This window comes from Anas platyrhynchos, chromosome 18, assembly GCF_047663525.1.
Source record: "Anas platyrhynchos isolate ZD024472 breed Pekin duck chromosome 18, IASCAAS_PekinDuck_T2T, whole genome shotgun sequence".
Classification (NCBI taxonomy): Eukaryota; Metazoa; Chordata; class Aves; order Anseriformes; family Anatidae; genus Anas; species Anas platyrhynchos.
Window position 1 is genome coordinate 5,614,385 of NC_092604.1, and position 144,179 is coordinate 5,758,563.

At 41.5% G+C, this 144,179-nt stretch overlaps 1 protein-coding gene across 11 annotated transcripts; it reads right to left on the reverse strand.

The window, feature by feature from the left end:
• Positions 1-1,057: 1,057 nt before the first annotated feature.
• On the reverse strand, positions 1,058-106,709 carry TNC (tenascin C). Of its 11 annotated transcripts, XM_072025319.1 has the most exons (28): positions 106,060-106,709; positions 97,829-97,912; positions 48,928-49,520; positions 46,671-47,984; positions 44,669-44,932; positions 43,609-43,724; positions 43,350-43,506; positions 42,463-42,732; positions 41,129-41,314; positions 40,320-40,409; positions 39,358-39,621; positions 29,186-29,458; positions 26,876-27,148; positions 25,486-25,758; positions 22,875-23,150; positions 20,552-20,824; positions 18,774-19,046; positions 13,201-13,323; positions 11,936-12,079; positions 10,645-10,764; positions 10,028-10,171; positions 9,055-9,185; positions 7,976-8,108; positions 6,064-6,215; positions 5,012-5,108; positions 4,215-4,376; positions 2,827-2,990; positions 1,058-2,347 (listed from the first exon to the last, which is right to left on the reverse strand). In XM_072025319.1, the coding sequence occupies exons 3-28, from the start codon at positions 49,388-49,390 to the stop codon at positions 2,237-2,239; spliced, it is 6,246 nt and encodes a 2,081-aa protein (XP_071881420.1). In that variant the 5' UTR covers positions 49,391-49,520; positions 97,829-97,912; positions 106,060-106,709; the 3' UTR covers positions 1,058-2,236. The 11 variants fall into 11 exon arrangements, with proteins under 11 accessions (XP_071881420.1, XP_071881419.1, XP_071881418.1 ...); XM_072025318.1 differs by lacking the exons at positions 97,829-97,912; positions 106,060-106,709 and adding an exon at positions 93,772-93,792; XM_072025317.1 differs by lacking the exons at positions 97,829-97,912; positions 106,060-106,709 and adding an exon at positions 88,698-88,874.
• Positions 106,710-144,179: the final 37,470 nt, after the last annotated feature.

Here is a 144,179-nt window from a genome sequence, read left to right on the forward strand (position 1 = left end):
ATGCCACCGTACAAGAAGGCAACAGCCAAAGATGGCAATGTCTGGACCTGGATACCTGCAGGATTTATTTCTAAGAGCTGCCAAACAGACCGGGCACAGACCAAGACAGGCTCCGTGTGCCACCTGCCGGTGGCCAGGCCACAGCAGTGCGCTTCAGGTGGATGAGGAGAGGAAGCCAGACTGACAATAAAGACACGGAATGGAAACCATGTCAACAGAAGACCCTCAAAGTTTCACTAATTAGGTCCTTCTCCTGCATCCCTAGCTAGGCATTATCCTTTCGCAGACAAAAAATCCTCTGTCCCATGCAGCATCTTAGTCTGTGGCCCTAAGGTGTGCTCAGCAATGAATAGCTGTGCGCTACCGTTCCTAGGAGGTGCACTGTAAATACCTACAAACATTACACCTACACTAAACATTGCTGAAATACAGTTGCTGAGACTGATTATTAATAACACACAGCACACGTGCTTTGATGCTTCTGTCTGCAGCACCATGTGTCTCCGCACAGCAGTTCCTGCTGTCCTTTGGTTCCCTCACAGTGACGCTGGTCTCTGCATACCCGAGCATGGGAGGTCCCCACCAGGCTCTCGCCTCTGGGGTGATGCCAAAGTTTGAGTCAAGACTGTGAAGAAGATGTCCCAGGCACATAATCATTCCCAAGGGCTAACAAACACTCAGCTAAAGCTCTGAAATGTGAGAATTGAAGGACTGCAATAATATATACATATAGTAAGAAGAGACATCAGAAATTAGGAAGGAGAGACCCAATGGTGAAGGGAAGTGATTCCCTCCTTCCTTCCCTCCCTCCCTCCTGATTTTGGAGCTTTGTTGTGCTGTTTTTCATGTGCGCACACTTTTTATACCCTGTGTCAAATCAGCAATATGTGACCTTACTTTGTAGCACGTACCACTAAGCCTTATTCTCAGAGCTGATCAGATCAGGAGACTGAGAGCATCTTCCTTCCCGGCCGCCTCCCAGTGTCAGCTGAGGAAGGGGCTGAAACACTTGTTGTGTTTGAAAAGTGCAACCTTGAAGCAGGGCAGAGAGACTGGGTTAAAACAAAAGATCTTTTATTGTCTCCAACTGAAGAGCATGATACAGAGGAACTACACAGAGGTTTCATTCATACAAAAAGAGAGCCCTTTATTTACACAAGTGTTCAAAGTCACCGGTGGTACCTAACAACTCTGTACTTTCCTTGCTTTCTTTTGTTAGTTCTTCCCACCTAGATGGAGCGAGCGTTGGTCAGTAACACTGAGAAAAAACATGTAAAAGCTTTTGGGCAGGAAAAAAAAGAAGCATGTTCTAAAAGAAATCAAATCCTTAGAGGCCTTTCACTGTAACAAACCCAGCAGAATACTTACAGCCAACCACTAACAAAAGGAACAGTTTTCAGTATGGACTCAGCAGCCTGATCATTTTCAGCCTTCCTTTTACTTCCCCATGTAAGCAAATATACCCTGGACATGCACAAACTCAACATGTATGAAAAAAGGTAGAAATTTATTTAAAAGTAATTGTGCTTTTATTTTTTTTAAAAAAATTTACAATCAGACACTGTCCTGCTGTGTTTCTGAAAGCATGGTTCTCATAAAAATGACAAAAACTTAGCTTATTATTATCATTATTATTATTACTTTGTCATTATATTAATAATATTAATTTTATGCTTAAGTTTAAAAATGCACTGCTTTCCCTTCCCCACCCCTTCCTTATCTGTGGTACTTGATATATATATAAAAAAGGCTTTCCAACAACCAAAGGATTTCAATTATATCTAATAATAATAATAATGATAATTAATCGTACACATTTCTGTGTGTAAAAATATGGCTGGTTCTAAAACAAACTACCAATATACAAAGCTGTTCTCCCTCCCCTACCCTGGGCCACCCAAGAGATAGTCAGACCGTGGAAGAACTTCATCCCAGAGGCTGAGAAAAGAAAAATTAACAAAACAACATACAACCCTTGAGATCGCTGTCTTTGGCGTGAAGGACATTACTGGTGGGCAGCAGGAGCTGCTCTGCTGGAAACGCTGGGGCATGTAAGGCTTGTTGGTTGGACTGCTGCAGAAGCCTCTGTTGCGCCAAGGGTCACCAATGCTTTGGTACAACTACCAGCTCCTCACACCCCTCCACCCCAGTGATGCCAGAGGATTCCCCCACACCCCCTGTTCTCTGTCCCTCCCCCCCATTGCCCTGCCTGTAGCCCTTTCACCACCCCAAGGCTTTACGCTCGCTTTCGTCTTCCTTCCAGATTTCGGAAGCTTGAGGGTCTCAGCTTCATCTCTGCGAACTGGATGGAGTACTCGTGGCCCTTCCAGTGGAACCAGTTAACACCCTGCAAAGACAAAGATGACGCGTGAGAAGTCACACATCCGTTTCTTACCCTGCTGTCAGCCTTTGCTGCTTGCACTTCAGATCTCGCTTTCTAACTTGGGAACAGGGACACAACAAAGTAAAGGGACTTTGGGAAGTACAGGGGCCACTAGCACACATGGCCTGTACAAGCCAAGTCACAAGCTGTCCCCCAGAGCTGTCACTCTTTGCCTGGCCTTCATGGTGCGAAGAACATTTTGTTTCACATATTGTAAACTATGATTATTAGACTGCAGACTTTAGAGATGCCCGTGGAAAATGATACAAAACCATCAGTATTTCCCCAGCTGACAAGAAATTTGTGTTTTGTGAGCAACTGTCTGTTGTCTGGGGTGTGGGCTTGGTTGGTGGGCTTCTGGCTAGCTGAACCACTGGACAGATCCATAATTGTAATTCCCCTTCTTCTCATGCAGTAGGGAAGCCTTCAGACACCAAACTCACCTGACTGTGGTTGTTGTCACCGTATCTGCCCATCAGATTGACTCGGTGACAGTTCTTGTACCAGAATGCACCCTTGTATGACAAAGCACAGTTGGTGATAGCAGAATCATTGTCCTTGTCAAAGGTGGAGAAGGACCTGCCGTTATGGTAGGTCATGGAGTCACCTAGGTAGGGATGACAAAAGAAAGAGCCAGGTCAGTGGCTTGTGTGGTTTAGATTACATGGGAGTGACCATTCTGCACAAAAATTTGGACTGTGTGTTTAAGTCATTTCAAAATTGACTTGTTTTGCTTCAGAAGGAAGTACACAGTTTTTGTTGTTGAAGGCAACTCAAACATTTTTCCAGGTGGTCTGTAACCCCCAAGTCATTCAGTGGTTATTCACACAGCTGTTCCTGCACATCTGGTTGGAAGCTGGACTGCAGCCCTGAGCAGAAGGCAGTGTGAACAGACTGATCCCAAATGGACTCCCATAAAGCATGGGCAAAAACCAAAGGAGTCACCACACTTAGCTGGTCCCTGCAATTAAGACACCCATCTTCATTAGCCTGAAACACAGAAGGAGAAATGTCTGCCTGCAGCTGACTTCCCATTCCCAAGGCCTGGGTACTGGTTTATAGATGGGTGCAGTGGGAGCAGCCTTCAGTGCATATGTGCCATAGGATCTGTGTTACTGTAACATTAACCTTAGCCCTGAACACTGAAAAATGGGAAGCAGTAGGACTGAATCCTAATTGCTGTAGCAGCTACTACTGCTCTGCATCAGTGTGTTTGCCCTAAGCAGACATTAATTCTACTGCTGCTTATCAACATTTGTCTGCTTCCTTATTAGCTGTGCAGAAAGTTCATGTCAAGGTCACAGAGCAGAGTCCGCACGCATCTTTGTGGTCTGGTTTTTGCACCTTACGGTAGTATTTCCCTTTAAGACACTCTCTGGAGCTGGATTTCTCTCAGTCCTCTGAAGCACTGAAGAGGATACAGTAAGGGCTGCAAGCGTTGCCCCAGTATGACAAAAGGCAGATAACTTGTTCAGCAAATTAGAAACCATGGTATAGCAGTACTTGGCTGCATATTCCACTGGCAAGATGAGACTTTGCCAAGTTATTATTAGCTGTACAAATGACAGTCAAGCACTGACCAAACGAGATATGTGGCTGTTTAATATACTTGTTTATATTCTGTCATAAGTATGCCATAAAAAGTGGCACCTAAATGACTGGAGGATTTAGAATGGAAATATAAAAGATATTGTTATTTTCATATTTTCAAATGCCTGACATACAAGAAAGAGGTACCTGCTGTGCTGCTCATCTGCAACACTGACACAATGGTAGCTTGAGCCAACTGGGAGGAAATTGAAGAACAGAAGCAAAAAATATTTCAGCTTACCTGCTGTGCCGCTGTACCCATCCACTCTTAGCCGGTACCGGGTCTTCGAGTCCCCGACACTGAACTTGTCGTACACAGCATAAGCTGTCTCGCCTCTGTCTCGCAGATCCACACGCAGCTCATACTGGCCCTGAGAAGTGATTTTGTGGAGGTTCTCAAGACCTGTGGGAATACATGAACAATATGTTTGTCTTATAAAGGGCGTTTAACTGGCCTGTGTAGATACACCAGGACATCAATACTGGTTGGGAGGGTGAGCTATTTCAGTTTTATGGTTATGTTGGTGCAAAACCAAAGAGAAACAGGCAGATTTAGAGACTTTCTGTGCCCTTCAAATCACAGCAGCATGAAGCCCTTAGGGAGATGTAATCAAAGCTGGTGCTGTGTGATTATCTTTCATTTGTGAGCAAATAAAATGTAGTGCAATCTTTGAACATTTGCTTTTTACTCTATTTACCCCACTTTACTTTGTCAGGTCATGTGCTCTTGTTGGGAACACCCTGGGAGTAAAGCAAGTTTGCAGTTGCTTCTCAGGTTACTTTCTGACTTCTTGCAGAGTACCACTGGGCATTGGTTTGGTACATTCAGTGACCCAAGTGTGACGTTCATGAACTGCAACTGAAGGGCTGGACCTGGCAATCTGTCTGCCCTGCAGCATGCTGTGCCGAGTCTCCTTTGCCTGGACTATGTTCTCCTTTACAAATACTCTTGCCAACTGAATGGAGGCTTCCAAGTGTCTCTTAGACTTTTGGGCTCTGTGTTTTATTTTTAGAATAAGATAAATTCTTGCCACTTACCTATCCAGAATTCATCGTTAGGATCGCCAAAGCCAGTCGCATAACTCTTCCAGTTCTTGTAGAAATCTTCCTTTCCATTTTGGCGCCTCAGGAATACCTACCACCACAGCATACAAACGTTATTGCCAAACTGCCTTTGATGGAAGGGACACCAGCAACGTAGCTTCTACAAATGCAGAGCTTGGCATCGCTGCTCCCCTGCCCCTAGCACTCAAAGCAGCAGTCTCACTGCAATTGTTCCAAGTCAGGTTAACATTCTTTGTACTTTTTAGGTAAGTCTTCTCTACCGCGTTCCCAGGATCCCCCATGTGATGTGGTCTTTTAGTTTCTGTTCTCTGCTTTTTTAATGGCCCCACACAGCTCTGTATTATTCAGCCAAGACTTTCTACATCCCCGTCTTCTACCCATGCATTTCTCCAGCTCTTCTTCCTTTCCCTGTCCTGGGTCCCTATGTCACGTTCATATTTGAGGATGCCAGCACAGACAGCTGGCATTTTTGTTGCCATTCATTTGTTGTCTGGGTGGGACGCAGCCTCTGTAACAGCCTGGGTATCCTGGCCAGTCACCATGTTGTGTGGCTGCTGAACAAATGCTTTCTCTGACCTGGTTCCCCCTGTTGTAAAGAGAGCGCCTCTGCTTTAATGTCATTTACTCTCCCATCTAAATTGAGTGAGTCCACCCTTGTCTCACCTATTATCTATTTAAAAGGTATTAAAGATGGTCATTTCAGCTCCCTGTCCATCCAGTGAAGAGAGATCAGGGTTTTGGGGCAGCAATTCATGTCTTTCTAAGTGCTGAGAACACTGAGATGACCCATCCCCTGGAGACATCTGTCCCTCTTCCAGCTACAGAGAGCTAACAACCTCATTTCTAGGCACCTAGGTGTCCTATCTGTGATAAAATTTGCCAAATTTATAGACAAGTCAGCTCTATTCTGATAACAGAGCTCTGTGAGTGACACTGTAGGAACACAGGGATGGGATCTGCTACCCCTGCTCTTGGCACAGGCAGACGAATGCAAAGGTGGCATGTGCTCCCTCCCCCTTACTCACAATCCATCCGCCCCCATCTTCGGCCATGTCACAGAAGACTTGCAGAGGCTGGGTCCTGTCCCCATTCAGATAAATTGTGTAGAGCCCAGAGGCGACTTCTCCATTCAGGAGAGCCTGGGAGCAGTCTTTAGGGTAAGGATAGAGAAGACCAGCTGCATGAAAAAGAAAAGACAAAACAGTCCTTAAGAAATCAGCAATTACAACAAACCTGCTGAACTTAAATGACTCATGAAAATCTGTGGTGGGTCAATGGCATGGCCAGGTATAGAGCTCAGGAACTGGCTTGTAATTACTAGCCCACACACAAAAAACTTTCAGTTAAACACCAGATGATGTATATTTTTCTTTTGAGTAAGCTTTTACACATCTGTCTATGCTTTTGGAAGAATTGTGAAAGCCAAATAAGTACTCCCTGCTATGATGGGAGTATATCTGCCAGCTAAATATTTGAATGGCATGCCCTATGTTTACAGCACCTTTTGGGTAAAATCAAATCTACCAATCTTTGCTTATGTGACAGAGAAGGAAGGTGGAAATGGAAAAGCAGAACTACAACTAAAAATAAATAAATTGGGCTTTGTTTTGCTAGCAAATACAATATTAAATACTATAAGACCAACCTTTTAAAAAACAAAAGCAACAATAAAGCTTGAAACTACAAGGAAATGTCATCAAGCACTTTTTCCTGATAATTAATAGCATTGTCACAGCCAGGGCAATTTCTAACTCCAAAAAACTTTTTTTCTTTTTAAATCCACTTTGTCCATTAACTTTTGTAGCAAATGGTCTTATTAATTAAGTGATGTTCTTGGTATGTCCATCAGAGAGGTTTTAGCAGTTGCTGCTCACAGAGTAGCTGCTCCCCTTCCAGTGTGCAGCACTTCACTGTCTGTGCCTTGGCTACCAAGAATTAGCAACAGATTTGGGATGTGGGGAGAAGCAGCTCTCTGCAGGGAGTGTTTCCATCCCTCCTTCAGTGTTTCCCTCTCACTTAAACTAACCATACATTTAATGTAAAGCCCAGACTCGAGCATCTGTCTGGACAAGGCTGATGCTGCATTTGCTTGGGGCAAGGAACCTCACTCAGTCCCTGTTTATGGTCAATTTGCCAAATGGCACTTAAATACATGCAGATTTAATTCCATTTTTGGTTGCAGATCCCAGCCCGTTGGTGGTATTCACCCTGTTTTACACAAGGGCTGACTGTGAGCAGACTCGGGGCAATGTGACTTTTATGAGCACTTTTGTGAGTCCTTGGGCTAAAGTTTGTGTAAGGATGGAAGGAGCAATGGAAGCAGCCTAAGGGCCTGCTAGGTCTGAAAGGCTAAAAGCCGTGAAAAGAGAGACAAATGACAGGCAAGGCTTTCACAGTTAATACTGAGCAACATTTTATTTTCCTTGCCATCAAAAGATGTGTCGATGAGACCAGTGACAGACAGATATGTCAACTATGAAGTGACCTTCAGAGAACCCAATCTATTCTGGCACTCAGCTTGCTGGAGAGCTGTCCCTTTATAGTTGGAACAGGCATGCCAGCATCGCCATGTGAAAACTGATCTCAGAGCGAGGAGAAAAAAACCTGTCCAGAAGTCCTGCTCTGAGGACTGCTGGACTGATTTTTATGTCTGTGCATGTGTTTTGCCTCATTTCAACCTAAAATGTGGATTTGTTTTAACAGATTGCTGCACATCAATACAGAGATAAATCAGGGTGTCTGTCTGGATTTTAAAAAGTAATGTCCCTTTTAGCATTTTACATGGGAAAAGCAGGATGTTTCATCAGAAAGAGGACTGTAGAGATGATATGGATGTAAATTTCAACCTGCCAGTTTGGGGGAAGCAGATGGCACTAAGACTTAGGGAGAACAGGGACTTTTGCACTTTCGGCTGCTTACACACTCTAACGTACTTACTTGTGGTGAAAATAGTCTGGATTGTTCTGCTCTTCAGGGATCTGTTCAGTGCCTGGAGTTTTACCGTGTACTGGGTAGATGGACTCAGCTCTGCCAGGGTGTAGGAAGTTGTCTCAGGGTCTAGGATGACTTCCTATGGGATAAATAATACAGGGAAACCTCAGTAAGAAAATTATAAGTGGACTTGCAACATATTTTAGTTTGTCAGATTATTTGTGGTAATTATGATATTTTAACCATTTAAATTATTTAATACAAAATGTGTATTTCTCAAAGATTTTCGTCATGATAACATTATTTAAGAAAACTGTCTGGAAATGAATGTTAAATGTCATAGTGTGTAAGTTGTGTGGTTTAAAAACAGGTCAACATAAATGTTTACATGCCTTGAATGTTCATATTGTATACAGGTCTCTGTGAAACTCATTAAAAATTAGGTAGGAACACCCTTTAGGACAAGCCTGGAAATATCAGCCTCTAATCCTCAAAAGTTTTTTCTTTGCAACCATAAAGGACTGATTTTCAGTGTGCTCAAGTAATCTGCTTTCCTGAAAATCCCTTTCTAACATCACAGGGTGGCCATTCAAAGTCATCTGTCATTTTTGCTAGGAATTACTTCATACAAGTTTAAGCATCTAGTTTAAACTAGTCATATAGGAACTAAATAAAATTATTAGAGAGCAAGAGGCATTTCCAAAGGCTTTAGGCACCTCACGCACACAAGGCTGGGTTCTCTTGTGTTAGGAAAAGGCAATCCCATTCTATGGGGTTGTGAGTTTGCTCCATGACACAGGTTTGGAATAAGAGAAAGCAGCTGCATGTGCCTTTATCCTTATTGCTGAGAGATGACCATCAAAATTCAGGCTGCAAATAAGCTTCTGTTTCAGGATATAATTTAAGAAAGTACTTTAACACGTTTTAAATCCATTCATGTTCAAGCTAGCACTGTAAAATGTACATAGTATTTTACCACGTTTCTCTTAAGGCATGTGCTTAGGTGCCAGTGCTGGGCACTTTTGAGCATCTCTACTGCCTAGTACTGAGGCACAGACCTTCTGGTGTGGATGTAAATGCTATACCTTGACCTTGCCATCAATGGACTCGTAGATCAGGAGATAACCAGTGACAGGAGCACGTGGAGGCCTCCAAGTTATCACAGCTGTTTCTGACTGAACCTCGGTAGCACTTAAATCTCTTGGAGCATCCATTCCTGAAGGAGACAGTAGACCAATTACAATCACATTGATTCAGAGCTTAGTAGAGAGTAGTAGAGAGGCTGTCTTATGAGCAGGGTATTAAAACAGGCCAGGAAAACAAAGTTTCCCTCTGCAGAAATTTGACATAAAAAAAAAAAAAACTTTAAATTTTGTGATTTAAAAATACTTTCCCCTCTGGAAGTTTTAAAATACAGATATTTACTTTATTTAAGTTAAAAAATTGGCTTGTCTCAGGTATGTTGGTTTATAAGCAGCTGCATTGAAATGTCTTTTGAAACAAAACCACGCCTTTCAGTATTTCACACAAGAAGACAGATCAATATTTCCATATTCCCAGGAAAAAAACTTTGGTTCCTATGACACCTCTTTTGAACAGGCAAACCTTTCACAGTTGGTCTTGCTACAGACTCCCTTCTCCACCATAATTATAACTGAATTTGCTCTCGGCTTTCTAGTAAACTCCCTGGGACAAGTCAAATAACTTTCTGTGCTCAGGAAAATGACAAAGTGCACGATTTCCTTGATGTTCATGAGTCACAAGGACGAAACCAACTGGATACATTCAGCACTGGTACCACAATATTACTCCTCAAAGATGCAGCTACTGCTATTGTGAGAATCTGTAGAACTGGTGACAGAAAACCACCTCCTTGGCCAGCCACACCAGCCTTGTAGTAGGAAAAATCTCCTGAAAATGCTATCAAAATTCAGGTTTCTAGTAAAAAAAATTATCGACGTGCTGGCTGACTTTATGGTAGTAGAGAAAAGTAGGCCTGGTAGGACTGGGGGAGATACAGCCCTTCCCCTCTCCCTGCAGTGAGGTGGGAGACAGCACCTGTAGTGAACTGGGTGGAGAGGGTCTCGCTTTTTTGTGTGTCCTTCACTGCATGGATGCTCAGTGTATACTCAGTTGCAGGTCGAAGGCCATTCAGGTCATACTCCACAGTGTTTCCTGACACCATCTGAGTAACTTCTGGCTCTAGGAAAAAAAAAAAAAAAAAGCACAGAAGAAAACCCGGTATTATTCAGACACGTCATTATGTGCTCAACTCCACGCTCCACTCAGTGATCATTTTGTTACCAGCTGGGAACCAAGTGCAAAACAGTGAAAACTCAGAGCTTGTCTCCCTGCTCGCAGCTCTGCTGAATCTGAATTAACAGAAGAAACTTTTCTCTAAAAGTCTTAGCACTCTCTAGTGTTCATATGAATTATAACACCATGTTTTCTTTTCAAGAATATTGGTTACCTTTGTTCATGGCTGAATTAGGAATGCATAACTAAAATTATGTTATTTGAAATGCTTCAAGCAAGGCTTCTCCATCAAGTAACAGCCCTGCTCCCCTTCCCCCTTGAGCCTATCTTCCTGGAACCACATTGCTGCACCCATTTCTGAGCATCTCTTGAGAGCTGTAACACTGTCAGCTCCCTGACCCATCATTAACTCTTCTTACCATCCTCAGAAGCATAGGAGATAACGTAGTTATCCACAGCAGCAATTGCTGGCTGCCAGGTTGCCAGAGCCTCCGAGTCTGTAATGTTCACCACCACTAGTCCTGATGGGCTGTCCAGCGCTGAAAGAAAGAGGATAGCAGGCTGAAAGGATTTGACAAATACTCTCAGCTCTGTGCAATTCTGTGTTAGAACTATATGATGTAAAACGTGCAAACATTTCTGCTTGATGCAGAAACTTTTATGATTCCCTTTGGAACAGTGCAGCTCTGCAGCAGAGTCATCAGTGCCTATTAACAGACACCAAATGTGTCTACTGGAAAGGGAGGTCAATGCATGAAAAGATTAAATGCTGGGAACAGATATAGCTAACTACATTCTCAGATCAGTCTTGATATCAATCTTATTAGCTTTGACAGAGCTGACATATTTCTCTAGGCACCCTCAGGTCTGGACTGCTTTTTGGAGCAAAATCATGAGACAGAGCTTGGGAAAAACAGCCATCGTGACGGCAATTGATAGCCACCGTGACCTTCCACCAGTTTGCCCTCCATGTTTAAAAATAAACCAAACAGCCAGCTAAGCATCCAAATTCCCCAAACATCCTGCCTTGCTTCATCACGGGACTTTGTTTTGTACCTAGTTTTATGCTCCTGCACTGGGAGAGATGCCTGCCCTCGGTACAGCTGGAATAGGCTATAAATTGGCTATAAATTGGCTATAAATTTCACTTTATTATCCAATATGCATCATCTTGTCCTTGCCACAGTTCTCTGAACACTTGTCAGACTCCAAAAAAGAATGAATGAACAAGACTTCAAGGTGGCAACAACAGGACCGTAGTGGAACCTTATTTTCCATAGGGATATTTAAAGATAGATTGAAGAAGTGAGAGTTTTTGCATTTAGGACACAGCCTGGAACTTGAGAGATATGGAGAACACACAACAGAAGCTGGGCTGAACTGCTCAGCTGTTCTGTTTTCCCACATCTGCAAAATAGGATTAATTAAACTTCTGTTGTTTTCTGATGTATTAGGACTGTGAACACATTAAGTGTCCCTGTCACAAGGAAAGTTAGTTCAGCTTTAGCAGAATGGAAGCCTGATGAAACTTACAAGGTCTCCACTCATTTTTAATACAGACACAAAGGGAGAGTGGATAAGAAAAAAGTCCTACAGTTTGTGTAGATGGCAAAAGTGGGATCTCAGTGGGTCTTCAGCTCCATTTCTTGAGTCTATCCTATGGCACAGAGAATGTATTTGAAAACCTGCTATTTCTTCTTCATATATTACCTGTTTTCAGAATTCCAGAGATGGGTTCACTTTCTTCAAAGCCTTTCACAGAGATGATAATAACATTATAGTCTACACCTGGGACTAACTTCACCAACTTGGTCCTTGTCTTACTTCCATCGACTGTAACAACATTGGGAGTACCTAGGATGAACACAAGTGCAAGGGATTAATTGCAGTTCTCCAGTAAATGTTTGAAGCACGTGTTTCAAGTTTAACACATTGTGACCAACATGGATGTACTTGTATGTACAGAATGAGATGAATTTTTCGCCAGCAAACTGCAACCACTGATGTCAAGGAGCAGCCTTGGGAAAACATATTGTGGCCATGACATCTGAATCTAAGACACTAGTTTCTGTTTTTAACTAGTAGAATGTCAACAGTAAGAAAAAAAAAACAGTAATTCTGTTCAGAAAAGTAACATAATTTATTTTGAAAACACAGTACTGTCTACATACCAGTTCATAAACCTGTGAGGACAGGACTTGCTAGTTTAGATCTGCTTTGTTTCTTGTAGGAGATGAACAGAGACAAACTTTTTCTTTCACCCATCTCCTTTCTAATAAAGATGTATCTTATATCATTTCAAGTTGTGAAGACTTAGGACAGATGCCTATTTCAAAATCTGGATTTATTCCAGCAAAACACTTAGGCAAGTGCCTAATTTTATGACTGTAGATTTCTCTGAAGATTTTTTTTGTGGTATCATTATGTATTTAATGTTGCACATGCGCTTACATACTACATTATCAAGAGGCCTATATCTTTACCTGTCTTATTCAACAGCATTTCTTTATGGTCCTGATGTCTGTAGTGTTTGCTTTTTAGTTGCTTCCTTTCAGAGATGTCCCTAAGTTATGCTAAAAATTTGCTTAAGTATAGGAAGTTTTTTAAACTGAACACTAAAACAGGGATATAATAGATGGAGTGAAATAACACTGGGGAGCACTAAGAAAAATCACTACCTTTGAAAAGTATTACAACCATGGATTATGATTATCATTTCTGAGGGCCAGCTTTTGCTCATAAAGTGCCTACAAAATAACAAGGCAGTTTTGGAATATATCCTTATTTAGGAGGCAGAGTGTTTTGTGAATGTTGCCTGATGAGGGGCACAACAATTCCAGCATCTAGCTGTGAGCTCCCTTACAAGTCCTGTCCATGGGACAAGATTCCTATGCACTGAGAGCTGGATATCAGTGCAACAAAACCTTTCTTCTCTCCCCTTTGCCATGTTTCTCCCTGTCCTTTCCCACACTTACCTCCTGTGACAGGGACGTAGGAGATCCTGTAGCTGTCCACGCGGGTGCGCGGGGCTATCCAGCTGACTGTAGCAGAGTTTTCTGTGATGTCAGAGAATGAGATTCCCTTGGGAGATCCAACAACTGTCAGTGGAGAAGAGAGGACAGACACACCACATAGAAAGAAAAGGTAAATAATTTGTTTATCAGTCCTTAGTGCTGCAACAGTGATTTGTTCCTGTATCCCAAGAGCTGATGCTACCAACACTCTGCACAAAACAACATGAATCCAGGGAGTAGCAAACAGTTAATGGTTTTATCATGTAGCCTACTTGGTCTAAATTTTCCTTTTTCGGTAACAATACAGCAGTGCATAGCTTCAAAATACCCTAGACATCTATCGACAAATCACGTTCATAAAAGTAACAGAGATTTTTCAGTGTTACAGAAAATTATGGAGCAATACTTACAGGAATATTATGCTATTACCCAGAGTCATTGTATTTATCATTTTTTCTACCCCAGTTTCCACAGAGTCTCAGAGCCCTAGCTGTGACACATGGCAACAGCAACGCTTAGCAATGGGGAGATGGCTCTTCTTCAGCATCAGGTTTCTACCACAGGATGCCTAAAAGAGACCTGGACTCAGTTGTCTGAGTGCATCAAGGGTTCATCCTCTCAAGCACTGACTGCCTGTAACTTCTGTTTGCTTAACACCAGAACATTGGATTTGCTTCTTGGAATCTCTGTTTGAGACCATGATTTTTCCTAGGTACACCCATCACCAGAAAGGCACTTGTAGTTCACTGAAGCTCTTTTTCATACAGCCCAGCCTCACCCAGTATAAACCTGAGCACTAGGTTTGCCTACATAAATAAGATCAGCAAGCTGGGACAGATTCATTAGGATAACCTAGTTGTTTTGCTTTGCAAACAAAGCCTAACAATTTTTGCCAAAACAGCCCAATTTTAAGATGCAAGCCAACATATCACAATCTGAAACATTCTACTTTAAGGCTTAATTAAGCTACTGAAAACACGAATTGAAAGGGCTTCTGGAAGGACATGGTCGAGACCTGCCCCTTCAAAGTTTACATTGAGCATCTCACTTCCAGTTTGCTTTTTTGACTGTAACCAAAACAACCCTGACATTTGTTAAAAGGAACAAACAGCCACACATAGTATGGCATTAGCAGAAAGGGGACAGATACCAAACATGAACCACATTAAGAGTGGTGGAAACAGGCTGTGGGCAGGGGAAGGGGGACAAATGGAGTCCACAAGTGACTGCGCTTGAAATAGCTTGGAAAGAACGTGTCTGCAGGAAAGAAGTCAGAGAGGGCTGTTTGTTCCATGTGTCCCCAAAGATCTAGCAGCAATGCAGTAAATCAAGTGAAAGTCAAGGAAAGAAAAACAACAGAGCTCTCAAAGCTCTCAAGAGAAATGTAAATTATTTCTCTGGAGCTCACAAGACATTTTGGGCTTAGAGGGCTTTGCTCATGTGGAAAAGCCAAAGAAATAAAGATAAAGAACTAAAGATAATGAAGAAAGCAAGGCGGGGTTAGTAAAGCTGCATGACACCCAAAGTTGCTACTGGTTTAGCTACAATGTGAAGGAAACAACCATGAATAAATAAAACCTGTGAAAAAGAAAGAAGCTAAAATCACACTGATCATACTCTATGGTGGAGGTGCCCTTAGTTACTGATGAAAAGAGCTAGTGATGACTCTGGAGAGCACAGCTCTCTTTGGACCTGCATTTGGGGTTTTAACACACTCACAGACTTCAGCCTTGCCCAGAAAATCAAGTACCTAATCCATCCCACCTGAACTCTGCTGTGCACACTTCTGTGGGCACAAGCTTCATGCATGTTTTCTGCACCAGGTAAACTGCCATGTAACAAAGAACAGTATACAAAGAGCCTTGGCTATGTGAGAGTCCAACATCCCCACTACTCCAACTACTTTTCTGGGAGCAAATGTGACAGACAAAGCATATGGGACCACCAGAGTAAGCATTGGTCCTGTAACGAGTCCCGGGGAGGTAACGGAGCAGTTCCTTTGAGCACAGGGAAATGAAGAAGGAGCAAATGAATCAATCTTCTTGGGCTACCTGAAAGCCAAAATTAAGCAGGCATAATAAAGCTTCTGTTTTGTCACTCACGAAAAGCTCAGCACAGCTGTTGGACAGATACAAATGATTAGTATTATCCTCCAGCACCATCCCTCATCCCTCTATGAGAGACTGAGGACCTTCTGTGAGGTTGTTGGAAAATCCATCAAACCTGAGTTCTTGCCCTATTTTTTTTCTTCTAAAAAAGTTCTTTCCTCATTAACAGACCACTGTCTTTCTTCAAGCAACAGGAAGCATCAGACTACATTTATCATGTAAATAGATCATGTGAAGTGTTTGGGGAGCCTCTCAGATGAAAAATGCCATCACAGCATGGCAAAACATCATTAGAAGAAGGGGAAAGTAGCAGCATGAGACCCACACTTCCTACCAAGGATATTAAGTGGCACATGGCCATATCGTGGTCCCCTGCTGATGGCTGAATTGCATTTCAACAGACATTATATAGATGAATTTCCAAGAGACACAGACCTCCTCTGAGAGCAGCAGTGGGCAAACTTTCTGGTGCCAACTCGATTAGGCACTGCTGGTCTGTACAATGCTGCCTCACACTGCTCTGATTTTGTGATGAATGTTTTCTATCACACTAGAATTGATGAAAGTAAAATGACAGACAAATGCAGAGAGTGGGTACCATCATCACCCCAAACAGGATAACTTTTAACAATGTTATCAGCAGCAGTTGGGGAGGGGGGAATTACTGCTCTTCACTTGTACATACAAGTAAATGTCACCTGTTATGGAGGAAGAACTGTTGGTGTTGGCTGGAGGAAGACAGGACTTCATCGTCAGCTCCCATGCACAGCAGTTTCACACCATGCCCCTGGTGTGATGGGAGCCAGGGAGATCAGCCAGGCGCTGAGCCACCAGCTGCAGAACCAACACAGCTAAACGGAGAGCCTGACAAATCCCAGTCCTGCCCGGCTCTCTCCTCACTGAAAGCCCGTGGCTGTCACTGCATCGCCCCCCTGGCTGAATTCTTAAAAGAGAAAAGGAACGAAACCCTAGAGGAGGACAAGGCATCTAACGGTGAACACTGTGAGGTTTTTCCTCCTTCTCCTGCTTGCAGCAGCTGGATGGTTTAACACACGAGGATAAGAGGTCGGACCCTCAGAAAGGATAGCTCAGTGATGCTCAAACCAGACAGCTTCAACTGCACTCATTTATACCAACTGCAGATCTGGTCTCTGGCGGCTGTGTTTGTGTATAGAAGGCTGTGTGCCCATGTAGGGAAGGAGGGAGAACTGTGAGCAATAAATACAGAGAAGGAGTTTCAATACAGATTATTTTCCTGACTTCATTTCTACGGTAATATTTGGTTTAGGTTTGCTGGTCTGTTTGCTAGCCGTCTTTGTTCCTACTGTGATTTTACTGTTTCCTCTACTAAAGCTCAAGACTTTCTAATTTATTCCTTGCTCGCTCATATATTGTACGCAGGCTCGAATAAAGCAAGGCTGCATACGAGTCTGTCTGAGCTACCCACTCAGAGGCAGCAAATGTTTCTTTGCCAGCAAACTGGAAATGCTATAAATATACACGTGTTTGTCTAAATAACCAACTCCTAAATAAGAAACTAGTTAGATGCCTTGGTGGCCCTGGCTGCCCGATGTGGTAACATGCAGTCTGAGTTATTTAGCTGGATTTTTGTGGCTCCAACTTTACTATCAATTATCCATGGACTATTTATAGCTGAAAAACATCTTTGGGGCTATTGGTGCCACTAGGTGACATGTGCTAAATCTCCCTTAAGAACTGAATAAGAATGTAGTCGCAAGGAAAATGATAGCTGTTAGTGGTTTACCATAAATATCCTGGAAGTCAGTGAAAATGGGAACATGCTGCTAACAAGTGCAATTGAATTTAAACATCCTTCTCCATTAGGAGACAACCCACACGAGCCTGGAGAAAGGCAGCTTGTGATGGATGCATGTTCTCCCTCATGTAAAGGCGTGGGTAAGTGTGTATATGCTCATGCTGCTTTTTCAGAGGATGTGATGGCAGTCAGTGGAGCTGGTCAGAAATGTGCATTTCTAACAACTGGCACCACAGACATTGAGGTGAGTCGTGAGGCCATGCTATTTGAGGACAAGTTGTTTCATATTGAGTTATTGTTGGTCCTTTCTGTGGGCTGTCTGCAGTACACTACTACAGCTGGGCACATGCCTCTTTTACACTTTTCTGGTGGCTTCCTCACACGCTGAACTTAGTTGTCCTCTTCTTGGCCCCCTCCTCCCTGAATTAGGTCAATCTGAAGTAATTATTTTTTCAGATCAGCAAGCCCAAAAGTTTTCAAAGAGAGGATTTGTGTCAAAGAGCATTGCCTCATTTTTTATATATATTTTTTAAAGATTTAAGTATGTTTCAAAATGGAATCATGATATTGATGGAAAAGAATTTGAAAAGTTTCCTTCAAAAGTGCCAAAATGAAATACTTCAAATTAAGAACCCATTTTTTGTTTAAGTTAATCTGAGGAATTCAACCTAAGCCTCAAGAATTTTTTATATGACTAGTATCTGCAAATTTTCATACAAAAACAATATAAGAAAAATATTCCAGTTAAAAATAGCAAAAAAAATTTCTTCCTCTCCCTGACACTGAGAAAACAAGGCTGTGTTCTGGTAGAGATTTTTCATAAACAGAAGTTTAGGCTAGCTTCAGGATACTAGACATTTACAGTTATATTTACAATGCTTCTTCATCATTGTGAGACTATGAAAGGCAAGAACTCTGACTTTGTGGAATTGGCATACTGCAATTGAAAATCAGGGCCTTGGAATTTTTAAACAAAATAGCATGAATTGGCAGTCATCCCTGCATCTTTTCCTCATGATGATTTTATCTAGGCTAATTTACACCAGGATTTTTGACACACAAGAATGACAACATATAGCAGCTTCTGCTGGGGGAGTTCAAAGTTTTGATTTTGCAAGAATGTCTAGTTTATTTTGAATTATTGAACACATGTTGCTCCTGTTAAAACCAGTCTAAGTTAATGGTGCTTAGTCTTTTGCTGATAAAGCCATAAATAAACTTCTCAATACCTCTGTTAAATTCATTTTGTCATCTCTCTTTTATAGGGAGGTAAATCATCGAGGAGATACACGATTAATCTGATGAAATCACTGAAAAAGGCTGATAGTCATTATTTCCCAGCTCTTAAAGCCAGCACTTTGAATGCTAGACTCTGCTGTTTAATTCCAGATCATGGAAGTAATTAAGTGAACCATATTAAATAGACACTGATGAAGCTAAGGAATCTGAGACGATTCACTATAAATAACTACATCAATACACTACATGATTCACTATAAATAACTACATCATGAAAAAAGAAACTCATAAATGACATGCAGGAGACAGTTCGAAGACCTCGGTAACAGCTCAAATTGGCTAGGAAAAGGAGAAATGTTAAAACAAACAGGCACAAACAGATTATACTTTTCCTACTGCAAAGACAATACCTGTGGTTGCTACTGAATTTATGGGTTGGGAACGCCGTCCACTGCTAACTCCATAGAGCTCAATTTCATACTCAGTACCCTCTTTCAGCCCTGTTATATCGTGGGTGCGCTCATGGCCTGGTACTATTAGTTCCAGTGGATCAGATTTCCTTTTGGTATCCCTGATTCTTAGAACAAAACTGTCGAAAACCCCATCATCCGCAGTCCAGGACAGACGGAAGCCGTCTGGAGTAGCATCTGAAACCAGAAGGTTGTCGACCTCGGGTTCTGCTTCTAAAAAAGGAGAAGATAGCAGTAGGGGAAAAGAAAGTGATTGTTTTAATCAGTTCATTAGTGACCTGCATGAGGTCTGGATATAGCATACTGCAAGAATCCAACCACAGTTCAAAGAAAGGGAAACAATCTGCTGGCTAGTGAAAAAAAAAAAAAAAAAAAGAAAAGAACGTTAGCATTTTACAAATACTGAAGATGTATGTGAGTGTGTTTGGGCGCATTCAAACAGTTCAGTCTTCAACAGCAAATCTACTACATGGAAATACACCGTTTGCCTCTGCCATGCAAAATTACACATGCTAATAGTAAGTTCAAAGTGCATTTGTCCCTTGCTTTTCATTGCATTACCCATCATATGTGAAAACTTCATGTAGGATAAAATCAGGCTTTTGTTATAGATCTACAGGCATGCCTGTAATACTGTCAGGTCTCTGTCTGTTAGGAGGACAACACAAAAGCTGCTTGAAAGAGTCTTTTCCTTCATGCAAAACCCTTATTCCATGCATTTCTGGCCTCTGTGATACCTCTGAACAGATGAATCCTTCACTTTGATAATAAAAACAGGCTGAAGCAGCAATGGGGAATCATGAAAATTCATGTTCCTTAGCACACTTAAATCCCAAGTGCAAGACCTACTGTCTTTAGCAAACAAACCCACTCAAGAGGATCCCACGAGCTGTAAGACATTAAATAACTACAGCACATCTTCAGCTCAGTATGGTCAAGCATCACCACCTACAGAAATGCTGCTGGAGTGGTTACTGTCTTACAGCATCTCTAATGCAATTCTATCTTCCACAAGAAGATGTTCCTATTTATTTTTTTGTGAAGCTCCAATCAGGTAATCCCCAGCTTTACTGCTGCATAATCAGTAACATGCAGATGAGACTTGATGGTTATAGGGCTAGAGAATCGGCCTGCAATGCCTTTTCAAGAAAATTCAAATGCTGCTGGAAAACAGCAGCTATGATGAGGCTGAGAACATGAGCTAAGGTTTTGTGGAGAGAAAAATGCCATCTTTACAGTTGGCAGTGATCACACTCGATGGTCTGTGTGTGAAACCCACAGACAGAGTGAAAGAAATGAGGCCATAGGCAGGAAAACCAGTATGACTTTCCTCCTGAAGATCCTGACAGTTGGCAAGTTGGGGAATGCTGACGTGCCCAGCAGCTGTTAACAAGATGAGCTCCCACATGCAGCTAGCTGTCTCAAAAGACTCCGGTTAGAAGTACCTGCATGAACATAGCAGAAATTTTCACCCCTCAACCCACGTCATGCGTCTCTACAGGATCCCTCACAAAGACAAAAAGGAAACGTCAAGTTAAAAGGAATGGAATTTCATTGGTGACCCTATCAATCACAAGGAGTTATGTGTAACCACGATGCAAAAAAGGATGCAAAAGCCAAGGTTTGTTTTGCAAATGGACCGCATAAAACATCTTCCATGTGAGAAGAAAAGCAAGAAAGATAGGGTGGGAGAGAACAATTCATTCGCTTTAAAATACCTGTAATGGCCACAGTGCTTAGGGGCTTTGTTTGGTGCCCCTTGGCAAAACCATAAAGCATAACCTCATAGCCAATGCCAGTAATAAGGCCTTTAAGCTTCAGTTGCCGCTGGGCTCCCGTAAGGAGGAACTCCTGTGGGTCCAGCAGCTTGCCAGAATCCACCACGACTACAAGAAAGCTGTCAAAGGCATTCTCCGATGCCATCCACGACACTGTGAACCCGTAAGGGTTAATATCAGAGACAGTTAGGTTTCCCAGTGGGGGCATGGCCTCTAAAAGAAGGGAAGGTGCAAAAAACACACACACACAAAAAAAAAAGAAGCAAAAAAACATTGCAAATTAGAACGTATCACAGATTCCAACACACATAAATCACATTTTTTTTCCCCCAAATATGGATTTAATTGAAGTGTATAGTCCGGACCACAGGACTAGGATTTTCAATGGAGCCTCTAAAAGTTAGATGCTCAATTGTTCATTTTCCTCAAGGGTGTCTTAACACCTCATCTCACAAGCTCCTTTGAAATTCCTTCAAAGCTCAATGTGCAAGCACATTTCTTTTGTTACACATGCACTAGAAAGCAGTTATAACAAAAACTGTTTGAGAAATTTTACACATAAAGCTTTCATTTCCTTTCGCTTGTCTCCACCAGGGGTGCTTTAGGGACAATTTTCAACCTTGACATTCACAGTTCCTATATTTTGCATTCTTTCCTCTCTAATTCACACGAATATCTCCAGCTTTTTTTTTTTTTTTTTTTTTTTTTTTAAACAGTGGAGGGGTCAGCAGTGCCAGAAGGACTGCCAGAAGCAGGGCATGAATCAGCCAGGGTCATAGCTCTTGCAAGTACTAAATACTTGCAAGATGGCTTTTTGGGGGGGATAGGAGAGAAGCAAGAGTTTGCACTGGCAGAGGGCAGGGGCTAAATGACTGCAAAACAGAGCAATAGCCTGACCAAAAAGCTTCACAGGCAGCTGCTAGGGTGGCATGTTGACAACTTAAAGAAATTCCAGTGAGGGGGCTTTCTTTTTCTCATCAACGTGACACTTGCCAATGTTTAGAGCACGCAGACCAACTTCTCAAAACGTTCCCACCATGTCTCTGAAAAAAAGGCCGAATTTTCACAAGATTGTTTCTCAAGAGTTTTTTGCTTGCTCAAAATCTGACAAGTCAAATAGAAAGATCAACTGGCTCTGTTAAGCCCTGGCCTTCATCCAGGTTCCCGGGCATTGCTAAAATTCTTCTAAACTATTTGACAAACCTTGTTTTGTTGGCCCAGGAGCTAACTCATCAGATCTTCCATCGCTCAAATTCCACTAATTTAAGAAAGTACCAGTTCCCAAAGATCCCCATTTCAGTTTGGTAAGCAAATAATGAGCCCCAAATGCTGAAATTATTTTCTTGGGATAGGTGTTGAGTGACACTAACGTGCTAAACCCAGAAGGTTTATGAGAACTGTTGGCACATCCTAGTGCTCTGTAGAGTGCCACATATTTCTCTAGCTGTGGGAAATTTCCTCTGAAAATACCAGTGTCTACGGTTTGTTTTCAAGAAGGAAGCATTTGTGCTCTGGTGTAGCAAAAGATCAGGAATTTTGAAAGCAAACACTTGCTCACTTCTAACTACATGTCATCAGGTGGCAGGTCAATGTTGGTGCAAAATGCAACCATTTTCCCTCAGGGAATTGATCATGGTCATTGCCTTTCACAGAAAGTGCTGGCCCAGATGCTGAGGGATGCTGCTACTGTGACTAGTTCTCCCACCGTCCATTAATGAAGTGAGGGGGGAAAAAGAAAAGGATTCAATTTCTGCTTAATCCTATTTAGGCTGTCATATGTCTATGTGACAATCCCTAGCAGTGCATACTGGCCACATAGTACATAGAATGTGAACTCCGTGGTATTTATTTGATGAGTTAGGCATGTGATGTTCAATTAATCCAAGTTAAAATCTAGTCAAATTATTCAGATGTAAGGGATATGTAGAGGGAACATCACAGAACAAGAGGTGTTTTAATATCCAGTCCTCTCCCTCAGATGGAGCTACTGACAAATTTCTCCCTTAAACTTCAGGATTCAAAGATTATTACACATGGGAGAAAGACTCTAGAGGGCTCTTGACTCACTTTAAACTATTACTCCTCCTGGACAATTTTTTAAGGCCAACATGCCTGCTGTGACCCATTCCTGCACGAAGCTTGCAAATGAAAGCATTGTTGCTGGACCAGATATTCAGTGCTGCAGAGAGTCTGCTCTTTTATCCATGCTGGAATATATATTTTTATAAACTGATAAATATACCCCAAACCTCTAAGCAGGTACCTGTCATGACAAAAGCAGTGAGGGGCTCTGTGTGAACACCTGCATCGGTAGTGCCCTTAATGTTAATGTCATAGCCAGTGTAATCTAGCAGGCCTGAGATGTGAGCGCTGCGAGCACCTCCTGACACCGTAAGCTCCTGGGGTTCGTGTGCTGCATAGGAATCTCTAATGTGTATAACAAACTTGGCAAAAGGCCCATCTCTTGTGGTCCAGGAGAGGTTGAAGCTGTCGGGGGTAACATTTGTGAGTGTGAGCGTGCCCAGCTGTGGCTCAGCCTCTGAGGGAGAAAGGAACACAGGTGAAGAGAGAGCATTACTTAATAGGGTGGGGGAATTAGCCACGGGGGGTTATCGATTCTTGAAGCCAAAGCTGAAGCTTTTAGCCTTGTTTTGCAGTGGTTAAAGTAAAGAGGAGCACCATAACAGCTATTTTGTAAGGTTTTGGAAAGAAGCCAATGAAATTAGTGCTGACTTTTGTTGTTGTTGTTGTTTTCATTCAGTATTCTTAAATACACTCAATTTTCCTGTTGAAATGTGGCCTGATTTACAGAAATGCCAACAGCATACAGCCCCATGGTAAAACCATGGGAACTGCAGTAACTCAGCACTAAAGATGTAATTGAGATATCCAGACCCAAAGCAATTCCAAAATAGATGAAATAGGATTTGGGCAGGAGTTAGGTGGGTCCAAACCAGACGTCCTTGAAATCCCATTTCAGCTTCTTAGTGTTCCTGTTGCCTGGCAATGTAGATACAGAACCCTGAAGTTCACCAGGGTTTTCATCCTGGTAGTGATCATCTCAGCACTAATCTCAGGCCAAAACCTCCCTGGATTCCACAGCTAAGGTGTTCCTCATCCCCTGATTAGGCATAATCAGGGAATATCTAATGGACTGGACAAAACAAACAAGCAAATGAACAAAAAACACAAAGCCAAGAAAACACTGCTGTAGCTCTGCCTCTTTCCAACCATTCAATGGTAAGGGCTTTTCTTGAGAAAGCAAAGACTTTCCTTTTCTGCAAAAGGAAATTTAAAATCACCTTGCTCCCCTGCTAAGGGAGAATCTTGGCTTTTAGGCTATAGAAGGGGGAGAGCTTCCCACCATTCCTGTTTTAAGCTGTTCCATTTAGCATAAAATCATCAAGGATTCACAAGAGCACAGAAAGACCACAAACGTGACCCTGCAGTCAGGTGGTCAAAGAATCCTGTGTCTGCTCTCAGGGCTGAATTTCTATTTTTTTCTCTTGCCAATTGAGTATAAACCAAGAACACCTTGGGAAATGCAGCCTGTGAGATACAGGAGAATAACTGTGTAAGTGATAAATGTTGAGAGAAAAGCAAGAAGGACTTGTCACACTGACCAAGAGAACAGTGCAAGAATGAATTCCTTTTTTAAACTAAAGCATGAACTGCTGCAAGATGTTCCAACTTTTAGCTGCCGTCCCCAGTGGCAAGACTTTTAGATAACAGTCCACCTCCTTCTCTGGAAAAATCTTGGAAGAGGTGAATCCAAGTGGCCCCGATTAAGGACACATGCTGCTGTCATGCTGCCAGCCTGTGGCCATCAACGCCCTCATGGCTAACAGTGATGAATTCACCACGTAAGCACAATACTTCTGAAGACAGGGGAGGAGATGAGAAAATATCCACAGTGCAAACAGGCTTGGGAGGAGAACCCAGTGAAACCGAGCATGGAGCCATCAGCCCTGCATGCAGCTCAGAGCTGACAAACCAATCCTTTCCAGTCTGATTCTGAAATGGCCACATTCCTTTGCATGCCATTTGCATCAGGCAGGCAGGCTCACATCACCACAACCAAACTCCAAAGAACACTACATGCAAAACGAGTGGAAATTTTCTTTTTCAGTGAGTCCTGCCATCACCAAAGGAAAAGCTCTGATATCCAGTGAAACCAGACAAGTTTTAAAGACTCAGAGATAGCAAGGCAAGTGAGAGTGGTGGGCTGACCATCAAGAAAGGGTGTGCTTCTTGTTTGAGCCCAGCTCTCTGCTGGGAACACGTAAAAATGCCCAGCAGAGGAGGAACACCAGAACCAGCACAAGGTGACCAGACCACTCCATGCAATCTTGGCTGGTCATTTAGCATGCTGTATGAAACTCACATAAGAGATGCAAATGTCTTGGAAGACATTTGGTTTTAAGATGAAAAAATCAAAACAACATGCAGGTGCCTCTCTGGTCTGACAAAGATATGAAGGCCTCCCACCCACAACAAAGCAAGTGAGGATGGGACAAATGGAAACGTTCAGATCAAGTGCAAAGATATTCTGTGAAAAACATCAGCCATCTGGAGCATGTCAGTTATATATACACAGTACTTGCAGATAAGTGTATATATAATGAAACCAATCATGGTTTACTACTGGCTCCCTTAATGCTGGGGGCACTTTTTCAGCCTTTTCCATTGTCTGAGATATCTCTTTTTCCAAGTGCTCACAAGCTCGTTTTACTTCAGCCTCCCCTCATGGTGATCTTCCTATAATTTACCAAAGGAACGATGATGAGTTGGAGCCACGTTTTAGAGCAGTTCGGTGGACACAAAAAAGAAAGAAGAGAAAAAAAGCAAACCTAGAAGGTGAAACAAAGAAATACCTGTGGTTGCCAGTGCTGTCAAGGTCTGACCACCTTGCCCATCAATTACACCATGGAGCTGGATAGTGTAATTAGTGGCAGCTTTGAGGCTGGTGACTACATAGTGCCGTGAAGCCCCTGGCACTGTTTGCACCAGGGAGTCCAAAGGGAAGTCAGAATTTCTGACTTCTAGAATAAAATGGTCAAAGGCATTGTCCTGTGCCTCCCACGTGAGCAACATGGTGTCTGAGGTAGCATTTGATACAGTGAGTTTGCTAAGGAGAGGTTCCTCTACTATAGGAAGAAAAACAAATGGAAATACGTTGCAATTATTAAAACCCAAAGCAACAAAATAAAATTAAATAAAAGTTTGAATTCACCCACAAGTCACAAAGACCAAGTAGCCCTATATTTCTTGATGTTTTCCACACCACAGACCCTGTGGTCACCCTGCCCACACTACCTATGACTCAGTGAGGATATTTACAATCTGCTGATGCTAGAAAATGCAGTTCTATATCATCCTGATCACTCATGTTTGATATTAAGCTCAACATCACCGACTACCTTAATCTATTGCTATGACAAATTGCTGCGACTTTTCCTAAGATCATGTCAGCAGAAAAAAAAAAAAAGTAATATTAAATGTTCAAAACTTGAGCTATTATCTGCCTGCTATCAGAATACACCTTCTGCTTTTGTAACCTAGTCCTCTCCTTCCACTTTCACACTGTAACTGTCTACAGCACATTTGACACTTAACTTCCCTTTCTTTGAGTGTTTTCTGGAAAAACTGTCAACCGTAAAACCTCAGGATGTGCAATATGCCAACAGCTAAATGCCTACCTATTTAATTTACCAACATCAAGTAAATGCTCTCTTTCACTCTCTCATCTAACGTAAACTGAATTAATAAATGTATCAGCCTTGTAGGAGTCTGCTGACACAGACTGAAATGTGCCTGAAACCCATTTAGAGAATCAGGATAAAAACTGTATCTAGAAATTGGTTTATCTGAGAGAAGGAGTGTGTCCTCTATGCTGTCTGATAAACGCATACTGCAAAAATAACATAATGAATCATCTCCTACTTGCTTCCTGGGAAATTTATTTTGATTCTCATCAACAGCAGAAGTTGTCCCTACCCTAACGTTTGAACAAGAGCAAACATATTATTATGTGAATGAAATCACACCATACTGTGATTGACTGCCTTTGCTGGATGGGATAGTGGAATAACATTCACAGTTCAAAATGTCTGCAGCAGGTCGTCCTTAGAAGGTGTCAGACAGTGAGGTAGAGAATTTGGCAGTGGGTAGATTGGTAGGGTAGCTGAGGGCAAGGAAATGGGCACAACCTGCAACAAAGAGTTAGAAGAAAGCAAAATTAGCATTGAGGTAGGTTTTATGTACCTGTTGTAGCTGCAGAGCTTATTGCCTGTGTGCGGAAACCATTAGAGATCCCATAGAGGTAGACAATAAAATCAGTGCTGGGGGAAAGCCCTGAGATATGAGCTGTTCTTGAATTGCCTGAGATGTTGAACTCCATGGGCTCCAGCAACCTGTTAGAATCAATAATTTCAATAGTAAAGACGTCGAAGTCCCCATTGGTGGTTGTCCAAGAAAGGTTGAAGCTTTCAGGAGTAATGTCGGAAACGGTTAGCTCACCAACTTCTGGGTGCACTCCTGAGGAGGGAAACAACATTGGTCAGAAGGGAACAGCCCAGTGTCTTCTCCTACTAGAAATGCTGTGCTTCGCTCTGCACATGCTGACAGCACTCCATGCTGCCCTTGGAGAAAAGGGTTTAAATAGAAGCTTGCTACAGGCAAACAGGTTTTAAGGGGAAGAAATCAAATGAAAGCATCTCAAAATGCTAAAAAAGAAAAAAAAAAAAAGGAAAAAAAAAAAAAGGAAAGGAAGGTTTAAAGCTATGGCTACTTCCCTTTGCAGCCATGTGTCTTTGAGGTCTGAGCATGAAAGCAGTTGCAAAAGAACATTTCCAAAAGCCCCAGGGCATTTGGACAAGTCAGCTTCCAGTTTTAGGAGAAGCTAAAACTAGAGCCATTACTGTATCCAGAGGAAAAGATTGTGTTTTGTTTTAGTTCTTCTACTTTCCCTTTCAGCTTATGCCTATGAAAGCTGGCATGTAATTTGGGAGCTGGAGCCAAAATGCAAAGCAGTGATAGCTGCCTTGGGGTTTCTTCCTCTCCGTAGGCATCCCTGACATGCTACAGGAAGGCTCAGAAAATTCTGACAATTGCAAGTCCCCAGAAAGGAAAATTTTGAAAAGCCGGATGCTGAGTATGACCCAGAAAGGGAAGGGAAAACCTCAGCAGGGCATCTTCTGGTGTTTTCATTAAATTAATAAAAGGAGAGAACATTGCATATTTAGGCAGGACACCCATGATGTCTGTTTTCTTGTTTGTGCTTCTACTGCTTCCCTTGTCTAGCCACATTTGTCTATTTTCAATGGGCAATCTGCTACCAGCTCATACTCAAGACTCTCAAAGCAAAGGACTTCCAGACTGCAGCAGGACACAGCCCAAGGCAAGAGCCTTGTGCCACACACATTTCTACTTAAGCCAAGCTGCTTAAAGCACTATTGAAACAAGCAAGCTTTACTGTGTATAATGTTTTTGTTTTGTTTAGTTCTTACATGTACTTTTATCTCCTTCCGTGCTGAGTAATATGTGCTTGGGAAAAGTAAATAGAGCAGCAAACTTTTGGCTGTCCCACAATTTCGGGAGGTTGGGAGGTTGCAAAGGTCTGTAAGGAAGCCCAGAGGCAACAGATATTGTCTACAAGAAATAGTTCCATCACTGGTGCCCCTCTATTGTCAATTCATACCCTGTTTGTTATAATGATCGTAACACTTGGAAGAGTCGGTGAGCCATACAGAACAGACATATGTTTAAATTTGCTTCTCACAGTAGAAACTTGTGATGAGCAATCCTTTATCCAAAATGCAGTGTTTCACAAGATCAGTCAGAAAATTATTTCTGTAGCTCTTGCTTAGTTTCAAGCAAGCTTATGATAATGTGGGGCTTACCCTCCTTCTTTCAGGTCAGTTTTATCCAGAGTACTTTGGCTGAATTTGGTCTTGCGTTGTAATTTTTTCAGAACAGTCCAACTGTTTAACAACCTTATGTGGCTCAATATATGATACCATGCTTGGAGGAAACTCACTTGTGTTCTTTTCTATATGAGAACATACAGAAGGTGTCTGTCCTTGGGTCAGACACACGCACTATACACTTGAGACTGGATTTATTAGGGAGCTGGCGCAGAATTTCGGAAATAGCTTCTGAAGGGTAAAACACAAACATGCTCCTGGGCTTTGATTATCTGGGTTACAAAGAGCAGATTTTATAATTTTTACAAGGCAACCTGGGCTTTCCTGAGCATGTACAACAGCCAGTTGGGTTTTGCAGTTAGTGTCAACCAGCAGAGAAGCAAATAAAAGGAACAAAACAAGCCATTCTGAGGGGGGTAAAAAGAGCATTCCTGAAAGCGAATGGCTCCATGGGGGCGCTGAGACTCATATTGGAAAGTCTGATCATGAGACATTTCCATGCCAGAGATGTTCAGCCAAGCTTTAATGAGTTCAGCGCGCCCCATGCAAAGCAGACCGAGTGAGCAAGCTTTGTCGAGCAGTTGCAATTGCTCTGGCTCATGTCCCTGTCTGCAAAGGAAGGGAGCCATGAGACTGGACGAAAAGATACCTGTTGCAGTTTCAACAGAAAGGGGTTTGGTTCTGTAGCCGTTAATCACACCGTAAAGTGTGATGTTATAAGGTGTGTTGGCCTTGAGGCCTGTAACATTCATAAAGCGCAGTCTGCCTGGGACCGTGATATTCCGGGTTTCTTCTGGGTTGTCAGCCTCCTGCACCTGAATGACAAAGTTCTCATAGGCCCCGTCAGCTGCTGTCCAGGTGAGCTGGAAACCATCCCAGCCAGTCTCTGATACTGATAGTTTTCCAAGCTCAGGTTCTTCCTCTGAATAAGGACAGAGAGTCAGTCAGTTACTCAGATTACAGACTGGTGGTGGTGAGGTATTACTTAATGACTTTCAGAGCTAATGAACTTCATTTGTAAGCAAGTGACACGGAAATGCACCCCCACACACATTGACATTCTCAGCTGCCCCAGATAACTCATAAAGTCTCTTCAGAGACTTGGCAAGACAGAACAGAAAGAAAAGAACCATAATAATAAATAATATTCACAGTAATGCTAAAAGACTGCTTACAGAAAGTGGTTTAAAGACTGTCTTACAGCTGCGAGTGTTTTGCCAATATTAATTACAACTCCCTATGAGACAAGTAAGTATTACTATAACCACTTTACTCCAGCTATTAATGACTTGGTGTTTGTCATTTTAAAGTGACTGTGAATACTGCAGTAAGCCTATTGTAAGGCTAGAAGGATGCTGAGCATCTACTACTCGGGATTCTGATGTTTATGCTTTTAATTGAAGGATGATATTTATTCTTCCAAACTATTTCTAATCAAAAACAGTTAAGAATTGTTTAATGGAGTTATCTTCATTACATTACATTATTCTGCCCCGAAAACCTTTCTGGAGGCAGAGAAGCTTGGATTTTCAGTTATTGATATTAATCTAAAATTGAAATCTACATTCACAGAAATCAACATTTTTGTATGCCATCACAAGGGTGGCCTAGGAAGTCAGGAACCATCAGAACTAACTCTCTGATGCTGTTTTATCTGAAAGTTTAGGTTGTTTTCTCAGTAGGAATAGAAAATCCTCCAGTACCAAGGATTTTCTTAAAAGTTAGCAGTCACATGAGAAAATGACACAGTAATACCTTATTTTCTCTACATGGAAAATCCTGCTACATGATCTATCATTGGCCAGTGGGCTGGGATAAGTTTCTAGCACTTTTCTCACTTCCTTGCATTGTTAACACATCGGCATTACAGTAAGAACTGAGCCTAGCTAAATCATCCCAATCTGCCTGCCTGAGCATTTGTAAGAGATATGACACATAAAGGGAAAAGGATCTGATTTTTTCAGTTCTAAACTTCAACTTCAGACTCTATGTAAATTTGAGTCAGTAAGGCTCTGAAATAAATGAGAACTAGGCTTAGCAACATCATTCATATGAATTTTCTTCCTGTAAAAAACAGAAAATCTCTTGTGTGACTGCTGCATAGCCTTGTATAGGTAGGTAGGGCTGCATTTTGAGAGGTAACACTCATGGGTAACAGTCAATTACCATCAGTGAGATTCACTAATGTATAGCAAATATTACTATCCAGGAACATCAAAGTCTTGACAAGCTTTTCCTATCCTGCTAGAAAGGAAGAGATTGTTTATGAAATAACACCATGTTCAACAAAAAAAATGCATGAATCCTAGAGCTGTTTAGCTTCCTCAGTAACAGGAATGAAATACTCAGAGGCAAAATATAAATCATGTCAAGATAGCACCATTTAGCTGAAAAAGAAAGCAGAACAAAAAAGGAATGGGTTGAATCAGAAATAATGATCTTTTGGTGGCAACAGAAATAAATAAAACAAACACATTGCTTAAAATGAAAATGAAACTAAACCAAAAGTTAAAGCAAGGCAAAATATTTCACATAAAAGCACGATTATAATAAGTAATGCAGTAACCATCACAGCTTAGAAGCAACTCAAATTTCTCCAAAGAGTACTCAGTTTCATTCACCTCTGGGATGCAGAGTCCCTTTTTCTCCCACTTATTTCTCATGCATGCCTGAAACGGAAGCGCACTCAACCCCATCATGCTCTCTAGGGACCGAGAGATTCTCATATAAAATCATGCACCAGGTTGGACAGCTGGAGATCTCTGAAAGCCTCATCCACAAAGCATTCAACATATGTGACAAAACAATGATAATGTCATGGCAAATGCTATCAAGGGATGATGTTTCTTAGCTTAAAAAAAAAAAAGAGAGAACAAACCATTGAGAGATAAGACTGCTTTAGCCATGTACTAGGTTCACAATGATCTTTGTGTTTCTATGTGAATATCTTATTGCACATCATGAATTTAATTCTTGGCTGATGATCTGCTATAGTCATTAGTCTCTGGCTATGTTCTTCAGGAATTAACTTTGACATTGTTACTTGCAACATTATTGAACTGAACTCTGTGGCTACAAGCCTGTTTCCTCATGAAATGCATTTAAGAGGGACAAGAGGTAGAAGTTTTCAGACAGGTATACTCCCAATGTGTTACAATCTTTTTTTTCCTCTAACATCACCACTTCCATGCCAATGCTGCAAACTGCAACCTCCTTGTGATTTTTCTTGGGTGCTTTGGACCATAATCCCTGTAATATCTTGCTATTTTCATGTCCCTTGTAAATAGCAGATGCATCAATGCTCCTCTTTGCATGCAATTTGAAAAGAGAGAATTGATGCTACATCACTTTAAAAGCTGTATGGGGCATTGTCCATGCTACATAACCCAAAGTTCTCATTCCATAGCAATAAGAGTTTTATTCCGTGCAAAAAGAAGTAAAAAAAATAAGAAAAAAGGAATCACTCACAAAGCCTAGCATTTCTGCAGTGGAACAGCAGTACGAAAATGGAGTTCTGTATTTCAAAGCAGAAAAGGAACACGTGGCTAATGAATCCATAGAAAATACCTGTAGCAGCTAGAGCTTCCAGGGACCAAGAGAGCTGACCTTGACTGCTTCCTTGGAGGTTAATCTGGTATTGTGTGCCAGCTGTGAGATTGGTAATTTCTGTTTCTCGTTGGTTTCCCAGCAAAAAGATTTCCTGCGTTCTGTTTGAGCTGGACAGGTCTTTCAGAGTGATAAGGAACTGATCAAATACCTCATCCTGTGCTGCCCAAGACAGGGTGAAACTACTGGAAGTCCTGTGTGTTATATTTAGGTCACGAAGAGCATCAGTGACTTCTGAGATGGGAAGGTCAGTGGGCACCACAGGCAGAGCATGAGAACCAGGACTCGGGTTTGTTAAATAACTTAGCTCTGTAGGTGCAGGACTGGTAGGATTAAATGATGTTTCACTGTTTGATTCTCCAGGTGATGTGACTAGATGTGCTAAACAAAGGTAAATTACAAGTTAAAATTTCCTGAAAATAACCTCCCAAATATACCCAGTGACAGCTAACACCTACTACAGAACAGTTCCTGTGTTTTCATTAACAAGCTCTAAGAACAGAGAAAAAAAAGGTAGGTACTTCTATTTTGGAGACTGAATCCAAGCCACAAGCAAAAGTAGCATCACCAAGCACAACCTGGTTCTCGCACAGAGCCACACTAACCAGGAGACAGACCCAGAGCAACAACCTTTAAACACAGATCAGCTGACATGCTTTCAGTGGAGAAATGGATAGGTACATTCTCACTTGATGTGAATCAGGACAATTCAGCTCCAAAGAACTTCACTGATTTACATCAGTGAGGATTTGAACCCTCAGTCTCTCAAACATGCCTTTTATCTTTACTACAGCACGTTGTTGCTACTGATACAAACCAGAAGTGGAATGCATGCCAAACATCACAACTATATCCAAATCCAAACCAAGAAACAAGACACAGAGAAACATGCTAAATCTCTTCCTACCAAATAAAAACATGCTTGGAGGAGTTATCCACTCTGATACATGCAGAAATTTAAGAAAGGGGAAGGGACCCTTAACTAAAAACCAAGACAGAATGAACTTGTGGGATTTTTCTTTAAAGAGATCCAGAGGGATGGAAGGGGAAAAGGCTTGGCCTTCAACATGCTGAAGATCTGTGACAGTATCTTGTAGCACAGTCAGGTTCTGAAAATCTGAGAGCTGTGGAAATCACAACAAATGGTTTCTGATCACTGCTGCAAGGCAACAGGCAAGTGATTTTTCTGACACTTCAATTAGCCATGCAGAATTATCTCCTCATTAGTGGAAAACCACATCATTTCACACCTCGATGACTGCCTTGCTTTCATGCTCCATGGCATTCAATTAAGAGAGAGTGAGTCATCTACCACCATCAGTCAGTTCAGCACAAATACGTACTCAGGATTCAGTATCTGTCTCCAAATTCACACATGTATCAGGAAAAAAAAAGAAGGTTTTAGATGAGAAAGATCAACTTAAACTGTTTTCAAATAAATGCAGAAATTTTATCTTGAAAATATACTCTCAGGAGAAGTATAGATGTAGAAACGTTGCTTTCTGCTCACCTCCAGAAAAGAGCAAAGCCTGTGAGGCAGTGACTTATATTTACATATATTATATATTACATATATCATATCAGTGACAGTTGACTTAGGTAAGGGTCCTCCTAAATTACACCAACATGTGATCTGAACCAGGCCCTACATATCGTGCAACCCGAAGACAGCAAAGTTGTCATCACACCAGCATATGTGCAATGGTAACTGCTAGCGTAGTTCATTCTTTCTTGGAAAATGTGCTGTCAGAACTACTCCCTGACCACACAAGGGTGACTGAACTTCTGTAACATCCCTAGGGAACAAAGCAGGAGGACATGCAGCACTGAACCAGTAGCCTTCCCTGACTCTCAGCTGCTTTTGCACAATCATAGCGCTGGGAACAGGCAAAAACCTATGGCATCAAGCAAGTGCACTGGTACTTGTTCAGACTTAAAGAGGCTTAAAAATACTTAACATGCATAGTGGCAGCTGGGCTTTACTGTGGATTATTTCTGCAGGAGACATGCATAAATAGAGGGAGTGAACAGACCAGCACAGAGGAAGAGAGTAGTACATTACACAGGTAAGCTCCGTGCCATGGAAGGTCCCACTGGGGAACTGCCACGCACCTTGAATTCAAAAACCAGGACTAAGTGTACAAAAATAGAAGGGAAAATGAAAACATGAGGCTGTCCTTAGGCTGGCATACTAAGAATCCTTCAGAAACCCCAAGAAATATTAGTCAAAATTGGCTTCTCGTTTCCCCTCATTTTCCTTGAGCATCCCTATTGATACTTATCCCAAATTCCCACCAATTATAGTATAAACACACAAATGGGAAACACAGCAACAGTTCAACTGCATTATCTAAAAAAGGAGGGACCAATTCCTGTAACTGGCATTTTAATTCATCATTTTGCTGTCACAAGTGGGTTAATTTTTTGGTGACATCTTTGACAACTACATGGGTGGTTACCATGTACAGGCTGTCCTACAAAGCACGTACAATTTATGTAGTTATATTATCTCTGAAACTTTTTTCAAACCTAATTCTGAGTATTATCTTGTGTTTAATGACTGACTCCACAAATGAATTTGTGGTCGAGAAAGGGTGGTCTACTGTCTACATGCACATATAAATGCACAGGCACACACCTATTAGTACATTGTGTAATAGAGGAATATGTGGCTTTGTGTACAAACATGCAATGGATAGAAAAATGCAAGTGATATGAACATGCAGAAAACACTTGGATACCATAGATAATATCAGCATTCAACGTTTAGCATACAGAATATTAGCTACAGAGTGGATAACAGAAAATTTGGAAAACAAACTGTAGGATATCAAGACCAATGGAGATCAAACACTTGACAAAGCAAGCAGGGGAATATATGGGAAGAAAACAGAGCTATAGGAGCTCTAGGTGGGTGGATGACAGCCAGACAGGCTGATGCATGATGGTGAGATGAATAAATAGTAAATGCCAAAGAGCTGAAAGTAAAGAGGAAGGGAACTGGATGGACAATAAACACGCTCTTTCTCAGACTGGAATATTTCTTAATATCATTCTCTTAGTAGAATCTCCAGGCTGAATATGGCCTAAATATGTCCACACTGCTGCTGCTGGCCTTTTGAGGAATTCCACTGTAATGCTTCACTGGAGTTTTTACTAAGAAGAATGTTAATGTCCTGCCAGGACATTTCCCCGGTTACTCAGGATGGAGCAAAGAGTATTCTGTATTATTTCTTGCTTCCGTCTCTTGGATTTTACATTGTTTTCCAAGAAGGGCTATCAGCCAGTTTCACTGCAGAAGTTCTCATCAGATCGACCTCACTGTAGGATATGGCTGCAGTTCTCTGAAAGAGGGTTGCAGAACCACAGCCTACCAAGATATTTGTGTTCTTTTAAAAACCCTTTGGCTAAATGGCTTTCCCCTCTCTCAACCAGCTGATTAAGTGGTCTTACAGTGCCTTTGCACCCTTGAGTTCCAATAATAAAGCATTGCAATAATATCACAGGCCAGAAATAATACAGAAACTAGAGCTAAAAATCCTCATATTAAAGTCTGAGATCCCAGGTACTCTCAGCAGAGGAATCAGCTGAAGAAATGGACAACCTTTACTGGTAAATCCATTTTCCCAGCAGTCGGCACTGCAGTTTCCCATTGAACTAGGTCACCTAATCACTCCTCCTAATGTTCCTTTGAGTTTGTATAAAGAAGGGTGGTGCAATCTGAGACTGGTAGAAGCCAGGAGAGGAAGAGCAACTGACGCATGACACAGACAAGGGTCTTTAGTAAAAAACATAAATTTTCTTAAAAACATTCAACAGAATGGACAACTTGCTTCTACAAGCCATGCTCCTATGTGCAACTCATTTCCAGAGGCAAGACAGTATCTTATCCATGATTCATCAGCAGTTGCTGCACAATCTGGGTCCTTCAGCAGAGGAATGTGAGGTTGGCACTTGGTTTCTCTTATGTTCACTCATTTATTTCCACAGCCTTCTCATGCCTGATGTATTGCCATCCCTCCTCCTCCAGGACCCACATTGTGCTACGCAGGCAGGGCTCCAGAACCAGAACAAGAAGGAACAAAGCTGCAGTCTGAGTGCTCAGCTTTCTCAGAGCTGGGTTACGTGCTCGCTCTGCAGATTAGTTGTCAATCTCGCACAACATTCTCCAGACATGCTGCCAGGAAGGTCCCTCCAACTAGTAAAATGGCTCATTTTCTGTGACTTCTGAAGTAGTTCTAAACCAAAACCTGAGCACAATGCTGGGAAGGACCTTTAACAAGAGAGACCCTGCTTTGTGGTACCTTAGTTAGTAACAGAAAGGAGGTACCTGTTGTAGCCACAGCTTCCAGAGGAGGGGAGCGCTGTTCTCCAGCCAATCCATACACCTTGATTTTATAGGAAGTGTTAGCTTGGAGGCCTTCAATCACAGCACCTAGGGAATCTCTAGGAAGGAAGGTTTCTGCAGGGGACCCAGCTGCCAATGACACTTCCTTGTACTCCACCACAAAACTAGTGTAGGCTCCTGTGTTCGCGTACCACGAGACACTAAGGCTGTGGTCTGTAACCCCTGAGACCACAAGGTCTCTCAGTGCATTGTTCTCCATCCCTGAGATCTCTGGGGCAACAAAGCTCCCAGAGCCAGAAAGCTCCTCTGGGTCAGGAGTCATTGCCTGCATTAGGGTTAGACTACGTGAAGCTACAAAGAAACAAACAAGCAAATGACAGTGTGAAATATTCAGTCTTTCCATTTCAGTAGAATAAAATAACATTTAGCTAACTGGTCACTTTATAATTTTTAGCATCCCCTGAATGCAGAATCATGGACATCAGTATAAAAAAGCTTTGTATTGAGCAGCACTTCATCCATATAAAGAAACAGAAGCAACATAAAGCTGCCATCCTGCAGTGTGAAAGATTTCATGATGTGCTTTGCTAAAGGTCTGTGAGCTCTCAAGGTTTTGGCCACCTGCGTGCGCTAAACTGTGGAAAGATAACCAGGAGAATGTGAGAGAGGAGAGAAAGCACCAACAGAACATCTTCAGTTCTGGGGCTGAAATAAACCTTACTCTCAGTGACAGATGATTCACTGTGCAAAGAAACAAAAATAATCTGTGGGAAACAAAAGCACTGAAGCTTCTGGATACCTGCAGGCAGAGAAACCTAACCAAACCATCAAGAGGCTGGGGAGACTATAAGATGAAAAACTGGAAATCTGAAGAAGCAAAGGGAACTGAAAGAAAATGTTCTCAAGCCTCCCACAGTCCCTGACTCCCATGCTCAGTGAGGACAGCACATGCCCCTCTGAACAGCAGGACTGTCTCCTCCACCCACCAAGAAGAGCTAGTCCAGGCTTAGCTGTGCTACTGGCACTTTCCACATCAATCATTGCTCTCTCCACATGGTTTCTCCAAAGCACTCTCCTCAGCAGTGCAATGGACCTGAGGTCCCCCAGAGCTCTGCAAGAGAGGGCAAAATAACAAGTTTGTTTTGCTTAGCCTGAGGACTAGAGGACCCCCCAAGTACTGGGAACATGGAAGAGGAGGCCTGGCTAGAGGCTGGAGGAAAAAGTAAACCGAAGAAGTGATCTCTTGTCTTATAACCCCCAGCCTTACAGAGCACTTCTGCCTCCCCATGTTCATGTGTTTGGATTTACCCATTCCTATACAGGAGGAAGGTCACTGAGACAGGTTATGTCAACTATTGCTGTTGCTTCTACGCAGCACACTGCAGAGAACTCTTTGTTTACTGGCTGCTCTGAGTAAAGACTTAAAACAAATGCGCTGGTCAGACAAACTTGTTACAAGAAAAATAATAATCCAAAGAAAAAAGAAGGCATCTTTTGGGACTTTGGAAGCTGGTGCTGGAAAGACCAAACTGTGAAATTCCACAGCATGTTGTTTCTGCCTTTTCACCCTCTACACGTACTTCTTTTGAGACTGTTCAGTCTTCAGACTGATGAGGAAACAGATAACTTTGGAAAAATTGAAGCCTGCTCACTCAAGACACATAAACCTTCAGCTTCTTTTTGCATGGATGTGCTTCAAGACTTCCTAATTTTTCCCTACAGGGGACACAAACCAGACTTATGCATCAAATGAGTAATTCAGGACTGAATGTTTTCTGTAGTTTACACCATATCTTATAACTCTCTCCTGTACTGGATTACTGACTCTGTAAATTCATAGGTGCTGCTGGCATGAACACTGCTAGGGAATATGGCACTGTTGGTTTTTGTTGTTGTTGTTGTTTTTTTGTTTTGTTTTCCTCAGGTCAGTTGTATGCAGTTATTTGTTTGTAAAATCCACAACTTCTGGCACATGGTTACCTCATAGGTGGTCTTTTGTGGGGAAAAGTATAAAAGCCTATCTGCTAAGGAGACTAATTCTAGCCCAACTGATTCTGATTTTACTGCCTCTGCTGCCTTATAGCAATTGAGGCTATGCCTCACAAGATTTAGGCTGAAGGCACTTAAAGATTCAGGACTCATTTATATTCTATACTGAGATATGATCTGTATGCAACCAACTTTGGGTCAAAAAGTTTCAAAAACAATAAAACCTTATTCAAGAAGTGGTGCGTTGATTCTAGTTAAATAGAGATGTTTGTACAAATGGAGATGGCAGAAATGGACCCTTTCTTTGTAGACAAGTAAAACAGTCATGGTATCCAATGAAAACAGTGACTGTGACCAGATTTGTAACAATAGCATGTTTCTGCTTTTGGATGAGAAAAGTGAAAAAGGGCAACAACAGAGCCCTGCTGACCCTGCTGAAGCATGATGGGTGGAGGCATGCTGTGAAGAGAATTCATTAGGCAAGAACAAGCAATGTTAAACACATTCTGGTTGCTCTTCCTCTTGGTTTTTGGCTGTAGAAAATAAAACAAGTTATAAGACATAATGTACAAAAGCACAGCCTCATTTAAAACAAAGGACAAGGTCTGTATTTTCTCCAGGACAAATAGCTTTGTTCTTTGTGAGTCTTCTCAAAAGGAAAGCAAGAAATCCTTGAGAATATGGAGCTAAACACAGTAGTGAGGCAAATACACAGCTATCCCTCAGTGAACCTGTCATGCTAGAGAGAGCTTAGTCTGCTCTGCAGGCAGTGGATGTTTTCATGCAGTTCCCCAGACATGGCTTACAAAATCAGGTGAAGTTTTGCTTGGGCTAGTCAATGACCTGGCACACGGCACTCATCAAAAGCTTTTACTCACCAGTTGATCCCTTGACAGTTGTGGGTTTGCTTTTGTGTCTGCCCTTCTCTGCCACCAGACTGATGGTGTATTCTGTTCCTGCCTCTAACCCTCGAAGGATAAAAGAGGTGCTATCCACAGGGATCTCCACTTCATTCTTCTTTCCAGAAGGACTGACGTAAGTGAGGCGGTAACGATCAAACTTGGCCACAGGTCTTCTCCAGCGAAGTGACAGGGTGGTTTCCGTGCGGTCACCAACTTCCAAGTCCTTGGGGTTATCAAGATCTATGGGTCAAAAAAGCAAAGTTAAGCTGTCTTGGTACTGCCCTGGGACAGTTTTTCAGGCATCTGTAGACACAGCAGCAACTGTACTGGGTGCCTAGTGACAGCTCAGTCAGATCTGCCATCTGAGCTTTTGAAGCCCTTCTGCTTGAGGTGGAGGAAGATGAAGTTCTGTTTTACAGACACACCACACTAAATTTAAATTTCCACCACTTAAATTCACTTCAGCAATCACTACATGAAGGAGAGAAAGAATTTAATCCCTTACAGCATTCACCCAGGGAGAAAAAAAAAGGGAGTGTTGTAAGAAAAGTGCTGGATTTGAAGGATAGTCAGGACTGTTGAAACCCCTGAGGCTATACTCTTTGTCCAGATGACGCTTTGGCCATAACCACCATTCCTGCCAGAAACCCTCACAGCTAGAGAGCAATTATTATAGAGCAATCGATTATTATTACGGTGAATAACCCAGACTGTTAAGAGATCCTGGTACAGGAAAAGAAAGCCAGAGTCAAAGATCAAAATCTCTGGGAAAATACTTTTTCTTTTATTTGTGGGGAAATGTCCCATTTGTGCCAAAAAAAAATCAAGAGTTTTCTAAAATATTTCTTACAGCATTACTTAAAAAGGGAAGAAGCACCAGAGTGGCTCCAGCTATCTGCTGCTTCCTGCAGAGTACGAGAGAGGATCAAGCTACTCACCAGTGCCAGCATTAATGGTAGCAGGAGCACTTTCCCTGTCCTGTTTCACTGCTGTCACTCCAATGCCATATTCAGTTCCAGGCCTCAAACCTAAGAGATAAGGGATAGAAGCATGAGTCCCTGTCCATGGAATTTGCTTATTGGCATCTGTTTAAATAAACGAGTCTGAATGTATGCAAGATTAGATATATGCTTTTGTGCATATGCAAAGAATTGAGGTTTCAGTTGCCCTCCAGCTGACCTGAAGTGAATAAATCATTTTCCACAGACTTGTCAGAGGATATGGACTATGGCTGGCTGAGATTACATGCTGAACATTGTGCAAATGCATAGTCAGAGATAACTTCTACTTTCAAGAGATTGCAGTGTAGGTACTCCCGCCCCGAGAAAAAGATCCAGATTAAATGAAGAAATCTACCATTGTAGGCAGGTGTGGCAACTTGCACACACCTGGAAAACCTGCAGGCTGGCATCAGTAAATACCATTCCTAGCACATACAAAAGCCTCTTGAACTTAAAGATGTCAAGCCATCTCTGCAAAGACATGTAGCAACCTAGAACCCAGGCAAGTGACTAGTGGGGTTCAGAGACGCACATGGAAGCAAAATGGCTACATGTCTGCTGTTGGCTAGTTATCCATCTGAAGTACATAAACACATATCACATGGACTTTAATTTAATCATTTCTACTCAAAATGTGTAACCTCTGCTTGTAGCTCTTATGTATAGTGACCAAAAGGTTTTTTGGTGCTGTGCTCAAGGGTGATGGCAGCAGCATGACATTAATAACAATCTCCCAATTCCCTTACCTGTGAGTGTAGCTCTGGTTGTTGCTTGGCTGCCCTTTGGCACTGTGATCTCAGCATGGTCTCCACCAGAAATGGGAGCAAACTTAATTCGGTAGTTATCAATGTTTGCATGGCTATTCTTCCACTCCAAAGTAATGCTATTGTCTGTCTGTGAAACTCGCTTCAGGTTTCGTGGAGCATCCAAGTCTGTAATAAATACATAAATAAATAAACACATAAATAAATGGAGTAATGCTCTTATGACAACACACTCTTATGACAGCCATTTTTAGAAACTCAATATGATTCATGAAGCTGACAGATTTCCTCTTATATGATGCCACTATATTCTCAACTACATTAATTAGATGTCTTTTAGCATGAAGTGTAGAGTTCACTAGCTTTGGGAAAAAAGTCAGAGGAAGAAATTCACCATTTATCTCCTGAAACAAACAAAAGAAAGCCATTTCAACTTCAGTAATTAATTTTAATTATAAAATACATAGCTGTGGGAAAACATATTTGGATGAAAATAATATTTTCCTTTACAAATACCTTAGCTTTCCAAATGAAAAAAAAGTTGCTAAGAAAAAGTAAAAGACCAACTCTAGAATGTCTGTTCAGTTAATATCTTGGGCACATGGCTGAAGGGAACTTTAAATCTCAAAATGCAAGGTGAATATTTTGTAGAAATGCAATAGGCTTTCCCTGTTTATACCTATGGTAGGCTCAAATAGTGCTCTGAATAAACTGCCGCATTTTGGGATGAAATGGGAGGTAATTCTCCATGTACCATCTACTCAGGTCCCTTAATATATCCAAACGTTGACAATATGCTGAAGGACCCACATTTTCATAAAGCATTCACAGGATAACAAAGGAGCAAAGAAAACTTGAAAAAATACATGAGAGAAAACATTTGCAGACCTTAAGAAGGAAAAAGAGCAATGTTCTCTGCTAATCTACTATGGGTTTAGACAAACAGAAATAAGGTCTTTGATGGAATAAGAACCATGGAAGATATTTAGCTCAGCAATCAGAGAAGTAATCCAGAGGAATTTGTTTTATGGAGTAAAGATTTATGGTATGATAAGCAAAAGCTTCTAAGTGACTTAATAATATAATTCCCATTTTCAAAACACATTTAGAGACTGGAGGGGCCTAAATATTTTGATGAGCCAGTAAAGTATACAAGACACAGAAAAGCCTCCATCTTCATGTACTTCTATAATACCATTGGTTCTGTGTTGATCTAGTAACTATTAACTCAAGCAAGACAATGCAAACAGCACAGGAAGATTGATGGTGATTACATTAAACTCCCAGAAATCTGGATTGGTACCCAAGCTTCCTACCTGTGACAAAGACTTCTTTCACGGGGTCACTTTCCATGTCCCCTCGCCGAGAAATAAGCGTCACTTCATATTCTGTGTGTGGTCTCAGGTTTCCAATAGAATATTGGTTTTCATCCTCAGAAAGGTCAATGGTAGTTCTGTCCCCTGGAACATCCTTGGGGCCATAGGTGAGCTCTATGCCTTCAATTTCAGCCAAGGGTTTGGACCATGTGATCAGAGCTGTGGTGTCTGTGACATCTTTTGCCTCAATTTGGCTAGGGGCATCAAGCTCTGTAACAAAAGAAGAAAATGTCTTTTTTTTTTTTTTTTCTTTTCAATAAAGCTTACTAGAAAACTATAGCACTTAGGCTTTTAATTGCTTCAGAACAAAATTAAAATGAATGGCTCCTACAAACTGAAGCTTATCTTCATATTTTTCATCCTTTACTTTTTACAGCTGTAGAAGAAAGTGCCAGATGGAGCCAATTCATAAGAAACAAATTCATAAAAATTCATTAACATCTGAAGTTGCCAAAACAAAGACAAACAGAAACCCTAAGAGTCCTGCATAATGGAAGCTCTCCCCTAAGTAATTTCTTTACACCAATACCACCAGGAAGAAAGAAGTTCTAGTTACTATTGATGCACCTTTTTAAAAAGGATAAAAATAGATACTGCTAGCTACCTTCTAAATAAAATTAAATTTACTTTCCTCTTCAAAAAGGTAATTTGGGAAGGAATTAATTTATCTTCATGTCTTCCTTAACAGCTCCGATGCTTCCCTCCCCCTTTTTTTTTCTTTTCCCTATATAAAGCTTAGCTTTCCAAAAAAATTTTAACACTACCAAGACTACATCAAAAAGCAACTGTTTCATTGGTTGCACTATACCAATACAGGTTATGCTTACTTGTGGTTATCACTTTGGATAGTCCTGGTCCCCTGGTATTGTTTTTCACTATATGAAGGGATACATTATACTGCTGCCCTGGTGCCAAGCCTGGCTGCATATATGATGTCTCTGGCCTTTTCAAGCTGCTGGTTATATCTCCATTATCGTCCTTTTTCTGTAATACATGAAACAAGCATTTATTATAAATACAAAAAATTCAGGATCTTTCACTTGGACAAGAACCAAAGCTTCTGTACAAAGAACATTGCTTCCTTACCATATTACGGAAGACCAGCTCCCAGCCATCAAATGAAATGCTCAGAGGATCCCACTCTACCTGGACAGATGTTTCTCTAACAGATTTGAATTTCAGACCTTCTGGAGCAGGCAGATCTGTGACAGAAATAAATAAATAAATAAATAAATAAATAAAGGGGATAATTACATGTGCAACAAGTAATAAATGAGGGCACTGGGATGTGACAGCTACATCTATCCACAGCTATAACTTTCCACAGCTTTCCATAGCTTTTCACAGCTATAACTATCTGCCGTGTAGGGAGCTGTATCTGAGATGTTTTAACTCACTTAACAGCTAGGTATTCTGCCTTTGGACAGACATTCCTCTGACCTGTTCTAGATTTCACCTTAGAATAAAATAAATGCCCTAGAAATGCCTGTTTTTGCCCTCTTGAAAGAACCTCGTGTGGCCATTTGAATTTAGGTGAGATAAATCCTGCCCCAAGTCTCTCAGAATGAGAACAATGACAGAAGTCAAAGAGCATCTTTTGAGACTGGCATGTTGAGATATGATTGTGCTGTGCACAACACAAAAATGGAAACAGACAACAAATTATCAGATAAGCAGATAGAAAGCAAGTTGTGGTAAAACACACGGAAGATGTAAAACAAATATAATCTCCATTTTAGTCAAAAGATTTTGAATCCAAGTGATTTCACATTACTCTTATTGTACTTTCTGTATTTAGATAGATAGATAGATAGATAGATAGATAGATAGATAGATATTTTCAGGAAGCATTACCAGAGTTTAAAAATGTACCTTATTATGAAGAAACTGAGGGTTTTAATTTACAAAGACCCCACAATATTCATTGTCATGAGACCACTGCAGAGAGCAGAAGAGCTAACAAACATTACTTTTAACACAGTCATTGGTATTGAAAAAGAATAGAAAATGAAAGTATGAAGACTGTCCTTGAGCAGAACAGAAAGTGAGCAGGAAATAGAAAATACAGAAGGAAGAAAACCCTAACAAAAATAAATGCTTGCTACAGAACAGACAAATGAGTAAATAAAGAGAATATTAAACTCACATGTTGCTACTCTGGCACTGACTGGAATACTCTTCTTGTTTTTAAGGATTGCAAAGACACGGATAAAATATTCCACACCCGGCTCCAGTTCATGAATGGTGGCAGATGTCTCGTTTCCTGGTACAGTGAACTGCAGATCTAAGCCACCACTGCTGGTAGGGACATAGGTGACAAGGTACTCATTGACGAGATTCTCATGCTTCCATTCCAGATTTACAGTTTTATCTGTTACATTTGTTACAGTCAGCTCTGTTGGAGGAGACACTAGGGAGGGGAAAAGCAAAACAAAAGTTTTCAAGGCTCAGAAAATAATGACCTACCCGGTTTCACATTTTCCCAGAAGCAGTTTATAAGAATCATCTAACAAATAGGGAATGGGGAAGCCATGCCACACGAATTAGCCACTTGTAGAAAGGAATGTTCAGTTGATGAAGACTACAGATGTTTCCAAAAGTCATGGGCCAATTTCTACTTTCATACTTGCATATAACCTATGGCTGACTGTGTTCCAGATCCTCCTCTCATGGCTACTACACAAGACTACTATAGCTGGGTCGTTAGGGATTCAGACGATTAACTCAACTGCCAGCAACACATGATTTTATAGTTGGAAGTGCTGGGGTTTGGATATACAGAATTGCACAGATTTTCCACAGTAAAATAAAACATGATTATTTTTGTAAATACTTTCAATAGATTACTCCCCATTTGCATGCACAAGTACACAGAATGTGGCTTGGGAGCCTTCCAGGAGGAAGAGATGAAAAATGGGAATTTCTTTCAAATCGTATTCATTGTCTTTTACAATGTTCCCAACCCCAAAGTACTCTTTGATTACTCTACAAAGATCTTAGTTCTAAAATACCTCCCTTGGGATCTCTTAAAAAAACCTGCCTCCTTTATAGCGTAACACCTGTCATTATCTAGCTGCCAACATTTTCTATCGATTTCCATAGAGTCAGTGGTAATGGGAAACTAACCTGGTTTTATAGCTAAGTTTCCACTCCAGTTGATTCCATTATTTTACTCTAAGCTTTGTCAAATCTAACAGTATATATGTTCCATGTATATATATATAATACACACACACATATATATTTTATTTTAGTTAGAAAAATCAATTTGGTCACTTGAGTGAGAACCAAGGCCCCTGCAATAATCCTGAAAGCTTGCATGACAGTATTTGTGACATCTGGCAATTCCATCATGATGGGTGTCTCATACTCAGATAGGACAATCTTATTTTCTGCTCATGCCTTGCCTCCACCAGGGATCCAGCTCAAAGGTCCATCTTCAAAGTAAGGTCCTTGGGGTCTGAGCCCTTAGGGTCTGACAGCATACACTGTCAGTGCTATGCATTTTGGTTTCAGCTCCCACAATAGTGATAGCATTGCAAATGCAAGTTCCCTTTGTACTGGTCTAGTGTGGGACTGTGAACTAGAAACTGCAAGAAGTACTTGATACCTAAGCTCTTTATTCCCTGAAGTTCTTACCCGCACTGCCTCATTCTTGACAGCATTATTTTTTAGGCAAAATTCTGTCCATATTCTCTCGACTAATTCTGCTTAGTATCTAACTAAGAAGTTTCTGAATTCACCTCCCTCTTTCTTCACAGCTAGTACAGTTTCTTTTAGATGTGTCTTTTTAGCATCACGAGAAATCAAAAGGTAATAGTGAGAAACTCCCATTCAGTGATAGCTACAGCTCCAATGGCATTGTATCAGGAGCAAATTTGGAGACAATAAATCGACTATCACCATTATCAGCCTTTTAGATTGCTGACCACCACATTTCAACAGAAACCACTACACTATATAGCCCTGAAAAAGTAAGGGAGGTGAAGTGCTTTCTCTCAGTGCTGCAACTCCATCAATTCAACTGTTCAGACTATGATGAAGATGAGCCCAGCTACATGGAAGACATTCATGGACCCTCCAAGGCTGATAGATGGACACAGAGGATTACCCAGGGGAAGCAGATTGAAAGGGTCATTGCAACCTACCATCAGAGCAGTCGATTCCCATGTAACCATCTTCGCAGACACACCGTCCATCGATGCAGTGGCCCACATTGTTGCAGTCATTGGGGCAGGACCGTTCACGGCAGTCTTCCCCAGTGAAGCCCTCGTGGCACACACAGCGCCCGTTGACACAGCGCCCGCGCTGGTGGCAGTCGTTGGGGCAGGACAGCTCACCACAGTCCTCCCCTGTGAAGCCATTGTCACACACGCAGTGTCCCTCCACGCAGCGCCCACGGTTGTGGCAGTCGTTGGGGCACCTCAGCTCACCACAGTCCTCTCCCGTGTACCCCTCGTCACACACACACTGCCCATTGATGCAGCGCCCGTGGTTGTTGCAGTCATTGGGGCACCGCAGCTCACCACAGTCCTCCCCCGTGAATCCTTCGTGGCACTCGCACTGCCCATTGATGCAGCGCCCGCGGTTGTGGCAGTCATTGGGGCACCGCAGCTCCCCACAGTCCTCCCCGATGAATCCCTCGTCACACACGCACTGCCCGTTGACGCAGCGCCCGCGGTTGTGACAGTCGTTGGGGCACCGCAGCTCCCCGCAGTCCTCGCCCAGGTACCCCTCATGGCACACGCAGCGCCCATCCACACAGCGCCCACGGTTGTGGCAGTCCTTCGGGCACCTCTTCTCACTGCAGTCATCCCCAACGAAGCCCTCGTGGCAGACACACAGCCCGTTCTCACAGCGCCCGTTGCCATTGCAGTTGTTGGGGCAGGTCAGATCCCCACAGTCCTCTCCGGTGTAGCCCTCCTCACAGAAGCAGGTCCCGTTGACGCAGCGCCCGCGGTCGAAGCAGTCGTTGGGGCAGATGAGCTCGCTGCAGTCCTCACCGGTGTAGCCCTCATCGCAGACACACTCGTTGTCCACACAGCGCCCGCGGTTGTGGCAGTTGTTGGGGCACAGGGGCTCGCTGCAGTCCTCGCCAGTGAAGCCCTCGTGACACACGCACCGCCCACCCACGCACCTCCCGTGCACGCTGCACCCATAGGGGCAGAGCTCCTCGCTGCAGTCTGTGCCTGTGTACCCCTCAAAGCACACGCAAACCCCATCCACGCACTTGCCTTGGTCGTTACAGTCAGAAGGGCAGGAGGCCTGGCTGCAGTCCTCGCCGGTGAAGCCCTCATCACAGATACATTTGCCCTGTGAACACACTCCCCGGTTGAAGCAGTGGTGCGGGCAGGCTGGTTCAGAGCAGTTGGGGCCTTTCCAGCCAGGCTCACAGACACAGCCGCAGATCTCGGTGCTGTAGTTGCCATGTCCGCTGCAATAGGGTGTCGTGTCCAGGCGGCCTGTATCAAGAGTCAGGAAACCCGTTACCCCCTTACCTCTGGGATGTGTTAGGCCAGTGTGACACACAACCTAAAAGGGTCTGATTTTCCCTGTTCCCTACAGGTCTGATTTACAGAATCACCAGAGGTTTTGAAAGACACGCTCCCATTCTCTCATAAGATTTAGTTTACCAGGAATGCTTTAATTCACACTGCTGCCAGGGAAAAGCTGCTGCCAACTAATAGCTAAATGAGCATCTTAGATTCCTCTGCTCTTCTCAAAATCTCTCTTCCATCGACTGAGCAGCTTCCCTGACTGCTTCATTATGGCACACACCCGTATTCACCAGAACGTGTTCTATGTTCACCAGAACATAGAAAGCCAGGCAGCACACTGTGTCATCCACAGTGAGACCAGATCTGAGTTCAGAGGGACAGATTACAGCTGTACCTATGTTTTCTCTATCTCATGACCAGCGTCTTACCTCAGTTTAAAAAACAGCAGGAAGGACACTTTCTTTTTACCTCTCAAATCATTTGTGCTCACTAGTACTCATCTATTGCTTATATCCTGCTGTATTTTTATTGGTCTCTGTTAAGGAAAACTTGGACATGAAAACAGTTACATTGGCAGCCTGCTCAAGGGGACAAAACATGGAGCCAAAAGCTTAGACTTTGTGAGTTTTAATCTCAACTCGACACTGACTGTTACCTTGTCCAAGTGCCATACATGCTCAATGCCACCACTACAAGGCAGCCCAGACAGACTCCTGACCCCCAGATCCACAAAACTGCAAAACTGTGAATGAACCAAGCTGGCAAATGCATTCCCACTTTTGATTACATTTCAAAATTAACAGGTTGACTTTTGCTCATTCTTGAAACAGATTTGAGTATCTACTCTAAACAAGATCTGCTGCCAGCGTGAGAGTTTCCCTGAGAGTGGCTCCCCAGTCTGCCTTACCTTCTGCTGTCTGGGAATTAGGACAGCATCCAGCCCCGCTGGCACACTGCTCCCGGAGGGAGGATACCAGCCCCTCCAGCTCCTCTAGTCTGCTCAGCAGATCCTTAATATCTGGGGCAGCTGCACAGCCACAAGCCCGGCGGGGGATGTTGATACGGTGAGTGAAGACAATCTGGTTCTCATCTTTCACCGTGTGCTCCTCGTAATTCTTGACAGGCTCAATTTCTGCCTTCAGGTCTGCATCACCACTTGCTGTATCCAGGTCCACAGAGCAAAGGGAGCCAACAGGCAACTTAATGTTGTAGACATGGTTAAAAACAAGAGGCTGGCTGTCCTCTGGTAAGGTCACATTTAGCCCAGTTTCCCGCTTCTGCCTGATAATTCGCTTGATGAGTCCACCACTGACATGCTGGTACAGCAAACCTAAGATTGCACAGGCCAAAACCTGTGTGGGGAGTCCCATTGTGGCGTTCAGTTCCTTTTCAAAGCTGATGGAATCCTATGTTTCTTTGGCCTTTGTAGTCTGGAGGGGAAATTGGACAGCCAGTTCAAGCCAAGTTGGATTTCCTTTCTTTTCCTGTCACACTTGTTCCCTAAAACAAGAAGAAGCAGTGTAAGAGATGATCTGCAGCTATTCCACCCAACAAAAGGCCAGTGGCACTGAGTGTGTGCTGGTGTCCCTTAAAGAACGTGGCTGTGGTGCTGCTCAGTGTACGATCTCACTTGACCAAAATTGCTGAACTTGCTCTTAAATAACAGTGCAGATAGAGGTATGTACAATAAATCCATGTTCTGCTACTGTTCAACTCATGGCAGAAGCCTGCATTTCCTTCACCCGCTAGGCCACTGCTTGAAGGATACTGGAGGCTGGACCATGTGAAAAACTTGAGACACTGTCAAAAGGCCTATCAACACTAATAAGCCCATAGCAGCCCTTTTCCATATGCTTTAATTTGTTTAATTTTCTAGGGAATCTGAACTCTAGGGCTCGAAGCCCAATAATAGGTTTTACTATACTGACGATCTGCCCACAGCATGAAGATAAACAGAGCTCTCTGAAGAGCTCTCTTAACTGCAGGTTAAGGGTGCTAGTGTCAGTGTTCGTATCATCATTCTAGCAATATTTTAGCATAAAAGTAACGAGATGCAAGAGATTATCCCAGATGAGGCTCCAACAAGGGAGACACCGTGTAAGAAATATCAGCAGAAATATAGGAAATCTATCAAACCATTGAGTACAATAGAAAACTTCAAAGGACAGAAGAGCAAGCAGGTGGGCAGGAGGGAAAACCAGGGTAAAAGAAAATGCACACAGATACACCAAACTGGGGCTGGAGGGGAGGGAAGAGAAGGAAAAGAAATCCTTTGATCATCTCAGTTCTCCCAAAGAAACAGAAAGCTTTTTATGAGTAGAGGTGTAAAAAGTCTTTTTAGCAACCAATAAGCCTTTTCATTACACAACATTTCTCAGTGTCTTATCTTTCACCAGCAAGTATTTCACACAATACCTTGCATAGGGTTGCAAGCACCTGGCTGGGATTTACTAGCTCTTCCTGAAACTCACTCTTTTCAAATAGCTTCAATATTACCTCTTCCTCCTCAGTCTGAACCCATTCCTTTCAAATTATATGAGTCAGGGGAGCTGAAAGACATCTGTTGACTTCCATGCAGAATCAGCCCTTTAGCATGCACAGTGAGAACTAAAAGCAGCTAATGGACAGACTAAACAAGTGTACCTCTTAAATGTCATCTTAACATTTGTTTTTCTTTCTGCTCGTTTAAATAGTTAGGTCAGTGACTGGGCTTTCACTAATTGTAAGCTTCTTCCACTCTTCTGCTTCCCACAAAGTATATAGGATCATTTTTCCCATACTATTCCAGCTGCTTTTGTGAAAAATAACAATCATACATCACACACTTTACTGAAGTAACTTTGTGTAGACAATGTTGAGCTCACAAGGAGTGAACTTCACCCCTTTTTATTGGCAAATAAATCAGAAGTAAACATGCAGTGGTGGAGGCTTTTGTCTTGTGGAAAAGCATTCAGCTTGAAGCCATTTCTAACACTTACCCTGTTTGTTCAAATATGTCTGCAAGCCCTATCTGCACCAGAGGAGATCACAATTAGATTAGATTAGGTAGCTAATAAAGAGTAACAGAGACAGACATGGTCCAGGCCTCATTTGTGACTCAAGCCAATCCCTAAATAGGGCTGCAGTTCATGAAACATATTCAGGACAATATCTGAAGTGGGATTTAACTTTCAAGTACCCCCATATGTTTGCAAACTGCTTTCCATGCAGTGGAATCCCATGTGCTAAATATGTTTTGCCCTGAGACAAGGTTATAGAGCTGAAATTGATGCTTAGTCCTCAAGTAGTTGTTTAAGGTGCACACTGCTTGAAAGAACAGAACAAACTGGAGGTAGCTATGCACCTAATTCTCACTGAATTTCAGTTTGAGTCTCAGTTTATTTATGGCTTCTGTAATTCCCAGCCTACAAGAATATTGGCCTTGTCCAGACCTAGAAAGCTGATGGAAGTCTTTCTGCTAACAGCTGTGAGCTTCCATACCATTTTATGGGGATACAAACTGCGATTTTTGTATATGCCTGGAAAATAAAAGCCCTGCTTCTGAGAAAAGCTATTCACTGTTGCCTTCACTACAGATGAAAGCCACACTAATACTATTAGTTTTACTGGATATTCATCACATTAGAGTCAGCCAAACCTCTCAGCCTACAGACAATACTCAAGACATAATGTATCTTGGCTGACATCCTTTTGAAGTTTATGAAGGGTGGTCTGGAAGAAGCATTCCAGTGTCTGATCTGTGACCTCTGTGTTTTGAAAGTGAATGTGATGTCTGAGCTAATTTGGATCAGGTGTTTCTCCTCTGATCTGCCAAGGGCCCAGCATGATAAGCTGAGCTCCACTGCTAGATCTGAGATCTACAGAACAAGACACCTTCATACAATTATTTGTACATTAGCCTTATTTTTGGCTGGAAGAAAAAAGATTATGTCCTCCCATCTAATATCCTTCAAACATATCTACATAACAGCTCAGGCCATGATGGACCACCCAGGAAGGCACTTCTAGAGAAAAATGGAAGACAGCAATTGCCAGGCTCAGCTGTTCCTTCATTTGTTTTCCAATCTTCTTCCTTTCAGAATGGCCCAAGTAGATTGTGCTTAAAAGTTGCAGACACACTACCTCTTGGAGACAAACTTTTCTTTGCAAACATCAGCTGCTGGATTATTTACAGGGACCTAGAAGTCTGGCAGCAAGAGTCTGCAAATGAAGGTGACTTCTCATCATGAGCTTGGACGTGCTGCAATGCATATAAAAGGTGTTGGGTGATGTTTGTGGCATGTTTGTCAGATATGCTGAGTGACTTGTCTGCCCCGGAATGTGTCCTATTTTACAAGCAATTAGTCTAATAAGAAATCCTACTTGTTTCTTATAAACTGTGCCCCCTAATGTCTTACTACCATCCTGACTACAACATGACTGCTTCAAAAATCTTGGCAATGATTGTGTGGTTCTGCAAAATCTTCTGCTTGTCATGAAGAACACTACATTCTAACAGCTCCTCGCGTCCCACCTAATTACTGGCATCTTTCTGTGGCCATCACCCTCACTGGGGCAAATCTTATCTTTTAGTTCTCTCCTTGTAGAGAGGACATCCCATGATGTCCATGATGGAAGTCATGGACAGAAAGACATCCCATGCCAGAGAGCCTGCAACCACAAAATAAATAATAACAAAAGGCACTGTGGCCTCTTACACCTGTCCTAATTTTCCTGAATGAGATGTGACTTCCTGCAGGCCTGAATTTTGCAGTCATGTCATTTAAAGTTGTGGCTAAAAATTAAGAAGCTAATCATGGCATTTATGCAGTACTAGCTGACCCAGAAAGTATTAGAAAAATGAAATGTCCTGTATGAATAGTAATTGTAAATATTAGATGTTATCCAAAGAGGAAAAAAAAAGATCATTCCTAGAAAAACACTCCTTAAAAACATGATCACTACATGGTAATGCACCTAATAATATGTGGTGGAAGTGAGATGGACTGTCAATAGCACAAAGAAAAGAAACAATTTTCATTTCCACTACACGCCCTTTCATCTGAGGATCTGAAAGCGCAACATCTGTTTGTCTGATCGTCAAAAATGAGAAAATATTAAGGCTATTTTTTGTTTTAGATGACTCCTCTCCCCTCATTGACATCATAACTTTTTCAGCACATTTGAATTTAATTAAAATTTGTTTCTTAATAGGAAATGGTCAATCCATCTTGGAAAAAGCTGAGGAACTCCTGAGTCCTAAGAAACACTCAGCAAAGGTAACATATGAATATTTTCCTTCCCCACAGATGTATTTGCTGGAAACCAGCAGGTGTGAGAAATTAAATTAATATGTTTGCGTAGTTTACAGTTCTAGTTTACCACTTTGGTCTCTCTTGCAAATTCAGGAGTGGCAGAGCTGAGATTATTTGCCGGCACATGGAGCGATAAATATGCAAATGAGATCCCTGTGTGAGTTTAATCAAAACAGATTGCAGCAATGAAGAAATGGAGGTGTTAAAAAAATATCTCAGCTGTCCTTCTTAAAGGAGGCAGAAGGTTGATAAGATTTGCTCAGGCACCCTCTACATGTCACGACTTGGAAATTAGACTTAAAGAAGGCAGGATGAAAAAAGAGAGAGAAAAAAGACTACAAATCCTCTCCAAACAGATACTTCCAACATCACAGCGGGAAGGGATCAAATAATGTCAGCATGTATTGTATTCAAGCACACCTTGTTAAACATGGATGGAAGTATCAATGGGAGGGATTCTGACAGAGGGGAAGACTCAGTTGGAGGAGAGCCACAGCCCTCTGCAGGAAACAGAATGGTGCATTTTAGGGCTTGGTAATTGCTCATGTCAAAATAGCTTTCTGCGATTTTTTAACAGAAGAAATTGCATATTTCAATAATTTCCAGCAAGGTGTGATCTAGCCATCTGTTCCCTCAAGACTGGGGTATCCAGCAGTGCCTGTGTGTACACACTGGCCTCATGATATCACAGTGCTCTTCTCCTTATCTATTGACACACAGACAAGAGTCTCGCTGGGAATTTGATGGGACCTGGGAGACTCCGTCATTGCAGACACAGGGAATTTGTGCATTTTCTACAAGGAATAAAAGCAGTGCTGTTACAGAGGATTAATAAATTGAAGCAGTCTGCCAGTGTGCATTTTTACAAGGAAGATTTTCAAAAGATGCAACCTTTTGAAGAAAAATTGCTAACAATATAGCTTTGCCAAGAGCATGTGACTCTTGAGGCTCCAGGCATCTTCTCAAACAGATGGATTAAGTCTGAAGTAAATTGAAATGTTCACAAAGAAAGAGACTGAGGGAGACTGCAAGTTTTGACACAGCAGGCCAAAACATGAACAGTTCTGATTTCATCATCTTTCACTGCTGTTTCCATAAATTTGTAACTACAGAAAATCATTTTCTTTCCATTCCCAATTGCAACTGGGCAACGGAATCAGCAGGGAGTCTCAGTGTAGGTCAAACTATACTATGTCACAGTTTAGAGCTGAAATTCATAATAGTTCTGAAAGATCAGTGATGAATCTTTCCAGCAGACACAACCAAAGCCAAATTGTTGCTGTGCTTTTCTACTTTATTTACATTGTAATCATTTTAAGGAGAAGATTTTTAAGGCAGCCAAATCTGATTCAGAAAACTGAAAATATAACTCAGAAAATCCACTGTTTTCTCTGTACGTGCAAAGAGAATTTGCAGTTGTTTCAAGAACAATTGGAGACCACAGATACAAACAAGACTTTAGGAGGTGAAACTCAAAGGGGAAATATTCATAATTCAGAAATTTTCTTTGAAGTCTTAAGTCAACTGTAGAAGCAGAGGAAAACCTGTTTTCATAAGTATCAGGGAAGAAAGAAAGAAGCCAACTCCCTTATTCTCAAAAGTTCTATCAGATAAAATGCAGTGTGATATACTGTAATCCATCCAGGTTCCCAGTTGCACAGTGAGGATTTACCTCTAATTCATGTCCAAACAACTTCACGCCTATCTCTGGCCAGTTCATGAAGAAATTCAGTCCTCTGTGTGTTCTAGGGATTCCTATGACATCCCTACATTTCTGTAGGGAGCTGGGTTTTGTTTGTTTATTTATTTTTTAATTGAAAAGAAATCCCAAACCTGGTAAGCCCCCAAGCAAACAACGGATCCAGAGCCAGTGATCCCGCCTGTTTATAAATGACAACATGCAAAGGCAGGGATTTCAATGCCTTTCTCCTACCCAGCTCCAGATTTGCAGACTGAACCTATTCCTGAAAGTCAAAAGGAGAGAAAGGATTAGCCAAAAAGACCCTTCTGCCAGTGGATGCCCAACAGCGCCAAGAGGAAGAAAGCACTCCATGGAACAATGGTACAGAGACAGGCAGAAAGGAAACAACTGGAAAGGAAGTTTTTAAATACGCTCAACTAGAGAAGCACAAAATCTAAAGACATGGGGTGATATAGGTAATAAAATCTTCTTTCTGATACAGAAATGATTTAGCAATATCCGTAAGTCCAGAATGAGGGTCCCTTGGCATCCACATGTGTTTTGGGGGGAAAGAGAGGGGGGGAAGGGGGAAAGGAGGCAGAAAACCTTTTTTCTAAAAGTTTTGCAGTTCGAGTGGAGAGACAAAGCCTCAATCCTACATTTTAAATATGGGAAACTGAGGCACAAAGAGACACTGAGACACCTGAGCTCCTAGAAGCCTCTGCATTAGGACTAGGCAAGCCTCAAAGCTGAAAAAGGGTCCAGTTTTGCTAAGTCTCATCACAGCAGTTCAAGCACAGGCACCTCACAGCACCAGACCCTAGTACCACACTTTCTTTTTCCTTATTCTGCCTTTATGACTTCAATTCTTACTATTTAAGAACAAACTGGCATTTTCTCTTTGATGTGGTTAAGCTCCCACAGCTCAGAGCTCTGGATACATCCTGAAGCCATCTGCGTTTCATCCAGTGCTGGCACTGGATGTTTGCAAGAAACCTTGGTTCCTGGGGCAGAGAACACTCACACAGACCGGCACTTTGCACGCAGAGATGGGAACTGATTTTCGCAATTAATTCTTGATTGATTTCTGAGCTCTCCTATATTACAGTTGTCATGCGCAGAATGCATGCATTATATGTTCTGCGGGCCTCATCATGCCAATGTACTTACTCCTATAAATAAAACAGATTTTAGACTACCATAAATGAGCCCTGCAGTAGGTCCTGGTGATCATTTGAATTACAGTCAGACTTGTACCTCAGACTGGTTCAAAGAGCAGCAATAAAAAAGATTCACACACACTTTTTGCCCCATCCAGCCCCTGAGGTCCTACATTAAACACCACTCAGCTAAGCCTGAACTCCTCACTCCAGTTAATTTTTCATCTTTGGCTTCAGCTCTTAGGTAACATTTTTGCTTTTGGGAAGCTGTGTAGTTTCTGGTTCACAGATCCTACTGTACGTCATCTTTAAATAAAACCATTTGGATTCCTTTTAGCCTCCGCCCATTCTACCTTGGCTGAAAAGCAGCATATAGACAGGACTTTGCCAAGGCTCTTTGAGAAGGAATTTTAATTAATTGCTTTGTGTACAATTTAGAATTTAGCAAAGGCTCATATTTCAAAGGCATCAGCATGACAGTGCCACAAAGAGGGAGGAAAAATAACCCACTGAAGCCAACATCCATAAAAATGTGAAAGAGCTATGGTAAATTCTGAATGATAAGCATAAAAGCAGCCCCTTGAGAGACTAAACCTTCTGTCGTACAGTGACTATTTTGAGTTAAATTAGCATGATTATTCCATTATAAACTACTTTGTTTCAAGAGTTTTGTATTCTTAGCCATGGAAAATCTCCCTAGGTCTATCCTTGTTCAAGATCTCAGAGAAAAAACAGACATTTCTAAACTAAACAATGAGCTTGGCTGTTTTTCAAAGCAGAGCAGAAGTTCAGAGATCAGAGGTGGTCTTCTTCCAGTATCAGTAACATCTTTGATCAGTTAAGTGTTAGTGAGCAAATCTCATGAATTAAATGAAAAATGAAGTCAACTGGCAGAGCTGCAGCTGGGAGAAAAGGACTGCTGAAAACACGCAATAATTAAACAGAAGTGAAAAACACATTATATGATGAGGTGCCTGCAATAACAGGATATTGAACTCTACGACCAAGAGGTGCCTTCCAGTTTCACAGTCCTAAAGACTTTTTTGATTTATGTTTCTTACAAATTACCTGGCTGATGATGAGAAAAGCAAAGAGACTCAGCCTGAATATACTGCTGCTGCTGCTATATCATCGAGAGCAAAGGAGCAGGAATTCAGAGGAGAGCCAGGTGTACAGAAATGGCACTGTGTTGGGACTTGTGAGATCTGAGGATGTTCCTAATTTCTGGAATGAGTTTAGCCAAGTCAATTAACATCTTGATTTCTAATAAGTCTACAGGAGATTTGCATCCTAAACAAGTTATAAATAACTGAAACTAAATGACTTAATTCCTTTGATACTTCCAATTTCTTTGAGAGATTCTTCAGTCTGCTCTGTAGAAAACTTTCCCTCCTCTCAGTTTTTCTGCCTAAATTCTATGATCTTTATCTAAATGAAGTAAGAGAACCTCTGGTACAGAGTATCTACCTATATTAGAGCAAGCCAAACATGTTAAGGAATAGCAGCCAAGTGGCTACAGTTCTTAACAGGAGGTTTGATCACAGTCACCTTCTGAACGGACCATGGATGGACAGTAGATAGGATTAGCGGTGAAAAGGGCGAGTGAGATGTCTTTGGATATTTTACATTCTGGCTGGAGCAGAGCTGCTCTGAAACAACTACCATGTTGTTTAGGGCTGTTGGATATAAAATACTCTTGTTAAGGCCATGCCTACGTAATTATTTATAGAATAAACTCAATGCTTCCTTTGGAGCCATTCCAGAGGCCAGCCACCATTGGAGGAAATTAAATAACAAACCTGTGTTTAACATTATTAAAAGAAGATTAGCCTCATAGCAATGCTCTGTGTTACTGAAGAGGATTTACATTTCAAGTGCATTCTACACATCCCAGGACAATACTGAGAAGAATAAATCCCCTCCACCTCCCACAAGGAACAGGAGCAGAAGAGTGGTGCTTCCCCTTGCAGCAGCTTTGCCTGGGCAGATCTGTGCGGCATGAGCCCCCAGGGACTGCTACAGATCTCACCTCCTGCAGAACACCCCCAGCATCCATCCCCTGGCTGCTCACAGCCAGCTGCTGGAAAATGGCTTTGGCAGGATGAGGACAGCCACCTACCCGGGGTGGGTTGAGGCGTGCTTTCAACACCTGGAGTAGGGTTCAAACCACTTTATGGCAGGATGTCAGACTAACAACAACCTGGTTTGATTTTTCTGGGGCCTTGTTTGGGGCAAAGCAAACTTGTGTGCGAGGAGAAACAGCTCCTAGGCATAGTCATGAGCCAAATATTAGAAGTAACCTGCAGATGTGCTCCTTCTCCAGGTAGCTGAAGGGGTGGGTGGTTGCAGCAATAGCCCCAGACCTTGTTTGCGCAGCCAGCACTGCAGAGCAGAAAGAGATGCAGCAGAACCTGCACTACCCTGAGTGTCACCTCCTGCAGATAACTTCAAAGACATAAATCCATCCTGCCACACTTAAAAAAAAAAAAAAGCCTGCTGTCCCTTAAAGAAATGTAAAGGCATGGCTTGTATTGTAACATGACACACTCATACTATCTTGAGCATATTGTCTTAATCAAAATGATAACAAATATCAACTGGGAAATCTCAAGAACAAGGGTTTGCAACATCTGTTGTCCTACCAACAGGTATCACAAGTGTTATGCAGAACTCACATTTTCATGATCAGACCCTAAGGGAACGACATCTGCTGAATCCTATAATATCCCAGCTTCTCTTGGCTTGTGTTTGAGCCTTATGACTTTTTAAACATAGTTGTTTTATATCCAATGTTTACATAAGGAGACTCCAACGTGGCATTATGTAATAGTTATATATAGCCAACCAGACTCAGGAAGAGACCCATACTAAACACAGAAATCAATAGCTCATAATAACTCACTTTTGGTGTCACTGGAATTGGTAAATTTATCCAAGTTCAAACTGAATGAAGATAATTGCTGACTTAGATGTGTAATGTAGAAGTATTCAGTCTGTGCCCATAATTTGGTGATCAATTTCTCATGTACTGTATTGGTAATTGTACAGAATTAGAACTAAATAAATGGCACGTCTCAATCCATGTTGACTATGTCTTGCCTTAAAGCACGCTCCTGGGCTCCTGACTATGGATAACGTGACTTGTACCAAACATACCTCCAGCTCGTGACTTGGCAGGATGTTGTCATGTCAGTTAATTTTACTTCATCAATGGCAGACTTTTTCTGCCTTTTCTTGGAAACCGTAAGGTCTCTGCTGCTATACCTTATATCCAGCACAAGTGTGTCTGCGTGGAAGGCTGCATGGCTCTACACGTCCTCCTCTGCATTCACAGGGGAAATACAAACCATGTCTTTGCTCTGACATTTCAAAGCACCTGGCTAGAAAATATCCACGTACTTCCTGAGAGTGGCTGTAAAAAGGATATTCTAAGAATATTGATGCTGTCAGATGGTAGTGCTAGAAACCCTGAGAGCACCGAGACAATACAATAGTGGCGCTTCTTATACATTAGGGAGGGATGTGTGCCGCCTTCTGGCAAAGGGTTAGTTTTGGGAGTGCTGCATCTGATGCCAGAAACATTCCCAGAGCCAGCCCTTGGCTGTCGAAGCTCCAAGCACCCAACAAAACCAAGACAGACAATGGGAGCTGTGAGTGAAAACCAGACTTGCTCCGCGACTGCAAACCTGTGCCAGAGCTCCCTGGTTCCAGGAGGGCAATGGCCCAAAGGCTTGGTCCAGCCAGAAGCTTTTGAGTGCACAGCAGGTTATTTGTGACCAGGAAAATCTGCCTCTTGTGCTGAATTTCCATACACTTTTAATCCCAGTGACTGAGGAAGACGTTGGCAAAGCTTATGCCCCGCTGAAGGCAGGCGAATAAAGCACCTCGCTGCAAACGGAGCCTAACATTTATTTTGGGTGTGCGATGGAGTCTGAATTCATGTGATAGAGTAATCCTGTCGATGAGGTCATGTGTTCCTCTGAAGGGGCTTCTTTGTACCCTGGGTTAGTTAGCAACGCTTTTCTGTTATCAAGCATCTGATTAAACTCACAAAGGAAGGGTCTTTAAAAAACAGTCTTGAGAAGTGAATAAATAAATTGTTGTGGTTTTTTCTTCCTTTTTTTTTTTTTTTTCTTCCATTTTATCCAACAGGAAAAACAGAGAGGAGTAAGATGGGGAAGGGGCACCAGAGAGGGAGTCGTTGTTCTCAAATGACAGAACAACGCTCTTAATCTATTTTTAAATTTTCTACAGCACCCAACTCTGTGGCAGGTAATAGTTATATGCATCCATATGGCACGTTTCACCTTGAAGGATCACAGTGCACCATTCTAATAGGGAAAGCCTTCCAGAAGCCATCCTATACCACTCACTGCTGGAGTGACACAGAGCCTACTTTCCGCAGTAGTGAAATCCTTACCAAAACACTGGAGGTAAATTAAAACATACCTCACATTGTTATTTGACCTGGAGAAAGACTCAGCCCTTTGTATGAGAATGTTTTGCCCTGCAGCTCAGACACCTTTTCTAGTGTTTTGTAGTACCCCTACACCATGTGCCAGGAATAGCAGCTCAGCTCTGACAGCAGGGAAAGAATGAATTTAGCTAAATCATCATTAATTTCCCTTACAGGACACAAATCCAAGATCACCTTAGATTGTGAAGTCTAAGAACAGCAAAGCTCAAGATGTTAGTAAGCTGTAAGATACCTGTTTTTAAATACCTGTGCTTATTAGAATTGTATTAATTCACATTAGTTATTTGGTTACCTCAGGAGACCACTATATTAGAAAACAAACAAAAAAAACCTCAGCTCCTCTCCTTGTGGATTGTTTCATTTAGTACTTCCCTGCCCTCTCCATTGGTTCTCTTGGCAAACAAACAGCTGTATAAATGTTGGTCTATTAAAAAAAGAGCAGCAGAAAACAGCTGTGACCGACTGATGACAAAGTAACAGATACAGCTGGTTGAAAAATTTTTCACAACCCTTACTTTGCCATTGAAAGACACCATTTTTCATTCAATTCTGAACACTCAGCAAGAAGAAAACTAAAGTATCAGCAGCATTTCAGGAGTTTCCTTTCTCAACAAGAAATTCTACCCTACACCTGAGAAACCATTCTGAGGAAGTCATCTTTGAAACCAGTAATTTCTGTTCTGTGGGTTTGCTTTGAACAAAATGGCATTTTTTAAAGAATAACTGCCTCAATCATGTCTTCAGCCTTCTTCTTCCAATAAAACACAACACATTGCCTTCAGTTACTAAATGAAAAGTAATACCAAAGTGAAACTACAGTGCTCATGTGCTCCTCCATCCCAGGACAGGAGAAAGAAAGTGAATTTGCATTCACTTACACCTCTAAAAGTAAAGGGCATCCACAGGGAAGTGAAGGCATGTCAGTGCATTGCAAAACAATGCTGACAAACATTTTACTGTTGGTTACTGATTGTGTTATTACTTTCCTATTTCTGATCGTCTTGGGGGCACAGATTCTTACATTTGCAAGGCAAGGCCTGCTAATTCTACAAAACCCACCACAACTATCGTAGCTGCTGGTAAATAATATGCCCTCCCACACCCGTAGCACGCTTGGCAGGAACCAGGCTTGGCTGAAGATGTGAAACAAACAGCTTGAAAGCCTGTGAAAGGAGAAGAAAGAATTGTTGAGGAGGGGTAGGTGGGGAAGCAGAGGGGGCAAATACTCAGATGTCTCTGTTTTCTAATGGGATTGTGCTGTCCTGGTGTACCAGCCAACCCCACTGTCTCGTTCCCTACAAAGCATGTTAGACCAGCTGGTGAATATGACCTGTGGCACTCCAGTGACTCTCAACAGCTAAAAATATGTCTCGGCGTTACTTTTTGTAAAAAATGCAGGGTTTTTTTTTTGAGGCAAAATGAGGATAAGATCATGTAAAAATAATGCCTCTCAATGAATTCATGTGAATAATGCAAACTGCAGTGGATTGACTGAAGCAATGTCTTGCATGGCTCCTTTCTACCTCAGGGATGCAAAGCCCAGGAAATGAAAATGTTCCATCTACAAAAAAATATATACATATATATATATTTTTTTAAACAGGTTAAGTGTATTCTCTTTATGATGTAGAGAGAAGAAACTGTGAATGTTGAGTTGAAAAAGCCAAGCTAATGTTCATTCAGATCAAAATTCTTTTTTTTTTTTAATTATATTCTAGCCATTTGCAACAGTGGTTTGTATGTTGGTGTGATTTGGGTCCTGCCATGCAGGCAACACAAAAAAAGAAGTAAATATCCTCTGGATTTGTCCTGCTGGGACATGTGGGAGGTGACTGCAGGCAAAGGAGCGCACAACTCCCTGCTGCTCTACCACAAAGCTGTGGTTTGTGGTGCTGTGAGGATGGACATCTTGGAGACTCTCCTTTATGAAACTGGGGAACACAAACTGCCAGATGGACCTACTGGGGAGTCAACTGCTGACTGATGGGAAAATTAAGATGGAAAAAAAAATAATTGAGATGAACTGATGTCTAGGGCAGCCAAAGAAAACATCCATATGGGTGTGACAGTTCAACGGCACGGTGAGGCGTACGCTGCAGCCTGGTAGTGTCATTGCAAAGTGAAAAATGAACAGGTCTCCCACTGAATGGATTCCCCAGGCCTGGAAAAACTACCTCTCAACAGGAGTTGAGACAAAAGCTTCCCAACCAAGGGTCTGCAGTCTAAGTCTTTGGAACCATAAGAGGAGAAATGAAGCTAAAAAGAGCCAACTTGTTAGGGCTGGACATGTGGGGTTCCCACAGAACCGTGTGCCTCCAGCAGAGACTCCCAAAAGTGCTCACAACCTCGGGATTAACAGTGGTGTGGTCTCGTGGTTAGAACCCAGGACTGAAACTCAAGTTTCCTGAAATTAAATTATTTTACAAATTGTCTGGTATGTCTCAGTTTATCCATGGTAAAACCTCACAGGGGGAGCATACTGCTTGGTGAATAAAGGATTCCAAGGACCTCATGGGAAGGTACTGTCAAATTCTTATTTCAATACTTAGACACTTTCCTGAAGTCTTCTATAAAATTGCCAGAAAATATATACGGAACAAAGAACTGGAGAGTTACCCACTACAATATAAGGATGAAAAAGAATCTCAGAGAAATATCCCTGGCACTGGAGAAGAAAGTCTGACCAGAGATGTGCAGCAAATATGCAGATAACTACATGACTGCTGGAAATTCTAGGGTAACAATAAGAAACGGAATACTTAATTTGAAACCAAACCATAGGATGTGCCAAGCCAATTACCAGAATAAAAAGATGAACCCATGGAAATAAATGATAAGGTTAACAAAACCCACAGAGAAACACACCAGAATTTGAGAAAAATCTGTAACAGACAAAATAGAAGGGCCCAACCAACTAAGCTATATCTACAGAATGTCCTTTCATCTATAACAGTCTCCAGACGTTTTATGAAATCAGCAGAGGAGACATTCATGCACACACGTACACCCAACCTCCCTCCACAATGAGATGTGTCCACCGTTGTGTAGCAACGCCTGCTGCTGTTACACAACTGCCGTGATTCATGATTTCGGGCAGGAAGCAAAGAAGAATTCTACATCCAGCTCAAACCACACAAGGAATTTTATCCAAGCCACAAGAAACTAGCCAGTTATTTTAAGGGGTAGAATACTCAAATGTGTCATATATAAACTGAAAGAGAGAAACTCAGAAGAGGTAACTATAGGAGAACCAGCACCAACTCCATCCAGCCTAGCTCTCAATGACTGAGATGAGACACGAGTTAACAGGAAACCCAGTGTGCACTTGGGGCTTGTTTTTTTTGTTAAGAGCTCAGATACCTGAGCATCAATTTTTGGAAATGGGAATTCAGAAAAGAGAAACAAAACAAGCAGGTCAGTGGGGTGCTTTTGAGCTGCATTCAGACTCATGGCAGGGTGCACAGCAATCAGCCCAGTACAACAATTTGCTACAAACTTTTGAGATGAAAAGAAAAGAAAAGAAAAGAAAAGAAAAGAAAAGAAAAGAAAAGAAAAGAAAAGAAAAGAAAAGAAAAGAAAAGAAAAGAAAAGAAAAGAAAAGAAAAGAAAAGAAAAGAAAAGAAAAGAAAAGAAGAGAAGAGAAAAGAAGAGAAAAGAAGAGAAAAGAAGAGAAAAGAAGAGAAGAGAAGAGAAGAGAAGAGAAGAGAAGAGAAGAGAAGAGAAGAGAAGAGAAAAGAAAAGAAAAGAAAAGAAAAGAAAAGAAAAGAAAAGAAAAGAAAAGAAAAGAAAAGAAAAGAAAAGAAAAGAAAAGAAAAGAAAAGAAAAGAAAAGAAAAGAAAAGAAAAGAAAAGAAAAGAAAAAAGAAAGAACTGTGCATCTGTTAAACACTTTTTTTTTTTTTTCTTCCATCTGCAAAGCAGTCTCTGCTCTTTCTGTAGCTTTCAGAGCTGGAAGAAAAGAGCCTCTGACTGACACAGCCTAGACAAAAACAGTATTTCCTTTTCCAATATTTAAAAACAACAACAACAAAAAAATACCACTTTTCATAACAAAAGCAATTTTTGTACACAGTCTCATGCAGAAATCACTCTTGCCCCTGAATACATACTGTACCTTTTAATGAAGCCTTTCTAATAGCAAAAGCATTTGCTTTCTCTCTTGGCTTTTTTCTCCCCATAGCAAAGACGTATGTAGAACTGGAAAAGATCTACAGTTTTCTAAACTTGTCTTTGGAAAGTTTCTTTGCCAAGTTACACTTTGTCAGGAGCTCATTATTTTCTGGGTAGACACTAGAGACTTCACTTTGAATTATTTTGAGGGCTGTGCTGATGCCGTTTCAAACTCTGAGATTTGTATGCTTTTTTGCATGAATCACAGCAACTTATGTTCATTCCACACACAAAGATCTGTTTAATTTCCAGACCCTTCTCCATAGTGTTTCTCCCAAAACCATCCCTAGGTTTTCCACAGCCCATTTCACACAGTGGTTTTGTGATAAGATAGAAAGGGGAGAACTTCAAGACTTCTGATTTTTTTTCTCTACTCCTTTCGCTCCCTGGCTATATGATGCTGGTCCTCTCTCCATTCCACATTTGAATCAAGACCAAGGTTTGATTGAATGAATTCATACAATTCTGTCTTCATATGCACTTTAGAGGAGCTATCCTGGATTAACAGTGAGACTGCGTGTGGCCCAGCAAGCTGGACTGTGTAGGACTGATGCTATCTCCATCAGCAGAAAAAACAGATGAACTTTACAAGGCTGACCCCAGAAAACTTAAGACCTCCTAAGTTCCATAATGAAAACTAGAGAGAGAAAGTAAAAAACAATGTTCACTACGGAGTACAAAGGTCTCAGAATGCTAGTTCAACGTCAGGCTAAGCAACAGTTTCCGAGAGCAAAGCAGAAACCAATTCTGGGGATAGAAATGTGGACAGTTTCATTTGTCCCTTGAATTTGAATTCACAAGTGAGGTGTGAAGCATCTTTTTTTTTTTTTTTTTTTTTTTCTCTACTGATAACAACAGAGAGGAAATGAATCACCAATACTACTGCCAAGTACAATATGAATATGTTAATAAATAGGTGAAGAGGTGCAGCTATAAGCAGGTGCCAAATTCCTCATCTTACCAAAGATGCTAGTGAAAACTATGCTGTAGAAATCTTCGCATTCATAAGAACCATGAGCTAATGACACATTAAACAAATACACACATAGTATGCAGGTGAATAGCTTAAGCACACTGAGACGACATTATTTTTTCAGTGTCTCTGATGAAGCTGTTTTTTAAATTGCTTGTGCTTCTAAAAGAAGAGGTAAGCCAAAAATCCACTCCATATACCCAACATCACATTTTTTCCATATTTTGAGTGAGTTGAACTGAAGGAATGTCACGTATATAGGCAAGTGAAGTGGAATTCTGTTTTAATGGCTTTGCTCTAACCAAGTGCACAAATAATTTACACGTGCATTGGTCTGAAATAACAAGAAGTGTTTAGGAAATATGAGTTGCTAGAGATGATGCTGGTCAGCAGGCAGCAGGATACGTTCAGAATTCATTGTGGATATTCACATGCAGTTTGTAATTTTACTTCAGTTTGACCATATGCTTATTCTAGCACTGCAAATGACACCTCTGAACTGTCTCAGAAGTCAGCCACAAAAGCCTGCGTTATTTTTGGCGATCAGAATTATTATTACTTGCCTCCTGTCATTAAGCAGACTTTGGTCTTCTTAACAGAAGCTGGGGAAGCATATAGGTAACCCGTCCCCAGAAAAGTCTTTGTTTTTCAAGCAATTATTAGTTTGTCTGGGCGGCTTTTCCTCCCCACCAGAGCTCCTCTGTCCTTGGTACTAGCATCTGAAATGTGCAGGAATGTGCGCTTTTTTTCTAACTCACAAAACCACAGAAGGAGTTCCTTGAAATCTGACTTCCAGTAACAGCCCCCAGGCTATCTGGCTGCTTGGCCTAGTTCTGTCAGCTACCGTAGCATCAAGAATCTCCATGTTTGGCAAACCAGGGTATGGTAGCAAATTTTAGCAGAACAAAATATATAACAAAGAGTGACGATGAAGTGAAATCAACCATAGCGTGGCAACACAAAATAAAATACAAACTTAGATTCACAAAATACGAAGCAAATCGTGTGTGAGGCACTTGAAAACAGAGAAGGGGCCATTTCTAAACAGTCCAGTTGGAGGATTTTTCTCAGTGCTCTGATTTAAAGCAGAAGCACTTATATAATGTAATGGAAAATACAGCCATATACACAGCTCTGAGCAAGTGATTAGTTGCAACGGTGACTGAACTCGGACAAAACTCTGCCCTGCTGTTTCAAATGTCAACAAATTGGGCACTGTTACACTAATGGGAGACTTGAGAGACCTCCACCACCAGCGCTCTGACCTCCTTTTCTTAACCCGCAGTGACTTGAAACCTGTCTGTGTTAATGTCTTAGCTGACAGCAATTTGAGCCATGGAATAAAAGAAGGGATGTGGAGCTCAATTATCCAGCAACAGATCTCCAGTGAAATCAATGCAATTGTGTCACATGAGAATTTGGCTGGCAGCCTCGGAGGTCTGCAAAAGAGAAAACCATCCCTCAGAAATGCATGCTGAAATGAAGCAGACAAGGAATAATGCAATGAAGTGCTGCTTTATGCATGAAAAATGCTCGGTGGGTTCTAATTTCCTCTCCATTAGACTGGTCCTTCCCCAGGTAACTCCAGAAGCAGTACTCCTGACCTAAATGAGCATGGACCAAATCAGATCAAGGCAAGGCATCTTCTCCAAAGAGAAATTTCTCCACTGTATGATTAAGACAATGACAAGCAGGTATACTGTAAGTATATTCAGCACCCTGTAAAACTGCTCATCTCAGCAAAACAAGCTCTCTCTCCAGGTGAAACAGCTAAAGTTAGATACAGTAGACTTTACATGTACTTTTATTTGCATTAAGGCCCCCTTTTTATCAGTCTGGTAGGGCACAGTTATAGGATATTAGGATATAGGATTATGGCATATGTAGGGCATATTTATATTTATCAGAATGGCACATTTCTTACTTCAAGTGTGATGTAAATATAAATCTGGAGAGATACAAACAAACACAGTTTAAAGACTCCCATATCTGTTCTGAATAACATAACTTGCAGAAATGAGAATCAAGCCACAACCTAGAAAGCACAGTGTTAATTCCAGATCATTTCCCTTTTCTTACAGATGAGCCTTCACCCACATAAATAGTGCCTGTGAAATCATTAGTAACGTGGAAATGTTTTCACAGCCAAATCTGGAGGGATTCTACCCAAATCAAAACATATAAACTCATTCAGAATGACCTTCCTCAGCACTGACATGGCACTACCATGTCATTGGTAAGCACGGGGCTTCTACTGAACACAGATGGGACAGTGACACTGAGATCCTGCAGACACAAGAGGCTAAGCACCATGTCCACTGATGGGGAAAGCATGGGCAGGCACACAGGCTTGGCTGGCAGAAGACGTATTTCCCTCTTTCTGCCAGTGACCCTCTCAAATCCCAGTGTACTGTTACATATAATTAACAGTATATGAAATAATAGCCTGAGAATGACAAGAAAAGTGTAAATAGCATCTAATGCATCTGAGCAGGGCTCTACCTCTCCAGGTCCTTCATTCTTTCCATCAAATCTGTAACCACAGGACTTTTGGTGCTGGATCACTGTGATTGACTTGCTAACCTGTAAAGTGTGTAAGTCTACATCTTAATTAACACTTGGCAGTGGAAATAAAAATTCCCTGGCTTGCAGATGGTATATCCTCCTATAAACACTTCACTTGGACACCTATCTGGAAAAATAGATAGGACATTCATAAGGAGTGCTCACTATGGGAAATGCCAGCATTTTTTCCTGGAAGCTATTTACACTGCCAAGATACTTCAATAAGAAAAATGATCTGAGACCTTTCCCTTAATATGCATCCTGTTCTCATTTGACTTGTAGTCTACAGTGTGCAGCATTCATTCTCAGTCAGACTTGAATTACTGCAGTACAAGCAATGCAGAAGGGAAGTACAAGCCACAAGTAAAGGAAAAATATGCGTTACACTGTGTTGCACTAAGAGGAATAGATTGCCTATACATCACAAGCTACCTTTATATCTTTCTTGGCATAGACCTTTGTCACACAGCACAGAGAAACTATTTAGGAGGATTCAGCATATCCAGAAGAGGCTGGTTTTCCAAAAGAACCAGTAGAAACAAAGAACCAGTGCAAAGTGGACACTGAGCTCCCTTTGAAAGCCTGACAAACTGACTTCTGACAAAATGGGATCATGCCAGGCCAAGAAGGAAGACAGCCACTAAGGTCTTGTACTGTGCTGTACAACACATACTGCAAGTAAAGCTGCTAGCCTGTCCAAATAAAGGCTTTTCATCAGACCAAAGAGACTGAACCCCACAGTCACAAGCGCTCAGCTCGCAGTTGGCTGTCCCACCTGCTATCCCCATACCCTGCCTTTAAGGCAAGTCCAAAACCGATTGACAAAATCTGTCTGTTCACAGATCTTACAATTTCTTGGGAACAAGAAGCAAACTTCTTTCCTGGAATTAAACCTTTTTTTTTTTTTTAATCCCTTTTCAGCAGGCAATCCTTAATGGTGGAAATAACAACTTAGCCCGTTCTGATGAACACAGAGGGAAACGATCTCACAGTTTAATTTCTGTTTATAGTCAGAAGGTGTTTACATCCCCTTTTAGTTTTGTGCTGCCAGAATGATGTAAAAGAACGTTAGTTTAAAGAAGAATCAAGACAGTTTGGGTTGATATTTTGGTTAATATCCTAATCCCATAAAAAGTTATTATTTGGAACTTTAGGTTTATAAGGTTATGATGTTCCAGTGCATCTCGGGAAAAAGCACAAATGCTCAAGTACTTTGTTAAAACAAACCCATTAGAGTGGAATTTCTCTGGGCACCGAATTTCAGACCCTTTGAATATCTTGGCCAATATCTATACACATATAGTCAATGGTACAGCCTGGCATGGGTAAGAGGCAGACTGCTACAATACACCTTTGTCATGCCTATGATTCAACCAACTGGTTTTGAAATTTGTTTAAAAAAGATTTCTGTTCCACCACCCTGTTCTTTCTACTCAATTACTAAAAGGAATATGTTTTCTAAGCATGAAACAATATCATTTTTGTCAAGGGTCTGGAAATTGAGCACTTATATGAATTGAAGAAAGCTTCCTTTCTCTTCCCTGTGCAGTTCTGGTTACAGGGAAAGAGCTTTCTGTGTGAGTAATCTTTCTAAGTAGGAAGCAGAGCTCCCCTATTGCTAGGGAAGAATGGACCTCCAGTAGGCTAATATGTGATGGATGACTGAATGCAAACTTGGCAACGTTGTTCTCCGCTCCCCAAAGAATACAAAATGCCACAGGCTATTCGTACACAGGGACTCGCTGGTTGGAAGTTCTGAAAACTTGGCAACGTCCCACCTTAGTTTAATTGAAACTACAGTGGCAAGACAATTAAGGATGTGAATTTGGAGAAATTGCTTCCAACAGGATGAATTTATCTTTGGAGACTGACTCATGCATAAGTGAAACAAAAACATACATGGAAGGTTATTCTTGTTGACTCCACAGCCTAAGCAGCAAAATCTCACATTAGCTTTTGATGAGTGCTTCATGGGATATGTCAGGCCTTGTGTATTCTTTAAAGATACTCTAACTACATACACATAGACTAACTGAAGCTGTAGAGGTTATTTTGTTATGTCAGTAGCAGGATATGCAGTATGTAGAAGAGAGAGAAATGATGCATACAGAAATCCAGTAAAATATTACATTAAGGCCATGTCTAGTTATAATTGCACATATATCATCCCAGCAAACTGTAAAGAGCTTTCTCCTAATAGTGAATGTTAAAAGAGATACTAAGTAATTGAAACTTTGTACTTTCAGCAGAAGGATGCCTATTATATTCCTTCTTTTAATGCCCAACTACTTTCTGCAGGACTGAGAGACATCTCTTGTCAGGCAGAATCCCTTTCTGCCTCCCCCTCCTCAGCCTGCCCACTCCACACAGTGCAGTTACATCATACATTGAAAGATTTCACTAGCTGGAAAAATGCCCAGTTTTTAACTTTTCCCACATGTGGAAGGCATTTAACTTCAGTTCAGATTGGACAGAGGATCGAACGCACGAATGGACAGTGAGCACTGAGCTAGGGGGAGTTTCACACTTGTATAAAACCCAGAGCTCAGTGGAAACTGAGACAGCTCAGCATTGTCCGTCAGGGCTGTACATTTGATCTGCCTTCCAGTACTCCAATTCCTTCTTCTTTTCTCTTCACAACACAAACAATTTTCTGGAATGCTCATGATAGCAATTGTAAGTTCTTTATGGCAAACAGCATCACTTACCGTGTCTGTTCACTCTTTGTAATACAATGAGATGCTAAAATGCTGTAGCAATAGTAATAACATCATCAGCATCTAATAAACTCCCACACAAAACCAGCAAGCCACAGACAGCAAATCCACTTTGATACCAACCAGTTTAGTCAATTAAATCACATCTTATAAACTCAAAAATAAGGAGTGTGTGCAGATCACTTCTATCTCCTGAGTTCGAGTTTTGATATTTTCTGTCCAGATGTAAAAGTTACACATCCTACACTTCCTTGTGCCAGCTTTGCAAACTTCCAAGCTTGGATGATGATAAAATATTTGCCCATTAATTTAATAAGCTGTGACAGTTATTTTCCTTAGTTTCCTAATTTATTTGCTAACACTGATTATTCTGAAATAATAAATCAGCCACTTCCTTAAAACTACTAGGGGTAGCTACTACACTTAACAGTATTTCCACACATTTACAGTTTGTAGCCACTGGTTTTGATGGCAATGATCAGTCCTTAAGGAGGGTGCACTAAGTTCACATCAGAAATTAAGTCAGAGAAAGTACATGTTGGTAAATCAGGGCACAATTTGAAAGCCCAGTATCTCAACCTGTCACAGTTCAACACAAACACCTTTTTATTATTGAGAAGCTGGGATTTCTAACTTTCTAGTGATACAAATCGTACATTTCTAAGCCTGGAATTTCATGAGACACCAGACCTTTAAAACGTCCCTTTCCCTTCAGCTCAGCAGTACTGTGATGCTATGTTTCCAAAGTCGAACATATCAAGTCACAGACTTCAAATTAGAGTAACTTTTTCTACTCTGAATTTCTCATGTTTCACTGTGTGCCATATATGTAGGACAGGTAAATGTATAGCTGATAATGATGCAACAACCACTCTGCATTTAAACTTCCTTCCAAATGTAATGTCCAACTTAGACAGATAGCAGGTTTCAGTAATGGAAACAGCCACTGAATGAAAACTTTCTCCCTTACAGATTTGCCAGTGTGGGACATCCATTTACACCCAACTACTATTTTATACAAGCCAGTATACTTCATTACTGCTTAGCACCACTCAAACCTCTTGGAGCACACCCTACAAAGCTATAGGAACAGATGAACTGTCATAGGAAAAAGGCAGACAGCAGCACAAACAGGTCTATTATTTTGAATGGTTTTGCCAGAGGGATGACAGGGTTAAAGCTCTGGCTCCAAAGCAACATCACTGTTTCACACATGCACTTGCTCCTTAGTTCTGCTTTGCTTTTGGGAAGAAAAGGATGAAAAAGTCCTGAGAAGCACAGGCCTTCCCACCTAATCTCATTATTTTATCAAAAGTGAAACAATACTCAAGTAAAAACTTTGACAGTCTTTTTACAGCAAGTCAGAACATCATCACATGCAAATAGTGTTCAGCTTTTTTTAGACACTTTATAAAAAGCAGTAATGTTAAAAATAAGCTACTCCTGGCTGAAGTTTGAACACCTATAGAAATGCTATTCTAGCAACAGGATAGTTAAGTTTAAGTGAGTACAGGGGAGACATGGTCCACCCTTAGAGAAGAGGTGGGATCAAAGAAGGAATAGATTTGCATTAACAAAGACCTCCAGCTAACAAATTACCTGTAGCTTTGCAGAGCACTTTTTAGTCTGAGTATAGGAATATTTCAGCTAAGCTCTAGCATAATTAAGCACTTATAATTCAATGGGAAGATTGGATTTGGCTTGTTCTTTTATCATATGTCTATTTCCACAGTATACCTGGATGAGACTTCTGCTACGGAATATCAGATTCCCTCCAAATGAGACATGACACACTAATCTGCAGTCTGTATGCTTTTCAGCAGATCCTTTGGCTGTCCTGTGGCTTTGAAAACATTGATAATGTAACGGTAGTTAAAGGATTAAGGACTGGAACTTGCAAAGAATTTTCTCTGGGCTGGAAGGAACCAGAAGATAAAATTAATGAGCAAAAGACCGTGGCAAACAAATAGCAATTTGCTGAGGATAGCGATGGTGATAGAGTCAGTGACACTCTGGGTAAGCAGTGACCTGTACGGCATCCCTCTTCCCTCTGCCTCTTCTCAGCTGCTAATCCCCCTGCTCAATTCAGATGCACATCCTTCCCTGGGTGATGGTGCAGAAGTAGCAGCTGCAAAGAGGCTCGCCCTGAACTCCCTGATAACTCTTCAAGTGCTTTCAAAATTCACTGCCAGGGAAGGTCAACTGCAGACAGATTGTGTCTCTTACTTTGGCTAAATGCTTTCATTTGCTCCTGAGTTTCTATTAGCAGTAAGAAAAGAAAAAGAAAAAAAAAAAAAGACACCACAACCCTTTTCTGCAAGTCCTCCTGGAATTCAAAGCACAGTTGCTACCCCCCGCTGTCCAGCTCATTCACTGACTTAGAGCAACCGTAAGGTTTCACAGATCTAAAAAGGCAAACACAAAACCTCACCGTAATAAAAAGGAAAGGAAAAAAAAAAGTATAACATTAATGATAAAGTGTGTAAAATGAATTTTTACTATTTTTTTTTAATGGTGAAAAAACACATAACAGCTTGACATGAAGGTTTTTGCCCAGTCCATGCACCTCATTGATTTCTATTCTTTTTTCATAAGGAAAACCTGATAAATACCTTGCTATGCTTTTTAATTCCATGTCTCCACTATGCAAGGGGACATGCCCCGGTCCTGTCAATCTGATCGTATCTCCTCCAGCATGACACAACACAGACTTTTCAGAAGTTTAGAGCAATTACCAAACACTCAACCTCCCAGTAGCCAGAGTGAATTAGGTAGGGAAAACACTGCAAAGGTGATGTAACACAGAGTTTTGAATAAGAAGGCTTAAGTCTTAAATGAAGCTAGGTGCAATGGCTTTCTCCCAGTCAGTTCTCTGTTTTAAGTCAATTTGAGGCTAACTGGGGAGTGCAGAGGCAGTGACGCAGAAACCTCAGTGCAGCCGGCAGCAAGCAGTTAAAGCAAGTGCCGGGTTTTTCCATGATGCTGGAGGATTTCACTCTCCCGCTGTCCAGAACCCACCCATTTACTTGGCAATAAGATACCAGCTGAATCTTCCTTTGTCTTTTGCTCCCCACAGCAGGCTCAGATGTTACAGGACTTCTAAAAGAAACTAGAGCCAGAGGGGGCAGGGAGGAAGGTGACAAAGGTTCAGAGCAAAGCAGGGTGCAGACGGCAAAGGAAAAGGGCCCGATTCTTTCCCAAGTCACACACAATAGCAAACGAAGAGGAGTTACCTGGGAGGTTTAAGAACTGCAAGTGGATTGCACCTGGTACACGGTGTGAGGATCTGGACACATTTATATTACCTGGCTAGTCAAGAGGGAATCCCAAATCTGATTTTCTACCCAGCCTGTCAGTCAGGTTTCTGACCATATTCCTGTAGATGTCCAGCTTTAACTTATCCACCCTTCATTCATTCATTGGATCAGATTAACATCATTGAGAAGTTTCTTACATTATCATTGCATCGGATCACACAGACAAACCAAAGGCAGGCATGCTCCAGTTCAAAAATCTTCCCTCCTAAGCTCCCTGACTACTCAGACTGAATAACGCCTTAGCCGTGAGAGTCACAACAGAAGGCTGTGTTATTGCAAACTTGGGTGGGAGAAGAGCTCCTGGGTTTTTTAATTCAGGAAGGAAGCAGACTTACCTTACAGACTCTGACAGAGATTAGATCCTGCTGCGAGCAGCCTCCATGAAATAAAGATGTTAAAGTCAGCTATCAGCTTCTGACTTTGTTGCCGTCCTGTCAAAACTCAGAGAAGTTGTGATGCCTAATTCTGTGTGAGTGTGTGTGTGTGTGTGTGTGTGTGTGTGTGAAAGAAACGTTTGACAGTAAGGCAAACTGGTCAGATCAGCCAGATTCTGCTGGGTTTATATAGCTGAGCTGCAAATCCTGATCCTTGGCTCATTCTGTTGTAATAGGATGCCTGAAGGCATTTTTTTCAGTTTTGCTTTAAAGGAACAGCCTCTCTCTTTGGCTTAGGTTCTGAAGAAACACACACGCACTCACATACACACACTGTCATACACAGACACACACACAAAAAAAGAATTTGCATGCAATTTATGGCTAAAGAAGGAAACCCCTGAACCATTAAAAAAAAAAAAAGTCAGCTCAGGGCAAATGACTCAGAAAGCAGAATATTTTCCTTACAGCATCAGCAAAGTACATTATCAGGAGTTTTAAACCCCTCATCCCCATTATTTCAACGTTGCGAAAGAGTAGCAAACTCAAATAAAACCAGGGGAATCACAAGCAGGCTTTCAGTTCCAGAAACTCCTACAGAACATGCTAGGACTAACGAGCAGTTAGTGCAAATCAACCCCACTTCAGTGGAATCAACTGAAAAATTCAGATTTACACAAGCTGACAATCTGGCACACACCAGCATTTTTATGCTTGTGATGTTTGCATCTCAGTGTACTGCCTCTGCTCTCTCAACAGCTGGAGGGAGAAAAGGGCAGAAATCAAGAGAAAAGTCTCACAAGCAGAGTCCTAGAAAGATTCTTTGTTAAAAAAAAATAAAGTAAAATAAAAAGAAAAGAAAAAAAGAGAGAGAGAAAGGGAGATAGAGATAAAAGCCCAGGGAAGAACATGGGAGGGCTTCCCTTTCTTCTCAGATCTGATAAAAAGACATTAAGTGGTTGTGTGTGTGTAAAGATAATGCAACCACTTGTTCGAGGCTCATGCTTTTCTGGTCACTGCATTCTCTCCGTGTCCCATCCCGGAGCTATCAGGAGCATACATGGTGCTCACCTGGGACCGCTGCAGGGGCCTTGCTGTCTCTGATTACCCCTGAACTTCACTCAGGCTCGTGGCAGAGTTAAGATCACAGTTAAAGGATTCTCATTAGCACTGACCTGCCTCTTACCTGCCATCACACCCAGCTCACTGCTGCTGTAATGCTGTTGTTTTGGTTTGGTTTTTGTTTGCTTCTTTTGAAGGTTGGAGGTGGTGGAAAGGGAAAGATTGGGTTTCATCCTTAACTTCCAGGTCTATCTTCTAGGATAAAGTATGAAATTCATATAATGACTCAGGTTGGAAGGGACTTTAAAGATCATCTAACTCCAACCCCCCTGGGTTCCTCTGCTGCTTCATGATTTCAGAAGCAAGATTTATCCAAATACTTCTGAAGACAACTTTACATAGCGATTTCAAGAGACTAGGGGCTTTCCAGTAAGAAACTACTCAGGAACAAGGATGCTCACAAGAATTAAAATGACCTGCCCAGGCCCTTCTGATCATTTTCCTTTTCTGAGTGCACCTTCTCCCAGCTGCCCGTTCTCTGGCTCCATGGACTCACATCATTTTTAGGATTTTTTCCTCTGCTGTTTCACAGGCACAGCACTACTAGTTTCAATTTCTGCTTTAATTTTTTGACATGCTGTGTTTGAGAGCAGTCATGCCCTAAGAGCAGAGAGGAGAGCCTATCAGACAGACTCAGAACCATTGACAACTCCCCAGTAAAGGCATTGGATCCTCTCTGTTGATTCTTAAAGGTAAAATTGTACTGGTCATCTTCCTCAATCCCAAAGGCAATGGGGTTACTGTACACCCCGATAAATCTTCACTTTTTGTATGCAGTTCTCTGAATATTGTCCAAATGATCCTGGTGCAGGCCTACATTAGCTCTCCCCCCATTACACAGTTCTATGAAATTCAGTTAAAACTTGCACTCAAGGACAAAATCTGGAGATATAACACAGATTTTCCAATAAAATCTGATGGAGACTGAGAAAAAGATGGTTCTCCATACAATAAGCCACTTGCTGTCTGTTACTTCAGTAGTCCTTTCACATAGATGTGAAAAAAACATATTATTCCTCTGTCCACATCCACAAGTTGAAACAAGACAGGAAGCTTGTGAGTAAACTACGGGAAGCAATATGCAGGGTTTGCTTTTGCAGTGTTTGCTAATAACAGCTTTTCTGCCAAGAGCTACTGAATCAAAATTTAAACTATTTTTTTCTCCTATCGTTCCCCACCCAGTTACCTGACTTCAAACAATATGCCTTATGAGTTTCAGGTAAGAGTTCAGGCCTGTTCTTGGTTTATCTTTTCCGGCTCACCCATCCTAAACCACACTCTGTGGCAAATACCGAGCGATACACTGAGTCAGGAGCAAATGGTAGCATGAAAGAGGGAAACATATTTTAATCAGAAAGACAGCTTTAGGTTGTGATCTTTAATGCATGGGACTAAAGCGGAATGATGTGCCCTGTGGTATCCTCTTTCATTAGATAACTGTCGATAGCAATTGATTTTTTTTTTTTTTTAATGAATTGAGAAGGGAGTAAGTAATTGAACGTTAATATTTGTACAAAGAGCTGGGTTTGTTGCTGTGTTGTTACACACAATTTCATGCTGCAGATGAAATTCAAACACGTAAGGACAATCAGAACAGACAAATCTAGGAATAGCTAGATGACAGCATGAAATCTAGGACAGCATGGAAGTATGAGAGAAAAACAGTGAATTTCACACTATATACTCATCCTCACCTTGGGACAAAATTGTTGCAACCCAAGTAATTAGACTTGGTTCAACTTTAATACCTGGATTGGTTTACTCCATCCCAGGAGTAATTTACTTTGTAGCAGCATATCTGACAGTGTGAAAGCTGCCCTGAAGGCAAAGAAGTGAGCACAGCAGGAATTAACATCCTGTTAGCACAGCCTGAGATGTGTATTGCCACGCACATGGTGCAGCCGAGTTCAATAGCATGCAGATGGGAACGCACTGAGCCACTGGAATAAAACTTATGAAATAAAAGGCCAGATCATCGTGCCTTGGGGCAGGGAAATAGGTTCTTGGTTCGAGCAATTTTAGGAGCCAGGAGAAGTGTTCAGTGCCTGTGGCTGGAAGGAAGTACATTTCTCACAGCAACCTGATGTTGGAGTAGGACAGAGCTCAAAAGCAGCATCCAAGAGCTCAGTGGAGATGGCCAGGGCTGATTCAGAACTGGCAGCCTGAGAAACAGAAACCAATCGGGTCACGGTGCAGCAAATCCCACTCAGCACAGTTTATTGTACTTAATGCTAAGATAGAAAAAATAAAACAAGTTTTAGAGACAGATTATAATATTACAGGATCTATCCTTAAGGTGATATCACCTTAAAAAAAAAAAAAAAAAAAAACTTTCTAGGCTCCTTTCCATGCACCAATTCTTATAGTACAAGTAATTTCCAGAGACATTTTGATCCTTTTTCACTGAATAGCCTTCCCTTGAATTTTCTGTCCCTCAAGCCAATATTCACTAGGTTTCACTGGTACAGAATAAAGTCCACACTGCTTTTGTCTCAACATCAGCACTGCCATGATTCCTTTGTGACCGTAGCCAAATACAGGTCATTCTAGTTCACACTGAGTGGCATTCTGGCAACCTCACTGTACCTTTGGCTCCTGGAGTACCATCTTACCTGCTGCTTTTCAGTTGATTTCCCATTAATTTGCAACAAACCATGGTCCCAGTCCATTCACTGCTTCTTACTTGACAATCATTTGCAAACAGACTTTGATTTCTACAAGTGCACTTACTGTTTAGAATCACTGTGCTAATATACAAGACAGTTTAAAGGAATCTAGATATCTAAAACACAGCTTTAAATATCTGCTATTTGCAGTAATTCATGTTGCCCCAATACTAATATTTTCCCATTCATGCAATTACTCCCAAATAGATTATGGGCTTTCAAAAGCATTACAAACTTCTGGCTATTTGTCCAGTGCTTATATTTAGGTGAGAACACAATTTCATATAGTCATTTACAGTCCATCCTTTCCCAATGTTATGAACACTGGCGTGACCATGTTCAACCATGTTGAAGATGACATTGCTCTGAGGCTAGATTGATTCTGATCATTGCAACCCATGTTGAAAACTGGAAAAAGGCGGCCACTGTTTTATTGTGAGAAAGTGCAGCAGCTTATTCCTAACCCAGGGAACATCTGACAGAAGCAGATGAACACAAATCTGAAGGTGCAAGTTTGCAACTAATGCTTAGATCAGCAGTACTGAGAGTTTCAGTGGAATCAACTGGATGTTTAAATACAGAATACAGTAACGTTTGGCCCCATAATGTCCAATAAAACCAATAAAATAGTAAATATTATGTCAGTCACTAAATTAAAAATAAAAAATATATACATGAAAATTTTGGATTTTTTGAGAGATGATTTCCAAAGAAGATAATGAAATTTCCTCTATTATTTGGATTTAATATTATTATTGTCAGGATGTTTCCCAAGGGTGGCATTCATTCCCTAAGTGAAGAAATAGGATGCAGCTGTCTGACAGCAGACCCACTGGGTTTGTGCACTGCTTGTATACAGGAAGCCAGTTGCAACTGATACCCATTTTGCCTTTCTTTAAACATTTTTTTTAAAGAGCTGATTATGTCTTGGCAGTATTTGTATGACCTGGAAAGAACACAAGCTGAATCGCAAATAAAAGGTAATTGAGAAAATGTTGGCGTTTAATAAAATTATTTCAAACTCTCTTATCACATCAGTGAAAAGAAACTGTGCCTGTTAAAGGATACACAAGAGTGGAGCCAGAAGACTAAGACAAGGTCTGCTGTGCTCTGAAAGATGATCTAATCATGTCTGTCATCCCTTTCCCTAATATATAAAATATATGTTCTTTGCAAGGTAGGCGGGAATACACTGATAACATATGCTAAACAACAGTTTGTTGTTAGTGGTATCCAAAACATTTACAAATAAAATCTAGATAGCGCTATGCAAAATTCACTCAAAAAAAAAAAAAAAAAGTCAAAGCTTCACTGCAAGAAATAACAAGTAAATTGAGAACAACCAGTGCATAAGTATTTTCCATCCCAACTGATGGTGTCAGCCTCTGTGACACGGAGTAGATTCTAATCTTCACAAATATCTTTGTCATTTATTGTATTTACAGTAGACTTTATTAGGAGTTTATAAAACAAAATATGTTTTTCGCTATGTAGCAAGGTAGGAAGAGAGACAAGAAGGAATATGCCAAAATTGTAGAGGACTGAGGGAGAAAATGAAGGTTATATGGGATGGCATAAAGCTTCTATCAACATGTTAACATTACTTGTAAGTGGTTACGCCACAGATGACAGAGGGAAAGTACTTGATCTGCTTGCCAGTAAAGGTTTTATATCATGCCATGCCAAATTGTATCTTCTAAGTGCTTGTGTTCATAAAAACATTTAAGCACATGCTTCTATCCATCACTAAAAAATTAAGTACACTTTACTATAATCGTGTATTCGAGCTTATTGATGTCAAAATTACAGCTAATGAAGTTAAACACACCCTTAAGTGACTTGCAGGAACAGTTCCTCCCACACTTAAGTAGCAACAACAGCAAAATAAAGTCTGTAGTGCTTACTCATTCCATATGAAGGATGTTCAAATGTAATGACAGCTGCTATCAGTCCTAAAGCGCTCAGATTCCTAATACTAATAAAGCCTGAAGAATTGACACATACACAGCACAAACAGATGTGAGAACACTTAAGTACCCTTTTGTTAGAAAATGGGATACAATTTCAGCCAACAGTCATCACAAGGACTTGGCCTGGGAGGAAGGTAGCTCACATTACCCCCAGGAATGGTCCCAGGGACTATGAGCACTTAGGTAGAGATGAGGATACTGAATGAGTGTGGTAGCTGAAAAATATAGCTCTCCATAGAGAGTGGAAGCAATGTTCCTTTGGTCTGTATCTTGGTATATCTAGTAGGGTTTGTTTAAGAAGAACCTGTCTTGATTTCGAGTAGGACCTTGATGGGGCTCATCAGAACTGCCTTCGTTATGCCACAATTACACCCAACCACACCACCTCCACACCACTGCAAAAAAAAGTCAATGTTCTGGAGCCCGTGATGCCCTCCTGGACTAAGTGGTGGCCCTGAAGGGCTCTACAGTAAGTGGTGCCTGAGAGAAACACTTCCCTGAGTGAGATGTGATTCACAGGGAACATATTCAGTCACTAAGAAACACACCAACTAGAAATGCTCACCTAGTACAAGCAAGAGGCAACTCCTTGCAGGAATGTATACCTGTGCCACAGACATCTCAGTTTGCTGCTAGTAAATGTAAAAATCTACTACTAGGAAAATAAAGGTTTAACAAAAAGTGACTTTAGTAGCTAAAGGCATCATTAGTTTCATGACTTCAAGACAAATATCTAATCCCAACTGCACGTTTCATCAAAAAATGTCAAAGCATTTGCACATTAAAAAATGAGATGGGAATTTAAAGGTCATATAGATTTTCCCTAGGGCACAGTGAGCTATACATAATCCAATACAGTTTAGTAAAACAAGTTTGGCAATGAGCGTAGCACTTTTTGAGGGAGAAGCTATACTAAAATTGAACATCACCAACATGAGAACAAGATCAAAGACTAGAAGTGGGACACTCCAATACCCAGCCAGAAGCCTGTGTGGCAAATTTAATGTTTTCAGCTATTCATACTGAAAAAGATAAAAAGATAAAAAACAAACAAACAAACAAAAAAACAGCCCTGTCATAATTGTTGTTGTAGGAGGAAGGCCTCTTTTCTGAGGAAAACAGGAGCAAAAAAATCTTTCCTAACTGAAAAAGGAAAATTACAACTCATTCTAGTCACTCATGCTTCAGGGAATGCTGTCAGTTAGTCTCAGAGCTGTACCTGGCCTGGTTAACTATTTAACAGGTAAACCATATGAATGAAAGCAAAAATAAATAAATACATAATGAAAGAGAAAGAAACTTTGTAAGGACTTGGATCCAACCTTTAAAGTAGAAAGCTGGTCATCACAGCTGATTCAATGCTTTAAGGGAAAGCGAATCTTTAATTCCCTTAATCCTTTAAGGGAAAGTGAAAGGAATCCTTAATTCCCTTATTCCGGGAAAGGGAAAAGAGAAAGGGAAAACTGTGGCTGGAACAGGAAATGTCCCAAGCCATCCCTCTTTGTGCTAGTCCTAGGCATTTATGCCTCTAGGCTTCAAAGGATACCCTGAAATTGTTTGAAAATAATAAATCATGGTCACAAATTAGCAAACAAGAATATTTAGATCCTCTGTCCCACTTTTGGGGATGAGCAGCAGATAAAGTCATTATAGAAAGTCAAGAATCTGACCGATGGAGAACCAATCATTTGCTTTGTAACTTGGCCTCTGCAGGCAGCTGAAGAGGTGAAAGGTTCACTGAAATAGTCGAGACTGAGCCAGACAACAGAGCTATTTGACCTGCACGGCTTTTGTACAGAGCAGCCAAGTCTTTTAGTGTGCAGGTTGGAACTGCTGGGCTCGCTTTCAAGGAAGAATCAACTCTGGATGTCAAACTACAGGTTCAAGGGCAATATCCTAGGGCAGAGGGAAAGCAGTCTGGTAGGTAAGAGACACATACCCTTGAAATATAATTCAGTCTTCCTCAAGTACTAAAAAAGTAGTTTTTGCAGCTATGTTTGCCTAATTATTGCTTCGCTTTTTGATAACGTAACAAAAAACAGGGTCAAGGAAAGGCAGACTTGGGAGAATCTGCATTTGCATCCCTTGCTCCCATCTTGCCAATTTTAGTGAAAAGTGCTAACTAATTAGCATCTCCCTTTCCTCTGTTGTTTGTTCTCAGAATAGCCCCTGGCCAGCTGGGATATCATACCCAAGCTGTCAAAGACCAGCAAGGACCAGCTGCACAAATAAGCCCAAGTCACTCGTAGGAGCCCTCAGGAATGTCCTGCCTGATCTAGATGTTCTTCTCCAGCTTGCACCCAGCCACGAAGAGGCAGGAGCATGGTCCTACCACCCTGGCACTGCCCGTTTTCCCTGACATGGGACACATTTCCCTTTCCATGGACACAGTGAAGAGATGGGAAAAGGGAACGATGCCAGATCCCAGCTGTGTAGTGTTGAGGGAGAAGACAAGCTCCTTCTGCTCTCCCTTCAGGTATCGCTCGCTGCTCTGCAGTGAGTCATTACGTGAGGTTGTTAGCAGTGAGGTCACATCATAAAAGCAGACCAAAGGAGCAGAGGGAGGCCTTTTTTCCTTGCCTTTCTCCCAGCATTTCCGGAAGGAGCCCATACACCTCTCCTCATATCCTGCACTGAGCTTCTTCTGGGACCAAAGGGAAACCTCAAAGCAGATGGGATTTAGCTTACTTACGTTTTCTATAGCTAACTCAGGTTTCATTAAAGACAGCTGTAATCCCAGACTTCTTCAAATGCGTTAGCTCAGCTCTTACGTAGCTTCTATATCTTTAGAAATCCGGGCTCAGCAATAATTTGAACCAAAAATGAAAGAGTGAATTTGTCAGAAACATTGACGTCCTGAATTGAACAACAAAAATTGCAAGTCTATAATTGAGCCCTGAACATCAGTCCTGTCTTGTTTCCCAAGTTTTCACATCTTTAACAGGGCAGCGAGGTCTCCCATAGGCTGAGACTGGAGCCCTTCACAAAACACAGCAATAAGCAGAATATATATGCTAGAGTAAGAAAGGTCATAACTTACTGCTCCTTATATCAAGTGCCTTTCCTTCATGCTTGAAAAGTCCGGGGCACCCTGTTCTCTCTCAGCTTGAGGCTCTATTAATGTCAATAGAAAAACAAATTCAATTTAAACTTTCTCCCTTCCTCATTATGGCCTTTCTTAGCTCAGATTTAAGATTATCACCCTTTCAGAGCTTACAAACCAGGCAAACCTACAACAGAATAATTCACATCATTCCATGTTGAAATAAAGTTGCTTGTGACCCATTTATATGACAGCACAACAATAGGAATCATGTGTGCTGCTTTTATTCTGTATACAGTTCTTTCATCCCCATGCTTTTGGAGTGAAAGTTGTATGACAGTATTGTGCAAATATTCCTCCAAAACTTCATTTACCAAATTGAAGTTAATTGAATACATAAGTTTAATTCACAAAAGAATGGATGTTTCTTTTACTGCGCTAACAATACCAATAATTTAATAATACCTATGTTTCAAAACAATCAAGACTGAACAGTAAAGTCTTGTTGCTGTGTGCAGGGTAAATTCAGTTCTTTGGTTACACCTTACAATTGGCAGATGCTGTCTATAACAAGGAATGCACAGATGCACACAACTAAGATGAATATCTAACCAAGAAGAATTCCTGCTGTAGATCTCTGTTTTTATCTGTTGTCTCCAGAACAGGTCTGATTTTGCTAGAGTGCAGTTAGTCTTCTCTCATCTAAAATAAGTTTAAGGGCAAACATTTGTATTATGAGAGCTTTTTCCTACTGTTACTTGTTTAAATCGCATTTATTCTGGCAAAGGCAGTGCCTCCCACAAGGCTGATTTCTAAAATTGATGCCTGGAGAACAGAGAGAGGATGCAGAACCTATGCAGCTATCAAATTCCAAATATTTTATTTCCCTTTAAAAGCTTTTTACAGACACCATTATGCAATGAGGATTACAAGTACTCATGTAACAGCCAGTGCTTTGGTATCCCAAAACGATCATGTCCAAGATTGCTCATTACAGTTAGGAAGTGATTCCATTTGGTAAAGCCAACAAGATACTCCATATGTCATGAATTCCAATCCATTATAGCTGAATTCTGCCCACGTCCTCCTGCTGTAGTTTTCCTACACCTCAACACGTTAACTGCCACAGAGAAAAGTTTTGTGTTTTTAACCTGTTGTTAAATGATTAAAAAAAAAAAACCTATTGTGGGAAACTTAGAATCCAATACATCAAGCGTCTTGGATTTCAACTTGGCATTTGGCCAGAGTGCAGAAGCACTTACGGACTTTACACATATTTCTCCGATAGTATCATGACTCCCCTTTTTCTTTTTTTCTTCCTTCTGTCTACGTTACCAGCGTCTGTTCCCAATTTGCTGTGTAATGAAGTGACACAGGGTTTAGGAACGTCCCTGGAACAAACTACCAACCCCCACCGTCTACTGCAATGGGGAGACTCGTGGCTCTGACTTCATGGCACCCGGGACTAACAAGCACAGAGCTACTGCAGCAGCCCTGGCAAGAATAAAAAAAGCAACCAGACTCCATATGTCCGCCCAGCACTGAGGGGGAAGTGAGTGAGGACAGATTTTCCATTCTATAGCCAGAGGCCCATCTTACGGGAAATTTTGGTCAGTAAAAGCAAAATGTTACTGGAATGCTGCCTTCCTTGAGCTTGCATGGATTTTTGTATTATTAAATTTGGAGAAACAGGTGTGAAAAATTCATCCCTTTCCCCATGGGGCTTGTTCAGATGTTGCAGATTGCGTGGACTCTGCGAGACACGAAAGGGCTTCTGTCTGGCAGCGTTACCTGCAGACGAATACCTGTTTCTAATTAGCCACGGGTGATCCCCCCCCTGCCCATCCCAAGGCAAGCCAGAAGGAAAGCATCTGGCAATAACAACAATCTTGTCTGCTGAAACAAGTCGCCAAATAACTTCCTTTGCATTCAGTATCCCATGAAGTAGCTGAAAAAAAAAAATAAAAAATGAGCTGGGACATCTCAGCGCTTTGTGAGCAGCCACAAGAAAAACAAACTGCCCTCTGCAGGCAGAGGATGCTCAGCCCCACTGAGAGACTGCCATGAAAAGACAGAGGCCCTGCTAAAACAGACTGCTCTGCCTTTAGGAAAGGCTTCATAGAGCCAGAAAGCATCTTCCCTGTTTGTGCCACCCCTCCATCCATGCTCCCAAATCTCAGGCACTCGAGACAGGGCTGCAAGGCAGCAGTGGTCTTGCTGCATTGGCTCTCCTGTGCTACCAATGGGAATTCAACATGACTCATTTCAATACTCACATCTTGGTGGTTTGATAGGCATTTCATAGAATCATAAAAGTTGGAAAAGACCTTCAAGATCATCTGGTTCAACCAGCCCCCTACTACCAATGTCACCCACTAAACCATGTCCCTAAGCACCACATCCTAACTTTATTTGTAACCTATCAAGAGCATCGGCTGCTATAAGTAAGCTTACATGCAATTCAGTGGAGGTGTCACAGTCCTACAGTACTCAGAAACATTAATTAAGAAGCTCATGAGAACTACTGGGGTATATCAAGTCATCAGGCAACCAGACAACAACAGCAAGAACAGTAGGGAGAAATGCCCTCCCTTTGTGTTCTGTGGGGCCTCTGTTACAAACTGCATATATTTAAAGATCCATTGCAATTCAGGAAGGAGAGTACAACAGATTTTACCCCTTTCAGTGACTGCTTCAGACATCAGAGAAAGTTTCAGAGATTCAGGAGGTCCTGGATTCAGGGGGAAAAAAAGGCCAAAGAAAACAGAAAGCAATTTACATCTCTAGACTAATTGACACTTGAGGAAGTTTTTAAGACAATCTTGGAAGTGACCCCTGGCACCAGTGCCTGTTCCAATACTGTGGTAAAGATGAATAAATTAACCCTCAGCAAAATAGGAAAATACATTTTTATTTTTTTTACCTCTACTGGCAGACAAAGCAAGCAACCCAGTAACAAGGGCAAAGAACATACAAAATGTTCTTAGTTTTCTCACTTAGCCCGTGTTCTTTCCAGAAGCTGATGGCAAAGGATACAGTTCTTGTAAGAGCTACATTGAAGGGAACAACAGACCACAGACACTTTTCAAGTTTTCTTTTCTAAAAGTGGATTAGGGATTTAAGATTTTTCTTTTGCATCTAAAAAAAATCAGCCTTGTGCATGAAAGACTCAGATGGTTATACGATTTGTTTGTAAAGCCCTGAGAGGCCCCATGCACAGCATTTCCTAGGGCCAAATCCAGCCCCCCAGGCTGTGCCCACTTCAGAGCCTGGTATGCAGCAGGAGCTGCACCGCACTGTGCTCTCTCCCCCCATCACCAGCACAGACCTGTCCTGGCCTGTGGCACAGCATGGTGGTGGTTCAGACCAGATATTTATTTTGCATAAAGACGTGCTCTTCCCTTTTCCTTTTTGTTTCTAGCCCTTATACATACATTCTGCTTAAGTGTAATGCATGCACTTAAGAGAGAAGGTATGAGATGTGCTCTGAAGAGGATATTTGTCTTCTAAAAGCAGTGTTTCAAAAACAACTAGACATTAATACGATGTTCTTTCAAGTATGAATGGATTCTGGACTATCTGAGAGTTGGCACTTCTTTCAGAAGAGCACTGTAAGTGCAGTGTTCGTTCCATAATTAGCCGTTTCAGAGAGAAGTTACCAGACTGCCTGGACTGCTGTTTCAACCTGATAGTTCTCATTTTCCTACAAAGTTTGATGGAGTTGTTCATGTAGCTTACCTTTTTTTTTCTTCTTCTTCTTTTTTTTTTTTTTTCTTTTTTTCTTATCACATTAGAGAATCTGATGAAAGGCAAATCTACTTCAGAGAGAGCTGACATATTCACCACAATAGCATGGAAATGCCTGACCTACTGTTACGATGCCTACTGTGGATTTAATATGGGATACGAATGTGAGAGCCTACAAAAACCTCAGGGTGTTTTAACTTAAGGAAGGAAGAGAGTGAGAGGAAGGAGAGCACTCAAGAGCAAGTTCTGATCCTAAAGAGCTGTAAATCCAAAATAGCTTCCTAGAAACAAATGACATTACTCCAAATCTTGGTTGGTATAAGTAAACTTGCCTCCTAAATGACAGGTCAAGAGTTCGGTGTTCTAGGATGGAGGAGAGGAAGCAGTTAATGTTTCACCGCACTGTAAAAAGCCAACTGTGTCAATAGATTATATTCCACTGCAGGAAGACAGCTTCTAAATGTGGTTGAATTTGACATCATCAGAATTGCATAGGTGCAGCCTCCTATATAGTATCAGGAAACACAAGCTGAGACATACTATGCCAATGGAATATTTTTTTTCCTGAGAACATGAATAATGCGATCACTGAAAGTGTGGCTCAGGGAGCCTCACGACTCAGGGACTGCAAATCTCAAATTCCTTCACAGATTAATAGGTCTACTTGGAGAAAATGTCAGCAGTCCGGACACTTCTACAAAGCTCTCTCCAAATGCCCTCACAAAAATTCAGCTTGGAAACCAGGCAGAGCACAGTGTGACACCAAGCCTTCCGCAGAACTCTGGGACTCACTGGGCATAATCTGAATGGTTTCTTCTCCTTCCTAAATGTAAGCAGCACAGGGGAGCTTATAAAAAATATTATAACGTATTTAATATTCCAAAAAGTTAATCAATGAAAGTTTCTGATCACAGACGCAACCTAAGGTCAATTATAAAGTATTGGGAAAAGATAAGTTTCCATTCTCCAGGAAACTGGTTAAAAAGAACACAAAATGATACCACATATGCCATGCAAGTCTGCGATCACGGACACTGACTACTAAGTTAAAAACACACTTGACTCTTTGTGTGACTTTCCAGGCCTGGATAATCAGGTGTCACACTATGCCATAACCAGCCATCTCTCTGAGCAGACCGTGATGGGCAGTGGCCGGAACATCAGTTACAGACACCCTCTTTGCTACGAGCAAAGGCCAGTACTCAAAATAATAATAATAAATAAATAAAAGAAAAGAAGGATGAAAGAGGGAAGGTGGCCCTGGAAATCAACCCAAATCATGGTTCTCTCATCCTCAGGACACACGGTACACTGAGAACCAATATGTTGAGAACAGGCCTTTCCAGCATGTGCAGCAGACACTAGACTGCTGCCAAAATCTTTCCACAGAGAAACATCCTACCTTGGTCAGTTTACGCTGCTTGATGTTTAAAATCCTTTCATTCCTCACACCGTCAGTGACAGGTAGAGGAGCAGGCCCTCGGTACCTTCTGTTCTGCCAGCTGGGCACCATGAAGCCACATGTCGCTGTATTCAGCCTGAATTTGGGAAGCCTCAAACAGCTTGGAAAGATGTTTCGTCCTGCTTCATAAACTATCCTTGTATCACATACAGCTCTTACAGACAGCTGCAACCTCTTGAGTATCTCCTTTAAAAAGCATGCAACAGCTTATTTCATGCATATTTTCAACACAGATGAACTGTGGTTTGTTGCAAAGGGGTTGGGTTTGTTCCCTCCCTTCCCCCACACTGTTCCAAGAGCAATTTCCAGTGTTTCCTTGGTAATTATGCTTTACCCTCAGTCACTGCATCTGCACTCTAAAGGCAGCTCTGCATATGCCCTCACATGAGATCCCTCTTATCTCCAAACATCAATTGTTTGCTTCCTGAACCAAGTGCTCACAGCAAAAAAAAAAAAAGAAAAAAAAAATCAGTCCACTGAGTATGAGTTCAGAGTCATAGAAACTGAACCCTCTCATCTTCAAAGATTATTTTAAATGACTTTAAGGGGGAAATAATAATAATAATAATAATAATAATAATAATAATAATAATAATAATAATAATAATAATAATAATAATAATAATAATAATAATATGCAGGATAGAAATAAACAATGAAAATTTTATAAATGTATATATGTTTCTATTAACTATAGTTTAAAAATTACGACAGCAGCTTATATAGATTTATGCCAACTAATTCCAAACTATGGAGCAAATGAAGCAATATTCACCCCTTCATACCATTTATGTCATGCCCAGGTCCCACACTATCCATTCTTATTAGCCACTAGCCTTCAGTTAATGTATAGATACCATTCCTCTCATCTATGAACCACTACTGTGAAATGTCTATAAAATATTAACTAAGTTCATAGAATCATAAAATCAGCATGTGTTCATGAAAGGCAAGTCCTGCCTGACCAACCTCATCTCCTTCTATGACCAGGTGACCCACCTGGTGGATAAGGGAAAGCCTGTTGATGTAGTCTACCTAGCTTTCGGCAAGGCTTTTGACACAGTCTCCCACAGTATTCTCCTGGAGAAGCTGGCAGCACATGGCTTGGACAAGCACACTCTTTGCTGGGTTAAAATCTGCCTGGATGGCCGGGCCCAGAGAGTGCTGGTGAACGGAGTGAAATCCAGCTGGTGACCGGTCACCAGTGGTGTTCCCCAGGGGTCGGTGCTGGGGCCCATCCTTTTTAATATCTTTATTGATGACTTGGATGAGGGAATTGAGTATATCTTCAGTAAGTTTGCAGGTGACACCAAGTTGGGGGGAAGTGTTGATCTGCCAGGGGGTAGGGAGGCCCTGCAGAGGGACCTGGACAGGATGGGTCAATGGGCAGAGGCCAATGGGATGAAGTTGAACATGGCTAAGTGCTGGATCCTGCACTTTGGCCACAACAACCCCATGCAGCACTACAGGTTTGGGGCAGAGTGGCTGGAAAGCTGTGCAGAAGGAAAAGGACCTGGGGGTGCTGATCGATGCTCTCCTGAACACCAGCCAGCAGTGTATCCAGGTGGGCAAGAAGGCCGACAACATCCTGGCTTGTATCAGGAATAGCATAGCCAGCAGGAGCAGGGAGGTGATCACCCCCCTGTACTATGCTCTAGTGAGGCCACACCTCGAGTGCTGGGTTCAGTTCTGGGCCCCTCACTACAAGGACACTGAGGCCCTAGTGTGTGTCCAGAGCAGGGCTACGAAGCTGGTGAAGGGCCTGGGACACAAGTCCTGTGAGGAGCGGCTGAGGGAACTGGGGATGTTTGGTCTGGAGAAGAGGAGGCTCAGAGCAGATGTTATTGCTCCCTTCAACTACCTGAAAGGAAGGGGTGGGTAGCTGGGAGCCGGCCTTGTCTCACAGGTAACCAGTGATAGGACTAGAGGGATTGGCCTCAAGTTGTGCCAGGGCAGGTTTAGGTTGGAAACTGGGAGACATTTCTTTTCAGGAAGAGAAGTCAAACATTGGGATGGGTTGCCCAGGGAAGTGGTGGAGTCACCATCCCTGGGGGTGTACAAGGACCTGGTGCTTAGGGGCATGAATCAGTGGGTGACATTGGTGGTAGGGTGATGGCTGGACCAGATGATCTTGAAGGTCTTTTCCAACCTTAATGATTCTATGATTCAATGAAAGTGTAGGAAATAAAGTTTCTGTCCAAACTGTTTGGTAACAGGTTCCCTCTCAACACAGCCCTCTTTGAGCCCCACTGCAGTCCTACTGCCAGAAAGAGGGTGTTCATATGCACGTAGAGTTGAGCCAAGATTAAACTACCACCATACCTCTGGCCTGCAGTACATGTACACCACGTAGGCGGTTGGCTCTTTCAAATACAAAGAGAAAATAAAAGATAAAGACAATCGCAGAATACCAGAAACTCCTAGAAAATTAAGTATTTTCTGGAGTGACTTTTGGCCTGTTATTTTCCCTTGTGCCAGGGATTTGAATCGGATATTACAGTGTTGTGTGGCTTCCTTCCTCGTGCATGCAGAACCGCTCTGCACTGACTTTGCAGCTTCGTCTGCATTTCTGTAGCAAGACAGAGAGGGAGTTTCTAATTTCCATGATCATTTTTGACTGGCTGTAGTGCTCTCCCTCAAATTACTAAGCACTTTCAAGTACACAAAAGAAAGGAATGTGATGGCTGAATTGTGGACTGCTACTACATATAAATATGTATTTTTAAAAGCTGTGCACAAATTTGAAAAACTCATACCCCTATATCAGTTAAGAGAATAATCTAATTAACAGAGTAACATTGATTTACAAAGAACCTTTTCATTTTTTTTCTAGAGCAAATACTAGAAAAAAACATTTTGACAGTTGCAGAATTCTTCTGAGATCTTTAACATCAGCTTCTTTATAAAGACTTCCAGGTTAGCCCTTGAACAACTGTGATCTTTGACCTTGAAGCTATACGATCTCTCTCGAAAGGCAACTGTTCATGCAAACTGATGTACTCTAGGGCTGCAACTGCACAGCAAAACACAGGTGTGACCTGCTGAGCAGCACAGACAATGGCTGTGGTAAGGAGGAGTTGAGGTTAGCTCTAAGAGCCTACTGGAAACTGTAGATACACAATGTGGTATCTCAGCAGCACTAAAATTTGTCAAGTATTTTAATAGTACTCAGCGCTCATGCAACCCAGTTTGAAGCTTACTTGAAAGTTATGCCCATTTCGAGAATATTTAGGTTTCGCTTTGCTACATAGGCATATACTGGCAATGTATGAGGATGGAAAGGACAGGTGGGGTCTGAACAAGTTCAATGCAGGCTCCTTTCACAGCAGCTGGAAGAGACACAAAGCCATAGCATAAATGAAATCCATAAGCTCTCTAGCTACAGAGTCTTCACAAACTTGTAACACAGGACAACAGAAATAGCACAATCATTTTAAGCACCTAACACTATCCCTTTAATGATATAACTCGCTGAAGTTGAAAATGTACTCAGTAAACATGGCTTTGGCTCCAGTTCACACTGTCTGCCAACATGTACTACAAACAACTTTCCAGTAGACAATCTTGAACAATCTTCAATTCAGGCTTCCCTTGTAGCATCAAGAGGGGATATAAGAACCCTTTTAATTGTTCTTACACCTTGTGAACTCCAAAGTAGGAAAAATCCCAGAGGCTTATTGCTCAATGTTGTCGAGTTAAGCTGGAGCAACCAAAATGATGTCATCAAAGGCACCAACTCTGTTTCTTGGAGATATTTGGATGAAAAGGCTGTGTGGGGGACTTATTTCATTTAGTAAGAATCCCAGCTATAAACAGATTAGCAAATTATTGTGACAGACAGTAAGCCTTTCGTGAGAATGTTTACCACTGAATTCCACAGGCCAGGATCTGTCCAACTCCATCATCTTAAAACATAACCAAGGAGTACAGACTTCCAGGAATCACATGCTTCTAAGGAAGGTGCTGCAAGGCAGACTGGAAGCTAGAAGGAGACTGGGGAAAAGGTGGCTGGGGGAGTCATTCTTTCCCAAATGTCACTCCAGGGATCAAGGCTGGAAGTCAGAGGACAGCAAGCCAAAGAGCTAAACACATCTGGTTTTGTGGAGGTGTTAGCCAGAAGAGTCTGACAGATGTATCTGTGCCTATGAAACAGGTCCCTAAGGCATCAGGCTAGTACTGCGAGTGAAGAAAGATGTTTGGTTTGAGCTTTATCTACTTTTGATTACTGTAGCACTTCTTTCTTCAGTAAGATAATTAGTGTATTACAGAATCCATTCTGGAAAAAGATAGGGCTAAGTTTGAAAGTTGAACCTGAAAAAAATGAATGGTGCTTTAGTGCAGTTCTTCCCCTTTCCAAAAAGTTTTCTACATGCAACTCATACTGCATTTTGTATAGTTACAGAAAATGAAACAAAGGCCAAATAATACAGATAATCTCACATACAGAGTCTGTGACATAGCCATAAGCCAGATCTCACTGCACCCAAGAGGATGCTTCAGACACACCGAATCCTTCATCACTTCGCCAGTCTGCAAAAAGAATGAGTAGTTTCTGGGCAAGGCAGAGCTAGAAGGTTTTTCTTTGGAATGGACATATCTGGGAAAAAATGTTTTAGCTTTCTAAACAGGAAATAAACCAGCAAATAATAATAACAACGACAACAAATGTTGCCTGTCCCAACAGTTAAGTTAAAGGATTCTTTTCCTAATGGTTCACAGTAACTGTCAGACCCTGACCTTGCAGACACACAATCAGCTGGCTACTACCCTCTGGGCAGCCACATCATGAAATCTAGCTCATTAGTGTCATGCTGACTCACCAGGACCCCAAGTACAAGGAATAATGAAGCTTAGGGGTTAGAAGAGCCATCAGGCAACAAAAAACATCCCTGATTCCAAGCTTCTGCCTTCAACAAACCAAAGAACTTCTTCTAAACATTAAGGTTAATATCAATACAGGAATAATTCCTATCTCGAAACAGGCATCGCTAACTCTGCACAGCTATTTACCTACCTGTCTGGAGCTTCAGAAGGATATCCAAGATCTGGGGAGGAACAGATCCTTATATAAATTTCATGGGCTCCAGGTCTGGCCTCATGAGCCTTAGCCATGTTTGCCCTTTACATTGTGTAATATTAATGCTGAGTAACAACACATTCCCTACCAATGATGGCTATGTTCATAAATATTTACAGCAACTGACTGAATGAAACTGTACTTTGTTCCATCCACACTTCAGTGTGTCAGGGCGCCTAAACTGTTACACTGCCAAATAGAGAGATCTTCATGAAATTTAAAGCAAGAGAGTTCAACTTTGCACAGAGTTCAGCCAATTTCCATCAGCTGCAGATCTGGTTTTGTATATAGTTTACTTTTAGGCCCTCATAATGCCATCTGTTTCCTCACTATAGCGTTAGATATCCAGACTACCTGTTTTGTCAGCTCTGGTGGTTATGGTTCCCCATGTTTGCTCTGAGAAGTCCCTCCTGAGCTCTGAAAGCTTCACACACACACAGCTTTATGCACCCTCCCACTGCTCCTCCAAGACCTTAACTTCACTGAACTGCCAGTGTCTTATCAAGGACTGATATCGATTCTCGAGTCTCATACACAGGGACAGGGTAGGCTATTTGGTCCATCCTTTCCCGGTCTAGCACACATACAATTCTCCCCCAGTTAGGAATAGTTATGAGTTTCAGCTGTCTGACAGCTCTTTTCCCATTATGCTTGTGTGAATTGAGTAGATCAGTGCTTTCTCTAAACACATAGTTCAGGTACAGAGCACCCCAAGCACTGGATTCGGCTTTTTGGCTGAGGGCTCTTTTTTGCCCCCTGAGTTTATTCACAGACTGAAATAAACATTGGGGTGAGATGAAGGCTCTAACTCCACTCTAATTTCATCTGTCATAGCAAAAACATTCCTTAGGGCCACTGCAGCAGCAGCATGTGGCCTCCCCCTTCTTGATTTTGTCCCACGTTTCTAATTACTGGTAAGAATGTACTGTGTCTCTTTTTGTTTGTTTGTTTGTTTTTTTTTTTTTTTTTTTTTTTTTTTAAATACAACTAGTAGGTATGAATAGAGTTCTGTCATTTCAACAGCTCTAGAGTCCATTCATTATTTCTAGCTGCTGTTTCTTTGCTTTCCTGCATATTGGACACTGTTAAATGCCCAGAGGAGCTGTGGGTGCCCCATCCCTGGCAGTGTCCAAGGCCAGGCTGGATGGGATTTGGGCAGCCTGGGCTGGAGGGTTGTCCCTGACCATGTCAGGGGCTGGAACAAGGCTTTAAGGTCCCCTCCATTTCTAAGAAATTGTCTTTTAATGAAGGTATTGGCTTGCTGCACTTAACTTCATCGATCCTAAATATAAATAAAATTTCAGCTCATTGGATTCCAGTTTGAAATGTGAATCTTAGATCTGGAAAAGACCAAGAAGAGACCAGTGCTGGAATTCACTGAACCAAGTGTCATTTGCTGCTTGTTTGCAGAGATGAAAGCCTCACTCCAATATCTGGCATTCATTTTTTTTGAATATATGTACTCCCAGCCTTCCTTCCTGTGTTAGTATGTCATTCAGATAACAGTAACTCCTTGTTATTCCCTGTAGTGATAATACAGTTGCCTAGGAGTTAGATGAAAGGTCCTTCAGAGGAAAGTATGCTGTATCTTCAGTATACAATAGGTTCTATACCTTTTGGTTCTGCTTTTGGTTTCTTTGTTGCTTTTCCTTGTTAACTCAAAAGGAAAATCATTTAAAAGGTACTAACCATGATCAGAGCTCAGAAGCATGAAGATAGTCTGGCAGTAAATGCCCTGATTAACCCCAAGATACAGATAAATCATTTAATGTTCTTTGTGCCTGAGTTTCCTCATCAGAAATCCAGTGATACTTTTAAGCCCTTTATTTCCTTTTCAGGGCAGGAACTGCCTTCATTTCTGGGCCCTCTGCACATAAAATAACAGCTTAAAGCAGGGCCTCTAGTAAGATAAAATCAGAATAAAAGCAACACAACCGAAGACAAAATTTGACCAAGAACATTCATGACACTATCCCCTTCTTGGTTATTATGTTTAAAGGCTCGAATCAGAATGAAATTCAGTGCAAAGCATCAACTACATAAAAGCAAAGTTCCACAAGCCTGGAGTTTAGAGAGATATTCACCTATGATATTAAAGGCAGGATACCACTAACTGAACACACAGCTCAAGTATATCCCAGCAAATGGTATTTATGAATAGCTCCTCAATGTCCAGCTGCTGTGAGAAGTATTTATGAAGCATGCTGAGGTGGATTAAAAAGGAGAGGAGGATGGAGCTAACTGAATGGCCTATCACAGTATCTCCATCGCTTTCCTATCCCTATTTGGAGGGAATGGGAGCTTTCCACATCTCTGCACGCTGAAAAGGCTGTAGGTCTGAAATTTACGTCAGCAATTTGCACTCTCGCTCACTGCACTGCCAGATACAAGCTCTGCCTGGTGGGATCCAAATTGTTGTAGGACCTGCTGAGTTTGTTATTTGCACTGCAGTGTTTAAAACCGCTGCAAAGAAACCCAGGGGATACTAAGCAGAGCGACTCCTTTCCTGTCAAAACGTGTAAACATGCACAAATACGGGGTCTGTATGGAGAATATCAAAGTCAGGTAACACTCAGCCCAGCGCAACACCCCATGGCTGTGGGGGGACCGGAGTGTGAAAGAGTTCTTGTTTTACATAGCTGCTGTGAAACGTCACGCAGCCTGGGGTTAGAGCATGTGCTGGCTGCGTTTCCATACCCTGAACCTAAGTCCTCCTTCTGGCTGTCTGGAGCCGGATCGTTTCAACCTTTTGTTTGCTTTAGAGTGCCCTTCTGTCTTGCTTTTCTTGAAACAACACACACACTGCATGCCAGATGCCGCTAATCTAGCGCTGCTGACTTTATGCATATTCTGGCATTATGCAGAATGAGAGAATCACTAATGCCACAGTTTGATATAGGGCACAGCAGAGACAAATGATGCGGACGTGCAATTCTCTCACACTGTGTGAGTATCCGCACAGAAACGTCTACTGCTGTCTGGGACACACTCTCCAGCCTCCAAACACACCAGCAGACTTGCTCTTTTCAGGTCTTACAGCCCTACTGTGATTTGCACAGAGACGTAGAAATTGTGGCACAGATCTTAATCTTCAAGAGAATAAGATTGACATCTTAATTCTTTATAAATTGCTTATATGACGAAGGCCTACAAGACAAGACTGGTCTTGGATTTATACACTGAAAGGATATGACTTCCTATAGCCTGAGTATGTTGGGCTAGTGTTATATAGTCTGAGTATGCTTGTGTTCCAGGCCAGATCTCTATCTCATACAGCACAGCTGATTTGGAAGAAGTCATGCTGAGTAACAAGTTGGCCTTCTCTCATTAGTTTGTCATTTTCATTTGCCTTTGCTATTTCAGGAGACCTGCCTGGAGTTTCCCATGCCAGATACAATCTCCAGGCTGTCCTTTCTCTGTGATGACACAATAATCTTTAATTGCAAGCCCTTGAGAAAAATTTGTAAGGATTTCATGCACCATTCTTCAGCAGCTTTCCCCTTCTCCAGCTCAAGTTGAAAACAGTTGGCTCAGAGATGCAGCTGCAAAAATCTGCTAGCACAGTATGCAGTTTTGTTGTTAGAACAGAAAACCTGAAGCCACACACCACATCTTTCCTCCAGATGGGGAATTGCTTCTCTACAAAGCCATAAAAGTGTTGATTAGCCGCTACTTTCTAAGAGAAAGGAGAAACTGCTTTCCTTTAATCTTCTCTAGAACCAAGCTACTTGCTATTTTTTTTTCCCCTTTCCACAGTGATGCAGGGATGCTGCATCCAGCAGGTATATCTGGCAATCTGTACAGTTATTAATACTCTGCATACGTCCAGCCTGTTCTGACAGAAGGCTCAGGCTCCCTGTAAGTCCCAGGGGTCCTCTGTGGTCAGAGTAATCATTTGGACAACTTTTTTGCAACGCCTCTTTAGAAGTGGATCTCCTCCCATTTCATCCCAGCAACAGTAATTAAATAAACATGTATTTCCTTTACCACTTACCTTTCCAAGAGTGAAGACAGCTTTCATCAGGGCACGGAACTGAAGGCCCTTCTTGCACCTATTGTGCATCTTATACTGGAGAACCTAGACAAAGAAAACAAACTCACTGAGCTACAACTAATGATCTGTAATTGTGCACGTACAAAGCCTGCCTAACTTTAGCACTTTCTTCTACAGTCATCATCAATTGCCCCCCTTCCAAGGATGTGAATTGTCACTCAACCAGTGCCACAAAGTCACCACTGAAATGAACAGGACCCACATGTGAAAACAACTTTCTAAACAAAAGACACGTAGGGGGAAAGCTTAAATATTCAGTAGGGCTCTCACTCTCAGGAATAGAGCTGCAAAACAAATTCAGTAGTGTTTCAGGGTAAGCTGTTTATCCTTTTATTTCACTTCATTACCTTTGGCCAAGGCTTTAGGGTTAGATCCAATAAAGGAACTTGATGCTCAAAAGCTAAGCAGAGGCCCTGTTTCAGGTGTCTGCTTCTCCCCACCCCTCAAAGGCCATTAAATCTCATTTTACTACTGGAAATTACAAAGAAGGTGAAATCACTTTGGAAAATTAATTCCAGAGGATTTGCTTCTCTAATTGAAACAGCTTTCTGTGTGGGGACCATTGGGAAAGCAACATTTAGGGCAGGAATGGGCAGGGACTTCACAGATATTCTTCAGACAGAAGACACCAAATTAAAGTGTTTTATAGCAGACAAAAACCACAGAGGCCTGATAGACAGAGTACAGTCTGCATGTGAAAACAGAGGAAAAAAAAACATCTGTAAGGTGCTCTGACTCTTCAGACAGACATTTTGCTTGACAATGTACCTGCACCTTTACCAGGGGTTTGCCAGAGAGCTCAGATATAAACCCTGACAAACTGGAACCACATAAGGTACGTCCAGGGAAGAACACAAAAACAATACCCTCAACAGTCAAAAGAAATACTTGTAGTATTTTCTGAGATCAAAACCCACCTCCCATTATACAGCACAGATGTTTGACCAATGAAGGGAGCCAGCAGGTTCTCACACACTAGAGATAGGAAAGTGGCTCTCCTCCAAAAGGGTGGTGCAAAGAGATTTGGAAAGCAGATAAGTTATGAGTGGACATGCCTCTGCCATACGGCATCATTTTGAACTACAGGTAAGTTCATGCTGAATTTACCCTTATTTGAAAAAATCACTCCAATCCAACTTCAAATTCATGGATGCCAAATGAATGTTTAAAGTTCAGGATCTAAAAACTTTTGGTGAGTCAGTGCCTATGTTATAAGACTATATAATCATGTAGTTTTAGGAGGAGTACAGATGCAAGCATAACACCTGATTGTAAATCATTTAAATTATTGGCAACAGCGATAAATGTGCCAAAAATGCATTAATAAAAGGTTTTCATAAAATCCAATGATGAAGGTCATCTCCACTGGATGATAGTAGTTCTCTTACTGTCACCTAGCGCCTGTGAATTCCTTAACATCCTAAAAAGATAAACATTTGGTTCTTCTCATCCTATTTTTACATACTAAGAAAAACTGAAATTATACAAACAAATTTCCTTCCTTGCACAGGAAGGGAATAAAACATTGCTGTATAAACTGAAGAGTCTCAACTGCACTAATGCGCATTGAATTACCTGTCCTGGAGGGAGAGAAAATGAAATTTATAACTTTATTAAGGTCTCCTTATGCTACCAGTTTGGTATGAATAAGCTCTATTTCAAACAAGAACCAGGACTTCAGTCTTGAGCCTCTCTTGTACCTTATTCTTCCAGATATGTAAACCCAGTTCACAACTGCAGTGTTTACAAAACAAGATGTTCCAGAAGCAGTGGAACAGACTGAATTCCTATTGCTTTGTGTCCTTTGCCTCTGAGATTTCCCCTCTGCCCTCCTCTGCCACAACATTTCTATCAAGTGTGAGACATCATGTTCTGTTCCTATTTAAGGCCTGCAGAGCCTGACTGCCCAGCCAGCAAACGCGTATTTACTGGGTAGCTGACCATGACAGACCGTGTGTGTATCAACTGAATTTCCATGTCTGTAATGGCTGAATTTCCTGCATTTTCATTAGTGGGCATACAAATTTGGTTATTTTGCTCTGCATAGCTGCTAGGTTCGTGAATACCTTGCAGGTTTACTAACATCAGGACTTTTAGTCCTCAAACATCTGATCAGAACCTGATGATATGTCGAGTTTAAAGGCATGTGTGGAGTGCCCGGAGAGGAGACATGCCAGGCAGGCTGGACAGACAAACTGACAAATATGTAAGTTGTATAAGCCTTGTTTCCTTACGAAAACATTTTTTTTTTTAACTTTTTATTTTTTTAAGAAAAAAGGAGGAGTTTTGGAATGCTCTATCTTTTTCTCATTTAAACAGCTGATCTGTTTCAGAGTTAAATCAAGCCTTACTATTTTTATTCTTTGCCTAATAAAGAGATATAACTTTGTGTGAAAACAGACATTGCCTAGAACTTCCATGGAAAGGTGAATAGCTAAGCAGTGTTGTACAACTACAGAAAAATACCATTACTCTGAACAGTACCTGAGTCTTCAGATAAACCTACAAATCAACCAAAGCTGCTCAGCTAAATCTACACCCCAAAAGGTAACTGCATGAAAGATCACGTTTATCATCACAATGACACACTGACACACATGTGCAAGGATAGAGCGGGTTTCTCAGTTACTTCTCTTTCTAAAAGGCTGTACACAGAGGGTAAAAGGGAGGTTTGCTGCAGAGAATTTGGAAGTAAGATGCGAAAGGAAGTAAGAATTTCAAAATGGAATTCTTCCATTTTGAGCAAAGGAAGAATTAGGGCCACTAACCTTGAGGAGGAAAGAGTCCACCAAAGCTATTGTACACTAGCTAATTTGCTTTTACCCTCTCATGGAAATGCTTGTTCTGTACTAACAGTTTGTGTGCTAGGGCACATGTAATCGAACAGCATATCTCCTCCACTTGCAACATATGTAGGCAGGTAGCAAGCCAACAAATCCCTATCTGTGACAGCCCAGTGCTAAACCCAAGCTGATACATCCTTCTCAACACCACCTGGGATGTTAATGCCATTTTATCACAGAGCTGGTGCCCACCTGACCAGCTCAGAGCTCATGCTGTACAAGTACAGGATCGCTCACTCCTGTCTGTGTAGCCACAACAAGGCTTACCTTTGGAAGCAGATGAGCTGAAACAACATGAACACACTCAGAAGAATGTTCTTAGGAGGATTTACTGAACAAAAAAGTAAGAGAATGAATGTGGCAGTAGTTAATGCCTGCAGACAAGTCTTGAGCTAGTTTGTTCTCCATTCTGCCCCAGCAGCAAGGCAGCAACAATTCCCTTTTCCCTCTGGTGGCCTGCTGCTGTAGAATAGGCCACACTGCAAAACTACTTTCAGCAAATCCTGATGAAGGCATCAAGCCCTAGCTACACTAAACTTAGGGTTTTTTTTGCTTTACACAGCAAATTCCACCCCCCCTACAGATCCATGACCTAATTCAGTCTCAAAAAATCCAGTAGAAGCACACAGAGAAAAACCAATGAACAATCTGGAATTATGGCACTCTCTCACACAAGACTTAAGCCATTTCATCCTTGATATGTTATTGTTGCTCCCGACAGCTCTCTGCATGTGATTTGGGGCACGCGGCAACGACACAGGGCATGATTGTTGTAAATGTTGTAGCAACAACTTAACAAATTCCTGTTAAGAGACATCAAGGCAACATGTCATTTGCAGAGAGCAGGATTAGGTTGCTTTTGTGTGATGCTCCAGAAGGCTTAGGAACTCTTGACAATTGTTTGGAAAAGAGTGACTTTTTTCTCCCTAGGAATAGATTTTTAAAGAAGAAAGTGTGTTATCTGCTTGTACAAAGACCAGTCAGGCAAAAACATCGTTGACATTACAGAATTCACAATGAAGAGAACAGTAATGGGAAGCAGATGCAAACATCTTATGGTTCGGGAGGCCAATCCATACCAACAAAATGGGTATGTATAGCTGGGAAGGAAGTGGCAACATCTTCCAAAAATATTCTGCTGGCTTGACTTCTTGCTTGTTGAACTCATGAAATCTCCAGTAATTAGATAGCTGTAGCAATGTCTGGGCATTCAGATTTCATGGAAATAACTATGCTTGATGGTGGGACACAGACTGAATCTCTGCACCCTCTTCTATTAAAAAAGTAGAATCTAATTCAAAAACTTTTTCAGCTTGTTGTGTAGCACATTCTATTTCTCTGTCTGGAAGACAGAAGTCTTTGGATAAAAACCTGCTGTTAATATATTTTATGAATCACTACCTGCACTACCTACTTGCCTAGGAGCTTTTGAGAGTGTGCAGACTCAAGTCTCCTTGTGCAAGAAGGCAATTTATTGCCTTCACTAAAGATATGAAACAGAAAAATGGCCTCGATATTTTTAAAGATAATGAAAGTGGGATGTTGTCACGACTCGGGCATTTCAGTTTAAATAGTTTAAATACAGTTTATTAACATTTTTTACATTTTTTTAAACAGTTTAAATACCACCTCCACTTTTGACATTTTTCACGGCAAAACTCCCTTGATACCTAAAGCCCTATTTCTTCATGTGCCCAGAATTATAACCATTTTGATAGGACTGAACAACTTTTCTCCCTAAAACCCCCATGCTATACACTGCTTCCCTGTCCTTCCCTGGGTCTCAAACTGGCATCTTCAGGATCACAGAAAGTTCTCTTCCCTCCTCAAGCTGAGTTATGCACAAACGATGCTGGAGAATAGTTCAGAGTTTGCAGAGAGGGAAGATAGCTATCCCTTCGTCTCCAAAAAAGAAGTTCTCTTAGCATGTGCACAGAGAATTGGACACTTTACACTACACTGTGGCACAATCCACATAAAGCCAGTTCATAAAAAAGAACTGGGCAGTTGCTGAATAAAGAGAGTAAAGGCAGCAACTCTGTAGCCCAGTAATAAAGGCCTTTTACAAGAAAAAGCGTAGGTGTGCATAGTTAATGCTCTTTATATTAAACAGTAATTGAAGGAAATTTAAATATTTAAAAACAAAAATTCTGTTAAATGCAAATAAAATTGCATCTACTGAGGGAGTTACCCACTCATGAGGTCATCAGTATAAATAATCCCTCTTTATTACCAGCAAAATGTAACAATTCAAGCTGCTGAAAGAAAATGAGTAAAATTGTGCCAGATTAAACTCCAGTGAAAGACACAGAACTCTGCATCTTCCACCTAGGGTAAGTATTCCTGATTTGCCTGATAATGCTGCTCAGGCTGTAACTATCAACTGGAATAGCATCTCACAGCCTCAACCTCAGAAGTCACGGCCTGATGTCCCCATCACTGCACATAAGGAAAAGGTTGTAGAGGAAAAAATTTACCTTTCAGGTAACAGTCAGTTATTATACTAACAACCTGTGAAGAAAGAAGCAGTGAGAAACAACATTAGGCTGATAGAAAATAGGTCTGACTCAGGTTTGGCCAGCATGTCCTGCATTTTCCACATCCTTCCTCTTTTTTCCGTCTGAATGCCTACTTAAAACCAGAAAGCTCTTCCAAGAGTTTAGTGGAAATAACGCATACTTTATATAAAGATTAACATATTCCTGCAGTAATAATATAATAACAAAAAATAATAATAATAAAAGACTGCCAACATAATCAGCTCCCTCATAGATTTGGAGTACACAACTGAAACGTGTCAGTCTTCAGAGCCAAAACAGATATTAAGGCAGAGAGAAGCACCGCAATTCTTAGACTAGCTAAAAGTTTCAGCAGAATTATTTCATTCAAGGATTTTAATGATTTCTAAATCCACAAGTTCTTTCTGATCTATGCTTTCTCTACTAAAACTGTTGTATAAAACACTGGCACAAAACAAATGAATTTCCTCTTTCTAAATGACATAGGGTACCAACAAAATAACTATAGCCTTCCAGAACTGATCTACTTTTAAAAGTTTAGCTACATATTTAATACAGCTCTCTAAATACCATGAAACTGCTTGTGAACCCTACAGAAAAGTTCTTTCTGTTGAACTGGTTTTCCCTCTGCAAAGCAAGAACCTTGTGAGAAAGCACGTCCAAGAAGGCTGTGCCAGACCACCTACCGACCTGTTCAACGCATGCCAAGAGCTGTAGGATGCCAAGTGGGCCAGTGGGTTTCTCGGCCCAGATGAACTGTTTGTGTCCCAGAAAGGGCAACAAGTTCAGCCACGAGACAAAGGAGCATTTCTTTCCTGTTCCACTTTTGTGTCTGCCTGCGAGTTTGTTGTTAAAAGCGAATGATTAATTGGACGCTGGGGAGCTGTTGGTATTATTTTTTTATTAAACCAATGGACTTTTCTCAACTCAGATACTGAACATTTAAAATATTGTTGTTGGTTTTTTTTTTTTCCCCTTGAAATGTTACATTACTGATGCATTTTTAATGACACTTGACCAGAATTTGTACTTGACAAAGCAGACAAAAACAGTGAGCCCCTGCAATGTGTTAATAAGGCTACCGCCAAGTCCTGCTCCCTAACACCAGTATAAATCTGAAATAAAATCTCACTTCTGTAGAGAAGTGACAAAACTGTGTATCCCTAAAATAAATCAGAGTAATGCTAGTGCTGCTGCAGTGTATGCTGGGCAGCTCACACCACCAAGAGGCTGTTATAGCACTGAAAGAGCCATCAAAGTCCGGGATATTTGGACACAGTCTCGCCTTGTAGGATGGGAGGGCACAAGCCTCATCACATGAAGACCCCTCATTACCAAACTTCTGTGTGCTGCTAAAAGCTAACCAATACTTAAGTGAGCCACATTTCTCTTTTTTTTCCCTTCTCTAAGGCCTGGCTTAAGAAAGCTCCAAACAGACTCAACGTCTATGCATGTGTTGTGGTGAATAAATTTTTACTGAGCTCTCCTGTGAATCTGCCTTACTTCATAAGCTACAAGCTCTTCAGGACAGAAACAGATGCTTCTGGTACACATGGGCTGTATCTAGAAATGCCACTGGAATTCATCATCACCATTGGTAACAGTCTTTTCAAATGTCACTTTAACCCGAAGCCAGGGACAGTAAAGTACAACCAAAAGCACAGAAGTGAAGTTCTCTTCCTACAGAAATCAATGAGAATTTTGTCCTTGACTTCAGTGGAGTCAGGCTTTTATGCAGTGTATTTGTACTTCAGGTTTCCCGTGGTGAATAAATAGAAATGAAAAGCCAAAGTCCTGGCACCAGTCTTATGAGTCAGACAATCAAGTATGTGCAGTATGCATTTCTTCAGAGGAATCAAACTTTTAGGACATTAGTGTCTAGATACACAGCCATGTGAAACTGTACAGCTAGTCAACACGACTTCTTTAGCAGGAGCAACAACCTCCTGCATGTTTTCTTTAACCGACAGGAAGCCAGCAGGGTTATCAGTCTCAAACAAGTTTTGCAGTTACAGAGCTGTTGCTGCCAAGCACACAGGCTTGTTTGGTATGCTGGGTGAAGAGCGAGTACTAAAAGAATACTGTCAACGCTGGGACAGCCCTAGTCAAAGGCTATGATGTAAACAAAATGGTCCTTGAAATGACATTTTGCCATTTTATAACCCCAGACAGTATTTAGTCCCAGTAAGGATTTTTCCCTGTAGTGTAACAAAAGATTCTGTCCTTTGTAGGTACTTACAACACCACTATGCTGAAAAGGGTAAAGAGCATTTCCACCTCAGTTTCTGCAACTGTTAATAATTATAATACTTTACAAACACATGTTTGTCACATCAGAATTACTGTTCACATTCATTAACTCTGAATCTTTTGATACTACACTGTAATTTTCCATTAGGAACATCTGACACACACACAAAAAAAAAAAAAAAGCAACAAAGAAAGTGAGGTTAGTATTAGAAAATACCTCTTATTAAAATCTTTTTACGGTGTTCCTTATGTTGTTGGGTCTGTCCTTTATTTGTTAACATATTGGAGAACTTAAAGCATTCCCATTATGTACAAACATCTGCATTTTCTTACTTTGAACACCCTCACAGCATGCCTTCTGTCTATATACCCGCACATATGTACCAACGACCCCACCTTTGGGCAAAGTCAGTGGTCATTCTGGAAAAAGCCTGGAATAATTGAAAAATGGTAAGCATTGTGCAGAGAAGGCATGTTTCTGGTTTTGCAAATCTTAGAAACATACTTTTACTATTGTCTTTTACAGCTTGTATCTTCTCATGTGCAAAGTAACGCCCACCTGCTTTGTCAGGATGAGGGAGACACCATTACAGAGCAGGTCATACTGGCATCTAGCAGTTCCAGTGGCATTTTTTGTTTATCATAGAATGGTTTGGGTTGGAAGGGACCTTAAAGCTCATCTCATTCCAACCCCTGCCATGGGCAGGGACACCTCCCCCCAGCCCCATCCAGCTTGGCCCTGAACACTTCAAGGGATGGGGCATCCATGGGTTCTCTGGGCAGCCTGTTCCAGTACCTCACTATGGTGTGAGTAAAGAATTTCTTCCCTATGTCTAACAAAGCTACCCTCTTTGGTTTAAAACCATTACTCCTCGCCTTATCACTACCCCCCTAACAAAGTGTCCCTCCCTGTCTTTCCTGTTAATCCCCACTGGAAGTTTGGTTTGTTTGCTTTTATTTTTTCTCCCCACGCACTGGAGGCCTGATTTTTGAAAAATTGTCCATCTGTGGCATACAATCCTTTTTCCATGCATCACTGGAGCTTACCAGTCATCTGGGAGCCACTTCTTTATTCAATGCCCCTCCTGCACTGGGTGCAGAGCACACAAGTGCACCACACTCACCACAGCTCACAAATACCAGGGGGTGGGCTGGAGGAGACAGAGCTGCCCCAGCCCATGATAGGTGCTATCAGGAAATCCCATGTTCTCCATAAGAAGCAATATAACGTGCTACTTTTAGATCCCTTGAGGGAGATGAGTCAGAAATCCCGGAGCTTTTCTGTTCTGGGTCATCCCCACCTCTCCCTCATTTTATATCCCCCTCCTCTGCAGAGAAGCTGGGTCTGTGGTGCACAGGCTTTCCATGTCTGCAGTTGCTCCTATTCCCTTGTTGTGGTTTCTTAGCAGCATTCCTGAACTGTGAACTCGTTGATTCTTCCAGATTAGAGCAGTGAAACCAATCTAAGTGTCTAGTACTCCCCCCCTCAACATGGACAGACAGAGTTCAGCTGGTTTCTGTATGGAGCCTAAATTCCAGAGAATGGATGAATCTAGATGCTGTTGCTGATGCTATCACAGCAGGATCCTAACTGCACATTTGCACGTAAGGACATCAGTTAAGAGCTCTCTGCTAACAATCCCAACAGCTGCTGTTCTAGCTTTGTTGATGCAGATATCCCAGAGTGAGATATATGGGTGCCTGTACCCTTTTCCTTCCCTCAGATTGCTTTTAATATCCATTTAATCATGTTTACTGTTTTTGTCTTTAATCCAAATGATTTCACGCAGCTCAGTCAGCTGCAGCATGACTTTTCCAATGAAAGATACATATACGAACAGTTAGGAGATGTTCCTTGACCAACCTCAGGGCTGAAGAGCCACTGAAGAACATGGACCCCTGGACAGCTTAGGTACAGAAGATCTGTGGATAGGCAATAAGCTTCAGTTCTTAATTCACTTTGGGTATGTCAGCATGCTATCCTGCAGACAATTTATTCTGCCTATATTCAGGTCCTGACAGACACAAGCCCCCTTTGAACCTAGTATGGCATAGCTTTTGCTAGAACAGATTTTTGCCCAAGTTAAGGAGCTCTGCGGAGATGCCTATGTACCAGTACAGGCTGTGTCCTACAGTCGTGTGGCTTTTGGTCAGTTCAGTGCATGTGGTAATCAAGCTCATCATTACCTGCAATAATCCATGTATGCATAATCCTAAACACTTTCCAAAACTCCAATCCAGGTCTTTTATTTCCCTTAGGTTTCTCTGATAATTTTAAGGTTGCTATTGTTTGTTTTGCAATTGCTATGGTGATTACCTAGGCAGGTGTCTGATTCAGATGATTTATTTTAAAAAGATTAGCCCAAGGTAATGTTAGATTCCCGTCCAAAATTAGTAAGTGTTCTTAAATTGTGCTTACTAAGCTTCCAGCTGTGTGGTACCTCCCGTGTTTCTCACAGACCTCCTGGGCTCTGGGGGAGGCACAGCAGCTGCCAAGGCTGTGGGCAATGCTGGCCATTCTGATGGAGCTGCTGATGCTGTGGGCATTGCTTCTTTCTCAGCAGGTTTATTAAAACGGTAGGAAACTAAGAAAAGAAAAAAGTGAATCTTGATAGAATCACTAATGAGGATCAGTAAAAGACAGCAGATTAACCCTAAATGAACATGCCCAGGTGTGAAAGATGGGGATCTTGCACTAGATCAGGATCATACAGGCCATGGCACCATGTACCATTTAATTTGATACACAATCCTACTCAAGCCTTTCATCCTGTTCAATAAAACATACAAGCATATGCATTCAGCAACAGATTTCAGTGAGTTTTGGACTTCTCCAATGTGGGTCCTTCACAGTTCCTGCCAGGAAACATCTCCCTTCTCCAGCACGGGGTACTCCATGAGATGCAGGGAAATACCTGTCCTCCAGCCTTCCTCACTGACCTGAGTGTTCTCATGGCTGTTTCTAAAACTTCTTCTCCCCTCATCATCCCTACCCGTGTGGCATTTTGGCATTTCTTTAATATATTTGCACAGAAGCCCCACCAGCTTCTGTGATAGGGCTGTGGGGAGCTGCTGGGACTGGGCTGTGCCCGGCACAGGCAGCCCCAGCCTCTCCTCACAGAGGCCCTGGTCCCCCTGCTACCAAACCTTACCACCTATACCCAATACACACTTTTACAAATCTAATTCAAAATTGAGGTGGTTTTGCCATCCTCCCCCTCCCTCCCCCCCTTTACCAGATGATTTGTAAGACCTGAAACACGTCTGTTATCTATTAACAGGAATGCCAACAAAGCTCCCCAGTTAAAATAGTAAAAGGCCACCCAGACTGCAGATCAGAGATGAGCAGCACATTCAGAGTCTGATCTGGATTTGAGGTGAATTTGGCTTTGCAGAAGCCTATAGCCTGCAGCCTCCATGCCACAGGAACATGGACTCCCTGCTCTGACGCAAAGGAAGTTAGGAGACGGAGGTCCCTGCATGTCTGCAGACACCTTACAACATCGCATCCCAAACGGGGATGAGTAACGCGGCATTTGTTTTCCACGCTGAGCAAGCCGCGGCACTGCCAGATCCCAGCCCAGCAGCGGTGAGTCAGCAGCCAGGGATGTCCCCAGCTGCAGCGCAGGCAGTGCAGGCTAACACGAGTTAGACTACTATTTAAGGTCATTCCTAGCTTCTGCATGGCCCTCGGCCAAGTCAGGCTCACGGGGCTCTCGCCAACTCCTCCTCGGTGAAATTACCCCCTCCAACCCTGCATGCAGTCACTTCCTCCACATGTCCCCGGTGCTCCAGCCCAGGGTTGCTTCCCCCTCCTCCGCCACCTCCGTGCGGCGTGCTGGTGGCAGCCTGGGACACCTTGCTCCCAGAAGTGCAGCTGGAGCAGAGCCCTCTGGGCTGCAAAGTCAGGGAAATCGCTCACAAATGCAGCTGGGGCTCCAATCAGACCATAAATGGGGAGCTTTGGGCCTTCTTACGAGATTTCGTCTAGCGTTTGAACAATTGTTTTCATGTGACTGTGCATCCGGTAATAGGTTTATGGCACATTGTTTTCGGAATAGCGCAATCTCTGGTGACTCCATAAATCATGCAGGCTTTATGAGTAATCTGGCCTGGGCAAATATGCTAGCTCTGACCCAAATGCACATGACCTAGGTCCTCCATCAAGGTCAGATAAGAACACCTCACTTCATTGTAACGAAACACATCTGAAGACCTAGGGAAAACCTTCCTCACCCTTTTACGAGTGTAGAAGTGGATGGAATCTAAATGTCAGCTTCCATTACATCTTTCTTGTTGAGCACACTTTGCCATCAGTTGAGTGATATCCCAACTGATAACGATAGTATAGCACAAAAAAATCTATGAAATACTTAAAGGAGAAGACTACGCAAACAGTGGAAAATGTGAGTTGAGAATGATCAAGAGCATAAGATGTAGCTTTGCTTAGCCTTCATTTATTGCTCTTCCCCCTTACATAGAGGCTTCACTCCTGAAATAACAAATAGTTCAGAGATTAAAGTACTAACGACGCATATTCAACATTCCACCACCACCACCAGAAATCCTTTGTCACTTCACCTGATGCACTCCATGCCACCCTTTCTCATCTGGAAAACTGCTGTAGCAACCCTACCTTACAGGGGTGTCACAAAGTAAAATGTTTTCAGCATTAGGTGATACTGCTTTGAGGGCATAAGACACAATGAGATCTACACTTTGATTTCAGAGGAAAAAAAAAAAAAAGAGAGAAAAAAAAAGCAGACAAACTTCTCAGCTAGCTGAAAAATATCACTTTAAATTCAATTTCCACCCCATTTATACTTTTTCAGCTTCATTTATATCAACACTTCATTTACCCCCTAATCTGTTCATGTCTCTAGATACAAATGAAGTGAGAACATTCACATTAAGCATAAAGGTCTTCAAAGTACAAGGTAAATAAGGACAGGTTCTCGATCCTATGCCCAGTCCATTTGGGATTATTGAGAAATGTAAACACTTCATTAATTATCACAGTCACAAAACCTTATCAGGTGTCTCACAAGAGAGGCCTCACAAGGCTTTGCAGGAAGAAGCCTGTATGCAGAAGAGCAGATCATGAGTCAGATATTAAAACTGACGAGGAGAGAGACGGAGCCTGAAGACAATCCAGTGTTTAACTCTGAACTGGAAGGAGATGCTCATCTCCAGAATGGTCTCCTAGACAGGCACTAACACAGGTGAATCCCATCTCACACAAAACCCAGAAGACAACAAGTAGTGTGATGCTTTTCAACCCAAAGTTGTCAGCCAAAGGAAACGTATGGACAACACGCATCTTTGTCAGTATGGAGCAAGGATGGAAACCCTTGAGTCAGAGCTCCCACAGAAGTCACTAATTACTTGCTGGCTATCTCTCAGCTTCTCATTACGAACTTGCTCTGCTTTGTGTCACTAGCTAAATATTTCTTGGAGCAAGGACAGGAAGCTGTTCCCATATTTGTACCAGATTCCATGTCAAGTGGAGCATTCGGAATAGAAGAGCAATTCACACCAGAGCTGCTAGAGAAGCACATGAGCCAGGCAGAAGGGGAATTTGCTGTAGAGCTACTGGGTAGAAGAGGAACACTTTCACCTGAAGTTTATTCCCCAGCAGACTGAAGCAGGCTCCAAGTTCAGCTGCTGAATTCGGACCAGGAGCTAGGGAAGGGAACATCTACAACGTGAAGTTACTGCAGCTTCACCATGAAAGAGCTGCCAACTTCAGAGTGTTGTCAGGGATGAACAAGATAGCAGCAGTTTAGCCACTGGTAATTTGAGTAGCAAATTTCAGTTTCAGAGGTTTGGGGTGAATCAGGGCAAGTCAGCAGTTGGGTGGGTGGGAGCAAGAGGGATAACTGCAGTGCCTGTGAAGCAGATGAACTAGCTTGGAGGGACAGCAGAGCACTCGAGGCCCCTAGCTGTACCCAAGACTCATCTCCCTCTCCTTCCCTACACCTGGAAATGTAAGATCAACTTATCTTGGATGTACAAAGTCAGCTTTCTCAGGACTGCACAATAAGGTGTATTGTAAGAGTAGAGGAATAACCCTACTTTCAACAATGTCAAAATTCTACAAAACATCTGTCCATTAGGAATATTTAATTCTTATTTCACATGAGAATGTAAGCATGAAAAGTGTGTCCTTGATATCATTCAGAGAAGGTAAAACAGGATCAGAAAAGTTATCCTATCAAAAAGCATCTTCTTGTATGTTGCTTCTCAAATTGCAAAAGAATAATGAATTTCTTTTAAGCTTTTAGTCTGGGTGCCTCCTCAGGAATAGGAAAGGGAACAATAAAGCCTGGCCTATCAATATGCAAGCTGGATTTTTCTATGAGGTTTATTTCTGAGTATGTCAATTAATTTGTAAATTAATAACACTGTTCTGCAGTTTCCTTTTACATGCCTTACAAACATCAAATGCAGAAAATTAAATACCTTGCTTATCAGGAAAAAGGAATCTTTTTTTAATTTAGAAGCAAATTGTTTGATGGATTTTGTCTTCCTTCTGTTTTGCCCTAGCATACAAGAAGTATGCTAAGAACACACAAAAAAAACGCCCATAGGAAAAAAAAAAAGATGTAATTGTCCTAAATTCAAAGAGTGATTCTTGGTTTTGAAGTGATTACGTTACCCAAACCAGCCCTACATTCACCAACCACAAATCCTATTTAATTCTTTTTTTTTTTTTTTTTTTTTTTTTTTTTTTTTAATGCACAGATTATGCTTGCTTTCATTTAGAAGAAAAAAATTGAGTCACAACTAGATTGGGCACTTTCACTTGTGCCACCACCAATCTTTGTTGCTCAATGAAAGCAGCGTTACGTTTCATGTAGCAATTCTGCCTTACTCAGAGCCTGCTATGGTTCCTACTGCAGCAGTGCTGGCCCTGCTGCCAGTTGGGCACACATAGCTGCAAGATTGCTCAAAGATGCAAGCAAGATTTATTGTAAACGTTTAACTGAGGCATATAATACTGCCTTCAGCACTATGCCAAGTAATTTGTAGTGTAAATAAGAAGAATGTGCAAATTGTATAACAGAACTCAACCGCACTTCTTGAGGGATGGGGAAAGCTAATTAAGTTTCCTGCAAACTTTGATAACAGTTGATGTAAAAAGCTGAAAGAAAGAAAAGTGTATTCTGGAGCAAAAATAGCTCTGGGAAAAAAAAAAAAAAAAAAAAAAACACAGAACAAATTGCAAAACAGGCCTTATGGAAAGCTTAGTGACGCTTAGAGGGAACTTCTGGTTGGAAAAACGGATAGCGCAGCTCTTTGCAGCACGTACCACCTGCTGATACTGCGACACCCGGTGTAATTAGGCAGAACAGACCACTGCAGGAAATGGAGTGAAGCCGTGTAGGAAAACATGCGTTTCAGGAAACAGAACGGCAAAGTGATCCTTATCACTCATGAATTAATCTCTGAGCCCAAGTGGTTCAGCAGTACACACATTAAGCCAGATTGCTGTTCTCACAAAAATTAAAAATAAAAACCAACAGAAAAAAAATGACTTCCAGTAAAGTTTTACTTTATAAGGGCTAGTTATCAAAGTCACTTTTGTGAGTACTAAGCAAAAGCTGCTAGCTGCTTCTACCCCGACTTGCAGTCTAGCCTCTCAAGTGCCTGATGTCTGCCTGGTGTCAGTTCATGCCTGTACAATGGCTCCATTTAAAGTCAGAAAAGCAGAACTCATCTTTTTCTTATTCAGTGCTGTTACAGTTCAAGAGTCCATGGTCCATTTACATTTATGGTGACTAAATAATGAGCTAGTTTCAGTGGGAAAGGAACAATTCTGAAACTTTCCTTTTTTTTTTGTTTTAATTTAATCATTGCTATTTCTTTCCTCATGTTGTCCCATGTGGTTACTAATCCTTCTCCAAATTTGCTTTAACAGAAAAATGAAAGTGCAGGGATGCTCTGGCTTGCCTATGCACTGTGCCCTATTCTCCTAAACAAAATGTTCTTTGTTACAAAAGCAAAAAAGTTCACCCTCACTTCTACTGTTTGTCAGCTAGGTACACACAACTTTTTTGCTGTAAGATAAGCACATCCCATCTCAATTTTAGCAGGATCCAAGTTCTACTAAGCTCAAAATAAGGCATATTTCTCCCCAGGTTGTGTTTCAGACCTGATGTTTTTGGACTTTTAGAAGAATTCTACTTCTTCTGGACTTTTGACTCCTTACAGCCCTTTTCTTCCTCGATCACTTGCTTTTTGTTTTTTACACTTCTATTCTCAAAGTAAAATTCCGAGAAAATTCTGAGCAGAAAATACAGACAGCTCTGAGGGACTTGCTGTAATAAATACATCTATTTCCTATCAATTCTCTCATTTTTGAATTCCTTTCTGTGACATACTTAATTTTTTCTTATTTCTTAATAATGGTCATAAAAATACTGTTGCAACATTCAAGAACGTCCTGCAAAATACATAAAAAATCACAAATCAGTCCAACGTTATTCTCTGAAACATTCTGCTCATTTCTAGCAATGAGGAGCATGGCTTTGGCCCATTTTTCCATATCAGGCATACTTTTTGTATGATTTACAGTGGCAAAATACGTCACAGCAAATTTCTCAGACAGAGTTCTACTGAAACCTAAAGGCAGGCCAACATGAAGATGCTTAACACATGACAGCATCAGGGCTAAAACAAGCCAGTGCTGCATCTACATAGGAAAGATGCTTATTGCAGTTAGGACACAAATCTCTCTGACAATTAAACCTCCTGAATAACCATTGCAGTGAGGGTAACTTGGGTGCCATCAACTTTCAGGCTAATACAGATGAAAATGAAGTATAAGATCTTGCATTCCGGCAGGTAACATGAGTAACTGGATTAAAAAAAAAAATAAATCAATTTATAAAAAAAAAAAAAAAAAAAAAAAAACATTTCAAGGGGGGTTTCTCATGCAATGGCAGGATAAAATCAAAATATTTTTATTCTATTCAAAAAATGAAATATAGAATCCAAGAAACATCTAAGGAACAAGTGCCCAGTGTACTCTCAGGAACTGTATGAGACTAGCTTCAAGTTACTGCTGAGTGTCACATCTCAGGAAAACATCTTAATCAGCATGGTGAAAAAGCCTTTCTTATCAGAACTGCACCACTTTTAGATAAGTAATTGAATACAGATCTTGATGACCCGCTTACCCTCCTAAATTAGATTGTATGACTTGCTACAAAGCTTCTTGCAATAAGAAAATGATTTGAATTCAGCTTCACCCCCTGCTAGCAGCTGGCCAGCCTGAGACAGTTCCCTTCCCCTGACTTGAACCAGTGATTCCAGTTAGGGAGACAGAACTCTTCCAGATAAATTTAATCAAAACCAGTCCACTTTCTGGAACAGCTTTGGAAATTTACTGGCACCAATATTTTCAAAAATTCCCAATCATCTACTCAGCCACTTTCTGTTAATAAAATGAGTGTCTGCATGAAGCTGTGCACACAGCTCATTAGTGGAGATCTCCTCACAGCTTGACTGAGAAACCAAGCACTGACACTTCCTACAAACACCATCAGTAGTGACTGAAGAGGAATTTTTGAAGACGTTGCTGCCTGTAGGAAGGGACTGTCAAGCAAGGCAAACCACTTGGAAAATCCAGTTTCAGGATGATGAAGAACAACCGTGGCCATTTTCACATAGGAAGACTAATAAAAGCATTGTTGTTCTTATGATTTCAGTGTAGTTTGCTCTGTTTTGAAAAGAGCTTTATAAGAATAAAGAACCAGATACTGGAATCTGGAGATCTCTGGAGTAATCCAGCCTCATGCTTGACTGGTTTTCAAGTTATACTAAAACACCTTTGTGAACTTGCTCCTTGGTCCACAGTGTCAATCCACTTACTTCTCTCAGATACAAGGTCACCAATAGCACACCCCAAATCTCCTCCTATTCCTTACTATTTCAGTATCGCCAGCTCTTGCCAATACCTTTTGCCTGTTCCTCTAGCCACAATAAACTGCATGAGCTCTGCCTAACCTGAAGCCATTCGTTTGGTCAGCTGGCTGGCCAGGAGCTGCACATACCCTGAGAAATGACCCAGCCACTGCTTCTCTGGTGCAGCAATGATGCTCTGGAGCTGCAGGCAGGAGTGTGAAATCAAGTTTTACTAGGACTTGAACCAGCACAGAACTTGCTAGAGTTGGAAGGGGAAATTGGCACGTGCAGCATACAGTTGCATAATACATACTTCAGTAGGAAACCAGGTAGAAATACTAAAGGGACAAGCACTCGGTCATGGCCGTGTGAGTTCTCAGTTTCCATGCATGTACTTATGAGCCCAGGTTTTGAGAAGTCCTCACCTTTAGCATCAACTACATGAGCACTGAGTACATCATACAGAAAGTCAAAATCTACAAACTGCAAGTTACACATGGGAAATTTCAATAACCAAATGGAGCAACATTGCTGCAAAATATTTAAACCAAATCATTGTGTTCAAACATTATGTTCAAAGCTATACTCATTTCGCATACCTCCTGTTGCCAGGTAACACACTGTGCATTTTCCCCGTCCTTTACTTAGAGCACCCAGAGGAGCTGGGCTAATTACAGCTCCCAGGTCTTCACTCCATGTCTGCATAAAGGGCAGAGGTCACACCAACGCTGTGGATCAGACTGCACAGCCTGCACAGGAGGCCAATGATTAATTGTTGTAAGCTTCACATTTGAAGACTGTCAAACTTTTTATTATAATTTCAGTTTTATTTTCGTTTATTATTTTTAAAAGAGCCAAGCTTTATTTGTCAGGGAGTAAGCATATAAAATGGATTACAGTATTTTTGAAATAGATTTTATTACACCCCCTCCAAATGAAAGAGTTAACAACAAACAAAAGACGTTTCTACAGTGTCTTGCCCTGAGGATCTAGTACTCTTAATGTCCAATTTCATGCTAATCATCACCTTTCTTCAATAGGAGGTAAGAAAAGATGTCTAGTAAGAGCCTCATCGTGCACTCAACTGCAAAATCAATCTAAATGTCTAAAAGAACTACAAGCTCTGACACAGGATACACTCAGATTTGTTTCATTTTCTTATCTCCATTATCAAAACAACTTGAAAGCACAATATTTTTTCACTCCCTCGGCTTAGAGTGTCTCCCCAGGAAAGTCCACTACCCAAACATTTATTTATACACAAACAAATTTAGACCGTACTGGCTTGCACTTCAGTAGGAGAAACGGATGCTTCATTGCAGAATCATCAGCTGCAAAACAAACTCCTTAAAACATAAACAGATCCCTATTTACCCTTTGGGCTTCACCAGATAAACAGCAAGCATGGAGAATTCAGCAAAGCAAAGCTCTCTACCATTAATACTTCTGGCAGCAAACACTTGTAGGCACAGCTGCTACTGTGTTGTAGGTTTTGATCCTTATCACAACAGTAACTGCTAAGCACTACCTAGCTGCCTCTAGCAGATGACTTATCTAGAAGATTCACCGCTGTAGCATACCAAGTTGCAAAATAACCTGACAGATGGTAGAACATTATCTCTTCCCACATCTCACTCATTGCTAATGCTGCTGTTTTTCTTCTACTTCTTTTAAATAAAAGCCCGCAGTGACAATCAAAAGCACTTCTTTTTTTGTCCAGCTGTGCAGCATGCTCACAGAGCCTTACCTGGGAGAGCCACAAACTTAGCATCTTTCTAGAGGCTCTGCTACCTTTCTCAAAAGGCCATGACAGGTACTTCTTGAAGACTTGGGAGGAGAAGATGGAAACACAATCACCACATAGTGCTCATCTTATTATTCCTCAGCTATTTCCCCACTGCACTGTTAACTCAGGGGGAGAAGCCCTGCAGTGGGCAATGTGGCACGGACCAATTGGTTTCAGCAGAACGGGCTGCAGCTCTGGGTTTGGGTGTGGATGAACTTGGAGAGCAGGGAAGACAGTAACTTGTGTGATCTTTGGCACTGTCATCTCTTTAGCTGATCACTTGCAATCAGAAAACAGCCACCAACCTCAGTGTGCAAGGGCAGCCATCAAGGGAAGCAGCCCCTGACTGTACCTGACTTGCACTCTGAGCAGACAGGCAAGAAGCCACATATTTCCTGATAACCCCCTAAATCCTTAAGTGTTGCTCAACTGGAAGTTTTCTGTTTGTTTTTCCTAGAAAGCTCAGGGGATAATTAACTGTAGAGATAGCACTTCCTCACGACCATTAGTGAAACTGTTTAGTTGTCTGGTCTCCAGTTTGGTTCACAACTATGTTTGGTGAAAAAGTTAAGACCAAGAAGCAGCTCCCCATTTGCCTTTTCCTGCCTGCTGTGCTTAGGTTAAAATAACCTAAGAACAGCTACCAAGTGCAGTCAGAGAGACAAACATTTCATTACTACCTGCTTTCCAGAGTATTTGCTTCAGGAACCAGAGGGCTTTTCTTTAGCCTTGCCTTGCCATGCTGGCTTTTTGCTACAATGGCATTCCCTGCAAATACATTCAGGTTTTCCTACCCTTTGCCACATCTGGATGTTGGCAACCTCCCCCTCCCAATAATTAATTCATACACAATGCACAACTTCAAGTCTCAAGTTGCTTTTCCAAGAAACACACTACGAGGTGTTTGCTTTAACAACACTAATCCCTGCAAAAGCTATCAACTATCTGCAGCAGTCCTGCCCCCTCCCGAAACAGTTTCCTGTTAAAGACATTACTGCCTCATAGGAATTCATTACTTTCCATGCATACACTACCTGCCTCATACTTTTTGGTCACATTGCTATCAAAAGTGAAACTCAGGGTTATGCCTAAGCTTGGAAGATCATTACCTATTTGTGTAGGCAAGGCACCCTATTCAGGGACCGACCACACAGAGACACCCCTTCGACATAGGCTGGAAAATGCAGACAGCCTAGAACTGCCTTGTTTCTTTTAAAAATAGCACTGAATAAAGGGCTCCTTCATTTCAGGCAACCATCCAGGAAATTGGAGCATTTTGTGATCCATTCCCTTGGATTACCTGCTAACATCTCCATTTCATTCGGAAAGCCGCCTTGGTTTTGTGCAGCAGGGAATTAAATCTCCCCCTTCCCAGGAGGAAAAGAAAGTTTGTGGTATCCGAGGATTAACCAAACTAAGCCACAAAGGAAGCGTGTGAGCACATATGGAAGCCCACATGGGGATGCAGCAACATGTTTCACTTACTCCCTTGCAGCCAGTCTTTACTAACACTGTCTGTTTTACTTTGTCTCCTTACCTAAGTTGATTTTTGGCAAGAGAGTGTTTTTTTGGAGCAAGGTGCAGCTCTGTGTCATTAATAGTATCTGTCTATAACCAAATCATTTGTGTTCCTTACACAGGACAAGGTAGGAGATATTCTAAAAAACAGTCCAAATTTGTGAGATTGATCCAAAACCTTCCTTTGAATATTCATTGGTATGTGTAAAACATAATGGATTTTATCATTAATGTCAGCATATGCCAACTTTACCATTTCTGTAATAAATAAGATGGCAGACCACTTTTTTTTTTTTTTTTTCCCCTTTCATGTATTTGACCAGAATTTTGTGGATATACCACAAAAATAGGAAATGCAAGTTCATTACCAACCTTACATCACACATGTAGCAAACCCTGCTTGAAAATCTTGCCTTATATTTGAACTAGATCATATCCAAATGGGTTGAGGCAGTTCCCTTACTCATAGTCTGAGCAGGCCAGACATTCATGAGCTGTTTTAACAGGACATAGAGCACATGTTACCATGCCCTGCCTCTCTGCTGATGAGGATCTGAGGAGCCAGACTTTCCTGAAGCACAAGGGCAAGTGAGGTCTGCCTGGACTATCCTTGTAAACGTGTCATTGATGCCTCACTCCAAGCTGCTTGTGGAAAATCAAACTCTTAGCTTGCCACAGCCTAAATAACAATTACTCCTATGTAAAGGAAAAGCCCTCAGGTGTAAGGAAAGCAATACAGAGGAAGGGGGTGAACTCAGGGAAGACACAAAGGAGATATGAACATTATTAGGAAATAAAATACACAAGCAGACCAAGATCTGGGGCTGATGTAAGATCCCATAACAGGATATATGGTATGAAAATGTAACTGGACAGCTGTTTCTGACTGGTCTGTAATTGCATATATCCAAAATTCCATCTCCCTGCATAGATAGGCCCAGATTCTAGATGGTGGCATCTTAATGGACATGCTGTCATCTTGTGGGGACATCGGGCAAAGGTCACGTACTCAAGGAAACACAGAGGGTTTCTGGAGAGTCTCCTGAGGAAGAGGAGACATTCTGGACCATACAGGGAAAGAGGAGAAATTCACATGTCAGAGCTGAGGCAAGGCATTATGAGTAGACAATAAGAGTGTGTAACAGAGCCTGAGGGGCAGTCAGCATTGCCCACTGACAGAGAAGTAAAATGATCCAAGAGGCACAAAGATAGCTTGAAAGCCAACAGCAAATCATAGAATCATAGAATATCCCAAGTTGGAAGGGACCCATAAGGATTAAATCTGTTCTTTGTAACCTGCACATAAAAAAAGATTTAAAAAACAGTGCGATATAAAGTGTGAGGATGCATCAGCCTTCCAGCATTTCCATTTGTGCTTATCTTCCTTTCTCCTGGCATGATGGTAGTGCTGGGCTTCAGAAGAGCTGACCCGCTTCTTTCTACCATGTTGTAACTCCCTGTCAGCAACTCCAACTGCACCATACATCTGGCAAGCAAATAAAACCTTCTGTGGATAAATCATTTTGACACCAACACCAGTAACCGACTTGTAATTTAAAACACTTCTTCCAATCTGATGTAACTTGAGCCAGTCTGCAAGGTTATGCCAGCCCCTGAAGGTAAACAGTTCAAAGTGGTCGAAAGGAAGATAAAGAAGGACAAGATAAACCAGAATCTGTAAAACAAACAAAAATCCACACCAGAGAAACAACACTGCAAACACCTGCCCCACCTTTATTAAGTACTAAAACAAAGACTTTTTTTTTCTGTCATCTGTAAATCTTTTTCATAAGTAATCCTTTCCCAAAGCAACGTTGGCCTCAGCTGAAATGCATTTACTTATTTTTTCCTAGCAGTACAGAATTTGAGCAAGCCAGAGAAGCAACATCTCACTTTTCAGCTCAAGAAGTAAGGACAATTCTCCTTTTCAATCTCCTCTGTCAAGAAAAATCAATCTCCACTAAATAGAAAAACAGTAACACTCATAAATCCCTTCTCGCACAGTTTCTAGAAAACGGAGAACAGGAATTGGAAAGGAAGAAGTTATTTATAAGAATCACAAGTCAACAACATTAATTATTGTATTGCAACATCAATGGCTCATTGATTAAAAGAAACATTTGTTCTCATGCAGAACACTTTTAATATCCTTTACATCTATCACTGCAAAAATAGGAAAAAAAAAAAACAAACACCCTAACAGTCAAACTCATTACCACCCTCTTTTTAGTACTCCCTCCCCTCTCCCATTTTCATGCGTCATTTGTGCCTTCTTTCCATCTCCCGTCTTTGCACCTCAGGGCAGTCATCTAACCTCTCTCAGTTTTGCAGCTATAAGTTGGAAATTTTGGATTCTCAAAGGAACACTGAGAACCACATCCAACAATGGCTGAGAGAGGCTGTTCAATAATGAAACAGTCAAAAGACAGCCCTTCTTGTGAGACAGATAGTGTAATTTGTCTCATTTTGAGGAAGTAGGGGCACACGAAGGTTAAACATCTCACCCAGGGCTGCCCAGTGAGTCATTCTAAAGCCAGAGGTTTCAGAGGGAGCCCTGAGCTCTTCCTCCGTTGCTCTGATCAATTCACCATTTTGCCTCTTCAAGATTTATTCCTTTCATGACTGATGACTCAGCTGCTCTTTAAGAAGGGTGTATAGACCGTTTCATGAGAGGCTAATTTCTCCTGCACACATGCTGTTGGGTATAACGTGACCCAATGTTACTGAGATAATCAGTCCATTGTCTCACTGTGTTAATTAAAACAAACGGTGTAATGACGCATGGTTAGGTGTCTCCTCCAATGTTTCCTCCTTTTCTGCTCCTGAGATTAATGCCCTCATTCCCAAGAAGTGACTGCAGATGTTCTTCCTCTCTGAGTACAACTTCTGGAATACTGTGTGTGCTTGTGCCATCTAACTTGCAAAATATTCTGCTGATGCGGGTTTGCTGTTTTCAGAGTCTTTGGAGAATTCTTTTTCTATAATAAATGTTTTTGAGGTTAAAAGCAAATAGAAGGTGAAAAGAAAAAAAAAAACAGTTCCCCCTCTTCACAATAGATTCTAAAATGTGTACCCATCATTTATTGGCTTTGTCATTAGGGATTATAGCTAAATGATAGTATCAGACATGGCTGAATTCAACATTTGCACATTTTCCCTCAGCTTGCAGCCAGTGGTTAGATGGGAACAACTGATCCTTTGAAGTCAAAATATTGTTTAGTGTCAACGGCAGAAGCTAAACAAAATATAAAAGCAAAACAATTTTAACACAGTGAAAGACCTCGAAAGAATGCTTCCTATTCAGTGGAAATTAAAATTTCTAAGAGATCCACTGTGAATTAAGCCAAAGTATGCACAGAAAAAACAAAAAAGCTCAACAGAGCCCTACTGTAACCATCCATGGTCATACTCCTCACCAACACATTACTGCACAGTGGGCACAGCCACAGGGGAGTTCAGCAGAGGTTGTCTAAAGGTTTAACAAAAGGGTACAAGTCACTGTGTAGATAAAGCCCAAAGCAGAGCTGGCAAAGTCAACTCAGTCAAACTTAATTCTATTGGAAGTAGCACAAGTGGTGAAAAAATGTGTGTTTTTTTTTTGACAACTTCTAAATAATTAATAAATGCTAGGCTAGGCTTTGACAGATCATGTGTAACACACGCATCTCTGCCAACCCACCCACTGAAGTGTTTTCCGTGGGGGCACCTCAAATGCTGCAGGATGCCATCAGCCACACAGAGGCAGCCGGCGCGACGGCCTCCTACAGCTGGTGGCCTCCTACAGCCGCTGGGCCCTGCGGAGGCCACAGAGGCACAGCTGCCATAGCTTTGGAAGAGGCAAAACCTGGCTCTGTACTTCGCACCCTCAGTCAAGCCAGGTTAGAGGAAGGCAGCACTGTTAGGGGAAGCAGAGCATTCACTTGTACACCTGGTTATAAACACCGGTTAAGGATGAGGCAGTGGGCTCTGCGTTAACGATTTTTGCACCACTTTTTTCATTGGAATTGTATGGAGGTGTTAAAAGCTAGATCGAGTTACAAATATTGGCCCCAAAACAGAGTCTTAAAACTTGTAGCAAGGTTGCTCCTCCCCATACTAGGCAGAACATGCCTGATCAGGGTATAGATAGAAGTTGCCACGTGGGTGTTTGTTAGCTGGCCCCAAAAACATCGCTTCAGTTACACCCTTCGTAATTGATTAAGCAACAAACATTTAAATTTTTGTTTCCAGCCTGGAAATAACACATACACACAATATAGGTATGTTCAAAACACGTTCTGATGATGAAGGTTGCTTCCTGACAAGTGGTTAAGTCCCATTACCTTGTTTGACTGCCGTTATAACAAAAGGTGTTTCTCCTCTATGGGGGCCTAGCTAAAACTGTACAATTGTTTTAAATGTTCTTTCTAAATGTTTAAATAAGGGCATGTGAAAGATTTCAGTCTGAAACACTTTTTTTCACCCCCTCACACTTTCTGTAATTTCCATCTGACTGTTCAAAAGGCTTGTCCTCTCTCAGGGTCACCCAAACATTATGTAGAAATTTTACTTGCAAGAATATTATTCAACCAATGGTTTTGTATAGCACATGAGACTAAACCAGGCTGTTTGCTGCAAGTCCTTCCAACAACCGAATTCCATTTCACAACACATTTTCAATTTCGACCTTGCATCTATGCATCTTTGGCTGTACTAAGCTAAAAAAAAAAAGAGTTACAACAGCACACCAACCTCGAGCCTTATTTCAGCTAGGAAAGTGCAAACATTAGAATAATCATACTTTATACTAACAGGTAACACCTACTAATCTGAAATCTGGAGTTTTATTAGTGGGGATCCGGAAAAAGCTGGGTAGCCTAGTACCCCACTTCTTCCTTTAACCTTGTTGTTATGCTCCATGGGCTGCGGTATACACAGCAAGCAGAGCTTTGCTACAGCATTTGCAAAGATAACATGCAACCTCCTGACCAGAATAAGTGACAAAATAACATTCTTATGTCAGTGGTGGTCTCTTAACTGCTGCCCACCCTCTCTCTGCCTGCTCCTCTGCCCATCACACACCCCTCCTGTTACGACCTCTACAGTCCCGAGTCTGGTTGCTGGCCTTGGGTGTACTGCAAAACCTCTGCAATGAGCTGTTAACACCCTGATGGAGACCTACAGCTACCAGAGAGAGATTTTGCTTTCTTGGAATCCCCTCAGATCCCCTCCTTGGCCTCCTTTTTTCTTTGTCTGTTTTCAATACAAAAGCAATTTTCAAAAACGAAGGGTCCAGTGAATGATTCAATAAGTTCTGGATTAAGTACAAGCCAAACTGTGCCTTACACTTAATTCAAACAGATGGAAGACATGTATGTATCTTTTAAACAGGCTCTCAGAGGATAGAGAGGAAGGAGGAAAGAATAGAAAGGTGTTTCAGAGGCAGCCAAACCCTGATGCAGATTTTCAGAGAATCTAAGGGGGAATTGTATTGCCCAGAAGAAGACAAATGAATGAGGACTGCACACAAATTCATTTTCTGGCGTGTGGTATGAGAGGTGGAAGCGAAGGTGTCGGATAATGGCAACAGAAGGAAACGCTAGAAACAGAGAAAGGAAAAAAGAGTGCCACTGAAGAAGAGATGGCCCCTGCTAGGAGCTGACCTTGGCAGGGCTCTGCAGAGCAGCTGCAGCAGTTCCTGCCCTGCGGGCACTGGGCTGTGCTCTGGGATGGGGCGTTGGAGGGGGTTGCACAGAGCGCCCTTTGTAGTGGTTGCTTTGCCAGCCTCCCCTAATGGGTCTTCCCAGGGCTGCCCTGAGCAGCCTGGGAGGCGGAGGGCAGGGCAAGATGGGAGAAGCATTTAGAGGGCGGCGAGACAGAGGGAGTAACAACGCGACAGATTTCCCTAGGCTGCTGTGGCAAAAGCGTATAGCAGGGGGTTGATATAGGGTCTGTTCTAAGGGCTTGGAAAGATGAAAAAATGGAGGAGTCAAATTCCAGGCAAGATAACATTTTCTTTCAGGGGCTGACTGTTTATGTTGTGGTTGTAGCTGTGAAGGGGCCTTGATAACCTGCTGCCCCAGCTGCCCCACCATCTTAGGCTGGCAGGGAGGAAGCTAACTGCTCGTCTGCTTTCTGACCTGCGGCCAGCTCTGTCCTGAGAAGGGCTGCATGCAGGGAAATCACTCTGTCAACCTCCTCAAAGATAAAACACGTTATCTTTCCTAGCATTCAAGAGCTTAGTTCCCCCAAACAGAGTTCTATTTCTACCCTGGTTCAATTCCTTATTTTTCAGATCCTATTTTAGTTAAATTGAAAAATAACAGAGGCCTAAGGGCTCTATAAGATGTTTTCACCAAGTAGAATTTAAAAGAAATGAATAAAATCCTGCTACAGCGTGCTGGGAATTTGTTCAAGAAACTACACACACCTTTCTGTGCTTAGGCTTTGCAACTGTTCAGATCCTATTGTTTTCATCCCTGATAAATTCTGTAAGATATTTTGATAGTAACAACTGAACGTTACTCTGATTTCCTTGCTCCCTGTAGGACATTTAAAACACATACCTCCACAAACACAGCAGTGCTTTGCTCCCTTTTACATTGTATGCAGCATGCTTGGAAGAAAACAAACACACAAGGTAAGGGATGAGGATTTAACACCCTTCTCCCCAGGTTTCAAACACGTACCTCCCTGTGGTTAAGGTGGTCACTGTAACCAGCCAGGAATCCCTCTACACTCGCATGCACAACAGACCTGCCACTTGGAAGTTGTCCACTTTCTAGCATGAAGAAACTGTGCTCTTCCCCTTAAATAAGCTAAGGACAGATAACAGGAGCACCCTCTCAGACGCAGGTCAGCCCTATAGGCGAGGGCATCCAGCCAATTAAATAGAAAAAGCAGTAACACCATCTTTACAACTTTCTGCTTTTCTTAGACCCCAAACGCCAAGCACACAAAATATTCCATTTGCAGTAACTTGAGTTTATTAAGGAATGTTTTAATTGCAGAAAGAAATGAGAAATACTGAAATAAAGTCTGTTTCAACTAGGTATCTAAGAATGGGCCAAGAATAAACAGGCAAACACTTGGTCAGACAACCCATCCATTTAATCCACGCAGCTCCCCATTAAAGTGCTGCCTTCTTTTCTTCTACTTCCAACCCAGTTTCTTTCTCCATACCCTTCTCAGAGCTCCCTCCTGGTTTCTTCCCATTCTTTCAGCTCCCCCCAGGGAGATGGGGCCAGGCCACCAGGGCTGGCAGCCGTGGGCTGCACCCACCCCTGCCTTTGATGCAGCTCTGTCCTGTTAACAGCTCGGGACCCTCATGGTTCTCCTGGACTCATGCAAAACCTCACCCTGCTGCTTCCCTGAAGCAATGCAGAATTTAAGCAGCAGACACCTCCCCTTTCACTACACATCATTGTATTTTTACAGGAATTGATGTCAGCTTGAACATGTGGCAATTGGAAAGAAGACATTTGTACTCTGGGAACAGCAAAAACTGTTTCCTTTGCTTTGTAATTAGATCTCCAAGTTGGCCTAATATATGAGCTGCATAAAAAGCCTTTGTTCTTCTTAGCCTCAGTCACTCCAATTTGAAAAAGAGACTGTCAAATTCCACTAAAAGGTACTCTGAAGCCCATTTTGTGGCGTAAACCCCAAGCTTACCAACAAATCAATCACATGCAATTTAAAGAGTCCAGCAGGGTTAAACACTGGCTGTTGATATAATGAGAATGCATATACTTTCTGCAGCTCTGGAATGAGCATGTTATGAGACATTTTCAGTATGAAAGCAGGAATCACCTGCAACTTCACTCATGGCTGTGGTCACAGTTAGTCTTGAGAAGTCAGATGTTCTAATCCTTATCATTATGCTTTGCATTGCCATCTAGGAGTGGAAGCTCATTCTACCCCACAAGTCCCAGCTTTTTGCCAACCTGGTAAGAAAAAATGGACAAATCACAGAGCTTTTGGGTGTTTCAGTGCCTTCTATGCAAAGTGTGAACAATGATGTTGACCTCTTTTGAAAGCTACAATGAAGAGTGTCACATGAGTACACAATTATTTCTAACTGGAGATGAGGAGTTTCTCAAGTTTTGTCCCATATGTTAGAAGAAAATATGTCTGTAAGCTTTGGCCTGAAAAAGCATTCTAGCTCCAAATTTGCTGTGAAATACAGGGAAAAAAAATCACACATGCTTGTTCTCCCATTCTGTAGAATTAAATCTTAGTATGAGACCCACATGGATTACATTTTCTCCTGGGCCCTTCTTCCCCAGTGGGAACTAATACAGATTTCTAAAATTCTCCCAGCAGGAAACATGCTGTGATGTCTCTGCTCCGCTGCAGTGCCACTTCACCAGAAACCATACAGTCCTTATGTATAATTTTGTTCTAACAAAAAGTTTACTCATAGGCCATCTTATTTTCATCTGTAGAAGGAAGTCCTTGAGAACAGCTCTGCATTCAATTTCTTTACTAAGGAATTCAGTTTGAAATTCCCCACTTCCCACCTCAAAGTGTTTCTAAGTTTAGCCAGGTGACAGTGCATGGAGCCAAGAACTATTTTTTTCATGAGCTTTCCTATTAGAGAAATTTTACAGGGGAATCATTAATTTCAAATTAACCTAAACTTCTGAGTCAGCATGAGAGGTTATACACAGATTATGTCCTGGGATGTGAATGCAAAAATTAAGTACTTACTTCTCATTAGGAAGGCACATTAATAAGAATTCAAATACTTGTTCTTTGACGGTTTAGCAGAAACCATTTGAGAACTACAACCTCAGGGTACAAAATATTCACAATTTTCCATAAATATGAGGTGCCTGCTTTCCTCGGAATACTTGAAACTTTAAGCAGAAAGCTGAAAAAAAATAAAAAATTCAGTTGAATATTAAGTTCTGCAGATTTGTTAGCAGTCCACACCAAGCAGTTTTTACATGCCTTATTTCTTATTACCTCGTGATGGACTTCAGACAATGCCCAGTTTGACTTCAGACAATGCCCAGTTTTACCTGTACCACTGAAATGCAATCAAGTCAAGATGTAAAGTGCCAAGTGAAATAGAACACCCAACCCTGCTATCCTGTATCACAGTAAATTGATATGCATAGTACAGCAATGACTAAAAAACAGGTTTTAGATCAAAGGCCAGAAACCTTGCTCCAGAGCAACAAGCAAAACATAACTAATCAAACAGCATAATTCATTTTTTTTAAACCTTCATGCAATTATTTAGTTTGCTTCAGAACTATGGAAACCAGCGGACAGCGAGCAGAACACAGAAGCTAAGCACTGATTTCAATTCCCTTCCAGCAGCTGAGGGTTTAGTGAAGGACATTCCCTCGCCCCCAGCTTGTCCTAGGGTACGAATCCCATTAGCTCAATATCATGAGGTAACAGTGAAACAGAGCACAGCTTCAGAAACTAGCCTGAAGCGCTCTAAGAACCAGAGCAAATTAGTGCAAACGATGGGAGGACGGTTGCCAAAGCAATCTTTGCAGTTGTTCTCCTCTGACTTTGGGTGGCAAGAGGACGGGGGTGTTGTGCCACAGTGTGCAGCTTCACACGATGTCAAGGGAAAAGATTAGCTCATCTTTCAGTGACGGACAGGAGCTTGGCCTGCATTTTTTCACAAACATCACCTTTCCCAAGGGAGAGAGAATTTAAACCCTTGTCTGTCTCAAGCAATAAGTGTCACTTATCAAATGCGAGCCCGCCGCCTTCCAGTCAGCACTTCTCCAGAATGACAAGCAGCTGGAGGGAAACAGCACAATGACCCATTGAGCCCAAGAAAGAGAAAGCTCATTGCCACAGGGCAGCTCACAGGTCTTTCTGAAGCTTAGGAAAGGTAATTAGAGGCCTTGTATAATCTGTTCCCGTCACGTCTGGGCTGTAATGGAAAAATGGACCTCCGCAGCTCTTCTGAGAAGTTTAACATACTGCCTGAGACTCTCTTTACTTTAAACATATGGCATTTTCAGTGCAATCCCCAATCACAAATACTGTGTGAAATACTTACAGTATTGGATAACCTTTTCAGTACAATGGCTCTGCAGATTTTGTACTTCAAATGCACAAATGTACTCAATTTAATGCCTTTTTCCATTAAAAAGCTGAATAGCTTTCAGATGAGTCAAACAGATTAGAAGACATAAGGAACATTTGCCTGCACTCATGATGGGGAAGTAAGGATTGCTAAGACAATCATGACTATTTTGGTAAAGGTACTTGAAAAAAAAATAAAAATAAATAAGGATTGCTAAGACAATCATGACTATTTTGGTAAAGGTACTTGAAAAAAAAATAAAAATAAATAAGGATTGCTAAGACAATCATGACTATTTTGGTAAAGGTACTTGAAAAAAAAATAAAAATAAATAAGGTTCAGAATATTGGCCTGAATGTTTTGGATGCTTACTCAATAGTTACTCAAAAGTGTTGCTGACTGATGTGAAAAACAAAAATGCGTGTATCACCTCAAAAAACTTGCCATAATTGGAGTTTGTAAAAAATATGATAAAATTTGTCCCCTAAAAAATAAATCAATGACATCTGGGAAGACAGTTGTTTTCCTAGAATGAAAACACTGAGAAAAAAAAAAAAAAAAAAGGAAAGGTGCCAACTGATGAATGCATCAAAGTTGAGGAAAACCAGTTTGGAGAAGTGGCTTATGGCATGGTGAAAGTGCTTGATAGCTGTCAGGGACAACAGGTAGGAAAACACAACAAACAAAAAGTAGCATTTTTTTAAAAATGCAAAGCAGAAGAGAGACAGAAAATATGGAAATAGTGGTATTTACTGTTTCCTGCAGAAGCAGTAGCTGGGACTGATTAAATGACAGCTCCCCCTCAAGAGCCCGTAAACATTTTGGTAGTGACCACATCTTCCCAGGAGCTCAAAGCCTAAGCAGACAAGGTAGGCAAAGAAGAATAACTGGAAAGGAGAATAACTATCCAGAATTTATAGACAAGGAACAAAGGGACCAAGTTACTTGTCACACAATACCTTATGTTTCAAATTCCTAATCACATAGTCTAAGCAATAAGGACCACCCTTTCTATTGACAGTATATTTTTAATTGTGCACAATTAAAAGGAAAGGAAGGCTCTCTCACAGAGAAGTATTAATCCTCCTAATTAAGTGGAGCAGTTGGAAAGCAGTTAAGAAAACAAGTGAAAGACTGAAAGGAAACTAGCTGAATAACAGCAGAAATAAACACTAGACTTCTTGCTAAATATGACACTTCCATCACTCAGAGGCCCCAGGGGAGTGCAATGCTGGAGACAAACTGGTATTTCTTGAAGGAACATGAAAAGCCTGTGAAGAATTTTAAGCAGCACAGTATATAATAGTACCACACAGCCCTAACGGCGTGGGGTGCAGGAAGCAGGAGGTCTGAATTGTATTCCTTCAGCTCCCACTGCCTGAAGTAGTTTCAGGCTAATTACTTGGCTTAGAATCTTCAAAAGAAACAACCAGATTTGTGAACTCATCTTAAAATAGGTGTCTAAACCAAAAATACCCAGAATCAACAACTATCTTGCAAGTGCTTTGCCCTTTTCTTCTGCATCCCAGTCTGCAAACAAAGAGAATGGAAAGCACCAGTCACACATCTGATGCTGCAAGGAGTGGTGGGATGCTCTCTAGCACGTAGGATACTTTTATCACTCTTATTTGCGTGTCTGCAGATCACCAACTGTATTGGCAAGTCACGGGCATGTCATAAATCAGCACTAAGGAGATTTCCCCAGCTTGATTGGGAATCAGTATTTTAACAAGCATGCTCTATTGGTAGTCTTCACGAATCTTCCTCTGCAGCTACAAAGCACTTTGACTTTCTTCCAAGTAACAAGCACCTATGATGCCTATGAGCAACTATTTAGGACTACTCATCACTGTTAATTCTTGGTTTGTATTTCAGGTCATGTACATAGTCTTCATTTTATCTTTGCTGCATAGTTACCACATTCTATTCTCTTAATTTGTCTTTTTTTCTTCTTCTTTCCGTCAAGCTTGCTTGAAGGATTTTTTTGTTTGTTTTTAAACATTTTTCCTTTTTCTCACATGCTGTATGACCTCTAGAGCAGATTTTTCCCACTCCTCAAGGACTCTGTAGTTAATACAGAAGTCATCTAAGATGGCTCTACCACTACTTACATTCTGGATTTTAAAATTTATTTTAAAAGTTCCCATTCTCCCTTCCCTTCCTTCATTAAGGAGTTTATAGCGAATATGGTTACATCAGGCTCAAAGGGTTATAGTAAATGTGGCTACAACAGGCTTACAAACAGTCACTAGTGGGGTTCTCCATGGCTTCACTTTGAGGCCAGTTCTCTTCAATGTTTTTATGAACGATCTGGATGCAGGACTCAGATGCGTACTATGTTTGCAGGTGATAGTTAATAAGGGAGTCGACAGCTCCTCCTAAAGGGTGTAGAGGCCCTGTAGAGAGATCTTGACAGACCAGAGGGCAGCTAAGGGCTCTGGAAGATGGCAAGTTAAGCCTGAGGCAGCAGCAGGTGCCAGCAGCCAACAGGGCCAGCCATGGGGTGCCTCAGGCATAGTGCTGCTGGCCAGCCGAGGGAAGGGATTGTCCCACTCTGCTTGGCCTGCTGTGGTGTCACCTTGAGCACTGTGTGCAGCTTTGGTTGCCATAATATTAAAACAGACATAAAACTCTTAGAGAGCATCCAAAGGAGGGCTACAAAGATAGTGAAGGGTCTGGATGGGAAGATTTAAGAGAAGCAGCTGAGGCCCCTTGGTTTGTTCAGCCCAGAGCAGAGTAGGCTGAGTGGAGGCCTCATGGTGGCCTGCAGCTCCCTCACAGGGAGCGGAGGGGCAGGCGCTGAGCTCTGCTCTCTGGGGACAGCGACAGGACCTGAGGGAACGGCATGGAGCTGGGACAGGGGAGGGTCAGACTGGGGGTTAGGGAAAGGTTCTGCACACAGAGATGGTCGGGCACTGGAGCAGGTCATAGCACTGAGCCTGCTGGAGCTCAAGGAGAGGCTCCAAGACATAGTGTCCAAATTTATGTGTGCCTGTACGGAGCCAGGGGTTGGACTTGATGATCCTTGTAGGTCCCTTCTAACTCTGGGTATTCTATGATTCACGATGATTTGGATGTCTGAAAGTTTTAACATTCTGACCATAAATAAAGTCCTAGCCTCCACTATGGTTGAGCCCTCAGTCACATAAATTCATTCACCACTCCCCTTAGTGTGCCTGTATTTGTGATGGTGTTGGTTTCTTATATAAGAAGCAAAAGCCTGACCTGTTTTTTATCACTGATATCACTCAAGTCATAGACTCAGATTGGTTGGAAGCTTTTCTGCAGAGGGAAGAAAAGCCTTTAAGTCCTCCATTCCCAAATTCAAACAATGGAATAAGAAAAGCCCTGTTGCTTCAACACTGTATAGGCAGCAATTCATGAAATTACAAAAGTGTATGAAGGTCAGTAATGCAGCCAGTCCTCCTCAGCTGGAATTCCCGACACACAGAAGCTATTGTCCATCTGAAATGAGTAAAGGAGGGTTACTGAGGATTTCTTCCTCTTTCTGAGTAAGCATGGCCTGACAACATCCAAGAAAATCCCTAAAGTCAGCAAAACAAAAAGCAATTTTGTTCTTCCAGACCAAACAGAGCCATAAGGAAAAGAGAAAAAAGTCTTTTCACCATGTGAAAAGAGTTGTCAGAGACAACTTCTATTGCGATGCTATTTCAGCACAATTGTATCTCCTGTGCTTCTAGAAAAAAAAGAAAAAAAAAAAATCAGATCTTTGGCAATTCTGTGCTGAAGCTGAACAAACCAAATACCAAGCAACTTCCTGAGAAATGGACTTCAGTAAACTTTTGATTTGATCCTCTGAACTGTTCAGAGTGAGAAAAAGCAGAAAGAGAACGAAGAAACCTCAACTAGAGCTTTTTGGAGGATAAACTTTTTAGTCCAGTGGTCAAAATGAACAGATCAAGTTAAATCAAAATACCTTATTTTTCTCAAAGACTTAATTCTATTATCTTGTAAGTTTTTTCTTTCAGAATCTGTAGTTTTATAGTTTTAAAATACATTTTCAATAAAGTGTCAAAACATCGTTTTGAAAGTAACAAGCATTTTCTAAAAGAGGAGTTAGGCACAAATATGTTGTGCCTATCTACTCAGGTGAGGAGAGCCAATTTACCATGCAGGGGAAGAAGGCCCTGTGGTCATTACAAGAGCTCTGCACCAAAGTGAGGAAACAATGGTCAGAAAACATGGTTTGTGTAGTGAAAAAAAATAGCTAAAAAGCTTTTGGAGTTTGCAGATACTTTTTTTTTTTATTTTTATTTTTTTTTTAGTAGTGATTATACATTTCAAACAATACTATTTAGTTAGGACTTTAAAAAAATGCCATTACACAAACTTGATCTTTGGGAAATGTAGAACTTGAACTTTTATTTTTCTTCCAGAAAAGTCAATTTAATCAGTGCAGGATAAGAAGATTGGTTTGTAGCACACTGTTAGAAAAAAATTAAATAGTGTCTTTCTGGTAGAATGCCATTTCAGAAAGTGGCACTGCATTCCTCCCAGAGTAGCTGACATTTAAATATTTATAGGATCAGATGCTAATGACAGAAAATTTGCTTGACCTTCCATCCCTGCCAATAGAGAATACAGCTCGATAATCTCTCTTCTAGTATCTTGACTGTGTATACTTGCTTCAAGGCCAGCAGAAGAGGCTCATCAGCCTCATTAGATCATGGACAGGGGCCTCATCTATACCCTCAGTGCACATTCCAATCTAAAAACTGGATGAAGTGCTATGAGAAGAATTAATAAAAGCAACAGGTTTTTAGTAGTTTGTTATACCAGCTCTCCAACTGCTCACATTAGATCATATTCTTAATGAAAACATAAGACAGACTCACATCTCAGCTAATCTTACAGCATCATGCCATTTAAGCTGATTTTCCACTGATCTAACGCAACTGGATCTGAACATACTGGGAGAGTAGGGATTGTTCAAGCATCAAATGTGGCTGTAGATATACCAACTACTAAATAAACCCTTCGAATGTAAAACACTGGGATCATGATTTAAACCAAGTATTTTATTTTAAAATTGAGACTGAAGCATTACACGTTCAATTGGCAAGACAGAAGATGCTGAGCTAGCAATCCTCTACTGGAAAAGCTTTAGTTATCACTGAGAACAGATGAAAGGTCAGCACATAGGGAATTGTTGCTGTTACTTAAAATTATTACTTCTAACTGGAACTGGCAGATTTGATGCCTTATAGCATGTTGGATAAATAGCACCTTAGACAATGAAACTTTGTTGACAAGTATCAGTTAAAGCAATCATAAAAACCCTGTGTATCAGTGTGTTACCCTTTCTCTCACAACAGGAGAGGTAGAGAAGCAGTCAGCTTCCTGCTGATACTAATGAAATATCGATTTACATCATCTGAGCTTTTTCTTCAAAACACTGATTTCACAGTATTTATTTATTTATTTTTTACATTCCTCTGCGGGAAGAAGTCATCTTCTACTGTTACATTCCTCTGACTTAGCTATGCTAAGTATGGTAAAAAGGACATCAAGTATCTGCAAGAAGAACCACAGGTGACAACAGAACAGGTTTGAGCAAACAGCTAAGAAGCTTTACATGACTGTTCCCCCTCTTGTGACAGCTTTTGTCTGATCCTTGTTACTTTCTTCACTGAGGTCCCCATCTGCATGATGCTGCTAGACATTCTTCCAAAGCAGCAACAGCCAGAGCTTACAGAGTTTTTAAGCACCATTTTTCTCTAAAGCAGAAAGTTAAGCTCCAAAACATCTTCAGGTCCCTGAACCTGCATTCAGAGAGGCACTCAGCAACACCTTATTCAACTGAGATCAGTATTCCCTCTACATTAAACAGCTGCTTTTACAGATAAAATCACAGCTATATATAGAAAATACTGCTAATTTATTGCTCTCAAATAGCATAGTCTTATGAGGTTCCTAAGTATGTTTCTCATTAGAAGTGACATTTGAATACCAGGAGGTGGTGGATTATGTTTTGTTTCCTTTTTTATTTTTATAAACATTTCCAATTAACTGTTTGTTAAATTGATTTTAGCATTTGAAGTATTCTGTATTTAAGCAGGACAGTATGTGTTGTAGCTTAGATGTCATTTCAGATAACACCTTCTGAAATAAATTGACATATCCCCTTATCCACTGTTAATTCTAAACACAAGCAGAATATATTAATCAGTGCCAGAGGCAAATGATCCCAACAAAACCTAACTAGCTGCATTATGGAATAAGTGATAGCTCCATAATACTCTACACATATAAGATGAGCTCTTTCTCCTGGCACTCTGTATAAGTGGACTTGTATCATGACAGACAGAACATCAGAAGGTTTTGACTGATTAAAGGCAAGAACAAATCACAACTCCTTCTCCCTCCCTCAAAAAGATTTACATAAAGCACCTTGGGATTTGTCTACATTAAAAGCTTCATGTAAAATAATTGTTGTAAAAATACTTGCCAGCATTTCTCAAATGCTGTCCTTTGAATAGCTGACATCTCTATTAAAACCTCTCTCAATTTGCATTCCATTCAGCATTAGTAAATGGTAAGTGTCAAACAGTCACAATAGAGCCCCAGCTGATGCAACTAAAAAAGAATCTAATGCAAATTCCAGTAGGTTTCAGATGTAGTTTTAAACCTCTTTTCTCAGACCTAACTTTTTATTTGCTGACACATCCTGTTGTAGACCTGCAAACTTTTTAAGCCAGCAAAAAAGTAATCACACAAGCAGGGATTGCATCAGCAGAATGAGCACAGCAACAATTAATAAGACTATTTCTAAATGAAACTTGAGCAGATTTGCCAACGTCAACAGGTACCGCACCATTGTTTCTTGAAGGTTCATCTGCTTGTGTAAGCTGTCCCAGTTTTCTCTGGCTAAGAGGAAAAGCTGCTTTCAGATTTCACTTACATCAGCATCAGTGAGGAATAACACCACAAAGCCAGAGTTAGTTCCAGTTTATATCAAGATTACTGAGGTTGAAGCCCTTGAAATTTCAATTTTCCAGTCAGTGAAATGAAGACAGTAAATAATACTTGCCTGCCAAAAGATGGAACTGGACTAATACATTAACATTTGCTCAGTGTTCAAGTAGTTCTAGCTCAAACAATGACAACTCCCATATTGTAAATTTGCCTAAAGTTCATCTTGTGCTTAATGCCAATGATTTTAGAGATTTACACCAGAAGATGTTTGTTCAGCCTTTTCTTTGTCTCAAGTACACTATTTTCTGCTGCTGCCAAATGCAACATGTAGCTTCCTCAGCATACAACCCAACAGACACAAGTTTTCTTACCTGGCACCAAATCCCCACGCCAGTGTCCTGGACATAACTCCACGCATGAAAACCAAGAATTCTAAAACCACATGGAACTGAAAATAAATTGAATTTCCCTTTCCACTTGCCAGCCTGCAGGAGCAAAGAACTTTTGCTCCAGGCCTTTTAATTAAAGCTTCCCCCCTACAGCTGGACTATGTTAGCACTGGAACCATTATTTGGCTTGCAACACACCTGCAGAGCCAAGAGCCATAGACAAGAAACACAGGAATATGTCAAATGCAAGATGGTTGCTGGTGAGAGCTGGGTCAGGCAGGCCCTCACAGCCAGGCTGTATTCTCTGTTGTCAGTGCATAGAAGCACTATCAATACAAGTGCAGAAACGAGAAGTAGCCCTGCAATTTGGATTCAGAAACTTGAGAAAAAAATCTCTCTGTGGCTGAGTCACACAAGCATATTCAAAAACGTAGTTTCCTTTAAAAAGGTAGTCTAGAATACCACTACTGGCAGGTGCAAGAATTACCCAGCAATGCTTTAGTTTACCACTTCAAAGTTCTACCAGTGCTTTACCTCTGCTTCAATACAACACACTTCAGTCTCAGCACTGAGTTTCTCACTCTATGCTCTGTGCTTAAATAAAATACCATAAATACCAGTTCTGGAAAACCTTACCATTTGACCAAGTAGGGGATCTCCAGGCCTCTATATACAAAAGAAATCTCTGCAAAGAATACAACCATAAGTATCCAACAAAAGATAAGCAGAGAAAGAGGTAACAATCTCTTCCATTTATAGCTTCCTAACATTTCAGAGGCCAAATGGAAACACATCTCAGAAAAAAAGAAAAAAAAAAAAAAAGGAAAACCATCACACGGTTATAGGCTATTGCTATGCAGTTTAGGAGGTTCACTTCATGAGCCTATCCATAAAATTAAGAGTTGTGCAGTTTACAGATGCTGCAGAAACAGGGAACAGTCATTGGATATATAGCATCTGTCTTCAGTAGGATGCTAGTTATAACTAGCAGTCATTTTGAGTTTCTTTCTCCATCAAATGAAGAAAACAACCCTATTATGATGTTTTATTATACTTTTTTATGAAGGAAGTGACATGTGTTGGGGATTAACTTTAATGAAAAAGAACCAAAACCTCAGTTTGCAAAAGAATGTCCTGGAATGCAAGGGAAAGTTTAGATTTAAATCAAGATTCATTTTCACAGCAAGTATTTCCCTTTTTCTGCTAAAGAGAACAAAGAAAAAATAGCACATTTAATGAAAAATAAGCCAAAACCCACAATCTCCGTACAAAATAGGGACATGGATAATACCTAAAATTAAATAACAACTTAACCAAAGGGTTCTAATACAGAAGAGGCCACACACATGAAGCAAGCACACAGAAGTCGGAGCTGCAGCACTGCAGAAAGTGGATGGATTAAAAGGGTGATACATGGAAGAGAGCAGGAATTTTTCACCGAAGTCAAAACTGAGCACCAGAACTGCATCTGATGAACCCCAACATGTAACGATATACAGCCTTATCTATAGTACCAGGCTCTTAAATTTACAAAGAACATGAAAAAAGTTGATGCATAATTACCATAATTAACAACAGAATTGAAACAAATTCTAGCTGACTGTTGAGACGTACCTTCCCTGCCCAGGGAAGTGGTGGAGTCACCATCCCTGGAGGTCTTTAAAAGACGTTTAGATGTAGAGCTTAGGGATGTGGTTTAGTGGGGACCGTTAGCGTTAGGTCAGAGGTTGGACTCGATGATCTTGAGGTCTCTTCCAACCCAGAAATTCTGTGAATTCTGTGATTCTGTGTTTAATAGGAAACATTGCTTCCTCCAGCCTCAGACATGGCCATTCCTATGCCACTGGTCACACTTTACCCAATGCCACCAAGCAGTGGGAAGCTGCAAAGATTTATCTTAAGATCAAGCCACCTCCAATGAAAATGCTTTTATATATCCCAGTTCTCTTCTGAAGAGATCCTTTATTTTTTCCTGTTTGAAGCAAGACTTTCAAAGAAAGAGATTAACTCACAGATGCAAAGAATATTCATAGTATTAATGAGGATGCAAAGAATATCCATAGCATTAATCACAGAATGGCTTAGGGTGGAAGGGACCTTAAAGATCATCTAACTCCAGCCCCTCTGCCATATATAAGGATGTGACCCACTAGATCAGGTTTGCCAAAGCCCCATCCAGCCTTGAACACCTCCATAGTCGGGGCATCCACAGCTTCTCTTGGCAACCTGTTCCAGTGCCTCCCTACCCTTACAGTGAAAATCCTAACGTCTAATCTAAATCTATTTGCTATTGTTTTAAGAACATTCCCCCTTGTCCTATCATTGTCCACATGAGTAAAGAGTCCTTCTCCATCCTTTCTATAGTACCCCTTTAAGAATTGAAAGGCTTCAATGAGGTCCCCCCAGAGCCTAATGAAGGGTTTTGCCAAAGGGCCAGTATCTTTTTCAATGAGGTACATAAAACTTCCCATGGGCCAATTTGAAATATGTGAGTGAATATTGAGTTAGGATCAGCCTCAAATAACTCCACAACTCTAAATCACAGAATCCCAGAATGGCTGAGGTCGGAAAGGACCTCTGAAAATCACCTAGTCCAACCCCTCTGCCAAGCAGGATCAGCTAGAGCACATTGCACAGGATGGCAACCTGACTGGTTTTGAATATCTCCCGAGAAGGAGACTCCACAACCTCTCTGGACAGCTTGTTCCAGTGCTCTGCCACCCTCACAGTGAAGCCTGCATCAGCTGTTTAAAAGAACTGTGGGTAGCTGACTTTGGTTCAATAGAAACCAAGGTCTGCATGCCATCAAGCAAATATATAATACTTTACATATGTAATACTTTATAATATATAATACTGTAATACTACTATACTTTACAAATCATCCCTGCATGTTAAATTCCTCTGAAGAAAGCATCGTACCCTAAAGAACGCCCTTCTTCCCACCTGTCCCCCTTTCTCACAAATTGCACAAGACTGCAAAATCATCGAGCCCGATGTTAAGGCGCCTGCTCCCGGTGTGAAGCAGCGACAGCTCAGCAGGGGAGGAGCTGGGGTCGGGCCGGGCCGGGCCCAATGCCCCCGGGCACCCCGTGGGGTCCCCCCGGCATCCCCCGGGCACCGCCGCGCACCCCCGGGGCAGCCGAGAGCCGCCGGAGCTGTTCGGCAGCGCGGTGCTGAACCTGCGGCTCCCAAGCAGCGCTGCCGCTCCTCGACTGCTTTTAAACTGCTCTAAGGCAAAGGATGTTCGAGTCCGGAAAGGTGGCTCCTGAAGCGAGGAGGGAAGCTGGTTCTGTTGTCGTGGTTAAAAGAGGCTTGCTGTGATCTGCACCAAGAGACAAGGTCTGCACATCAGAAGCTTCACCTCTGTGTTCAAATCCACTGCCTCTGAAAAGCCCATTTTATCCCAATCCTACTCATGTTTTGGAAGCAGAGAATCAGTCACTACATGAGCATGTACTTTCGTTACAACAGTTACCCATGCCAGTTTAACAGGTGGCACTTGAGATGAAACTTTAATGGTCATACAAGCATCATTAAAGGAATGAAAGATGCTCTTTGTTGGGACATAGGATCATACAACATCCAACTTGGAATCTTTATTTGTATCATGAAAAAAGAAGAAACTGCACAGAGTCAGTCCACCTTTCAGGTTACACTTCATACTACAACACTAGTAGAAGTTGCGGATATGCAGCCCAATTTAAGAAGGTCATAATGAATCTTATCACAAGCAACTAGAGTTTACTGAAAACAAGCATTTTTATTCATCAGTCTTAAACTTTAATTTGTTTTCATTCCAGATTGGGATAAATATTTAAAACAGAGCAGCAGCTGTTCCAACAGTAGATAAAGGCATGAGGAAAACTCAAAAATAAAGGATGAAAAAACAAACAAAAAAAAAAAACAATCAGAAAAGAATGATGTAAATCAGATGAAGCAGACATTAATATAATATAATGCAGTTTTAAGATGTACTTATATTTACTGCAGTGAAAACATCAAAAGGTTGACCAAGTACAAATGCTAACATTGCAGCAAATTAGCTTAAAAAAAAAAAAAAAAAAAAAAAGGAAAAAAGGATTCACTGAAAGTGTTCATGGAAAATTCACATCTGTTAGCAGTGATAAAAATAGAATGACAGAGCAGCTTTTTCTTATTTCTTTTACCATTTGCCAGCTAAACTCATTGTAGTTCAAATAAATTCTCCGAACTCTGTTTTCAGCCTGGGTTGCATCTTTTCTTCCCCCCTGTCCTCCCTCCTCCCTTTCCAAAGGAAGATGGACCTTGAGCTCCTGCTGGGGTAACTACAATGCCACAGACTGTGATGTTGACATCTGTAACCTGACAAACTACATTTGCAGCTACTTTTATTAAGTTCTCTCTCCAGCGTGTTTGTCTTCTCATAGCTGTAGTACCTGAACACTTACCACCTCAGAACAAATCCCTGCAGTGCCACAGTAAGAGGGCAATAGCTATTTCCCAGTATCATACAGCCCTTGCCAGAAGTGTTTCAAGGAAACAAATTCCTTATGAAATGAAAAAGTCCTCTCCTTCTCCAAGAATACGGCATTTTGAAAAGTAAAGGCTTCTCAGGTCTTCATTTCTGGCCAGATCAAGACATACACAGATCAGGACAGGCAAAGGACAAGTGATTAGGGCGCACCTGATATATTAGTGCTGTGGCCTGTTTTTAAACCAATGGGGGTAACTGTTTGCACCTTAAGACTAGAACCAAGGTTCCAGAAAGAAAGTTCAATACTAATCAAATTCACTTCACCCTAGACAATCTCACATGCTTTGAAGGGCAGAAAATTCTCACAGCAAAGCATGGAGAGCTGTAAGTAGTGTTAGACCGTGCTGCCTGTTCAGACTAGGAGGTCACAACTGCGGATGCTGTGAAAAAGTAAGTCCCTTTGAAGCTGGCGCTGTACATAAAGTCAATAAGATTATTTTTAACCCAATGTGCCACTGACTTGACCAATATTTTACAGCAAGTCATTTCATTTGTGCTCTAGTCTCCTATTTGTAATATGTGGGAAACATTTTTTTTAAGGATATAATTTTAAAACAACAGCAAAATCTGCAGGCCCTAAGTTAGTGCCCAGCTGGACTTCATTTTCAGTCATTTGAGCATGCATAAAAGCAAGACACCATAACAGATTGTGAAAATGAACAGCCTGCTTTCAGGATCATTAACAGAGTTACTTTAAATCATCTTCAGCAGAACTTCTGATGTTGCCCCTAAACATTTGCTTCAGAGAAGAAAAACAGCTTAAGAAATTACTCATGTCCAAACCATCACTTTACCCCCTCTCAAAAGCTCACCAGAGGCACTTGATACTACCAGCTGAGCTTAGTTTTCTGCATTGTAAGGGATGGGATTTCCAAAGCAAGCCTTATGAAGCTCTTCCACAAAGAAACCTTGTGCTTTCAGTTCTTCCTTGGTGTGCTTTAACTTTCATTCATAACACTAGTAGTATCTACTTCCCTGTGCCTCACCCTAAATTGCTTCTGTACCTTGTTTTTAATTAAGCTTTTCAAATACATCTCAGTTGTTATCTTGTCCCTAAATACAGATATTTGTCTCATTTCTCTAAATGAGCAATCCCTTCATGCTGTGGTTGGTTCATTTTTCCAGAACACTGATTACCCAGCCATCTGGCAAAAAAATTTCCTAGACAGTACCCAGGGTGTGCTACTCCATAGCAAAGGAGAAGCTAGAAAGCCAACAATAATAATAATTTTACCACAGGAAAGACATCAACTGGAAACAAAGCCAGTTACTTCTGATAAGTATCAGTAGCTTCTGACCTAGAAGTGAGGACTTCCATGGAACTTCATCCACACTACTGCAAATCACTCAATTTACTTTATTCCAAGCAAATAATTAGCTTTCATTAAGAAAATGTATCTCTTAAAGATAACATTTGTGGTCATAACCACATACTTGCTAGGACCTCACACAAAGTTCTTGTAGCTTTATTTTAAAGAAGTGTCCTCAGTGCAACTCAGGCAGTATTTTACAAAAGCTGCGTTTCCCAAAAGGGCTATAACACAGCCCAGTGACACTGCCTGTTAAAAACAGTGATCAGCTTTATATTGTAGGCTTTTTTTTTTTTTTTTTTTTTTTTTAAACAGGCTTTCAGAGATTTAGGAGACCTCAAGGGGTGGCGCTGTATATAACTTAGTGCAGGAGAAAGCTACTTACAGTTATTGCTACTTCTTCACCCCTGCTGACAAAAAGACCTGCAGGGTCCAGGGCAAGACCCCGTGGGATCTAATACCAACCTAAAAATTTCCAACATCATGACTATAGTTGGAAAGAGCAATCTGTATTTATTATACAGCAGCAGTTTATGACTAAACTACACAGGACTTCAAAAAGCTCAGCTCTCCCTGCTGTAAGAAACCTGGGTTTTTATGACCTCTTTCCCCCATCCCAAACTTCCACCTTTATCTCTGTGCCTCAAATTGCAATAAGACATTTCAGTATGGTCAATGCTTGGGGCTCATTTTTATGCTAAGCCTTATGACTTCTTGGAAGCCAGATACAGACCACAGCTTCCAGAACCAGTTAATGACGACTTCCATCCCAGCTTTTGGGAAATATCTCACCAAAAGACTGCCTGAAGGTTCGTTATGGTGACCAAGCTTGATGCCCTTGATACACGTTTACTAAAGCCACAAAAGAAATAAGTAAGTAACAGGGGGAGGTAGAGAAGCTTTTACGGCTAGTAAATCATCCCTTAGAAGTTCCATGCAGGGCTTTCAGCTGGATCATAAGTTCTGCAAGGCAAGAACCCCCCTGTGATACCGTATACGTCTGGCACAATGGCAAGTTATTCTGATAAAGCAGCTGTACGAGGAACAATGCCCAATTGGCTTACATGAGAGCAGAAGAATTCCATCAAGTATCTGCCCCAGGCAGCAAATATTAAAGCATTACAAAATATTTAGCTGTTGCTAATTGTGTCAATGCTTAGAGGCCCTGGAGGACTTGTTTTCCAGTTTGTCAGGGAAGTGAAACCACACAGTTTAAAGTTAGAGAAGTCAAGATTTGAAACTAATGATGATGTTACTGTGATAATATATATATAAATGCAGTCTATCATTATGGAGTCACAGATTCGCTAACATTAGAACTGTTCAAGTTCAGATAGGCCATATTAGAATTAGAATTCAAAATAATCCTTGTGGGTTTTTGTTTTGTGTGTTTTTGTTTGTTGGTTTTGTTTATTTTTTTTTAATCCCCAGTAGCTGAGTGACTCTGATTATTTGTTTCAGGCCAGTGAAATGACTGAACTTATTTTCATGGCTGTAAATAGCAAAGAACACCACACTCAAATATAATCTCTGCATTCAGTTCTGAAGCAAATTTTTTCCTATAAGAAGAACATGAACAGAATTAGAAAACCATTTACCTTCTATTATTCTGTATTATTAATCACAGACTATTTTATTATTATTATTATTTTAAACCAACTGTAAATGAAATCCCATAATATTTTACACTGTTTGACAGGCTTTGAAGCTGCAAACATTTGAAGTTCTTTCTAATTTCCAGTAACACCCATCCTAAGTATACAGCTTTAATATTTGGAACCAGAAAGAGGAATGTAAACAGAGAAGATTTAGTTCATGCTGGTGACAGGACGAGGGGGAATGGGCTAAAGTTACGCCAGGGGAGTTTTAGGTTAGATGTTAGGAAGAATTTCTTTACTGAAAGGGTTGTGAGGCACTGGAACGGGCTGCCCAGGGAGGTGGTGGAGTCACCATCCCTGGAAGTCTTCAAAAGACGTTTAGATGTAGAGCTTAGGGATATGGTTTAGTGGGGACTGTTAGTGTTAGGTTAGAGGTTGGACTCGATGATCTTGAGGTCTCTTCCAACCTAGAAATTCTGTGATTCTGTGATTCTGTGATTCTTACAACTGCGCTCACTGATGGGGAGAATCAAGAACAGCTCAGTAATCCTGGTCTCCAGACTGATGTTCAGTGATGCTGAGCTCCCATGACTGAGGTTTAACTTCCTAGAGCTTTATATCTGCCTTTTATACCTCCATGAATCTCTGTGACAGAACACCACATCTGCCCTTCCTTTTCTA

What these genes read in the sequence shown, in the direction of transcription:
- TNC (XM_072025319.1), bottom strand. Translation starts at nt 49,390, where the DNA reads ATGGGACTCCCCACACAGGTTTTGGCCTGTGCAATCTTAGGTTTGCTG. An exon ending in AACTGTCAAGGGATCAACTG is followed by an intron (nt 29,459 to 39,357) that starts GTGAGTAAAAGC and finishes GTCCTTATTCAG; the next exon opens with AGGAAGAACCTGAGCTTGGA. An exon ending in CCAGACTATTTTCACCACAA is followed by an intron (nt 6,216 to 7,975) that starts GTAAGTACGTTA and finishes TTTTTCATGCAG; the next exon opens with CTGGTCTTCTCTATCCTTAC.